Raw genomic sequence first — 126,497 nt, 5'->3', positions numbered from 1 at the left:
ACGTTCGTGTGAGCCCGGCCTAAGTCTTGGTTTGCCATACCAGGAGGATATAGTATTTATTTCCCTAATACTAGTTTGTTGTTTTTTTTAGCTATTTTTCTTAAGGAAAAAATGCTGCATACAACTACCGCATGACAGAAAGGATTGCAGTGTATTACTGTGAATGTCATGAATTACAATTCAGTAACATTAAACCATAAAAAGAACAGAATTAAGGGTTCACCTAAACTGTCTTGTGCAAACCAACCCACACATTGTGTTACTTAGGCCTCTTCTGCACAGGCGACAGCAATATCGCCGCAAGAAAATCGTGTGTCACTACAAAGTTGCACGACTTTGTAGTGCTCTTTTGCTGGGATTTTGGGGGGGATTGAGATGTAAGCCCTACCCTGAAAATAAGCCCTAGCTGCCTAGAAATAACAAAAAAAAAAAGAATACATCACCTAACATATGCTGTCCACTTCCCACGCGTCTCCCCTGAGCATATTTTACTCCCCACTTCTACATGAGCCAACCTAAACAACCAATCCCTGTGAATCAGCCAACTCGAATAACCAATCACCGTGAATCAGCCAACCCAAATAACCAATCACCGGGAATGAGTAAATCCAAACAACCAATCAGGTTGCGAATGGTGTGGATTTGGGGAGTAATATAGATATATGCCTCCCCTGATGCTTCGGCAGACTTGCTTGAAGTTTTCCCTCAGTGCTTCCTGGTTTGGAGATTCAAAATCCCCGCCTCCAGGAAGCCTTGGCTGTGATTGGTTCTGGAGCGCTGCAGCTCAGCCAATCACCGCCTTTCAATGAATGGTGTTTTCGTGGGATGCAACACATAGGAAGGCTCCATAGGGAAACATGGGCTACAAAACCTCGCAAATAGCGGCTATATTCAGCAACTTGTGAAATTTTTTTTCTTGTAATGTAGCAGGCTACAAAACCTCTCTAATGTGAAGGAACCCACAGGAAAGCATGGGCTTCACATACATGTGATTTGTAGCGATGTCGCATTGCAAGAAAATCGCACGATTTTGTCGCTCATGTGAAACCAGCCTTATTGTGAAAGCTTGAAAGTAAATCAATCTTTAATCCCTTTAAATCTACAGTACAAAAAAAATGTACTGATTAGTATATCTTTATAGCATCCTTACACTGTGGATATATACAATTTGGCCATACATAGCTGGGTACTGAAGCCAGACCTACGGTGATGTGCTGATTGTCGGGTCACCTTCAGTGTGAAATAAAGTTTCCACAGTAAGACAGCCACTGTAAATCACTGTTCCAACATACAGTCCTTATCAATGGTACGATCCTGGAGTTGAGAAATGTTTCTATAAAATGTTACCCTGCACTTTAGATAGAATTACATTTTTGGAGGACCTATATCAAATGTGCACATGACTGCGGCAGTGTTATCAGTCTATCATTTTTGTGTGTAATCGCAGAAATAATTTCGATCTGTTCACATTCACTTTTGTCTCAAACTACAGAGCAAAAGAATAAGGTTTATGTGAGTGGCTAAATGTCATCAGATGGTCTTTAAAGTCAATTTACTAACGTTTACACTGACCTTTGAAAAAAAGAATAATGGTATCTTGTATACGATGCAGTTGATCTGTTTTATCTGTATCAGAATTGCTATTGCCCAGCTTTGAAGTATTGATGACCTTTCGTGTTGGGGTCTGCTGCTTGGGACCCCTGTCAATCAGCTGTTTGCCAGGCTGCTGCCACTGTGTACAGCACTAGAAGAAGGCAGCTCCTTACAGTGGCCTAGATTGTTATTGCAGGCACTGTTCTCATTTCCCACTGAAGTCACCTTTTAAAGAGAATGTATCATCAAAAAATTGTCTATAAATAAAGTTCCTATCTTAAATATATTTTTTAGCAATTTTTGGTGATTTTATTTAAATCTTATGGTCTATATAAAAACAAGTCCTAAATCTTGCAGTATTTACACTGACAAATTAATAAAGCCTAATAATAGTCTGACACTTCCAGGACTTTTCAGGAGACACCTCATTATAGCAAGCAGGATGATCGTGCACCTATATATAGAGAACACAGGATCTACCATTCATAATGTCATCACAGCTTATCTGCACAATGACCTCTGAACATGTCTAGAGTAGTATCCAATACAAGTCAATGGGTCCCCTCCTGTCCATTGTGAGAATAAGAATGATATGCTATAAAGCTTGTCTTCAAATGCTGTTAACTGATGGCAGCCCCCACAGTCATGGCACAGGCAATAGAATTAAAAAATTGCAATGAAAAAATACAAACAGATTAGAAAAATGGAATATGATTCACTATTAGAGATAAGCGAGCCTACTCGGTAAGGCAGGTACTCGAGCGAGCATTGCTCTTCTCAAGTAACTGCTTAGTGATCCGAGCAGGCTCGGGTGGGCTGCCGGGGTGAGCGGAGGCAAGGGAGCTGCAGAGTTCCGTGCGGGATGCAGCTGCTGCTGCCGTATGATGAAGGGCAGGACGCGGAGAAAGGGGGTGAGTGAGCGAGCGTCATTGGGAAGCTTTTGGGTGTGACCCGGGCATTACCTGTAGCTTAGGCGGCCCAACCCATACTTCCGGTGAAGGCATACTACACTAATACCCATTACAGTTATTTTGTTGTTTGCATGCATGTTCAGTTTATATTGTTGTTGGTGTCCTGCGTGTATGCACATCCCATTCCTCTCTCCTTCCTTTCTCTCCAGCCCTTATTTTGGTTGCATCCATGTAGGTTGATGTTCACAGGAACGTAACAATGCTCTTGGAAACCACCATGACAGGAACACATATGGCTGCAGGATGTCCTGAACATATCGCTGAGCTGTCATTGTCCCTCATACCACTACTAAGGGTGATTGACTGTTTTAAGTGATGGGCCCCGCAGACCATCACACTAGCAGTGGGGGCAGTGTGCCGCTCTGCAGCAAAGGCAGAATTAGGTGCCGTTCATTGTGCACGTGACCAGCCAGTCACTCACAGGCCTTAGCAGCCATAGAAGAATCACTGCTGAAGTCTGTGAGTGGCTGAGCGATCACAAGTACAGCGCCGGGGGACGAGCAGCGGAGGCAATAGAGGAATGAAAGCAGCAGTGGGACAGATTGGTAGTTGAGAATTTAAAAAATACAGAATAAAGCAGGCTTTATAAATTGCTATATGGAAACAGCTGTGCCTGCACTAGAGAGAAGGGTGCAGGTACAGCTGGAGCTCCCTCTTCAGCTATGCAGTTAGCTAGCTGAAGATTGATTTCTGAGCCACGTCTTCACCGAGGTGCATAGCTGATGTGGGTTTTTGTATGAAAAATGTACAGAATTGGCTGATAAAATCTATTGCAATGCTTATAGTTGCCATTCTTTTTTTTTTTTTTTTTTAAAGTGCGGTTACTCTATAAAGTTTAATAATCTGGCAGTGAAGTGGTTGGGCATACAAGCTTACAGAATGGGCTCACTGAACACGGAGGCCGCTTTCACATGGTAGAGAAAATCGTGTAAGATGCACAAATCTTGGATGAATATGAACCCCATTCTTTTGAATAGGGTCATAGACATGAGCATTTTTTTCCCTTGCATTGCAGGAAAAAAAATTGCGGCATGTCCTATCTTTGGGAGTTCCCCTGCATTGCCCATTATTTTCGATGGGGCTGACAAAGCATTGCACGGCGTGAGATGCAAAGTTTCCCATGGAAAACATGCCAAACCTCTGATCGCTACTTTCCTGAAGTGAAGTGAGGTGGTTTTAACACAAAAAAAACTGGCGCATCCATGGGAAAAAAATTTCACGTTCGCAACTGCGATGTTGGACTGAGTTTCGCGGCCCAATATTGCACTTGCCCATGTGAAATTAGCCTGAAGCTCTTTGCCTGTAAAAGGCATCTGGTTACCACATCCTGAACTTCTAAAGGGACTTTGGTGTCCATGTCAGTGCAAGTCGTGCTTGCCTTGAGCTTTTCAAGTTAAGCTTTTGTGGTCGAACAGCCATATAAGAGCCTAAAATTGCCATAAGTAATGGCAACTGTCAGCTGGAGTGATAGAAATGACACCTCTTAGGCCTATTTACATTGTATCCCTTTTTAGATTAAAACAGCATAGGTGCGCATCTCAAGTCAAGGGTGAAACATTCCCTAATACTTCCATTGTCTTCCCTCCATCATGAGCTGCTTCTTGATTCTCTGCTTGTAGTGTGAAGACATTGTGATCTCCAGGTCTGTTACACTGGCTGCTTATCCTGTTTGAGTGTTGGGGGGTCTGGCTTGAGTCCAGGGCTGCCAACCGACCAGCAATTCCTGGACAGTCCGTAAAAATAAGGCACTTTTTTAGTGTCCATGAAAAAAGTAGATGTGTCTGTAACTTTTTTGGGGACTGGTGGTACTTGATCAGGTTATCCCGACTGCAGATGTTACATCTCATGGTAAATTCTGCACAAGTTCATACCAGTTTGTGACCTATAAACATGCATCACTTATTATAATCTTTTTCATTTAGTATGGTTCTCCAACATGTCCGTTAAAAACACTGTCTGTCTGTAATTTTGGGTTAAGCTGTCTGAAAAATTAAAAATTGGGTCTGGTGACCCTGCTTGAGTCCCCTCTTTCCTTCACTTAGGCACAAGTATTCCATGCAGTAAAAAAATGGCAACCCTGATGGAAACCACCTGAAGAGACGCCAAGTAGTCCTCCATTGAGTGAATGGGGGCTTATGGCTCTATTAGCTGTATGTCACCGGAGCGCTCCCGGTAAACATACACTGACACCGCAGTGCGACGCTAGAATAGAAGCTCGTCACGTAACAGTAGCCTAGATTTATGTACGTTGTTGCCTTTTCCTCCTCCTACAGTCAATAAGGATCGCGTACAATTGTGGCTATCGGGGTGTCGCTGTGGCATGATGGAGCCACATAGTGATTCACTCAAGTGGAACTTTATACCACAGATGTTCTGGCCCCATCAGGTTAAACTATGCAGTATGAGGCATTCCTCCAGGTGCAGCTAACTGCACCACATTGGGCATAGACGGTTTACTCTAGCCCGGGCTTTATTAACCTCTTTTCCTGTCTATTTTTGGGGCAGATAACAGACTACGTCTGTGCGGATCTACCGGGACGGTGTCCCCGCTGCTGCTGCTATAATACAGGCGGCAGCGGGGACTCTGCAAGGCAGTAGGGAGCGCTGTTCGCTCACACCTGCCAGGAGTAAAGATGGCCGCCTTCCTGCCTGTTTCCGCCCTCCGCTGTCAGCGCACTGAGGAGGTGCTGGCAGCAGGATGGGAAGTTGAGCCCAGGTAAGAGGAGAGCCGCCGGAGCCCCTGCAGGAGGGGGAGGAAGGTCACAGGGAGACCGCAACAGGTGACCCGGCAGTGCAGTATGACTGAGGTGCTGCTCCCTTGTGTGGGGGTCCGGCATGATCTGACGCCATCAGCCTGTATATATTTATACTCTGCAGTCACCAGGGAGCTAGTAGCTGCGGAGAGCAGCGCTGTCAGCAACTGGCCGCATGTCTGTAGAGACCACTTCCCTGCCAGAGCCATTGTCTGTATAGTAACAGCTGTGCTGCCCCCATAACAGTGTCCCCACAGCAGTGCCCTCCCCACTGCCCCCATAACAGGTGACCACAGTATCCTCCCCACTGCCCCCATAACAGGTGACCACAGTGTCCTCCCCACTGCCCCCATAACAGGTGACCACAGTGTCCTCCCCACTGCCCCCATAACAGTGTCCCCACAGCAGTGTCCTCCCCACTGCCCCCATAACAGGTGACCACAGTGTCCCCAAAGCAGTGTCCTCCCCACTGCCCCCATAACAGGTGACCACAGTATCCTCCCCACTGCCCCCATAACAGGTGACCACAGTGTCCCCAAAGCAGTGTCCTCCCCACTGCCCCCATAACAGGTGACCACAGTATCCTCCCCACTGCCCCCATAACAGGTGACCACAGTGTCCCCATAGCAGTGTCCTCCCCACTGCCCCCATAACAGGTGACCACAGTGTCCCCATAGCAGTGTCCTCCCCACTGCCCCCATAACAGGTGACCACAGTGTCCCCATAGCAGTGTCCTCCCCACTGCCCCCATAACAGGTGACCACAGTATCCTCCCCACTGTCCCCATGCCAGGTGACCACAGTGTCCCCAAAGCAGTATCCTCCCCACTGCCCCCATAACAGGTGACCACAGTGTCCTCCCCACTGCCCCCATAACAGGTGACCACAGTGTCCTCCCCACTGCCCCCATAACAGGTGACCACAGTGTCCCCAAAGCAGTATCCTCCCCACTGCCCCCATAACAGGTGACCACAGTGTCCTCCCCACTGCCCCCATAACAGGTGACCACAGTGTCCCCATAGCAGTGTCCCCTGCACTGTCCCCAAAGCAGTGTCCTCCCCACTGCCCCCATAACAGTAGCCCTTCCTATCCATAGTCCTGGCCCCCAGACAGGCAGGTATATATGACCAGTGCTGCACAACTTCCTGAGAAAATGGGGGTCTCTCCTCAGTGACTTGCGGCCTGGCAGTAGTAGAGCGCTCTGTTCGACGGGATTTGGGGAAGATCACACTCTGACGTTTCTGTGTTAAGTGCATAAAAGTTGAACTCCTGTTTGGTCCTTCGGCGTCTTGGTGACATCCGCGCCATGTGTGGGGACATGTATGCGGGTACAGCTCCTACCTGTACTCTGACCTGATTATGGCAGCTCTGCCAGGCTCCCTGCGGTATATGTAGGTTACACAACCTTATTCACTCCATTAACCCCTTAAAAGGGTTGTACCAGGATTACAAATTATTGCCTAGAAATGGGATAAGGGATAATTTGCTGGTTGGTGGGGTTCTTAGCAGTGAGACCCCATCAGTCCTGAGAATGGGCATTGTGTGTCTCCCATTTACTGCGCCACCACAGTGAGGAAGAGGGTGAAGCACGCTGCCCTCCAGTCACGTTCAATAGGACTGCATGGACAACCAAGCAGCAAGCGCTCGGGTATTCCCGTTAGCCCATTGATATGAATAGAGTGCCCCCCGCACATGCTTACCCAGTGTGCCATTCATTCTGATGCCACTGCAGTGGAAGGACACGATTCCTATTCTCGAGATCAGTGGTGGTCTCAGCAAGGATAGGGTATAATTTGTATAGACCACGAGGAAGAAAAAGCGACTGTCCGCGCTCCTAGGGATATCAGACTCTGATCCGGGATAATAAATTCCTTTTTTTTATTGGAAATACATACAGGGATCTGCGAGCAACGCGTTTCAGTAGATACAACTACCTTTCTCAAGCTCTATACAATTACGACTAACACACAACATAAATAGACACTGAACATGTTCATGAAATTAACACAGCTACTTACCACGTAGCTGCATGATTAAAAGGGGGCGTGATGGCAGCCTCCCAGGTAACTCTATACGTAATCCAGGTAGAACACTGGGAACGCCCTTCAGCGATCCGTGTACTTCAACAAAACTTTATTTGGATCACTGCGGGACAGCAATCTCTCTCCAACAAATGTGTACACCCGCTAACCGCTCGGTTATAAAAATTAAGATTTCATTAAACATCCTTAGGATAACATTATTCACATAATACGAGTGAATAAACTTTGCATAATTAAATTATCTACAAACAACTTCATTTATCTTCCGAATCAGCATGAATAGATTATACGTCTCATAAATAAAAGTTACATAAAAACGGCACTTCCCTACATATTTAATACCATTGACATCAATTAAAATTTAATTTATATGATATTATGTAAATGATATATATCTCAATACTCCTCTAAATATTCCTCTTTTAATTGATGAAGTACACGGATCGCTGAAGGGCGTTCCCAGTGTTCTACCTGGATTACGTATAGAGTTACCTGGGAGGCTGCCATCACGCCCCCTTTTAATCATGCAGCTACGTGGTAAGTAGCTGTGTTAATTTCATGAACATGTTCAGTGTCTATTTATGTTGTGTGTTAGTCGTAATTGTATAGAGCTTGAGAAAGGTAGTTGTATCTACTGAAACGCGTTGCTCGCAGATCCCTGTATGTATTTCCAATAAAAAAAAGGAATTTATTATCCCGGATCAGAGTCTGATATCCCTAGGAGCGCGGACAGTCGTTTTTTCTTCCTCGTGGTCTATTTGAATTAAGCCCCGGTTACCCGGTGCAGCTTATTTGGATTGCCCCGCTGCTCTCCGACGAAGGTTAGATGGAATAAAGACTATTTTATAAGTGGACTTGGATTGCGGTGTCAGCGAGGTGCCTTTTTGTGAGGTATCCTCGGCTGACACCAGGTGAGTTAAATACTCATTTATATTTTCCTCATGTTAATATAATATAACATGTTATATTAAAAGCATCAAGGCGCCTCCTTATAACTTTTTTTTAGGGTATAATTTGTAATCCTGGTAGATCCCCTTCACGTGCCAAGCCTATTTTGCCATTTAAAGGGAATCTGTCAGCTACTTTGAGCCCTATAAGCTAAGCTGACCCGCTGAGTCCGGGGATATTTTTATACTTCTCCTCCCCACTGTTCCCCCGGTGTCCGCTCTCAGACCGGCCGCTGAATGCAGATAACATCAGCGTTCACTAAGTAGTCCTCCCATTCTACGCATAGAGTGGGAGGACCAACCTGTTATCCAGTATTTGTCAATAGCACCATTGTGGGGTTGATGCATTTAAACTCCTTACACACGGACAAGCGTGTTATCAGGCCGCGACACTCGAGCCCATGTAGCGCTCGCCACATGCAATTTACCCGCAGATGCGATGTCTTCTTCTGTCAAAGCGCCTCCTATCAATTCAGGAAAGCCATGTTGGAGGATCACCAGGTGTTTCCCTTTGTTTTCAATGGGACACTTCCCATTGCACTTGCATGCCCAGCGTGCCATGTGTTCTCATGTCCCATTGAAAACAATGGGCGATACATTCCGAAGTAGACAAAGATAAAGGACATGCCGCTCATGTATATAAACTAGACACACAAATCTCGCACAATTTTCTCGCCGTGTGAAATCGGCCTTATTAATTTTTTTTTATATATAATATATATTTTTTTCTTTTTTTGTTGGATGGAAGAGTAACAGGGATTCCACCATTGTTCTTTGCATTTTGAATTTCCGCCATTCATCATGTGGAATATCTGACGTGTTCCCAATACTCTATGCGCAATTCCAGGAATAACAAATGTGTACTTTTTATGTTTTACTACTTTTGTACAATAATATATATACATATTTTTTTTTTAATGTCGTCGCATTTCAAGAACCATAACTTTTTTAAAACTTCCCTGGTAATGTAACCAAATTCACAGAGGGGGCAGCCAAAAAGTCTCCAAGGAGTATTAAAGGGGTTGTCTCACGAAATCAAGTGGGGTTATACACTTCTGTATGGCCATATTAATGCACTTTGTAATATACATCGTGCATTAATTATGAGCCATACAGAAGTTATTCACTTACCTGCTCCGTTGCTAGCGTCCTCGTCTCCATGGTTCCGTCTAATTTCGCTGGCGGCTTGCTTTTTTTAGACGCGCTTGCGCAGTCCGGTCTTCTGCTCTGAGCACGAGCCGCTTCAGTGTGCTCGCCGCTACAGCTCTTCTGGACATGCGCAGACGAGCTGTAACTTCTCGGGAGCACGCTGGAGCGGCCATTCTGCTACCATCCTCTCTTAGAGGAAGGTACAGAAACTTGAGCCGCCCAGCCGTGCCGCCCAGCCGTGCCGCCCAGCCGCCCAGGTAAGTGATGGGTGACGGGTGACGGACTGCCGCTGTGGCCCCGGGGCCTGGCGCTGTGGCCCCGGGGCCTGGCGCCGGTTACCTGCTGCCTGGCGGTGGGTGACTGTGGCCCAAGAGCGTGTGCCGTGGTCGGCGGCCGCGGTGGGTCCGGTCGGCGGCTGCGGGGCGTCTGGTTGTCAGGGAGACACAGCTGGCAGCGTCTCGGGAGCCATCTTGGGGAAACTTTTTATAAGTTGCTGAAACGCTGGAACTGTAAGTAGAAACCGGCTAGAAAAGTCATTTACATGGGTGATTAGTAATGTATGCTTAATAAGGGGGACTGGGTAAAAAAAAAAAATTCACTGCTTCCTCAAGACAACCCCTTTAAAGCCCTATGAGAGAGGGGACTTGGAATAAAATAATAAACTTTAATAAATATTTTATTAAAATGAATATGACACTAGGACACAACAAATAACACAAATGGTATGTGTCACAAATTAGATCGGCGGCACACCCAATTACTTTAGGACGAACACCAATCGGTCGTGTATAATTCCCGATTCCACCGCTCAGAGCTGTATGTTAGTTGACCACTATGTTTACCACGTATCACGTGATTTCATCGGTTAGGGATCTCGAGTTTCATGCTCTTTTTGTTTGCATAATAACCTTCTGATACCGGTCTCAGAGGGAAAAAGAAATTGATGCGTTAAATATAAAGATCCCTTCGGATGGCAGAAGTTACCTGTCTGCCTGTGATCCCTACAGACTCAGTGGAACCGCAAGATTCGATTACACGAACACTAGATGTTTTATATGGTTAAACTCCTCCAATTAGATCCATTTGGGTGTTTGTTTCAAGAGGGGACTAAATCTGCAATTTTCCAGTGTCTCTAACCATCGGATCTATATTGGTATAGCAATATCAATATCAGCTGGTGGGCTACTGGTAAATGATGTTGCTTATTTTATACAGAGCTCAACAGCTGATAAAATTATCTTTGTTATTACTGTGTTGCTTATTGCTCAATTTCTGATATAGCTATATCACTCGATTAATAAACTGCTAATTCGTGATGATTTAGTTTTATATTGCTAATTACTGCACTGTCAATGGTACTAAACTCGAACTCTCGAACTCAACGCGTTTCACCACTCCATTGAGTGGATCCTCAGGAGTATTTCAGTGCTTAGAATTGATTTGTAAGGAGTATGTATAGACAAAGTTTAATTCCTTGTATGCCAGGGTAGTGTGTGTCCTAAACAAAGGTAGGAGGATGGTACACTACACTTCCAGTTGAAGGGGACCGAAGACTTGAATTAGTCAGAGGTTCAGAAGCATACAGTGATATAATATTATATTAGTACTGTAATGCTTCTGTTTTCCCAGGTCTTTTAGGGATACCAGACCTGGGCGATTAGGTAGGTCCTGACTGATTTTGTAGTCACTCAGCTCTCCCAGATCTATCTAGATAGTGGTTAGATCATAGGAAGTCTAGCCAGTGCTGAGCCAATCGTTCAATTTAGCAGATCACTCCAAGTCTGAACAGATCGGAATAAAGGTTCTGTTCTCAGAGAGTGAGTAAAGGAGCCAATCCTAATATTAGTCGCATGCCTATATTGCCTGGGACTTAGTGTCTCAGAGAATGCTCGGTTGTAGCATGGCCCATAGAGTCTACCGAAAGGTTCCCCATTTAAGTGATAGATGGTTAAAGCAAAAATAAAAAATGGTGTCCGTAGCCCAGATGGTAGTGGTAATACAGTGGTGGTGAAGCTGTTCAGTCGCTTCGTAGGATAGATCCACAGCTTTCTGTTTTTCTATTCTTATGACACAACAGAAAGCAGGACAGTGATGTGATCTGTGAGCCTTAAAGGGGTTGTCCCGCGAAAGCAATTGGGGTTAAGCACTTCTGTATGGCCATATTAATGCACTTTGTAATATATATCGTGCATTAATTATGAGCCATACAGAAGTTATACACTTACCCCCTCCGGTGCTGGCGTCCCCGTCTCCATGGCTCCGACCGAAGCCTTCTTCTCTCTGGATTAGACGCGCTTGCGCTGTCTGCCCTCTTTTGTCCGGCTCAGGCGTGCTCGCGCCGCAGAGGCCTTCTGCGCATGCGCAGAAGACCTGTGCGGCACGAGCATGCCAGAGCGGCCCCTTCAGCGCAAGCGCGTCTAATCCAGGGAGAAGAAGGCTTCGGTCGGAGCCATGGAGACGGGGACGCCAACACCGAAGGGGGTAATTGTATAACTTCTGTATGGCCAATATTTAATGCACGATGTATATTACGAAGTGCATTAATATGGCCATACAGAAGTGCTTAACGGCACGTGCTTTCGCGGGACAACCCCTTTAACACTTTCCAATCCACAGTCTGACGTCTGAAGACATTGTGATTTAAGGCTGTACAGCTCCGATGTTGGAAGACATCCGTCGTGGTTCTCTTACTGTATATTGCCAGTCTCTCTGCTGTCAGAGCCTATCTAAAGTGTCACCTCATGTAGTACTGGCTTTAGCCAGCAGATAGCGCCATTTTATAACGGCAGAAAAAGAGTAAGCCCCCTAGGAAAACTAGGATACAAATTGGATTGGAAAGGCTTAATTAAAACTTGTCACTTGATTTTATGGTCCAAAAATCACTATAGCACTAAACTGCTGGGAAATAGCTTTATTAAGATGCCCCATATAAATTCTTTGTTTCAGTATTGTCTATGAAATGCAACTTAATTGTTGCCTGTGCTGTGTTCCCCTTAAAGGCTCATGAGGGCGATGCTGCTATCATGAAAAGTCCTACAGTCTTCAAACCCTCTTTTATGGGCTTGATTGACATCCCCCTGGCCACTCCACAGGATGTCACTGCCAGCCTCCTCTAAGTCTTGCTCATGTACCATTGCTCTGTATTCCCTGGGCATCTGCAGTGATATACTCTTTAGGCCCAATGTCCACGGGCCGATTTGATTTGCGGAATCTGCACGTGAGATCTGCAAATCCAGCCGCCCATAGGGAAGCATTGGGTGTCCATACTTCATTTAACACCTGCGGATTTGTTTTTATTTGATATGCGGATACCACACACAGATAATAAATCGTGGCATGCTCCATTTTATTGCGAATTGCGCGTGGATGTACCCCATTCATCTTTATGGGAGCTTATGATCCGCAGTGCATCCGCAAATACAATTGCGGATGCATTTCGGATTTGAAGGTTAAAATTAATTAGGTAGGGAAAAGGTGGGGCTGCAGATTTTTTTCCACACAGATGACCTGTAGTGCATCCGTGAGGGAAAAAAAACGCAATCCGCAATCTCCCGCAAGCAATAAAAAAATCAATTTAACGATGACTCGCAGTGTATCCACTGCAAAAATCCGCATTAAAAAATCTGTGCATGCTGTGGCCGGAAATTCGCAGCATGCTGCAAATTGCCGCGATTCACCGCGGTCAGCCTATCTGTCATATAGGCTGACAGTGGAGATCCGTCTGACGGCTCCTGCTCCCGGGCGGTGGCTCCCGCGGTGGATCTCTGCCGCGGGATACCGCAATGGCCGTGGACAGGGGACCTTAGGCCGCCTGCAGATGCCCGGGTTGGATCCCCTGCGAGAATTCTCGCAGCGGGACCCAACCCCGCGCCCCTGCATTGACCAGTGCGGCTCTCACCTGCTCCCGTTGGTTCAGTTTTGAGACGTGCCTGCTGCTGCCCAGCCGTTGCATGCGCAGAGCGGTGCCGGAGCCCGGGGAGTGACATTTCTGTGTGGGCCTCTGCGAAACTCGCACAGAAATAGGACATGCCGCAATTTGTTTTTCGTGTATATTTTCACGCAGACAAATCGCGGCCATCTGCCTAGGATTGTGTTTTGTAATGCAATCCTATGCAGGCGAGCACGGGTGGAAATTCTTCGGGAAATCTTACCACGCATTTTCCGCTCGTGTACAGGGGGCCTTTTGCATGCATAATTAACCCAAGCAGAGTATTCTTTGCTTCTGAAGTTTTCATTTTTTTTACTTTGATGTAGCAGATTTTGTAGCCAAGTCAATTTTTTTTTTTAATAGAACCATTTTGAAAGTACATATAAATTACTAGCGGTCTTTCCATATGTCCGAGCAATCTGTTAGTCTGCGACCTTGGCATGGCCTAATAAGCATATAGCCATGGCAGGCTTGTGAACCTTTCTTAGATCCCCAGCTGCCATGTACCTCCAGTCTGTGGGTGCATTGCTGCAAATGGAGGTCCAGTTATTGGGCATCTAGACTGTTAAATGGAGATATATGTGGTTTTGCTATGTTCGTAATGCCCCAGAGAAATAAAGCTAGTTATTATTTAACCCACACAGTGCACGTCATGAAATAAAAATACAGAAAACATGGAGAAAATGTTGCCTATCTTGCTTTACCCATAACAAAACAGGCAGTGATCGAAATGTTGCATGGCTCAACAAATCCCCCTGATAACAAAAAAATGAATAAAAGTTACACAATACATCATATATACCCCAAAATTATGCAATTAGAATATACAACCTTGTCCTGCAAAAAACAAGCCTTCATATGTCTATGTAGACGGAAAAAATAAAAAGTTATGGCTCCTGGGGCGCGACTATGAAAAAAGCTGAACAATGGTCATTAAAGCACAAACTGGCTTTGTCACTAAGGGGTTAAGTACATATAGGGGAATGAATACTCAGGATCTTGTTGCTGTTTGTGCCTGTATATTGTGCCCTTTTATACAGGACGACATCCGAGATAACGACTGCACGAGCAGTGGTGTAATCACTAAGGTTGTTAGCGCTCGTGCAGAGTGTTTACATTGACAGACTTCACCACCTATGTGGGAGTGTTTACACAGAACGATAAGCCCGTGATCCAGTGATGGATTTTATGCTGACTGATACACAGCGATAACAACCTGTAAACCATGTAAGTCATCTATACTGCACGATTATTGCCCCAAATCATTTGTTTGAACACATTTTTGTGATACTCGTCCCGTGTCAGTGGCCCATTAAGACTCCTGTAAAGCTAAACATGGTCACTTCCAGCCTCTGTGTTCTCTTCACCTCTGAACACTAAAGTAGTATAATCGCTCATTGCTGTGCATGTCTAATGTGTATTTACTGTATCAAACTGTATGTGTGTTTATATAATATATTGTTTCCAACAATGGCGGTGGTGCCGTATTCTGAGCTGGTTGTGCAGCAGCTTTCATGTCCTGAGCAAGCAGAAACATTAAGAAGATTAAATGTCTGTGGCCATAAAGCTGCTTACAACCATTTATAGGTGCGATCTGTATTCCCTTTTATTTGCAGCCGAAAACCCATTCTTTGAGCTTCAGATGCACTTTACCAGGACGGCAGTCGTCGGTAATTAGGAAGGTTCGGCTGCTGTTAGGCTGCAGGCACAGACATACTTGTAAGCAAGAGAAGGCATGTACAGTCGTGTGGCCCACAGCTGGATGTGGCTCCTTATTGAATTCCATTCTGAGAAAAAAATGTATACTTTTAATATGAATTTTTATTCCTGCACTGAGTATTCTTTGCATAGAATGTAAGCAGCCATTCGCGGCTGCTGGATACTTCTGGCCACTGACTTTCTTTTGTGATATGAGGAAGACAAGTAAAACAAGGAAAAGCGGTTTTGGGGTACGTTCACACAAGGTGAATTTCACATGGACTCCAGCGGGGCCTCTATATTGAAATCGGCCTGAAATCTGAGGGTTTTCTACCTCTCATTGACTACAATGGGAATCTGCTATGGTTCATATGGCACATTTTTCAGTTCAACTGGAAAAACGAGTGTCCTATCACTTACTGATGCTGAAACGGGGTGGAATCTGCTTTGTGTAGCTGCATGCGGATCTAAAGAAATCCATGCGTGGTTACCAAAACACTGATGGTAATGACAGATATTAAAGGGGTTGTCCCGCGGCAGCAAGTGGGTCTATACACTTCTGTATGGCCATATTAATGCACTTTGTAATGTACATTGTGCATTAATTATGAGCCATACAGAAGTTAAGAAGTTTTTCACTTACCTGCTCCGTTGCTAGCGTCCTCGTTTCCATGGAGCCGACTAATTTTCGGCGTCTAATGGCCAAATTAGCCGCGCTTGCGCAGTCCGGGTCTTCTTGTTTTCTTAATGGGGCCGCTCGTGCAGGATGCCGGCTCCGTGTAGCTCCGCCCCGTCACGTGCCGATTCCAGCCAATCAGGAGGCTGGAATCGGCAATGGACCGCACAGAAGCCCTGCGGTCCACCGAGGGAGAAGATCCCGGCGGCCATCTTCAACCGGTAAGAAGTCACCGGAGCGCGGGGATTCAGGTAAGCGCTGTGCGTTTTTTTTTTTTTAAGTCCCTGCATCGGGGTTGTCTCGCGCCGAACGGGGGGGGGGGGGGGGGTTGAAAAAAAAAACAAAACGTTTCGGCGCGGGACAACCCCTTTAATCGACACACTTCAAGGCCCACCCAGACAAACGTTTTTCCTGTCCTTGTACTATCCGTGTATTTCAAGAACCACAAATAGACCCATTATAGCCAGGTAGGTTTTTTTGGTCTACATGAAAAAAATCGCTGCATGTCCTATTCTACCCTCATCCCACCACCCAGACTAAATTAGAAGCTTCAGCATGACTTGTGTTGGTAACTTGTATTTCAGCCTTCACAGAGATTGGAGCGGAGAATATTTATGATGGGACTGGGAGCTATTTTTTCAAGCTCGTTAATATATGTATGTGGGAGATTTATTATGACCATCTTAAATTTAGACTGCTTAAGACTAGAATAGGTAAAGTAAGACCCTTCAGAGACCCGGACCAGAATAAAACCCGGACCAATAAATTCTGGTTGTTGCTGTCTCAGGAACTCTCCACTAATATGCAGATAGAAATAAAAGTAGGTCTCTTTGCAGCGCTGGACAAGAGCACCAGTAGGCAAGTATAAAAACTTCTTTATTTTTACATTAAAAAAAAAATACAGGCAGGGGTGACACGAAATGCGTCACCCCTGCCTGTCTTTTCTTTATTTTTACAATTAAAAAAAAAAGTTTTATATTTACCTCCTGGTCCTCTTGTCCGGCGCTCCAAAGAGACCTACTTTTACCTCTATCTGCATTCTAGTGGAGAGTTCCTGAGACATAGCAACAACCAGAATGCATTGCTCAGCCTCATCCATTACATAGGATATAACAAATGCTTTTATTCTTTTTTTCCGTTAAAGCTAGAAGAAGCAGAACATGTCAGTGGCTTACGCTATGTGATAAATTTGGCGCACCATGCCAGTCATAATAAACCCTCTTACTTTTCCCTTTGCGCAGAGCTGTGGAATTGGCAATCCAGACATCCGAACCGAAGAGTACCCTTATACGCACTGAAGTTGCTGTGAGGTTTTTGCTGCATAAAACCCACTGAAAATATGCTGCAAATCCGCAGTGGCCAAATCTGTAGATAAATGGGGCTGACTTGACCAGGGGCTTTTGTAACGGATCTGTTGTGGATTTCAATCCTTGTGCTTCAAGGGTTAAAATTCGCAGCATTCGTGAGCATGTCATTTTCCACAATCCGGCTCCCTCATGGATGGCTCATGTATAATAAAAAGCAATACGTTTGCTGTAGTAAAGTGGCAATCTCAGATTTAATGTTATATGTATGCAAACTTGCATGAAGGCGCCTGTGTGGCTTTTTTACAGTGTATCAAGTGTCTACTTTCAGAAAATATGGGTGTGGGGTTCAGTATAGATTTTTTTTTTTGCATTTTATTATCTAGGATTTATTTGTAAATGTCAAAAAATGAAATTTGTTCTGGCTCCTGGAGATGTAAAAACTCCTGGCAGAGAGCGGATCAATGTTTATTTTGAAGCTGGGGTTGGAGAAGGTCCGTTTTTACTCACGCCACAACTCTGACTCCACAGCTCAGCTTATCCCACCTCTTGGCTGGTTTACTTTAATATTTGACATTGTAACTTTGGCTCATTTTAAGACTCCTAAGGCCTCATGTCCACGGGGAAAATCAGATCCGCTGCAGATTCTCCATGTAGAATCTGCAGCGGGTCCCTCCTGCCCCGCGGACATGAGCGCTGAAAATAGAAATTTAAAAGCATTTACCTATCCGTAGCGGGCGGCGAAGGTCAGCTGTTCCTCACGGCCGGATCTTCATTTTCGGCCGGCGGATGAATTCCTGACGCCGGCGACACGTCGCCGGCACGTCGTCGACGTGCCGCGCGCATGCGCCGGGCACATCCGCCGAGCCGAAGCAAGGGAGATGCGGCCGTGAGGAAGAGCAGAGCTTCGCGCCCCGCTGCGGGTGAGTAAATGCTTTTAATTCCTATTTTGGGTCTCCCGCGGATCCGGACGGCTTCCATAGGCTTCAATAGAAGCCCGCGGGAGCCGTCCCCGCGGGAGACCCGCATGAAAATGGAGCATGGTCCAGATTTTTTCATGCTCCATTTTTTTTTAAATGCCTTTTATTGACGATCCGCGGGTATTTATCTACCCGCGGGTGGTCAATGCATCCCTATGGGGTGCGGATCCGCGCGCGGGAGATCCGCTGCGGATTTTAAATCACATTTTGCCCGTGGACATGAGCCCTAAGCCAAATCCCTTTCTTGTAGACCCTTTTCAAAACTGTCTGCTGAGGTGCACAAAGTGTCTGAAACACATAATAAGAGAGAATGCAGTTACTTTTTTTTCTGTACAAATGGAGCCAGGTAACTTGGGGTGAAACACAGTGAGGCTGGCTGCATGCGCCGAACCATGAGCAGTCAATGGTCTCATGAATTTGACAAAATTGGGCTGCCAATGGCTGCTTCAGTGATCGAGCTTTGGCCTTCACCGCAGTGTATGTTTCTATCCTAGCACTTCCCCATTAACATTCCCTGTATGTGTTGCAGGATGAAGGAATGGTGGATTCAGGTGGGGCTGATTACGGTTCCTCTACTTGCCGTGTACCTGCACATTCCTCCACCTAACCTCTCCCCGGCACTTTTCACATGGAGGTCAACCGGTGCATTCTTCACATTTCAAGAACAACAGATCTTCTATAAAGGTATTATCTCACTCAGCAAAATCAATAGCATTGAAAATAAGATCCTGGGTTACTATGGTAATATATGTATAAGGTGCTGTGCATGAGTCGCATGCTTGGAGCCAAGGATGGAGTTGGACTTTTGTGTAACATCAGAGAAACCTTTGCTGAAGCCTTCAGTGGCTCTCCTAACCTCCAGAAGGCCCGTGGCTCTATATATGTGTGTAGAAGTCTGATGGCTTGTTCCCATAAGGAACTTTAATAGATGAGATTTTTTTCACAGATGCTCTTTATAGTTTGTATAGGTAAGAATTTTTCTTTTCTTTTAAGAATCCTGGGGAGCTGTGGGAAGCTCCGATGTGGTGGTGATTTTACATGGATTCCCAACATCAAGCTACGACTGGTACAAGGTAATGTTCATTTAATTTCATGAGTATTTTATATGAAATGCAGAGCTGCAAATGTAGACAAACATATACTTGTGCTGCTCCAGTCATCATGTAGTTTATAGGCAAATCACAGCTGCCAAATGCCTCATTAGAATTGACTAGTGGTGTAGAAATGTGGACTAAAATCCCCTCCGAAGGCTTGCAGTCTTCTACTGTTTCAAATCTGACCAGTTCATTCAACAATGCAAAGCTTGGTGTTTGCAACATATAGTCCATGTGTGCTGCTCCCAGTTTTCAATTGTTCCAACCATTGAACCACCCTAAAGACCCACCCTTTATAATTTTTTTAAATCATTATGTGTGTCATTGTGTTTTGTATTCTATTCCTTTGCAGGTCTGGGAAGGGTTAACACAAAGATTCCAAAGAGTAATTGCTCTGGACTTTATAGGCTTTGGTTTTAGTGACAAGCCAGTAAGTACAGCAAGTCATCTGTTGGATGTATAGTATTCAAAGTCTACCTGACCGTTGAATAAGTGTGGATGACCTTCTTTCTTCCTATATTTTTTTGCAACATTTTGAGTTTTCTCTTTCCCATTTTGCAGTGTTCAGAATGAATATGTTTCTTTTCCTCATAAAGTAATACAAGTGAAGCTGGACCTTACTCACACAGCAGTATTCTGTTCAGTGTTTGTGAGACAAGACCATAAATGCCACTTGTAGAGAGAAAATATTATGGAAATAAGTGGTTATTTTGTACCCAATCTTGGCTTTGGCTTGCAAATACAGATGCAAAATACAACACCAATTCCAAAAAAGTTGGGACAGTGTGTAAAATGTAGCAAAAAAGAAAGGCAGGGATTTGGAAATCTCATATAACCATATGTTGTTCACAATCGAGCATAGAACACATATCGGAAGGTGAAAGGGAGACTTTTAATTTAAAAAACTCCTTTTAGAAGTAAACAAAATTGTAAAAAGCTCCTGCACTCATAAGCGGAGCTTTTTACAATTTCGTTTATTTCTTTTATGTGCCAAAACTCCTTTGAAGTTTTAGGGTGCCCACCCACTGGCGTTTTTTTTCACTGCGAAATTCGCAGGTTTTTTTTTTCTGCAGGGGGTCTATGGGACTTGTAATGTAAAAATCGCGATCGCGCAAAATCGCGATTTTGCGCGATCGCGATTTTAGCTTAGCATGTCCCATAGCCCAAAGACCCCTGCAGAAAAAAAAAAACGCTGCGAATTTCGCAGTAAAAAAACGCTAGTGGGTGGGCACCCTAAATTTGGATTCTCCTGCTGCTCTCCTTCTCCACTTGGATGCCATTGGGCATAAGAGGATTGGACCCAAAACACTAGGACTACAGGTGTGGCACCTGGCTTCCCAATTATTGGTCCCAGTTGTCCACACCAGGTAAGTTTACTAAAAAAACTCCTTTAGATATTGATGGCAGCAACACATCTCACAAAAGTTGTGGCAGGGCCATGTCTACCATTGTGTATCATTCTATCTTTTTTTACAGCAGTCTGTAAATGTCTGGAAAGTGAGGAGACAAAAAGCTGTAGTTTTGGGAGAGGAATGTTGTCCCATTCTTGTCTGACATTGGATTCTAGCTGCTCAACACTCCTCGGTCGTCTTTGCTTTTTGTTTCATATTTCGGCAAAAGCATTCTATTGGTGAAGGGTCTGGACTGCAGGCGGCCAGTTCATTACCCGGACTCTTCTGCAAGACCATGCTGTTGTGATGGATGCAGTATGTGGCTTAGCATTACCTTGCTGAAATATAGAAGGCCTTCCCTGAACGATACATTGTCTGTATGGGAGCTTATGGTGTTCTAAAACCTCTATATACTGCTCAGCATGGACAGTGGCTTTCCAGATGTGTAAGCTGCCCATGCCATAGGCACTAAAACAAACTCCTACCATCAGAGATGCAGGATTTTGAACTGTCTGCTGATAACCGGCTCCTCTTGAGTCCACAGAACACGGCGTCCATGGTTTCCAAAAAGAATCTAAACTTTTAATTAATCTGACCACAAAACAGTTTTTTCCATTTTGGCTCTGTAAATTTTAAATGAGCTTTAAAATTGTTTCTGAATTGTGTTGATACATGACCTTCTTTGGATGATACAGCTCTAACTTGTATTTGTGAAATTGCCTGGCAAACTGTTCAGACAGTGATATCTAGAAGTATTCCTTAGCCCACATGATCTGCATTACACAATCATGACTGTTTTAATGCAGTGACACCTGAGGGTCCGTAGATGTCAAGCGTCCAATATTGACTGTCAGCCTTGTCCCTTGTGCACATGAATTTTTCCAGATTCTCTCAATCTTTTAATATTTACTGTAGATGTTGGAAGTCTTTCCAATTTTACATTGAGGAGTATTTTCTGAAATTGCTATACACATTTTTAGACATAGTTTTTTTTACAGATTGGTGAACCTCTGACAATCTTTGCTTCTGAAAGACTCTGCTTCTCTAACATACTCTTTTTATACACAGTCATGTGACTTAATAGAAAATTGGCCCTCCAGCTGTTTTTTTTTTTATTAGTACTACTTCCTTTTACAGCCTTTTGTTACCCCTGTTCCAAGTTTTGTGAGATGTGTTTCTCACAATATGAGATTTCCACTATTGCATTAGTGTTTTTTCTTTACATTTATTTATATTTTACACAGCGGTCCAACTTTTTTGCCATTGGGGTTGTAGTGCTACGTGAATGAGATCTTACTCATTGACTGACTCACAGAAGGCTGTTCATAGAGAGGTCAGATTACAGCTGCTTCTTATAGAAGGCTATGGTGAGACTAGGGAAGAAAGAGGAAGGAGCTGCTGTAGGGGAGACATATGGAGAGAGACGCTCAAAAAATGTTGCTGCAGCATCTGGTAGGTTTTCAATCTCTCCCCATTGTTGGATTCATATATACCCTGCAGAGTACTGCTGGGCAATGTCCTCAATACTAATTCTACTTCTGAGGGTGTGCTACAGAAGGATAGGGGACTAGGATCTTCTCCTGTGTATGCTGTAAATGGAAGATGACCTATTAGTAGTTTTTACCCCCTTGTGTAGAGGAGTCCAGGAACTGAGAATTAGAAATAGAGCCTGCAGTTGGTACAAAATGCAGGATGTAAATCATATAATGATCAGAAATATAGTTATTACTGATGTACAAACATTACAGCCTACTCTGAAAAATCATCATAAAATTTTTAGGTATGCTTTTAATTTTTCATTTTTTTTTAGTTGGGTTTTTTCATTCAAATGCAGTATTAGTTACAACCATATACTAAATGTGAGCATAACATAAGACGCTCAGAATCGTTGTCAAATTCTTTTATCTACAGTTATATATGGTATACAGAAGGTTTTGCACAAATTTGAGGATGTATGATATTCTCTTTTACCGTGTTCTTCAGTTCAATAGTTTCACTGACCGTTTTAATTTTCTAGAGATTCCACCGCTATTCCATTTTTGAGCAGGCGAGTATTGTTGAAGCTCTGATCAGTCACCTTGGCTTGAGCGATCAGAAAGTGAACTTGCTTTCTCATGATTATGGTGATACTGTCGCCCAGGAAATACTTTACAGGTTAGTACCATATTCCCTGTGTTTGTGTTGTGCAGATGGGTCCTATTTTTTATTTATTTATTTATTTTTTTGTAAGGTGGGCAAAAATTCAGCTTTTGGCTTTAGTTTTGGAGCTCTTCGTGCCTCCAAAGTTTTATGGAGAGGACCTAGAAGGTGAGTGAGGAGACTTATAAGGCCATGCAAGCTTCTCTGGGAAATATATGCGTATAAGGAAGATGGAACAATATATCTTTGCAGCGCCACCTACTGGATGGCAGCATTCCTGCAAATCAATGTCATCCAATAGGTGTATGGCGCTGTAGAGGTATTATACCATTGTCCTTATTTACGTATATTTCCCAGAGGAGCATGCATGGCCTAATAAGTCTGCTCACTCCCCTCCTAGGTGTGTCTCCACACCACCTTCTAGGTACTCTCCTTAAGGAGAGACGATTCCCTTTCTTACCCACGTCACAGGCCTCTCGCTAGCCAAGCCAGAAATCTACTGCACACTGATGAGGGGTAAACCCCCTAAAACAGCTGTATGTGTATGGCTTTCTAGCTTTTGGTCAATTCCCAATCACTTATATAAAGACTTGTTTAAAGTGTCAGACATTGATGGGCAGGAATGCTGCCATCCAATAGGTGGCGCTGCAAAGGTATATCATTCCATCTTTCTTATTTCCAAAGTTTTATTTGCTTGGACTGTAATTCTTGTTGCCTCTTAGAAGGGTATCTGTCTGGAACAATGCTGGTCAGGTAAATGAACCGAGCAGTCCAGAGTTCCCCCAACTGCTTTCCTCTGTGCTGCGTCGTGTGTTGGCCATGACAGTTGTGTAGCATTTGGCTCCATGTTTGGGGGGGGGGGGGTTGTCTGGTTTGAAAGCAATAGTTGAAAACTGAATTTTCACATTAGGTAATTAGTGCTGACTGTTGCCGCTAAACTGTACAATGTGGAGTTGTAGAGTTCTGATTTTTTTTTTTTTAACTCTCATCAGGCAGCACTGTTTTTGGGCTCATTAGGCCTCATTAGGCCTCATTACTTTGTTTTAACTCTTTCCTGCTCAGAGGGAACAGGGCTGGTGCCTACAGATATTCGTCTCAACATTTTAAATTGCTTATGGTGTTTTCTGTAGGTATGAACAGCGAAGACAAGGACATATTAACATTGGGAGTTTATGTCTTTCTAATGGAGGTAAGGCAGTGTTTGCAGAAATTAGATGTGATGCACCTAGATTGGCCCTGCAAGGAAATTTAAGAACATTTGTCATGCCTTTTTTTTTTTTCCACATGAATTGGTGTTGTAATGCATACCCTTGATCTCTCTTATATATGTTTAGGGGGCCTACCCCCTAGTGCTATGTAAAAAAAATATATATATTAATTTTATTTATTAAATTATGAATGGCTGAGCGCTGCCTGTGATTGGCTAAGTGCCGTGACCAATCACAGGCAGCGCACAGCTGTCATTCAATGGCTGAGTGCTCAGCCAATCAGACCAGCGCTTTCTGGGGGCGGGGATTTTTCAATCCCCAGCCTCTAGAAACAGGAGACGACTGCCTGGGCTGGAGAGAAGAGTAAACTTTTTTTTTTTCAGTAAGGGACGATTTTCAGGGAAGGGCTTAAATTTCAAGCCATTCCCTGAAAATCATCGCTGCGGGGGTTACCTGCAACCCACTGCTTTCAATGGGGCTTCAGCAGCGCCGATCCCATTGAAAGCAATGGGATAGCATCGAGGACCTCTGTCACAGCTGTGGCAGAGGATTCCTTCATTCCCACAGGGATAAATGAATCTCCTACCATAGCTGTCGCAGCTGTGGGAGAGGTCCGCGATGTACTCCCTATGTTTTCAATGGGACTGGCGCTGCTGCCGCCGGCCCCACTGAAAACCTTGAGCGATATCGCAGATTTTTCTCTGTGCTGTGAGGCTTGAGTGTAAAAATCGCAAATGAGTATGAAACCATTGAAAATCATTGGTTTCATAATTATGCGTTTTTACTCCCTCTCGCATAGCAAGAAAACATATCGCTAGTGGGTAGGCGCCCCTAGAATACACTTTGAAAACCTGTCAGTTTCATTAAGTGCTCTGGATAGTGAAAAGCAAACCCAACCCCTCCTTCCAAAAAAAAAAAAAATTATATAGAAATATAAATAGCAGCTTTGTCAGCAAATAAAATGTATTCCTGTCAGAATGTGGAGAGGTATACGAATGAAAATAAAATAAAGTTTGCTGTATCCTCTAACTGTATTTCTTGGCTCCTGAATATACACTTGTGGCTATTTCAGACTAATCTGCTGTTATATTTATGTGTATGAATGACACTACCTGTATAGTTAAAAATTATTTCTGCCTAGCCAGGTATTTATTTTCTGTAGCCATGTTATACCCTAACTTTGCAAAATGAATGTGTCTCTTCCTATGTAATGTTCATGGGGAAGGATGGTTTACCAAAATCAGTTTAATATTTGTTGTTGTTTGCAGGAATATTTCCAGAGAGTCATCATCCCAGATTAATTCAGAAGGTTGGTTCCTTTATGGTTAAGATGTAACAATTGGTAAAAGAAAATGGATTTAAACATCAATCAATATGACAAGCAAAGATAAAAAAAACTTTGTAATAGAAACAGTTCACTTATTATATTCCTCCCCTTTCTCCTACACGGATTGCTCATTCTGAATTCACTGATAAAATCCATATGTAGGAGGCAGAGAGGAGATGAATTTTTAGCTTCACTGAGAGATCAGGTTACAGTTGCTGCCCATAGTAAGTGTTCTAGTGTCTCACCTCAGTACCTGAATTACATCTACACTGCCCAGTACTGCTGTATAATGTTTTTCATGCTGCTGCTTCTATGGGTTAGGGGAGCAGGGATCTCTTCTCTGTGTGTGCTGTGTAGGGGAGACATCCTAGTCTCCAACCACTGCGTAGCAGGGTTTCTAGAAAACTAAGAATCCGAGAGGGAGCCTACAAAAGATGGAAACTGCTGAAAAAAGTCAGTTAGCAAAAGAGATCCTGTTCCTCTACATGTGCAATGCATAGGATACATCATAGCAGCTGGTATACAATCCACCAGCTCTGAGAAAACTGGTATTATGTTTTAGTTTCCACACACGAAGCTTAACCCATTCCCGCTGCAGGACGTAAATTTACGTCCTGGCAGCGGGGTACTTCCTGCAACAGGGCGTAAACTTACGTCCTGGGGATAGCGCGGGATCACATATGATCCCGCGCTATCCCGCAGCGGGAGTCGGCTGTCAGTCACAGCCGGCGTCCCGCTGCAACAGCGGGGGGTCACAGGAGATGCGCCCCCCGCTGTTAACCCCTTCCCTGCCGCGATCTAAGTAGATCGCGGCAGGGAAAGAGTTCACAGAGGGAGCGCACTCCCTCTGTCTCCGGCCGGCTCTCGCGATAACATCGCGAGAGCCCGGCCTGCCGCCATGGTGACAGGACGCCAGACACTGGCGTCCTGTGTTACTAGTGCCTGGGATCGCTGTATAAGCGATAAGGCATGGCAGAGCAGTAGCTCTGCCATGCCTTATGACAGCGATCATCAGGGCAGTGGTCAAAGTCCCTCAGAGGGACACAAATGTTGTAAAAAAAACAAAGATTAAAAAAATGAATAAAAAATAATGTAAAAAGAGTAAAAATACCATTTTTAAATGCTTTATCTCAGATTAGCATAAAAAAAGGTAAAAAAAAATAAAACACCACATATTTGGTATTGTCGCGTCCGTAATGACGCGTACAATAAGATGCACATGCTTTTGACTGTGCACGAAAAAAAATGCAAAAAAAAACGCTAAAAAACTGAGGCAAAATGCTAATTTTTAGCCTTTTGCCTCACTAAAAACGCAATAAAAGTTATCAAAAAAGCCGTATGTACCCCGAAATTGTACCAGTAAAAACTACAGCTCATCTCGCAAAAAATAAGCCCTCACAAAGCTCCGTGCATCAAAAAATAAAAAAGTTACAGGACTTTGAATGCAGCGATTTAGAAAAAAAAAAATTTCCAAAAAAAGGGTTTTTATTGCAGAAAAGTGGAAAAACCTAAAAAAAAATTTTGGTATTGTTGTAACCGTACCGGTCTGCAGAAAAAAATGGATTGTCTCATTTATGCTGCATGATTAATGCTGTAAAAAAAAAATAAAAAAAAATCTATGGCAGAATTGATGCGTTTTCTCTCCCTGCTATCATAAAAAAATAAATAAAAGTTTTACAATATAGTTAATGTTCCCAAAAATGACGCCGATAAAAACTACAGTTTGCCACGCAAAAAACAAGCCCTTACACGGCCACGTCGACGGAAAAATAAAAAAGTTATGGCTTTTGATAAACGGAGAAGAAAATCCGCCAAAAATTGTTGCGTCCTTAAGCCCAAAATAGGCCATATCATGAAGGGGTTAAAGGAGTTGTCCAGCCGCCAAAAGTGAATTTTTTTACCCCCACTAATGCCCTGTAAAGAAAACGCATTATAACATACAGCATGACAAATAAAAAAACGTTATTCCACTTACGCTTCTGTGAGGCTGAATGTTTCAAAGGTGGCACCACTGTCCAGCTTCCTTGATGCACTTCGGTTTCTTCACTCCTCGGCGTGCACGCTCCCGGCGCTGGAGAGTGTGGAAGCTGAAACAAGGAAGTGATACTACTGCGCATGCGTGGTGGAACAAACTCCTGTTCACGAGCTGACAAGCGCTACTGTGCATGCACTACAAATAGAGACCCCACCCACCCATAGCAGTCCCAATGCCGCCCCAATAGCGGCCCCAGCAGTAATAGTTACCCCTGCCCCTTGTCCATCTGTGGTGGCAGCACTAGTAATGGTTACCCTCACCCCACTTACCCTTCAGCTCTGGACAGTCGCCAGTGGACGCTCCAGGGGCTGTTTCTGCTTCTCAAAGTTCGCAGCAGCAGGCAGACACTCTGGAAGTGAAAACCCGAAGTGAATGCACTGCGCATGCGAAGAAACAGACGCTTGATCATGGCCTCATGAGCGCTACTACGCCTGCCCAGCAAGAGAAGACTGAAGAAAGAATTTCTCATAACCAGGGACGATGGGATCATCAACACAGGAGGGAGCACTCCTGTAGGTAAGTATATATCTTCTGTATGGCTCATTGTAATATAGTAATGTGCATGTAATAGCCATACAGAAGTGCTTACATACACTTGTCACGGCTGGAAAACCCCTTTAAGAACAAAGTCATTTTTTTTCATTATTTTGTATGGAAAAAGTCCTATTGCTTTCAATAAGAAAAACTAAATGTCTTGCACTTCTGATGCCATATAATAGCTAACTGACATAAAGGCAATTATGTTAAATATCAAACTTTCAAGCCTACTTCGGTTTCGTCATCAGGCATGGTCTATGGGTAATGCTCTTCATCAGAGAATTTGAATGTAGGCCGACATTGTGCTTAAAACCCATATTGTGTTTCGCTGCAGTAAAAGAAAGATATAAGGAATTTGGGCTGCTTTCACATCTGCGCTGGAACCTCTGCTCTGAGGTTCCGTTGCAGATCCGGCACAACATACCAGCACTGCATGCACTATTTCGTTCGGTAAAATGTCGGACAGCTTAGCAGAAACCCAAGGGACCCCATTATAGTCAATGGGGTCCATCTGGCACAGTCATAAGATGGCTTCATTCGGCCAGGGTAATCCACTTTCCTGCTCTCATAACGGATTCCCGATGCAGATGTGAAAGCAGCCTTAGGTTAGTTTCACACGGGCGATAATCTCAAGCAAGTTTTATGTGTTGAAAAATGATGAAAACTTGCGCGAATATGAACTCTATTCTTTTGAATGAAGTCATACACCCGAACGATGTTTTCCCTCACAGCAGTGGTAAAGGAGAAAAAAATCATGGCATGTTCTATTTTTTTCGCTATCTTCGAAACCTATTGCCCATTAATTTCAATGGGACCTTAAATACATTGTATGGCTCTCGCATTCCATGTGGTGTGCATGTGAGTGTGATGTATCGTATTGAAATCAATGGGAAACCCTTTCGATTCTCCATTGCACGCGCGGATCAGAATTTCACAGAAGCGATGCGTTTTTGCCTGAAAATCGCCTTGCATACTTTATACTTCATACTTTATGAAGTAACATTTGCATTTTATACAGACTGTGCATTCTTCCATTATAACAAAGTGTTTCTTTCCTTACTAACAGCTGCTGAAAGATGGTGGGATATTTTCACCATTACTAACTAGGCTGATGAACTTTTACTTTTTTAGCAAAAGGTAAGTATTATTTGGAGAAAAAAATATAATGTATATTAATAAAACTCTGATCCTGATGAACTGTAATGACTGTTACAATTATACCACATCTTCCTTTCTGGCTTCTTCTGTGCTGGGGGTTATGACTGCATTCTCTTCTTTTGCTCACACTTTGCATGTTGCATTTTATTGGGTAATACTGGGCGAGAAATGCAAAATGTAACTAGGATCCTATAGAAGGAAATGTGATGAAGTCCATATCCTTAAAAGACTCTGTCACCATCTTCTTGCACCCCACTCTGAGAGCACCATAAGGTAGTGTCTGTCACACGGATTACAGTAATATGCTGTGTGTATCTCTGGAGTAGTTTTGGAGAAACTTGAAGTTTCTTAGTAGCAGCAGATGCGTAGAGCACTACCTAAAGTAGTCTTGGATATTCATGAGCTGCAGGCTAGCTCCACCCACCCTGCACTCCAGCCACTGATTGACTGCTGTCCACCTATTACTGTGCATAGTGAGAGAGCTGCCAATCATTGGCTGGAGGGTGGGGTGGGTGTGGCCAACCTGAAGCTCAGGAATATGCAGGACTACCTCTGTGTTTGGGTGCTACTAATAAAGTGCAAAACTACTGCACAGATCTCCACAGCAGACCTATCACTGTAATCAGTGTGACAGGCACTATCTTATGCTGCCCTCACCGAAGGCTGTTAAAAGATGGTGACAGATTCCCTTTAAACCTGAAACCACACCTATGAATATATAGCTTCAAAATCAAGAATTTTTGGCATATAGCTAAACAAATTGTTCGTGTACCTATACAAATTATATACACCACAGTAGTAGACGAGAAAATATATAATTCTTTATTGAAGCTGTCAGATAAGGTCTCAAGCATATGACGGGTCCGGATTCCGGCCCTGACCGCGGCGGGTGACCCCCCCCCCCCCCCAACTCTTGCTTTTCCTGTAGAAAACCACGGCCCATCCGCAATGCTAATTACGGACGGGCCATGGGACGGACTGCTTTAGAGATGAGTGAACGTGCTGGTTTAAGGACAATTACTCGATCGAGCATCACTTTTTTTCGAGTAACTGCCTACTTGGGCGAAAAGATTCAGGGGGTGGGGGTGGAACGGAGGGTAGCAGGGGGGAACGGGGGGGGGGGAGCTCTCTCTCGCTCTCTTTTCCACCGTACTCCCTACCACAACCCCTCGCTCACCCCCGGCGCCCCCCCCCCGAATCTTTTCGCCTGATTAGGCAGTTACTTGAAAAAAGCGATGTTCGATCGAGTAATTGCTCTAAACAAGCGCGTTCGCTCATCTCTAGACGGCTTCCATTGACTTCAATGGAATGTCTGTGCGGGAACTGCAGGAAAATGGAGCATGCGTCGTTTGTTTTTTTTTTCATCCGCGAGCAGAAATCGGAATAGGTTTCTGCTCGTGTGCCTGAAAAATCTTTTTTCCTTCGCATGCTATGTAGGGTCATTGCCAGCCCCGGATTCTGTAGCAAAAGTCCGTCCGTGTGCAGGCGGTCTAAAATCATAAAAAGGCAGCAAGTAAAAACATAAACAAGGGGAGATGGTTTAGTTACAGGATATACTAGCAATTTTAATGAAAGTAGGTCCACAGTTGTTCTTTGTCTCGAAATACATTACAAATGATGCATAACGGCTAGGATCTGTTATAGCTCATCATCACCTCATAGACCTGTACAATGAGTATAGAAGTTACCCGGTAATTGAGCATACACACACAATAAGTGAAACGTGGTGTATGCACGTAGGGATTCTTGTCTACAGTTGGAGTGCTGATATAGTATACCGACTATAGAAACTGTTATTAAAAGTAGGTATAAACCTATCTATGGAATGACAGGAATTTTGAAAACCTTAATTTTTAAAAGTTGCCATTTGCAGAAAAAGTGTACTGTCCTTTATGCTAATATTGGTCTGAAAATGTATTTATTGTTTTTGTATTGGCAGTATCGGGGAGGTATTTGGCCCTCATACACAGCCTTCAGAAGCTGAATATTGGGATATGTGGATTACTCTCAGGATCAATGATGGCAATCTAGTAGTGGACAGGTAAAGCGTAATAAACTTACTTTCGTCTCTATTTAGTACAATGGTGATAAACTGCATTCCAGGTGAAATATGTACTGTAGCTTATAGGGATTAATATACACTTTTGCCAGTGTTGCCTGCTCTAGAGAAGCCATTCTCCCATAAGAGTGCCTTCTCTTATAGCGTGTCACAGACTTCTCATTGTCGAGTCCATGGTTGCACTGCTGAGTGGCCTTGGTCATCATCTGGGGTGTTGGTGTATGGGGTCATAGGGTTTGTAGTTGGTGTAGTTGGGACATGGCCTATATATTAAGGGGTAGGGCATATACTGACCATTTTGCTCTCAATGTGCTGCTCAGAATTTCTCCCTCAAAAAATGTCTTACAAGTGAGCAAGTACGAGCATACCAGAGTTGGACTAAGTGATCATTTTATTTAACCTCTACTACATGGCTTCACTGGATGATTGATTGTTTTTTAAGGGATATCCGAACTTTTCTTATAATTTGGTTTTTAGTATAATGTTTTATAATCTCGCTTTAATTAGTATTTTACAGTACATAAACCAGCGCAGAAAGTACAGAGAACGTTGGGTGGGTGCTTTGACCAATTCATCAGTCCCATGTGAGTATTTTTACAAACAAGATATATTTGTAAAGAAGGAAATCCTAGAAACTATAATTATGGTAAACATATGACCGTGAAATATATTCAAAACTATCACTTTTTGACAGTACAAAGTTTGTGATGTTTTGTGGACTAATACAAAACCACAAATAGAAGATTAAGAATAGAGAATGAATTGGGCCTCCCTCATACAGGCCTTTAACGCGAGCAACAGGCAGTTTTGAACATCACTGTATAATGCTCCCATTGAAATTAATGGGGCCCGCAGATGTGTCCGATCATAGCGCTTTCCAGAGCTGCGATTTTTCAAGCGCCGTCTACTCTATCTTTGGTCTTTTAGTGCACCTCATCACCCATCACAATGATGGGGTGCGCTAAAATACACTGTCAGCCGCAGGGAGCTGTGGCCGAAAATTAAAGTTGCTTTGCCGCGTCATTGTGTGTGAGGGAGACCTAAGAAAAGGTCTTTAATTATAAAGCGGCGGTTCTAGCAGATCTCACACCAGAATATGCGGTCATGTAAAAGGACGGCATATTACAGATACACTCTGTAAGCCAAATGGCTCCATGTGTTGTGGTATTTGGGCTGATGGTATTTATGAGGTACACAGCCCGTTGATCACTGCTGTGAAGGGTGCGTTACTCATGAATACATCGTGCTCACAACCATGAGTCTGCTGTATTCTTGAATTACTCCCGTTAGCTATACAGCACACTATTTTTTTGTGCCATCAGGGTTAATGGGCAAACAGACATTTCCCCTTACTAAGCTGTCTAGCTTATTCAGGTAACAGATCAGCTTTAAGGTTTCCATTTTGGGATTTCCTCTTGAACATCGCTTACCAATTTTATTATTAAATCTTTCTTTATAAACTTTTATGAACATAGTTAAACACATGGGGTTCTTTAAAGGGGTTGCTTGCTTTGGAGGGGGGGGGGCGCGCGAGACCCCACAGTGATAAACTGTAACATGTGGGATATCCTGACTGTTTATCTCCTCTGTAGTGTCACCACAAAGGAAGCATTACATAGTTGCTATTGAAATCAGTAGGATGTGTTAGTAATGCAAATACATGCTGGGTCCTCTAGATCTGCTATGGATTTGACTAATTCTGTATTATTTCTTTTGCATCCCCCTCCTCACCTGAAGTCTTGGCCTGCCTGATAAATATCATGTTGATTCTTTGTGCAGTTATATCACAATATGGAGCAAAAATAGTGTGGTACCGTGCCAGAAAATCTCTGCAAACGCTTTACATTACAATTTCTGTTCTCTACCCTTAGTGCATTTAATTTATGGGCCACTGGATCCAGTTAATCCTCATCCGGAATTCCTGGATCAATACAAGTAAGTCTAGCATATATTCTAGTCATAGAAGGGAGCTGTATATATTATTTATTACGCTGGATTACAAAAAGGTCACAACTCTTATGATGGAGGCATGATAGACTTAAATGAATGTGCTTTTGTACAGGAAAAAATATGTTTGTAAGTAGAGATGAGTGAACATACTCGTTTAGGGTGATTTCGCAATCGAGCATCGCTTTTTTCGAGTAACTGACTACTCGAGCGAAAAGATTCGGGGGGGGCGGCATGGTGGAACGGGGGGTAGCAGGGGGGATCTCTCTCTCCCCACTCCCCTCTGCAACCCCCCGCTCCCCGAATCTTTTCGCTCGAGTAGTCAGTTACTCGAAAAAAGTGATGCTCGATTGCAAAATTGCCCTAAACTAGTACGTTCGCTCATCTCTAGTTGTAAGTTAGGGGTTGAGGGATTTCAACAGATAGCAGCACTCTCCACTTTGTTGTTACTTAGTACTATGGCATCTGCACAGACAATACATTTGTAATCTGTCAGTATAACATAGTCTAACTGAATAGTATGATCCATAAACAAAATGGTTTGTAAGTTTTGTGTGAAAGACTTAAACTGTCCTGCACAAAAAAATTCACTTCAGCCACATGAGAATGAATTGGAGCATTGATTAACGAAAGCAGGCCTTATCCCTAGTAATTAGGGCTCAACCCTCACTAAAGGCCCATTTCCACAGGACTAATGCTGGACAAACTATGCCCGACACTCGTCCCTGTGTATGCTCGCTCCTGTGCTCCTACACGGGAGCTAGTAGTGCTGGCTCGCTCACAGAGCAGCCAGCAGTGGGGCGGGGCAGTTGCAGGAGATTTCTATCCTTGCTCCGCCCAGCCTCTCTGCATTGACTTAACATAGTGGCCGTTAAATACTGAACAGCTGCTATTTACACTGAGCGATCAGTTAATGGTCCATAGTTTATGCCGCATAAACAATGAACGATGAGCTGATCGCTGAGTGTAAACAGCAGCTGTTCAATACTGAATGGCCGCTATGTTAAGTCAATGGAGAGGGGCGGGGGAGCGTGAGGAATGACATCTCCTCCAGCCACCCCAATGTGAGCCAGCGATACTCGCTCCTGTGCAGGTATGTGCGAGGACAAGTGTCAGGCACTGTTTGCCCGACACTCATCTAGTCTAAATGGGCCTTAATATGTTAGTGGATAAATAAAAAGCTAGTAGGGTACGTAGCGGAAATGCTTCAGATTTTCCTGCAGCATTTCCTCGTCAAAATGCACACCATTGATGCAGATTTTGACCCTAATTCAGCTGCGGATCCACTATTGATTTCAGCCTGCGGAGCACTCCTCTTAACTCCCAATACTGCACACTCCTGTACGCAGAGCACAGCGCACGCCGGCAACTGCTACTGAGCGCCGTCATTCGTGTGATGTGAAAGTGGCATCACCTGATCGGCGCAGGGCTCCGTGTCAGTCACAGTACACAGTGTGGAGAGGTGAGCGGAGTGCAACACAGACTGAAATCTGCTGCGGATGTGTAGATTGAGTCAAAGTCTGCACCAATGGTACAGATTTTTATGGGTTTTTGCTGCAGAAATGCTGAGGATCTTGCTGCAGAAAACCTACAGCATTTCTGCTACATGTAAACCTATACCCTTAGAGCAAACACATCTGGGCGTGATGTGGAGATTAGCTTTAAAAGTTGGAGGTTATAAGGATTATATAGAAAAAAAAACAAAAACATAAAAACTTTCCTCTTTCTTATAGGAAACTTATTACCAAGTCAACTTTTACTGTGCTGGATGATCACATCAGTCACTACCCTCAACTGGAAGATCCCACTGGTTTCCTGAATGCCTATTTAAGCTTTATAAATTCATTTTGAGCGACGAAGAACAAGTTAATGACTGCTTTTGCATCATATGTAAAGGGGGCGCTCTGTTAAAGCAATAATACGTGTAAAATGTTTAAAGTTTCTTGCAAAGGGCTCCTGAATCGCTCTGGACCAAAACACCAGCAGTGACCACAGGAATATCTCAGGGATGGCTTGTCTTTTTAACAATATCTGTATGTATCATATTTTTTAAGTGATCAAGTATTTGATGTGTTCTGTCTGGTGACAACACTGGGGAAATTGCATGTTCTTAATCCATAATCCAGTCTGTGTTTTAAAACCATTGTCACCTTTGAGATGGTTACCGATAGTATTACAGACTGGACGCCAGCAGAATAATGGCCCTTTTGGACACAACGCAAACCTCACCATTCTCTCTTGCCCAAGCGAACGACCTGGAGACGTCCTCACAAGCTTCTGCGCTCGTGTAGACTGCTTGGTTATGGTTTAGAATCGTGCAGTTCTCTTTCACTTGCCGTTCAGCGTTTTCCATTCCTACGTGACCGCGCCGTGTCTATATTGCACAAGACGTGAACGAGCCAGCACTGCTGAAACTGGGTGACGAACGAGGACCACACGATTTGCGTTTAAACTAAATTATTATCGTTCCGTTTGGCTCATTTAAGTCAAGCCATACAATGAATGCATTAAAAGGGCTCTTGGGTTTTGATTGTCTTCCATTTTCTACATTTATAAAACTATTTTAATAGCTAGTGAAAGGACATTGGACCCTATTTTTATGCATCAATTGCACAACTCTACGGTATATGTTGTGTATACTCAATCTAAAAAACGAACAGCGTTGTAAATTACTTATTTTGCATTGGATAAGGCTACAGTCACATGTGGGAAGTTTTTTTTTTGTTTTTTTTTTTGCATAAAATTTCTAGGACCGTCCCATTTATGTGCATGGGGATTACAGAAACATCCCAGTTCACATATCTGGAGTGGATTTTTGGAAATGTGTTTAGAAAAATCTGCTACATGTGAGCATTTACTTCAGAGCTGCATTCACAGTATTGGCTGGTTATTACTGGAAACGGCTGACAAATGTCTTGTCAGATATCTTTAATCCTTTCTTGACTGGGGCCTTCCAGTGCTCAGAACAACATTTCCCTTTCTTGAAGGGTATAGTGAATTTTAATTTTTACTTAAGCCAAAGATACCAATATTTTCTTCATTTTTGTATGGCACAAGGCTTTCTTATTACTGTATATTAAAGCTGTTCTCTTTAGAATTTGTAGTAGCAAGTGTAATTCATGTATAATTGAGGTAACAGATTCTGTATCCTATCATTGGATGAGCATGTTATACTCATGTCATGCCAAATGTGTTATACAGGCATGTGCAGGTTCATGTGGAATCCTCCCACCGTATTGCAATTTGCTATGCGTGTTTTGTTTTTTTTTTAATATGACCTGTTAGACTAACCTCTTTAGGGAATGAGAATCACTCAAGCAAGTAAGCGGAGATCTAGAAAATAAGCAAGTGAAAATGTTATAGAGCAGGAGGAGTCGAGCTGATTAATGGGGAAAGATTCTGAATAACTTGTAGTTAATACATTTAAACCTCTGCTCATTCTGAGCCTAGGACTTACCGTTGGACCTGTTGTAACTATAGATGAATCTGCTCAGCTATTCCTGCTCTATAACAGCTCTGCAGTTTGGACAGCATGTTTTTGAGCTGACATGTTACTTTTAAAGGGGTTGTCCAAGGTGTCTGCTATGAGGGATGATTCTATGCAGGGCTTCCTTAAGACTTGGCAACCATGGTCTGACTATCTAAATATCCCAAATATGTTGCTACTGTCCTCATAGGAGTAAATCTGAGACGCACGAGATAAGGATACCAATAACCTCCTATTTTTCTTACAGATACAATAATGAGTGGAAACCTAAATGATATGTCTGTAAATGTTAAACAATAGAGATGAGCGAGCACCAAAATGCTCGAGTGCTCGTTACTCGAGTCGAACTTCCTGCGATGCTCGAGGTTTCGTTTCGAGTAACGAACCCCATTAAAGTCAATGGGCGGCTCGAGCATTTTTGTATATCGCCGATGCTCGCTAAGGTTTTCATTTGTGAAAATCTGGGAAATTCACGAAAGTGATGGGAACGACACAGAAACGGATAGGGCAGGCGAGGGGCTATATGTTGGGCTGCATCTCAAGTTCCCAGGTCCCACTATTAAGCCACAATAGCGGCAAGAGTGGGCCCCCCCCCCTCCCCGCACTGTCAGCATAAAGATCGTTCTCCTCTGCCACAGCTGTAACAGCTGTGGCAGAGAAGAACTATGTTAGCCCATTGAATTCAATGGAGCCGGCAATACAGCTGCAGTGGAAAGGTGAGTATACATTTATTTTTTATTTTTACACATTTTAGGATGATTTTCAGGGAAGGGCTTATATTTTTAAGCCCTTCCCGAAAATTCATCCTGAGATCGCCGGCAGCCCATTGAATTCAATGGGCTAACATCGTTCTTCTCTGCCACAGCTGTTACAGCTATGGCAGAGGAGAACGATCTTTATGCTGACTTTTTTTTTTTTTTTTTTTTTTTTACACATTTTTAGGATTTTCAGGTAAGGGCTTATATGTTTAAGCCCTTCCCGAAAATTCATCCTGAGATCGCCGGCAGCCCATTGCTTTCAATGGAGCCGGCTGTATTGCCGGCTCCGTTGAATTCAATGGTCAGTGCTCGTTTAATCGAGACGAGTACCGCGTGGTGCTCGTCTCGAGTAACGAGCATCTCGAGCACCCTAATACTCGAACGAGCATCAAGCTCGGACGAGTATGCTCGCTCATCTCTATTAAACAACTTAAACATCAGTCTTAAGATTGTTTTTACTAAAGTCACTCCTGCATTTTTATTGTGTCAGGTTATATAAAAAAAAGCTCTTGAAACTCAAGGGGTTGTCCAGTTGTAAACTACTGCTGGCCTTTCCGTAAACTAGGTTATCAATAGTATATTGGCTTGGCACCTACCTACCTGATCAGCTGTTTCCTGGGCCTATGAATTCATGTACTGAGATGATTTCTACAAGAAGCAGATGGCTGCGTTCCTACGGCAGTGGTGAGGCTTGCTGTTGCATGCAAAGTTTTCAATGAATTCAATGTAGACTTTGCCTGGAATACCAAGCCTCACCCCTGCAGTGGGAAAGAAACTGTCCACTTCCTGTAGAAATCAGCTCAGCGCAGGTGTAAAGTGGCCAGTTAACAGCTGAGCTGCAGGGATTCTGGGTGGTAGAACCCCTCTGATCTACTATAGATGGCCTCTCCTGTAGATAACCTGCAACATTTTGTAAACTGAACAACTTTAAAGCATTCACCATATAACTAGTAGACTCAATGTAGGTACAGCAGTGCCAGAAATAAAATTGTGGCTGCATCTGCATTACTATGTCATTATATCCTGGTGCTAGGTAAAGGACCCAGTGAATGATTAATACCAAGCTCCTTGCAAGGTGCAAAGCTGTGACTTACATGTATGTGTAAAATAAAAGTGAGATTAATGCCAGTGATGCTTATATGCATTTGCTTTTAAAGAGAAATGCCGGCAGGGAAACAGTATCTTTCTAGTAGAAGTAGTAATGAGAGAAGCATGAATGTCTTCAGGATGGTAAGAGAATGCTCAAGTCTATCCCTGGTGGATAAGCCCTCATCAACATTGAGCATAAGAAGAATGGCATGGATGTTGGCTTTACATTCAGAGCAAGTTGACTGCTGCCAAATTAGTACATTAACTACAGGCAAAGTTTTGGTCCTATATTGGAGTCTCTTTCAAGCAATACATCAATTTTATAATTAGACTAAGTATGTTAATGTAGTGTCATAACATCTAACCTTCACCATTGGTCATTTCACATTATGTAAATAAAATTATGAAGTCACCTAAGAATTGATTACCAGTACTTTGTATAAATTTCTGGTACCTGTCCAAACATTAGGGATCTTCCACCCACTCTCGCTGTCTCCTAGATACCACTGTACATGTCTCCTTTTAAGCAGCATTACTGTGCATGCTTCAGTTTACTAAGCATTATGCCTGAAAATTAATACAAGAAATCAAAGTGCTAACAACCACATGGTGCTGTGTGTTTCACATACTCTTCCCCACTAATCACATATCCTAAAGTATATAAAACAGAGCCTGACAGCAGTCGTGTGCTCACAGGACCTGTAATGTTACTGTTATGTGATTAGTCACATGACTGTGATGTCATCACAGGTCCTAAACCAGCAGATCCTGATCACATGATGGTGATGTCATCACAGGTCCTTCATCCTTGTGCACTGAATGAGGGATTAAGGGCAGACTACATTCCCCACAAACCCCCACGGCCTTAGTTGCTATGGATATAGCAGTACTCAGTCTAGCAGTTTGTAACTGGTTGTGAGACAGCTGGACACTTGTGGGTTGTCATTTATTGGACTCTCTACCCAGATGTACACATACATTGCTGGCGGTACATATTGACCAACAACATTAAAGCATAGTCCTTCAAAACTATCTTCACATCTCCTGAACGTGATAGGTCATCTCAAGTGCTAATGCTGCCAACACCAGTCCACAGTGATGTAACAAACAGTCACTGTTGTGCAAACATGTCACCCCAGAGGGTTCTATGCGGCCGTGAAGTTAATGCAGCTTCCATGACACAGCCACAAGCCGCAATTCCACCTCAGCCACCGGCTGAAGGTTGTACATCTTGTGCAGCAGATTTGCGAAAGCTACGAGCGTGAACATGTCTCCTCAGCGAGCTGCTGAAGTTCGTAAGTCACATGCAGCTTATATGCAAAAACAACAAGCCAACATGTCTCCTCAGCTGCTGAAGTTCATAAATCAGTTTGCAAGGTTCTGGAAAATCATAAATAATGATGGGGAAGTGATCAGATTTGCTGATGACACAAAGCTAGGAGGGATAGCTAACAATAGGGGAGAGAGAGAGAGAGTATTCAAAAAATCTAGAAAAGCTTGAACAGTGGGCGGTGACTTACAGAATGGTATTTAACAAGGAGAAATGCAAAGTCCTACATCTGGGCAAGAAAAATGAAAAAAGCACATACAGAATGCGAGGAAATTGGCTAAGCAGCAGCACACGTGAAAAAGACTTGAATATACTAATATATCAAAGACTGAACATGAGTCAACAATGTGATGCAGCAGCCAAAAAGGCAAACACAAATCTGGGATGTATTAAGAGAAGTGTAGAGTCTAGATCACGTGAGGTCATTATTCCCCTCTACTCTTCCTTAGTCAGACCTCATCTAGAATAATGTGTACAGTTCTTGGCACCCCACTTAAAAAAAGACAAACTGGAGCAAGTTCAGAGAAGAGTTACCAAGATGATGAGCGGTCTGCAAATCATGTCCTATGAGGAACGGTTAAAGGATCTGGGAATGTTTAGCTTGCAAAAAAGAAGGCTGAGAGGAGACTTAATAGCGGTCTACAAATATCTGAAGGGCTGTCACAGTGCAGAGGGATCAGCCCTATTCTCATTTGTACAAGGAAAGACTAGAAGCAATGGGATGAAACTGAAAGGGAGGAAACACATAAGATATTAGAAAAAAACTTTCTTACCGTGAGGGTGATCAAGGAGTGGAACAGGTTACCACGGGAGGTGACGAGTTCTCCTTCAATGGAAGTGTTCAAACAAAGGCTGGACAGATATCTGTCTGGGATGATTTAGTGATCCTGCACTGAGCAGGCGGTTGGATCCGATGACTCTGGAGGTCCCTTTCAACTCTATCATTCTATGATTCAATAGCTTACTATTTGCATGGAAATAGTTTGACCAACTAAAATCTCTTTCACTATATATTGCATTAGTAAGTGGCACATTGTGCCACCAGACACACTGGTACTATAAATAATACTAATAACTAGTTAGATTCAATAAACACCACTGGGCATGTACTGCCCATACTGGGGGCACAAAGCAACAGATCCCAGTATTGTTGGTTAATTCTACCATCTATTATTATGCTGATGTCACAGAACGCATTATGTGTGTATTCCTACACCAGCTTCAAGGTTACATTTGCTTATTTGTATTAGGGCTCCTACCCACTTGCGTTTTTTTAACGCTGCATTAACGTGCATTTTTTTTTACTGCGAATGTCAATGGGACTTTCTAATGTTAAAAACGCATCGCACAAAAATTGCAAAGCACCAACTTGCAATGTGTTTTTAACATTAGAAAGTCCCATTGACATTAGTATTAAAAAAAAAAAAAACGCAAGTGGGTGAGAGCCCTTAGAGAAATGCTCAATGCAAACCGACATTCCCCTTAGAGGACATAATACGAGTAGTTATATATTCCAATATTTGTGGTAGGGCATATAGATCTCGATATTGGTGAGATTTTCAATGGGTGGAGCTCCCATTTCCAGAGATGACAATCTACAATGTGAATATTAATACAATCATCTTTGCCCAATATAAACAAAAAAAGAAAACTAAAATCTCATTATCAAAGATTAATACGTACACAGTCCAAACCAAAGAGGCAGAGAAAACCCACTAGGATAGTCAAAATCTACCCATATTGAAATGGGGGTTCAAACTCTTTGGATATAATGTCTCCAGCATATGTATTTACCTTATGTTCTCTCTTTGCGTTTACTACCCCAAAGTTAGTGAGGGAATGCAATCTATAACCCTATATCTGAACCAACAATGGTCCGCTTCCATGAAATGCCTAGAAACATGCAAGTCAGGATTCCCCCCCCCCCCCCCCCCCAATTATACTCTTATGTTTGATATGTCCATAGACTTCCATAGTAGTCTCTCCAATGAAGATATAACTGTAGGGACATTCCAGCATATAAATAATAGTCTTACATGTATAGAAGAAATTAATCTTATAGGTTCACCATATTGCTACAACTAGAGCAATTCAGGCAAAGGAAATAAAAATGGTAATTTTCCCAGAGCTGCCCAAACTGTCAGTCATACACCACATGGGGCCAATATTTTCTTTGATTTATTTGTACATTAACTGCTATAGGACACTTTAGGGGGTTATTGGAAATTCACCACTTGGCCAGCCTTTCACCAGAATAGAGCAGGATCCTGGCAAGATCCTTACTCTGTCCTGAATATGTTGAAATGAAATTGATCCCAAGGGTAGCCTGCCTATCAGGTAAGGGCAGAGTATTACCTTTTTAGTAGTGTCTATGGCTAATCTCTACAGCGGTGTTTCCCAAACTCCAGTCCTCAGGGACCCCCACAGGTCATGTTTTCAGGATATCCTATAGTAAGAACATCTGAGGCGCTGCTAATAATTATATCACTAGTGCAATACTGAAGAAATCCAGAAAACATGACCTTTGGGGGTTCATGAGGACTGGAGTTTAGGAAACACTGCTTTACAAAGAAATTTATTACATGTTTTGGTAATTCTTCTGTCTGCTCTAACATTATCTGATACAATATGGTTCACCCCAATGAGCTGGCTCTAGGGTAACTAGAATTAATTGTGCCCGAAAACTGAAGGGAATCCCATGATGCTGTTACGGTAAGTTGTACTTTTCTAATACACCCATTTAACATCTCATTGAATTGCTATTGCATGAGATAATTTTCTGTCCATATCAAAAAGATATGAAGCGCCACCAGCGCAGAACGTGGCCGGTAAACAGTGACGCATACACATATGCCTTCAAGGGAGGATATGAAGAAGTTTTTATATATTAGTCCCCATTGCATTCTCCCTTTGTAGCAAATAGAAGTTATTTATAAAGAGGAAAAGATTCCTCCACCAGATGACCTCTAGCAGCAAGAGGACAAACCGGGCCCACATCTGACCAAGCCCTGTGCCAGCCAGTGCGCCACAGACTGCAGCATGACCACCATCGTCCTGAATGGAGGTGTAAAGGAACACCACGTCAAAAGAAACTAAGCAAAAATAATCAGGTAATGAGTGCAAAGATAAATTATGAACTGATTTTGTCAGGGAAAGCCAAAACCAGTGAAACAGGAATACTTACCAGTGATCCGCTTTCTATGAGCCCATGACAGCATGGGAGACTAACTTCCAACTACATAGAAAATATATAAAAATATACACGTTTTTTTATATGCACTTAAAACATGGTATGGGAGGTAGTAAAACGGTGCTGTTAGGGGCTTATGGAAAACAGACTAGCATAAAGGCCCTTTTAGGCCTTCTTCACACAGATCAAAAGGCACCGCCATGAGAAAATTGCAGCGATATCGCATTGCTGGCCCGTGTGATATCGCTGCGTCTTCTCGCAGCAATACCACGATTTTGTAGCGCTATAAAGTTGCATGTGGCGCTAAAAAGTTGCATGACTTTGTAGCACCACATGTGAGGATTTTCGGATGGGTGGGCTTGAAATATAAGCCCTACCCTGGAATAAGCTCTAAGTGCAGAAAAAAAAAAATAAATTATACTTCACCTAGAAGCGCTGTCTGGGGCTCTGCTGTAGCGTCTCCCTGGTCCGCGGCACTGGTCATCTTCATCTCTTCTGGTTGGTGATTGAAAAATGGCTGTGATTGGTTCATCAAGCGCTGGCTGTGATTGGCTAAGCATCAGCCATTCAGAGACAGTGCTTCCAGGGAGGTGGGGATTTTTCAATCCCCGGCCAGAAGAGACGAAGGAGAATAGTGCCAGGAACGAGACGCGCCAGAGATGACAGTGCTTATAAGGTGATGTATACTGTTATTTTTCCATGCAGCCAGGGCTTAGATTAGGGCTTTGACAGTAGGATTTCCATTGTTCCATTGCAGTCAATGGAAGCCATCCGTCCTATGATACTTCCACTGTGAGCACAACGGAAATATCATGAGAAATTGCGTCACCGCCCAGCGCCGATCCGAGACGCTTGCGGCAGATCTGGAAAGGCGAGTATAGGGTCTTTGGGGGGCGCCGGGTCAGATTTGTGTCTCCTCTGTTATGGGGGAATAAAGGTTGTGATTTCCTTTGCACCAATCGATGCTGCCACTTTTCTTCATTTGGCTACTATACTGGTGGGTATGGTCCGGATCCATGTGGCTGCTGCATTGAACCTTTAATCCCTGCCCATGTGCCGGATTTCCGACACTGAAAGTTTGCATAGGAGTGCATTACAATACGCACTCCTATGCAGACGGCCGCGGTTTGGCCGCGCGAGATTTCGCGCAGCCAACAAACCACGGCATGTCCTATTTTTGTGCGGGGCACGCACTCACCCAGCTCCAGTCTGCGCATGCACGGCTGCGCGGCAGCTGGCACATGAAAGAGCCGGGGCCGCCAGGTGCGGGTGAGTACGCGCTCGTCCCTGCAGGCTCTCGGGTCGGGTCCCGCGGCGAGAATTCTCGCTGCCGGATCCGACCCGCTCGTGTGCAGGCGGCCTTAGGGTGCCTGCACACGAACGGAATTTCTAGCGCGTTATTTTAGGCACATTGTCCGCCCCAGACCGCAGCCAATATACTCCTATGAGGATCCACAGTTGTCCCCAGATGGACGGATGTGTATCGCGTTTTTTCACGCGCTTGAAAAAATCTGCGACCTGTTCTAATTTGGGTCGGATTCTGCGCGTGAAGCCTCCAATACAAGTGAATGGGTGCGTTTTTTCACGCAGTACATCCGCAGTGCAGCTGCAGATGGAGTCACTGGTTGCTATGACTACAGGAAGTAGGCATGGTAGGAGGTGTCCCAACACACAGCACAGAGCTTCACAGGCAAATTTCAGCAGCAGCACTGCCCTTCCAGTCACCTCATCCACCAGACAGCAGCCAGCAGCCACCAGCCTGCAGCCACAAGCCACCAGCCTGCCACAAGCCACCAGCCTGCAGCCACCAGGCGTAACGAATAATGATAGACATGGGCAAACTTGTTGCAATGATGCAGGACTTCCCTAGCATATGGGACAGTAACTCCCCAGAGTACCTAGACAAGAATCGAAAGGAACAATCCTGGCTTCAACTCTCTGCTCAGGTTTATGGGGATGCCTGGACGAACGCAATAGAAGCGGAAAAGAAGAACTTGCGTATTATTCGCTATTGCGTCAAATGTCCTTTTTTTTTCATTTTAACCCCTTAGTGGCCAAGCAGTTTTACTTTTGTTTTTATTGTGCTTTTTTCCATCCCAACTTTTAACCCCTTAGTGATGGAGTTTTTTGCTTTTTTCCTTTTTTTCCCCCTACTCCCTAAAAAAATCGTAGTTCCTTTATTTATCCAAGGACGTCGCTGTATAAGGGCTTGTTTTTTTGCAGGACGAGTTGTATTTTGCAATGGCACTATTTATTGTACCATATAATTTACTGAAAAACCTTTAAAAAATTGTAATCGGAGAGAAAAAAAAAGACTTTCCACCATCTTTCGGTGCGTCCTGTTTCTGCAGCGCGCAAAGTGCAACAAAAACGACCTGATATTTTTATTCTATGGGTCAGTACGATTACTACGATACCACACTTATATAGTATTTTTTTTGCTGTAGTACTTGTATTTTTTTTTTTAAGATATTTAATTTTTTGAAATTATTTTCTGTGTCCATTTTCTGCGTGCAATAACTTTTTTATTTCTTTGCGACATAGTTCTGTGAGGGCTCATTTTGTGCGGTATGTCCTGACGTTTCTGTTGGTACCATTTTCGCATACAGTTGACTTTTTGATCGCCTTTTATTACATTTTTTCTCGGAAATAGGGTGACCGAAAAAGTGCATTTCGGGCGTATATTCTTTATTTTTTTTTTACCACATTCACCGTGCGGGGTAAATCATACATTACTTTGATAGATCAGACTTTTACGGATGCAGCGATACCAAAACGGTCACACTGCAGGATGGACGACTCTCCGCAACGCTGGCAGAAAAGAGCACATGACCGGCTCCATTGCCGGTGTCCTTTCCTCCAGCTCTGTGGAAAGACGTCCATCCTGCATTGCGGCCGTCTTGTGCAGGAAGACGGGTGCATCAGCTGCCAGGATGCGCCCAAGTTACTAAGCCCTCCCTGTTTGTTTTTTGCGGGAACAGTTGTATTTTCCACTGGTGCCACTGAAGCGGCATTTATTGGGTTAATAGCCTTGTTCAGCAGACACCCGCAATGTGTAGAGGGAGATAGGTAGTATTTCTTGCCAATGCAGGATGTAAGAATGCAAAATCTGTAGTAATGAATTCCTCTTGTGAATTTTTTTGCAGTGACTGAAATAAAGTCACGCTGGAGAAGCGCCCGAAAAAAGTTACATGGATCAACCATGCCCACAAAGACATCAATAATTTAACGGTGCTCGCACAAGCAAGAGGGACAAAACGGAGTCTGGGTGTTGGTTTTTAAGCTGTTTTCCAAGGAATGGGCAGTTCTCTAGGGGTTGGGTTTACAATAAGGGGTGGCTGCTGGTTTTTCTGCGCGTTTTTTTCCGCAACACATCCGCACGTGATTTTTCACGCATCCGCACCTATCCGCAAGCACATTTAGGTACCATACGCTCGTGAAAATCCGCTAGCGGAATCTGGAACGCTCGTGTGCAGGCGGCCCTAGTTGGGAAAAAATATCTACCCTTGATGAATGATTCTAGGGTCTCTAGGAAAATAATTTCTGACGCTCCCTGTTTGGGGGTTCTTGGATCTCTTCGCTAATCCGAGCAAAGTAGACATATTTGATCAAATATATCCTGGTTCAGGATCCATTCTCTCCAGACAATAGTGTCTGCCTAGGAAACAGGCATGGATATTGTCAGTTTCCTTCAGGTAAACTGCAACCCCAGAGAGAATGAGCGTCTACTAAATTCAACATCTGATGTACAGTAGATGTCAGATATGAGGATCGGAAGCCCCTCATGGCTGTTGATAAAGGTTACTGCAGTCACATTTTGTCACTGAACAGCTGGGTTAAAAAGGTTATTAACCCCTGTACTGACATGGCCCTTTTCAGGGTGACCGAACTGGCTCTGATCAGATGCTCTATTTTCCTTATAACCCCATGTAATTGGGGAGGGAGGAAGCTGGCCTGTTAGAGATTTTACTGTATTCCAAGGAAAATACACTAGCAATTTAGGAAAAGGCAAGATTTTTCCCAATTTATTTCTCGCCCCAACAGGGACAGAATGTTTATTACTCTTTATTGGATTTCTGACGCCTTCCACAACAGCTAGTCTACTGCCCAGGTAGGGGACAATGATCACTTTTGCCCTCAGTGTGGTGAATAATCTCGGAGTCTGAGAGACCAAAAGGGTTTGGTACTGAAGACGCAAAAATGAGCTATTGGTCTGAATTGCCACTTAGGGGTTTCTGAAAAGAGGGTTGAATAGTTAAATGATGGTATGCATCTTTGATATTAATTGACGCCTATTATACATGATGGAACAGTCTCTATGTAAAATTTATGGTAAGACCACTCACAGTGCGAGTCTTTTAGCTTTATAATGGTGCAGTAACAGCAATTGTGTTTTTCTCAAATACTTCAAACGGAGTTGAATAGAAGCCCTGCCCCATCTGGAACCTGAACAAGTACTCTTTGCCCTGTTAGAGAAAACAACTACTCGATGTGCTGTTTCTTTTACAGAATCTGACCTTAGATCAGCGAGTTTGAGCTTTTCTGTAGGAGGGGAGCAAAATTCATGACGGTATCCTTTTCTCACAAAGTCCTTGACCCAGGCCTGAAAGATAAAAAGGCACTCCTTACCTGAGGCCTGGTGTCATTGCTGATACTTACTGGCAGGGATCAGACTTATTTAAAGAGAAATCTGTTGCTTTTCTTATGAAATTTTTCAATTTTTATTTTTCTCGAATCTGCCATTGTCTTCTCTCCTATGTCTTCATATTGGACCCACCTCCCCCCCAAAAATAAGCGGTAGCTGAAGAAAAAAAAATAAAAAATTATTTAACACACACACACGCACCCTCTCCCGCGCTGTCGCCGCAAGCTTCAGTTGCTTGCCTCAATTACAGCCATTTATTGAGCACTGGCTGTGATTGGCTAAGCGTCAGCCAATCACAGCCAGTGCTTCCAGGAGGGGGGGATTTTTCAATCCCAGGCCAGAAGATGAAGAGGAGAAACAGTGCTGGGACTCGGGTAGAAGGTGCGGTGGTGGCAGCGGAAAGTGCTCCTAAGGTGTTCTTTTTTACAAAAATTTTTTTGTGCAGCTAGGGCTTAGATTTGGCTTTGACAGTAGGATTTCCTACTGTCAAAGTTGCATTGCACCACCCGAAAATCGCATTTTTGTGCGATGCAACAGAGAGGAAGGCTCCATAGGGAAACATGGGCTACAAAACCTCATGCGTCACGGACATATTGCAGGACCTGGAAGGTTTTTGTGTCAGGTTGTTGCATGCTACAAAACATCACACATGTGAATTAACCCATAGGAAAGCATGGGCTTCATATACATGCGATTTGTAGCAATGTAGCAACGCAACAAAATCTTGCGATTGTTGCTTGTGTGAAGGAAGCCCAAGTCTGTGTCCCGAGTTAGATAGAGCTACAGCCCTAGTGCTCAATATGAGCGCATCAGCAATGAAATTTATGTATTTGGACAGTGGAAATTGAATCTAAAGGGCTCACTCCGATGAGCGCTTTTAGGCCTCATGTTAACGAACCCATAAGGTTTCCCTGTGCAGATTCCACCCGGCCAGCAGACATGAGGCCAAAAAAATAGATTATACCTTCCCAATAATCGGGTTTCCAGGAGTCTCCACGACAGCACCAATTGAGATTGCCTCCTCCTGATAGGACAGGAACATACTGAGAGGTTAAAAGCTCCCCCCCTTCCCCACTTTCCTCAGTGGATTGTAACGAATTGCCGGGGGAGCTTAAATTAAATTTTTTCCCTAACTGGGTTTTTTTTTTTGTTTTTTTGTGGGAAATTATATTCTATAAATTTCTTTACTACGTTCTTAGGGGGGGGGGGGGGGGAAGGTACGGGTGCTGTCGTGGAGACTCCTGGAAACCCGATTATCGGGTATGTAGAATCTATTTTTTCCCCAGTCGTCTCCACGACAGCACCAATTGAGATGTACCAACTAAAGTTTTTTCCCTAGGGTGGGATTGCTGCCGAGAGGACTTTGCGGCCGAAGGCCATGTCCTCGTCCTGCTGCACTTTTACCCTATAGTGTTTAATGAACGTGTGAGGTTTCTTCCAGACTGCGGCCTTGCATATCTGCTCGACCGAGGATGAGCTATATTCGGCCCATGAGGATGCTACTGCCCTTGTAGAATGGGCTTTAAGAGCTAAGGGGATTTCCTTCCCGAGGGCCCTATAGGACTATAATGGCCAGGCGGATCCACTTGGCTATGGAGCTTTTTGCAGCTTTGCTCCCTTTGTTTGGGCCACTGAACTGGACGAACAGGTTGTCGTCCCGTCTCCAGTGGCTTGTCGCATCTATGTAGCCTAGGACTGCTCTCCTAACGTCCAGGCAGCTTAGGGTTTTTTCTTCCTCATTTTTAGGTTTACTAAAGAATGAGGGAATTATTATGTCTTGGGACCTATGAAAATGTGATACTACTTTTGGCATGAAGGCAGGGTCCGTTTTAAATACTAATTTGGTGTCCGAGATTTTCAGGAACGGGTGGTGGATGGACAAGGCCTGCAGCTCGCTAACCCGCCTTGCGGAGGTGATGGCTACTAGAAAAATGGTCTTAATCGTAAGCATTTTTATTGGTAGTGCTTCGATCGGCTCGAATGGTTCTGCTGTCATGGCCCTTAGGGCCCAATTAAATTCCGGTCTGGAAAAAGGTTTATGGGCCTAGGTTGTAATCTAGCTGCTGCTGTCAGGAACCTGTTGACCCATCTGTTGTCCGCGAACCTTGTGTCACATATGGCGCTATGGGCTGCGTCCTGGACCTTCAGGGTGCTTGGAGAGAGGCCCATCTCTAGGCCCTCCTGCAAGAACTCTAAGATTAAAGGGATGTCCGGGATAGAATCCCCGGAATCCCTTCCCTGTCTCCATGAGGAGAACCTTCTCCAAACCTTCTGGTAAATAAGGTGGGCCGCCTTTTTCCTGCTGGACATTAAGGTTTCTACCACTGTCTCTGAGAATCCCTTCCCTCTTAGTGAGGATTCCTCAAGAGCCATGCTGTTAAGTGGAGCTTGTCTAGGCCCGGGTGGTTCAGTGGCCCCTGTGATAGCAGATCTGTCCGGGTAGGAAAGGTGACTGGGTCCTGGACGCTCAATGTTGTCAGGAGACCGAACCAACTTCTCTTGGGCCAGAAGGGGATCACCAGGATTATTAGCATGCATACCTGGGTTCTGAAATGTTGTAAGACTCTGGGGATCAGCGGTATCGGAGGAAAAGTGTACGCCAGCCCCTCTCCCCAGTCCTGGCCTAGGGAGTCTATTGCTGTAGGACGATCTCCTGGCCGGAGGGTGAAGAATTTGCCTACTTTGGCGTTCTCCCTGGTTGCGAACAGGTCCACTTGTGGGGTGCCCCACCGGTTGGTCAGGATTCTGAATGCTTCCAGGGAGAGAGACCATCCTCCTGGGTCTATTTGCCTCCCGCTGAGAAAGTCTGCTTTTTGGTTTACCGTCCCCTTTAAGTGTGTTGCCGTGATCGAAAGGATCCGGCCCTCTGCCCAGTGAAAAATTTTCTGCGCAATGTTTTGCAGGGCAGGAGACCTTGTGCCCCCTTGGTGCCGAATATGGGCGACCGTGGTGGTATTGTCCGACAGTATCTTTATATGCTGGTTCCGTAGCGAGTTTCCTAACTGCTGTAGGACCCGCCATACGGGCTGTAGCTCCCTGTAGTTGGAGGATTGTTCTTTCATCCTTTGAGACCATGGGCCCTGAAAGAACTGGTTCCCCACATGCGCTCCCTATCCCCAGGCGCTTGCGTCCGTTGTGATGTGCGTGGCTGGGTTTTGTAGCCAATGAACCCCTCGCTGCAGGTTCGCTGGGGATGTCCACCAACGCAGGGATGTTTTCACTGTGTTTGGGATATACATTTTTGTCCCTAGCGAGGACTGCTTTTTGTCCCACGTCGATAGGACTGAGGCCTGCAGAGCTCTGGTGTGAGCCTGGGCCCATGCTACTCCTGGAATGCATGACGTCAGGCTTCCCAGGAGAGACATGGTTTCCCGAATTGTGCATGATCGTCTCCGTAGGAAGGTTTTGACCAGCCGTCGGATTTTTTGTATTTTTTCCTCGGGCAGGCAGGAGCATTGCGATTCTGAGTTGAGCGTTATGCCCAGAAACGTCTTCTTCCTGTCGGGATCTAAGCTGGATTTTTCCCAGTTTATGATCCATCCTAGAGACTGGAGGAGTTCTAGCACTATCTCCAGGTGTTGCGTTAGGAGTTCTCTGGACTCTGCTATTATCAAAATATCGTCCAGGTAGGGTATTATTAGGACCGACTTTTTCCTCAGGTAGGCGGCTACCTCTGCCATAATTTTGGTGAAAATTCTGGGTGCTGAGGAGATCCCGAAAGGCAGGCATCTGAATTGATGGTGCTCTATTCCTTTGCCCATATCCACTGCAAACCTTAGGTATCTTTGGGACCACTCGTGGATCGGTATGTGGAAATAAGCATCCTTCAGATCGATGGATGCCATGTAGGCCCCTTTGGGAATCAACTTTATCGTTGAGGAGATGGACTCCATTTTGAATTTCCTGTATTTGACGCAGGTGTTCAGAGGTTTCAGATTCACTATCATCCGCTGTTTCCCGCAGAGTTTTCTTACTAGGAAGAGCCTGGAATAATGGCCCTGGGTTTCCTCGTTTCGCGGTACGGGGGATATTGCATTTAGTTGTTGCAGGTCCCGAACGCTTTGCCTTAGTAGGTGTAACTGTTGCCCTGAGCCTCCCGTGATAACGAATTTCCTTCTGGGGAGGGACACCAGTTCTATCTGGTATCCCTGCTGTAAGATCTTTGGGATCCATGGGCCTTCGCAAATCGCGGCCCATTGAGCCACAAAGCTCCCCAGCCTTGCCCCTACAGGGCTGGCATCAGGGTCTCTGCTTTAGCTCCCCCTGGTGGGGGTTAAAGAGGATATTCCTTCCTCTGCCCCCCTTGGGGTAACTCCAGTGGCCTGTCTTGCCCTTGCCTCGGGCTGTTGCACTGGGGTTCGGAAGAAGGTCTTCCCTCTCTGCGGCTTTTCTTCCGGGAATCCCTTCTTTTTGTCGGCCGCCTTCTCCAGGATCTTGTCTAAGTCCGGTCTGAACAAAACTGACCGTAGAACGGGAGGGTGCATAGCTTATTTTTAGAGGCTAGGTCGCCTGACCACGATTTCAGCCATAACACTCTTCTGGCCGAGTTAGACCGGGCTGTAGCTTTCGCCGAGAGTTTGACTGTGTCGGCCGCGGCATCCGCTATGAAATTTGTTGCCATACGCAGGATAGGAAGAGAATTCAGGATCTGTTCCCTTGACGTTTTATTGGTCAAATGTAGCTCCAGCTGTTCTAGCCATACCCCCAGAGTGCGCGCCACGCAAGTGGCTTCAATCCCTGGCCTAAGTATGTTTGCCGCTGCCTCCCATGATTTTTTTAGAAGGCCGTCAGCTTTGCGATCCATAGGATCTTTTAATTGTGCGGCGTCCTCAAAGGGCAGGCTCTTCCTCCTGGCTACTTTGGCCACTGGGACGTCTACCTTGGGTACCTCCTCCCAGCTTGTGCAAACTTCCTCCTCGAATGGGTACCTTCTTTTTACACCTCTAGCGGAGAAGGAACCTGCGTCTGGTTTCTTCCACTCTTTGGATAATTTTCATGATATTTTTGTGGACAGGAAAGGTATGCTTACGCCTCTTCCCTAGTCCCCCGAATATCTCATCTTGTAGGGTACGTGGTTCTCTGGGCTCTTCCATTTTTAGTGTAGCCCTGACTGACTTAATTCCGTTAAGTCGTCCTGATGGAATAGGTATCTTTTGTAGTCCTCATCGGCCGCTTGTTCCTTTTGCTCCGACCCGATAGAACTCGGAGTCGGAAGGCTCGTCGGGAACATATGCCTTTTTCTGGCGTTTAGCTGGCGGTGCCAGCTGTGATGTTAGGGCTGATCGAACCTCCTCTTTCACCAGCTTCCTAACATCCTCCATGAATCTCCTCCTGATTCCTCTTTGTCTAGCCTAGCTACGCACGCCTTGCATAGAGGCCTCTGGTACGTAGCTGGCAGTCTCGTCCCGCACTCCACGCATTTTTTGAGTTTTGTTCTGGGGGGGGGGGGGGGGTGTCTTTTTTTTTATCACCCTGACAAAAAAAGGGAAAGTATTTTTTGTGGGCAAATATGCAATTTTTCCATACACAATACACTGGATTTTTGAATTTGTATGGAACTGGCTACTTACGGCCGCTGAGGCTGAGGTTTCAGCTGTCTCTGGGGCTGGAGCACTCATTACCATACTGGTGCTGCAGACAACCTGCGACCTGTAGTGCTGGTCCACCTTCTGGCTTCTCTCAGGTTCCTTTATTTTGAATTTTCGCGCTCCTGCGCTAAGCCCCACCCCCTCCTGATGCGGGCGCGATGACATCGCGCTGGACACGTGACACGACACCCCACCATCGAAGGGCTTCCTGGAGCGCCGTGCTGTAACTCTGCAGGGAGGAGGAGGGGGACTGAGGCTCCCGCTTTGTACCCCCCATGGGCCGCCGCGGGAGGAACCTGGCCCGGGGGCTACCACCCCATGTAGCGTCCCGGGAGTCGTCTGGCTTGGGAGGACAGGCTGACCCACTGCCCTCCGATCCGCCTGTGAGTAGATTCTGGCTGCCTTCTCCACCAGCCCCTCTCAGAGATCCTGCCTCCTGGCAGGACAGGAAGACACTGAGGAAAGTGGGGAAGGGGGGAGCTTTTAACCTCTCAGTATGTTCCTGTCCTATCAGGAGGAGGCAATCTCAATTGGTGCTGTCGTGGAGACGACTGGGGAAAGATACATTTTACTCAGCTGTCCGGATGCTGCGAGACTCTTCCTTTGCGGCTGGATCTTCTTTTTCTGCACGGCGGATGCAATCGGGATGCTGGCTCTGTGCCTTCGTTTAATTTTTTTTTTTTACTCCTGCTTTCCAGTGGTCCACGGCACGGACGCAGTGTCAGCTGCGTCTGTGCCACGGATCTGGACGACTCCCATTGGCTTCAATGGAAGCTGTCCTGTGGAAAAAACGCATAAAAATGGAGCATGCTGCACTTGTTTTCCCACATGTGCGATCTGCACGCCAGGGGAAAATGACATTCGCAGGTATTTAATTACCTGTAGGTGCCCAATGATTCCCTATGGGTGCGAATCGCACGTGCGGGAGACTCACGTGGATTTTGTAAATCAATTTATGCCGTGGACATGAGGCCGTACTTTACATATTTCACACATTTATTTATTTTTTTGAATGCAGTACGCAACAAGTACGCACCAGACTACAATACTGGTGCGTATTAAATACCAAAATAGGAAATGCAGAATTTTTCTTTCACGCATGAAAAATGCAGGTCTAAATGGCCCAATGTAAATCAATGGGATTTTGGCACACTAAGGCCAAATGCCCTCGAACAGATTTGTGCCATGGTTCCTGCGGCAGCATTCCATTGAACCTAATAGCTTTTCTGCCATCCAATGCAGACATGCAGAATTTTACCGCAGATTTCCCCAGTGGGAAATAAATTGCGGCATAGTCTATTTTTCACGGATTTACGTTGCGGAGGGTCTCTATTAATATAGTATCAATGGAGACCGCAAACGCGCCTTTTCCCACGGTCACCAGCAGCTGCGTTTTGTTTGCCACCGCAGTACTCCCGTGGCACAAATCCGCAGGCATATCCTGCGCCGGTCGTGGGCATGAGCCCTAAATACACCTGTGTGACTGAGCCCTAAAATCTAGTCACTGGAAGTCTTGTTCTGAATGGGAGAGTCTAATTGACTGAGCTAGCCTTTAAGAGGCCTGACTACAGAAGTAGCAGCTATACTGGGTTTAAATGAGGAAGTAGAAGCTCTTTTAGTTATACTTCTGCCCCTATTTATGGAGTCTCTAAAAACTAGTTATGATTAAATCCATCCCGTAAAGAGTAAATAAGTGTAAATTTCAACAAAAAATGTTTCTATCCGCAAATATTTCAAGATTAAGTGTTAAAATACGTGGCCCATATGCAGTCTCTGCTGGCAGAGCGCATCGCCTGTAATGTGTAAAATGCTGTGGGAGACCCATGGGCATGAGCCCTAACTATGCCACTTGAGAATCCTAGTGATCAGCTGTTCTCAGCCATGCTGTCAGTGTAGATGGAGCTGGGCCCTAACAGCTGTGTGGGCATTGCAGTGGCCCAGGTTGGCAAATTGGAGGCAGCTGCTACTGAATTTAATTTGAGCTACACCCGCAATACTAACCCAGGCTGCTGTACTACGGATAGAGCTGTCTGCGTCTGGCGCTGTCCACAATGACAATGAGTCACGTGACAAGCTGATCAGTGGGAATCCTGAGCGACAGATCCTGCTATCAACTATGGATGACCTATCTTGAGGATAGGTCAGTCAGTAGTAAAGTCCTGAAAAAAACCTTTAAAAGAAAGGTCAGCATCTTCAGCTTGCAAAATGGGTTTTCTTGCCATCTCAGCATCCACAGAAGATATGGATGAATCTGAGACTTCATCCTCTTACACAGTCTTTCATAGATGCTGAAATAAGCAAGTAAGACTGACTTTTGGAAGTCAAAGGGATGGACTTAGAAAGAGGATATATCCACACTCCACCAGCTGCTCCAAGAGGAGGCTTGCACCAGATAGTTTAGCTCTAAACCCATAGAGGCCTGTGTAGTGGTACTAGAATTACTATAGTACAGCCAGTACTAACCTTCCAAGCTTTTCTCTATTTTGGCAGTCTTTACCGAGCCAACATTTCAGATGTATCCTCTCTAGTTTTCTAAAAAGTTAAAATCATCTTTAGTTCTAGCAGGGATGTTGGGAACGGCACAAAGTCAGTGTACTATATGGGTTTCGAGCTGCTATACATACAGCCAGTATCAGGCTATGGATTACATTATATTCCAAGCATTTACAGAATGTACAACACAGTTAAAGAGTTTATTTTGACAACATTGCAGACTTTATTTATACAGTGCAAACCAAGGTCTTGAATGTATGAAATGACTTGACTGTTAGTGAAATTATCAGCATTTGTTAGAATCATATTGCAAGTTTAACGTAAAACAATATTAAAACACTTAGGCTGGCTGTTCACAGGGCGGTGCGATATACTGCAGCGGATTTCCGCCACAGGGAAGCACTAATGTCACCACAATTTTCCACGATAAACCTATCTTAATGATCGGTTCATCGCAGCATGCCGCGATTTTTATACGCGAGCATAAAACTGCGGTGATTTTCCACTCGTGTACATCAGGCTGCGCTTTCCATAGTTATCCTATGAAAGCGTTCATTGCGTTACCCACATGCAGATTATTGCTGCAGGTAAAAGCAGTGAAATATCGCCCATGGACAGGAAGCCTTAGGCCACAAAGTAACTTTCATTTTTTCACTGTTTAGTTGAGAAATAAGCGATACCAGTATGTTCATAGAGCGAAATTAGTGAGTATTTTCTGCAGCAAATTCTGCAACACAAATCACAACAAAATCTGCACTATTGATGTGGATTTTGCTGCAGATCCATAACAGCCTTCACGCCTTCAATTGAAAGTGTGTTTTTGCAGGAACTCTGCAGCAGATTTCAGTGTCAAAATCTGCATCATGTGTTGTAGCTTTTGACATGGTTTTGATGCGGATAACCATTGCAGAAAATCTGCACCATGTCCACTACCTGTGAACATACCCCAACAAAAAGTGAAACTGTTAGTTGGATTTCAGTTTTTACCATTTCTGTATCAACTGCTATTGCATTAATATGGAAATATAGAATTAAAGGGAACCTGTCATGTAGTTTATGCTGCCCTCCCTGGAGGCAGCTTACAGCAGTAAGAGAAATGCTGATTTTAGTAGTCACTAATGAGATTAAGTGCAGTGGTTTTTTAAAGCTACTGGCACCCACCCACCGTGATTTACAGTTTTCTATGTATTACACTGCTTATAGCGAAAATGGTCAATCACAATGGGTGGATCACACCTAATGAATAAGTGTGACTTCTCTTGACAGAAGTTAATTGAACAAGTTGCAAGTTGTTAAAACCCACTACACATCACCCCATAAGTGACACACAGCTAAAATCTGAATGTTTGACACCATTTTATGCTGCCCTCAGTGAGGAAAGTGTGAAGTACATGACAGGTTCCCATTAAAAGCTTTGTGCACATGGAGCCACACTACAGCTTCAAAACATAAATCATATTTAACCCTTTAAGGATGTGGTCCTTTCCTCCAATTTTCGGATTTTGCTCCCCATTTAAACAAAAAAAAGAAAAAAAAAAAAAAAAAGCCAAAACATCCATCCCCGTAGTTGTCTTAAGGGTTTGTTGTTTGTGGGACGACTTCTATCAACATAGTTGTGAGACGACTCAAGTTTTGCAGAATGTCCTGTAGTTTCTATCGGTACTTGGTATTTGGAGTTCATATGAACGTGTGAGGTTTGATCGTTCCAGCAGTATGATGTAATGCCAATATACCGCTATCTGACAGGCAATCTGCAATGGCGGCCCTGGGGACTTCCAGAATGCCCCCGCCTGTTATGTCAACCACACAGACCACTGAACTCTGATTTGGGAATTTAAATGCAGCCATCATCAGCGTGATAGATTGGGGCTGTTGTAAGAAACAGCTAGCACCAGCATTGTATGGAGCTGGATCAACTCCCGATCCCACAAGACTAACGAAAATGGGAGTGGATCCTGCAATTGGTACCAAATATACAGTGCATGCTTGTAACTATAATCTGGTTATGTGCACAATTCCTAAATCTTTTAAGCATGGTGTTCTCTGGGTATGAAGTATCAGAAAACGTGTTAACTTTATAAAAATTAGCAATTAAAAGGAAAAAAGGAGGGATATTGTGTAAAACAACTGATTCTTAGAGGTTGTTTATTTTACTAGAATTATAGGTCACAGAGATATCAATGTATCCAGTGTGGTTTCAACATAAAAGGTAGACATTTGCTAATATGATAAAAGTGGAAACAAAATTAAAAATAGTCCTGTAATTTCATTGCAAACAACCTCTTACACTTTGTATACAAGCACAGAAGTGCCGAAGAGTTCACATTATAGGCATTAAGGAGGAGAAGAAAACAAATTCTTCAAGTATAAAAGAGATCTGGTAAAGGGAAGAAGAGTCTTCTAATGGTTCTCCTGGGAAGAGAACTGGAATGGGCAAGGTGACGGCAAGGCCCTGCACTTTTGCTATTCTGCTGCTAATTTAAGACTTTAATAATAAAATAAGGTGTTCATAGTGTAGAAGGTATTCTGGAAATGTCAATAGCCAGTGGATGAAATGTATCCTTCTGTCCAAGGTTTAACCAACAGCAGCCAGGATGACATCAGCTGGGGTCTCATCGGTGCTCCTAACTGTTACCTGCATGGTGACTCCATCAGCCAATGCGAGCCTCGATCTAACCAAAATATCATGGCCGCCTCTATATACCCCTAAAAGTGGATGTGGAAAACAAACAAACATATGGATTCTGTGTTAATTATATGGTAACCATTGTTTTAGCATGCATTTTCTGAAGACAGTGAACAGTATCGCAGAATAACTAGCATTACAGGACCATTACTACAATGCTTAAAAAAATAAAAATAGGGTGCAGGAAATAAAATGTAAACCACCCTAAAGAGGTAGTCCCAGTCAAGTTAAAGCACTCAGCTATGTGGGGAGGTCCCATTGAAGTTAATAGAGTGGTAGTGCACACGTGCGACAAATGCTCCATTCATTTGGGGGAATTTCAGATCCCTGTTCTGACAGGCAGCAATCCCAACAGTCAGGTTCCCCCACCTAACAATCAGTTTTCTTTTATAACCAATCATGTGGATAGGAGAAAAGTGTGGGACAACCTTTTAAAGAGGTTAGTTGAATATTGGCATTTGTTACATATCCATAGGTAAATGATAAAATTCTGATTGGTGGGGGACTCACCACTGAGACCCCCAATCAATCGTGAGACCCCCAATCAATCGTGAGACCCCCAATCAATCGTGAGACCCCCAATCAATCGTGAGACCCCCAATCAATCGTGAGAACCGGAGTAGGTCATTGACGGAATAGGCAGAATTTCATGGGACCTGGATAATATAATTGGACCCACAGAAAAAGCTATCAGAGGCATAGCAGCAAAATAAAGCACATTAGTGAAAGGTTTATTGGATATGGACTGGAGTCCATCTGAATAAGGTAACCACAGCTCTATACATATGGGGGAAAAAATCCTTCCAATAAATAAAACATGGACATAGGTTTCACACAGAAGCAGCCGCAGTCTTGAAGTGATGGTTTCTATTAGCTAATATAAATAGTGTGTAGTGTCCTATATGGTACACTACATATGTAACTAGTTGATATACCCGGCTTCCCCAGAGTTAATTTGATACAGGTGTTTGTACAGAAAATTTTATGAAGTCAAGGTTACTTTAGAGGAACCAAGGAATAAAATATGTATACACATAGAGGAGCGTTAGATTCTTGAAGGCTGCATGTACCGATGTCCCTCTGCAGAATGCTCGCATCAAATTTCACACTTGTAAGACAGCAGAAGTTACATTACACAGGGGTGCACTTACTGTTATAATTAGCATTAAATAATCAAATTATGACCCCTTTATTACTTTTCCCATTTAGGACCTAAAGAAAGCTTGTGCCAAATCTCATGCTTGTACGACACCGGGAACTTCGAGAATTAGATTAGGTACATTACATAGGGGTGCCAATACTTTTGCGCTTAAAATTGAAAAATCAAGTTATGACCCCTTTACTTTTCCTATTTAGGACCTAAAGAATAGTTGTGGCGAATTTCAGGCTTGTACGACACCAGGAAGTTACATTACATATGGGTGCACTTACTTTTGCAATTTGGATTGAATCACCAAGTTGTAACCCCTTTACTTTTCCCATTTATGACCTAAAGAATGCTCCTGCCAAATTTCACACTTGTACGAATGCTCATGCCAAATTTTATGTTTGTACTACAGCGGGAAATTAGAGAATTAGATTATGTACATTACACAGGGGTGCTAATACTTTTGCACTTAGCATTGAATAAGCGAGTTGCGACTCCTTCACTTTCCCATTGAAGACCTAAAAGGATGCTCATCCCAAATTTCATGCTTGTATGACACCGGAAAGTTAGAGAATTAATGGCCAGTCAGTCAGTCAGTGAGGGCTGTCACCTTTGTATATATAGATAATAGACACCTTAATAAGCAGACCAAGTATAAAGGTGTTCAGTCTCTGCTCACCTGAGAGATAAAGCACATGAGAATTCTTGTTCTCTGGCACCTTGTCAGATCGCTCACATGGCTGCATTCCCAGAAACTTAATGATGTTTGTAACAGCATCTGCGGCAGCAGTAATGGAAGAGAAAATTGTGTGATTACTTGGTATCCATACCTACGTCTCAGGCGCTGCTCAGTTCATGTCAGAGGCAAAGCCAATTTTTATGACTCAATGTTAAATAAATACAAATATTCAGAGAATTTTGATTCCACACAGCATATTCTCAATTAAGGCGTAATAATGACTTCCTACTATAAAGGGACACTAGGGTTTGCATGTCATTAACCTCTTGAGCACATGACCATTTTTCATTTTGGTCTTCCCATGATTATTTTTCCGTCCCCATATGAGGGCTTGTGTGTTTGTTTTTTTTTGTAGGAGCCACTTCATACTAACCCCATGCACATCCTACATACATATATGTTAAATGTCGCTAAGGGGTTAAAACTCCATTTAATATATTTAACATAATAAAGAAACTGTTGCAAAAAGCTTAAAAGTAGGGATTGGGACACATTTAATAAGTAATGAATCCTCTTACATAGCTGGATAATGTACACCTATATATGTATGACAAGGTTAGAGATGTATTTACCATCCAAAGTCTTAGTAGTACTTAATGCAAAGGTTTCCTCTTTCTCATAGGCATCTCCAACTTCATCCCATGCAGCACCAAAATTTGGCTTCAACACCTTTTGAATGTGGTCTTCAATAGTAACCTCCAAGTCTTCAAGCTAAATAAACATAACAGAAATATTAATGGTTTTTCACATTTGTTTTTTTTCGTTATGGTTTAGTTTTAGAAAGGATTTTAGAGCATCTGTTAGGCTTCTTGCACAAGAATATATTATAAACTATAGATCCATGCTGTATGTTCTGTTTACATACCACATATTCATCGCTGTAACCTTCATCATCAGGAACTCCTGTGTGAGGATCACAGTCTCTCACCACAAACTTCATTGTGCAGTTAAATGTGCAAGAAACTGGAGAAGTCAAAGAAATACATTAGTTAAAGCCCAGTTGTCAGTGCATCAAAAAGCAAATTGATACATGCAGCATATAGCAACAATTCTAGAGACTTTTTGTAGTGCAAGTTTCCAATTTTAACTTCACAAGACTGCACTCTGTTGCACTCACAATATTTCCCCCGGACTGCAACTTGATTTAGAATGGAAAGTTGTGCTACAAAAAGCCTCCATGTAGCCCCAACCTAACGGCTCCTACACACTTGCGTTTTTCTTGCGCTTTTTTTTTTTTTTCACCCAATAGTCAATGGGACTTTCTAATGTTAAAAAACGCATTGACAAAAATTGCAAAGCACAAACTTGTGATGTGTTTTTAACATCAGAAAGTCCCATTGACAATCGCGTGGAAAAAACACAGCGATATCGCCTGAAAAAAGAAAAAAAACACACAAGAAAAATGCAAGTGTGCAGGAGCCCTAAGGCCTCATGTCCACGGGGACAGATCCACAGCGGATCACCCGCACGTGTGATCTGCGCCTCATAGGGATGCATTGGACACCGGCAGGTAATTAAATACCTGCGGATGTCATTTTCCCTTCAGGCGCGGATTGCGTGTGCGGGAAAAAAACCGCAGCATGCTCCATTTTAGTGCGGGCCTTCCATGTGGACGGCTCCTGCAGGCTTTTATTGAGGCCTATGGAAGCTGTCCGGATCCGTGGCACACCTGCAGCTGAGTTTCTGCTCTCTGGCGCAGGAGAGCAGGAGTTCAAAAACAAAACCCCAAAAAAGTGCACAGCGCATATGCGCGGCACGCTGCCGGCAGGCTGAGCACATCCGCCGGGCCAAAGAAAGAAGATGCAGCCACAAAGGAGGGCAGATCCGCAGCCTCCGGACATGTAAGTTATTCTTCTTTTCAGGCCTCGTGTCTGGGGGAAAGGAGGGACCCGCTGCGGGATTCTGCATGGAAAATCCTCACAAGCCTGATTTTCCCCGTGGACAAGAGGCCTAAATCTATGAGTACAATATTGTAGGAAATTTTTTAGACAGGAATGATGAAGCATTTTTAAATCTACATACCTATGGCCTGATCTATGGTGTTAGTCTATAAAAAAATTATATCTAGACATGGAGGAACTTTTAAAAAGCACAATATTAAATTAGATTTAGATTAAAAAAAATAATAATTTTATCCCAAACTACAGCAAAAACAAACACAGCAGACCTATACCTGTAATAAGCGTGACAGCCACTAGCTTGTGCTGCCCACAAAGAGGGGTGCAAAGAGATGGTGACAGTCTCTTTAAGACTACAGATACTGGTTTTACATTATTTCAATGATATGGCTGTGATAAGAAGTTAAAGAATACTACCGGGAAATTATATATATTACCAGCTCTAGTTTTGCAGTTTCTCCAAACAAGCAGTGCTACGTGTGCACACAAAGCATACTATTTTTCCTGCCGTTTACGCACCTGCTGTGGACTCATCCTCAGGAAGTCTGACTAGAGTGTAGCATATGCCAGGTTGATTATATGGGAGACTTGCCGCTGGGACATAGTAGACCACTTCATAACCTTCTGAAGGCTCCACCTGAACAATAACCTTTTCTAAGAGCTGATCGTTCAGGGTATTGGTACAATCAAACTACAAGCCCAAAGAGAAATGAAGTACATTATTTTCCAGGGGAATTTCAATATATTTACAGCATCAAAATATAGCAGAGGTAAAAACATACAAACCTGAAATACAATGTGATCTGTGAACACATGCTTAATACAGCGTACAAAGTATTCTGTCTCCGCTTCTGTGAGCTGTATGGGTTCAGAGGACTTAAAAAGTTGCCCCAGGTTTTTGAATTCTGGAATGGCTGCCAGTTGCTCTGTAAACAGAAATGGATCAAATTTATTCACACAACCATATGCGTTTAATGACCTGAGTGAAGAATACTCACGATCCAGGCCCGATCTTAATTAGTGTATTTTCAGCTATTCACATGGACAGATGCTGTGTAATGGCACAAAAATATGCAGAAGCGCGGAAATCCATCACTTGGCAGAAATCCTCGGAATGATTGCTAATGCTTAAATAGAGCCAGCTGTCTTTTCCCAAAACGGACGCAGCTAAACTCCCACCCCCCTCCCCTGCTTTAATAGAAGTCTATGGCAGCTTCCACCGTATTTCATCAAAAGATAGGGCAAGATCTACCTGTTGATGCAGCGCATAAAATCGGCAACCAAAAATGCTAGCCAATGTGCATTTTTCCTGGCGTGATTTTCTTTACACACCCAAAAATCGTTCATCTGAATGAATACATTGGAATCCAATCGCTTCAGATGGTTGTGATTTCTGTCCAATTTTTTGACGCCGCTAAATAGCAGCATATATATGGTCATGTGAATGAGGCCTAAGAAGGCAACCAGCCTGAGCAACACCAAAATCTAACACTGAAACTTATTACATACAAGCCTTATTCCTCTATTGTTACCTATACATTTAACAGTAACAAAGTATCTCCAAAAGGAAAATGGAGCCGGTATTTCTTTAAAAAGGATAGGCTTTTCTTTAATAAAGGGGTTGTCCCGCGCCGAAATGGGTTTTTTTTTTTTCAATAGCCCCCCCGTTCGGCGCAAGACAAACCCGATGCAGGGATAAAAAAAAACAAAACAGATAGTACTTACCCGAATCCCCGCGCTCCGGTGACTTCTTACTTACCTTGCGAAGAAGGCCGCCGGGATCTTCACCCACGGTGGACCGCAGGTCTTCTGTGCGTTCCATTGCCGATTCCAGCCTCCTGATTGGCTGGAATCGGCACACGTGACGGGGCGGAGCTACGCGATGACGCGTAGAAGGGGGGCGGAGCCAGAACTCCGCTGCTGCCGAGACCCAAGAGAAGGGAGAAGACCGGACTGCGCAAGCGCGTCTAATCGGGCGATTAGACGCTGAAAATTAGACGGCACCATGGAGACGGGGACGCCAGCAACGGAACAGGTAAGTGAATAACTTCTGTATGGCTCATAATTAATGCACAATGTACATTACAAAGTGCATTAATATGGCCATACAGAAGTGTATACCCCCACTTTGTTTCGCGGGACAACCCCTTTAAGTAAACTCTGCCATTACATATCTCACTTAAAAAGAAAAAGCTGGACGCGTTTCAACTCGTAACGCAGAGCCTTGGTCACCTAAATAAAATACATCCATTCCTTCCTTAAATAGGAAGTGCAATCAGAATCACACACTTCAGCTAAAACTTAACTCTTCATGGACTGAACTTATAGATATCTCTATAGTGCAACATGGTTAGGATATATTGGAAATCAAATGCTATTAATCTTAGATCATTCGTCATTCTGTTACTACATATTATATGAATAAAATGCATCGATCTATTAATACAATATAATATGTACATATATATGCATACAAGTTATAAATAGGTGTTTGAAAGGATAAAATATTACCACAGTTGTTAGAGGATACAGTATATGGCTATATAAAAAAAATAAATAAAAAAAAAGGTGGTAACATCGTAGTGTGGAAAACATTTTGAATGATTCTAATACATATCGCAAGTTAAAATTTAATACTGTTAGAGAGTGTTTATGTAGTTTATACAAAAAATTGAAGGAGGGAGTAGAGGAGGGAACACTTAGAAAGAGGGGCAGAATATCTCTGCCCCAAAAATCCTGCTGTACCCATATTTCACGGACTACCCAAAATCCATAAGAGGGTTTTTCCCCCTCCCCTCCGACCCATAGTTGCAGGGATCGATTCACCCTGTAAGCTTCTCAGCTCGTGGGTGGATCGATCCCTGCAACCCTTGGTTAATACCATTCCAGGTTACCTCAAAGACAGTAAAAATGTGCTACAATTTGTTCAGAATATAACATGGAAATGAGGATATCGATGGATTACTTGTGATGTGGTCAACCTCTATTTGTGCATACCACACTACATGGCCATATAGGCAATTGATTTTCATTTAAATACATACAGCAATTATTCTCCTGTGTTAAAAGAATTTATCCTTCGATGTATTCAGTTTTTATTTGAACAGAATTTTTTTGTTTTTGATGAACAATATTATTTACAAATTGCAGGAGCCTCAATGGGGTCAAAATTCTCACCAGCCATTGCAATCTTGACAATGAGCTGGTGGGAATCTATTTTTATTTATTCTAGATGCAACCCATATTATGGCCATGTGGTGTGGTATGCACGTTATATTGAGGACATCGTCATTATCTGGGACGATGCAGATATTTCGGAGGATGATAACAAAAGGATGAGAGATTTTTCTGACTACATTAACAATAATGAAATTCACTGTAACCCATCATGAGAACGAGATATTGTTATTGGATCTCACTTTGAGGGGTAATTTGGACACAGGTATAGATACATGTCTTTATAATAAGGCTACAGCGGGGAACACGATTTTGTTTGAACTACGAAAAGGTAACAGTTTATTTTGCTTACTGCGGAAGTGACACATGTAAGCATAGCGGCAGATCAGTGGCTCACAGAATGAAGAGGGTCTAGAGCGGCAGACAAAAAGGTACGGGGTGCAGCTACTTAGTTGTAACTCCTAGATTTCCGCATTTTCAGAATTTCCATTTGGTGCATGAAAAGCCCCTTCAACCCTATTGGATCATGTGCTGTATGGTTGAACAAAGAATTCTCGGACTGGTATGCTGAGGATAGGTCATCAACAGCAAAAGTTCTGGACAACACCTCTAAGTAGTACAAATACAAACTAAAAACCAACTTACCTTGGAATATGTCTTGGCGAGCCGGTACAGTCTTACCAAGCTGCTTGCCAGCGACCGGGGCAAGATCTAACAGGAAAGACAGACAGAAATTAAAATGCAACTATACAGCGGAACACATAAACCATTTTGATAAGACTGTTAAATACTATAGTAAACAATTTAGGACAGTGGCAAGGCACTCATTTACTGTGGACTAGAATCCCGCTATGGCATTTACCTGCTTTCTGTTCAACAAGAGGAACTGTGGATAAAGGAACAGACTTCAAATCAAATGGTTTTTCTGACGGCTCTAGAGTGTACTGGTGCAAAGCTTTTTCCATTCCAAGAACGGACACAGTCAAACCTGTAGAGATCCCAATGGTTAAAAGCATAAATTTAGGAAAACCATAAAAAAAAAATACAAAAGAGAAAAAGAATGGATGAAATAGCCAAAGTAAAAAGAAAAGCAGAAGGGCCCAGATCAAGATTCAAGATATCCCTACATTATAAAACCTAAAAAAGTTCCTAAAATACAAAAGATTAAGAATCTCATGAAAAAAATAGCTGATTAACATGACGAAGTTGTACATGTAAATCCCACTGCCAGCTTCATCACCTGCCCAAGGCCAGGCTCAAACGGACATAAGCGTAAAACGTTGCAGGGCTCCCACAGCATTTTCCATCAGTGAACCCGGCTGTGAATTTGCGTACGGCCATGTATGACAGTGCATGACTTCGTACTCACGCAGGTGGTCTTTGCAGTACACCCGTTTTACGTTTTTCTTGTCTAAATTTTCTGCACCTTCATTTAGCGATGACGCATATACTAGCAGCCCGTATGAAATGTAATTGCATATGGGCTGCAGGTATAAACGTGAGATTAGAGAACAATGGGCTCTATTTCACTTAAATACACACAAAATAGAACATGCTGCATTCTATTTCGCCCTTGCGGATTACACAATTCTGACACGCTAATGTGAGTGGAACTGCGTAAGGCAATGGATTTGTCTACCTTTGCGCTACAGCGTATCACACAGGTCTACAGAGCCCACATAACATGCAATTCCTCTACCATCTTGTGAGCCCGGCCCAATACTGTATAGCAAATTTAAATTCCTGCACTATAACCTTACTGTAAAAACAAATATCAAAAGATAGATACAAACCATTCAAGATATAGGCTGCATTGAGGCTTATTTGTTTCTGCTTTAGAACATTGAAGTAAAATGTTGCTCTATCGCGGACTTCATCGTCACTGTCCATCATGCACCTGTAAAAGAGTAAAGGGGCAGGATGTTTTGGCTCGGCCTACATGTTGCACAGTTTTGCAATACAGTTAATGGCCGTGGATTTCTTACAGTTAACACACTTTATTTACAATGTTGACTTGTAAAAACCATTGTACTGCAAAACCACAGCGCTTCACAGTAAGTGAATTTAGCCCTTCAAAAATTATCAATTTAACATGGAGATAGCGCCGCCTGCACACGGCAGAGCTGGATTCTGCATGTGGACTCTGGCCCTGGCAGCAGCGGCATCCGCACGTACTTGCCTTTCTTGATCTTCATCTGTACTATGCATGTACTAGCAATGTCGCTAGTGCATGAGCAGAAACCGTAATTTGTTTCCGCTCATGTGCAGGAAGTATCACTTTTCAATAGCATGCTATGGGCGGTATTTTCTGCAGAACCCCGCCCTGGATTCCGCAATGCAAATCCGCCCGTGTGCAGGCAGCCTTAGGCCTCATGTCCACGGCACGCGCGGATCCTGTCCAGGTGACGTGCTATTCTTTTCCACCCCAGCTGGATCTTCTTTCTTCTGCACGACGGATGTGTGCGGGAGCGCCGGCCGGCACGCTGTGCAGTGCTTTTTTCTTTCTTAAATCTCCTGCCTTCTCACGGATTCACGGCACGTCCGCAGTGTCAGCTATGGACATGCCGCGGACCGGACGGCTTCCATTGACTTCAATGGAAGCTGTCCGTGTGGAAATCTGCAGAAAGTGGAGCATGCTGCGATTTTTTTACTGCACGTGCGATCTGCAAAAAAATCTGGAAAAATGACATCCGCAGGTATTTAATTACCTGCGGATGTCCAATGACTGTCTATGGGCTGACTGAACTGCGGATCACAAGTGCGGGTGACAAGCGCCGATTCCACAATTCAATTATACCTGTGGACATGAGACCTTAAAGATAGGGTCTCAAGCTGCTGCAAATTGGCAAGGCTTGCAAATCAATTAACAGATTATGGATATAGTATATGAACACTGTTTTAGGCGAACCATGTGGCCATGAACAAACACTTAAAGGGATTTTTCAGTCAAAATACTATTGATGACCAATAGTTGAGCAGCTGGGGTCTACTGATTGGGCCCTGGGCAATCAACTGATCGGGCAGAGGCTATCAGCACTGCAAATACACAAATACACAATGAGAAGGTGCTCTGACTCCTGAGTAGTGGCTCGCATTTGTATCTGCAGGCACAGCTCGTATTGAATTCAAGGAGAGCTGCACCCAAAGATACAAGTGCTGGCCACTACATATGGTCAGAGCAGCAGCTTCCACTCTGACCCTTGTGTATTTGGGCACCCAGTGTCAGCGCCACAATTAGCTGGGATCCCAAGCGGCAATCCCCGACTGATTAACTTTTTTTTAATCTGGAAAATCCCTTTAAATCATTGGCAAGCTGCACTGACTTAGGGTCCTTTACCACATTGCATCCACATCTCGGATGTTTGCTGACCTCTACATCAGACAAATTTTACCTGCATTAGGTTAAAAAAAAAAAAAAAAAAAGGGTCTTTACTGGACAATTTTGTTTTAAGTATTGGAGTGCTGTGTTCAATTCATCTGTTGTAATATCTGGGGTTTGGGAGGAGATCTTGTAAATTGTGCCTATATGGTGACATTTGCTTGTTCTACTACAGGTCTGTAAGACTTCTAAATGCTACATTTTTTCCCCATTCATATGGGCCAAACTTGTTTCCCAGGAAAATTTCCAGGAAAAAAAAAAAAGGTGTGTGAACAAAGGCTAAATAAAGTAGTGTCTGTTCACTGCACATCATGAATGATCTCTAGTAGAAAAGTGTTTAGTTATCATTAGTTATTAAACCCTCTGCTTACCTCTGTAGGAGAACCAAAACACTAGGAAGAAGACATTCGTTCTGAGCACCAAACTTCGCCAATGCACTAACAGCAGCTGCAAAGAACAAATTTGATAAATGTGTAGAGTCATCATTGAAGCGATGTCGTCCTTCTGTCAGGATGCTTTATACATGATGGTTTGACTGCAAACTGTCAGGCACGTAACATGAACACAGCTTGCTCATAAAGAGAAGACGTCTGGAGCAGCAGAATAGCAATTCTATGACAAATTAAGATGTTTTAACCCTTTCCAATGCAATGTCGTGCCTGCCCCGACATCATCATTTCCCTCCACAGCTCCGAGTTCGGGACAGGTCTGACACTGCAGTGCAGGAGTGCATCTGCACCCGATCATCAGACACATTGGGTGCAGATGTACTCCTGCACTGATCCTCATCAAGCACCCCCGAGAAGGCAGAAAGGGTTTTTAACCCTTTCTGCCTTCTCCTTTACACATTACATAGCGCTCAATTAGCGCTATGTAATGCACAGAGATCCGGCCGGCGATCATGTAACCGCCGGTGTTACCTGACCCCAGTGGTCACATGAACGCCGAGCCAGGAGGCAGAAGGGAGAATGCGGAAGACGGCGGACAGGTAAATAGGTCCCCCCACGGTGCAGTGAGCACCTGCACCCTCCTGAACTGACAGTTCAGGAGGGTGCAGGGAAAATGTATTTTTTCTCATACATTCTCCCCAGCTCCAATTTATTTGGAGCTGGGGAGAACGGATGAGAAAAAAATAAATGGATTGGAAAGGTTTAACCATTGTGAATTTCCATTTAAAAATAAAATTACCATTCCTTACATAATAAAACAGTGTAAGGCTGAGAAAAAAAAAAGAAATATCCCCATCAAGTTCAGCCTATCTTCTTTAGCCTCTGTTCTAACAAGGTGATATCTAGTGTAAATGGACCCCAAGGCATGTTTTACTCAACCTATTTATCATTTGAACGAGCGAATATCAGAGTTCACTCGTGCAACCTATATACACAGCCAGATACATCATTTGCTCATTCAAATGAGAAATCGTTCAGTCCTTCACATTCACTGTATAAGTTGACTGAAAACAACTGAACGATCGATATTTGAACCGAACGATTAGTGAACAAGCCAAGAATTTTTATGTAAAATGGCCTTTATACTAAGAACAGCAGAGATCCTGCCTACATTAGAGGAAGAAAGAACGTGCCCCCCCCCCCACCACCACAAACGTGTATATCGTTCTTGAGAGCACAGAGACTACAGACATGGTGCATTAGCTGTCTACTGCACTCTGTGCTTACCTGCTCTTACGGCCTCATTTTCCAGGACTACCCTGTTAAAAACAAAGCGGATATATTTGGAAGGGTTAGGTGTTCGAGGACCTTCTCTGCCCAATAAGTGTAATATCTTTGTGGCAAGCACAGTATGTTCACAGTCCTCAATGAACTCGCACAGATGAGCCAGCCCAGATTCTTTACTATCTGGGTTCTCCTCTATAATGCTGGTTATGCAGTCCACAATCGCTCGCTTGTATTCAAAACCACCCTGCAAAGAGATCACAGATTCCCTTAGTGTGTAATTCAATACGTTGGTTAAGCTATGAATTAGGTTAGCACCCATATGATATAGTAACATATTATAGCTGCAAGTATCACCTCAAATCAATTTCTGGCAAGAGCACTACTAAAAGTCCTTCCTTGCACTGCTGATTAACATAGGCCATATTTCCAGATTTGCGACAGAATATTGGCATATTTTTATATTTAAAACTATAGTGAATTTGTATCTTTCAGCTTAAAAGTTAACCGTTTATTACAGAGGACGGAAAAGCAGGATTCTGTAAAAAACGAAGTAAGAAATGCTCATCAGGGTACTCACGTCATCTCTTAGCATGTTCGATAGAAATGTCATCATTACAGTGTGTTTACGTGGATATTTCTGGCATAAGGCACTAATTGCTTGGACAACAACAACCTGTAAGAGAAAAAACAAAAAACACTTGTTCGGCACCTACATAAACTTCTTATCAATGCAGTAAACTATGAAAAGCATCTGGCATTTACCATAATGTAAAATGGGTATTTTAGTGGTAGAAAGTGACCACAGTCACCCAATTGCCATTTTCTCAGCACAGTACTCGCACCCATACGCTATGCAAAGAACTGCAATTCAGTCCCATTCGCGGTGTTGCAGTACCAGCATTGCTCCTGGACAGTTAGGTAGTAGTGCATTTTAGCAAAATCGGTCAGATTCTGATCTATTATCAGGTGAAACCTTTACTAGCAATATGCTGTCACTTGCTACCACTGGAATACCCCTTTAAAAAGTTAAATGAAAAGCATAACTTGGGGTTCTTCTAGACGAGCAGATTATCGTTTGAACGAATGAAGGCTAGCTCGTTCGCTCTCATGCAGCCTGTATAGACAGGTAGATGTATCATTGGCTTGTTCAAATGAGAATCGTTCAGTCAGTCATTCTCATATACTTATACAGCGAATGTGAAAGACTGAACGATTGCTGTTTAAACCGAAAGATAAGTGAACGAGACTATGAGGATTTTTATGCTTGCATAAAATGGACGATTAACAAGTGAAAGATTAGCGTGCGTCATTCAGACCGAATGATTATCGTTCATTTGAATATTTGTTTTTGTTAACAATTAGTCCATGTAAAAGGGCCTTAAGCATAACAAACATTGTTTGCTTACCTTAAATTCATCAGAAATCTCAGACACAAAGGTTGAGATCTGTTTCATTAGTCTGTCAACACTACTCTCACTACCAGTTTTCAGTAGTGTGGTGATAGCAAGGGTAGCAATACTACGATTGGAATCAGTGATGAGGTTTTCCAGGTCCAGGTTACAGGCAGTGACTGCAGAAGGGTGTTTCATTGCCACCTAAAGAAGAAATAAAGCAGAATGCATAGATACAATTGTTTGTGCCTTTCATGAACTTTGTGGAAAACCAAATATTTTGAATGAGGCCTTGGTCAGACGGGCGTTTTTTCGCGCGATCTGCGCATATATATAGAACCATTGCTTCGCAATGGGATCGGTCGCATGGCCGCTTTTTATGCGGATGTCCGATAAATTATAGGACACGAGAAATCGCAGATCGCGCCTATCTGCATTCTGCGATTCCTTGTGTTCTATATATGCGCTCAATGGGGCCAGCGGCAGCAGCGCCGACCCCATTGAAAACATATACTACAAAAGATCATTCTCTGCCACAGCTGTAACAGCTGTGGCAGAGAAGAACGATGTTTGCCCATTGAATTCAATGGAGCCGGCAATACAGCCGGCTCCATTGAAAGCAATGGGCTGCCGGCGAGAGCGGTATGAATTTTCGGGAAGAGCTTAAAAATATAAGCCCTTCCCTGAAAAACATCCAAAAATGTGTAAAAAAAAAATAAAAAAATATCTATCTATATATATGCTGTCTCTGATTGGCTCAGCGCAAGGTCCAATCAGGGGCAGCTCTCAGCTATTGAATGACAGCTGAGAGCTGCCCCTGATTGGTCCCTGCGCTGAGCCAATCAGAGGCAGCACTCACTCACCCATTCATGAATTCATGAATGGGTGAGTGAGAGCTGCCTCTGATTGGTGAGGGCTGTGACCAGAGGCAGCCCATTCAGCAGGCGGGGATTTTAAATCCCCGCCTGCTGAATACTACACAGAGCAGTTCAGGAGAACTGCCGGACGGCCGCGGCTGAACTCCGGTTGCAGGGACAAGGTGAGTATGTATATATGTGTAATTATATATATACACACATACATACATATATATATTTTTATTACACATATACATACTCACCTTGTCCCTGCAGCCGGAGTTCAGCCGCGGCCGTCCGGCAGTTCTCCTTAACTGCTCTGTGTAGTATTCAGCAGGCGGGGATTTAAAATCCCCGCCTGCTGAATGGGCTGCCTCTGGTCACAGCCCTCACCAATCAGAGGCAGCTCTCACTCACTCACCCATTCATGAATGGGTGAGTGAGTGCTGCTTCTGATTGGCTCAGCGCAAGGACCAATCAGGGGCAGCTCTCAGCTGTCATTCAATAGCTGAGAGCTGCTCCTGATTGGTCCTTGCGCTGAGCCAATCAGAGGGAGCACTCACTTACGGATATATAGTCATGTCATTAATATCCCAAGACAAAGAAAAAATAAAGAAAGGTGCAGCGCGTATGGCGCTCACCATCAGAGCCATAGGCGCTGCACCTTTCTTTATTACTTTTTTGTTTATTGATCTATCTCTATCGACTTTAATGCTTGATTCAGTAGACAGGCGTTAGAACCACTAATGCGCTCACTTTAGATAGAAACGCTGTGAGCTTATCAGTGACCGAACTACTTAGAGGACTAATAGACTATCGGTCTACATTGGTCCCTTTTCCCACTATTGCCGGCATAGCATATGCTCCAAATACTCCCCTACAGGATTATTGGATGCTTTGCATTTTTAGCAGACAGTTGATTCCTGAGAGAGTCAGTTAATCTCTCGATCAGTCTGTAAAATTACTAACAGCCAGCGTCTCTATGTCTAGACCAATCTAATTCTTTTGATCTGCTAGGAGCACCATATATAAGCAATATATCAAAGCCAGTAACCATCTCTATATATCAGATTGTTGGCTGACATTTGCTACTTAGGAACCTGCCTACGGTTTTCAGAATCAGATAATCATATAACCTGCTCAGAGCACTATCACTAACTAACAGACTGCTCTTAGAACTGGTTAATTCCCTGATTCATCTGTAGGTGATCAATCTTCTTTGCATACTGTCAAGATATCAGACAGATAGCTGATTGATTCAATATAGCTACAACTACTATAACGGTTGCTCCTACTACAATGAAGTTGGTCTAAATAATAGTAAATTAAGCGCATAACAGTGGAAACATTACGCCTTATAGGATATATCTACCTATCTTTAGTAGTCGATAAATATTCCTTTACCATCATCAAGTGGTCTTTATTCACTACGCAGTCTATATAAGATGGTGTATATTGACACAAACAGTCAGTCTTGCATACCCTCTTGCTCCTGATGAACCACTCACCAGTGGGGAAACGCGTTGAACCTTTGAATCCATCTGTATCTCTGACTTTTGGAACTATAGTCTTGGGATATTAATGACATGACTATATATCCTTAATACCATTGGGACTGAACCATTCTTCAATTTTTGAAGTGTCCCTCTGTATACCAGTCAACTATATACCAACTGACTTATCGGTGACCATATGCACTACTTATAAACTATCACACGGCCATCCAGTCATATTCTATTGCCTGGACGCCGAGTAGTCTCACGATCAAAAATTAGAGACTTACTGTATGGAAAGGATATTGTAGTATCCTTTGGTCTTTATGTTTGTGTGTATAAATTAGCCCGTATATGTTTTTAAAGGATCTTAATAAAGAATTATTATTTTAGTCTATATCTGTGAAGGGCATAACTAGTGAAACTATAGACTTTCCCGTTTCTGTGAATAAGCACTCACTTACCCACCCATTCATGAATGGGTGAGAGCTGCCTCTGATTGGTGAGGGCTGTGACCAATCAGAGGCAGCCCATTCAGCAGACGGGGATTTTAAATCCCCGGCTGCTGAATACTACACAGAGCAGTTCAGGAGAACTGCCGGCCGGCTGCGGCTGAACGCCGGCTGCAGGGACAAGGTGAGTATATATATTTTTTTTATTTTTACACATTTTTTGGATGTTTTTCAGGGAAGGGCTTATATTTTTAAGCCCTTCCCGAAAATTCATGCTGCTCTCGCCGGCAGCCCATTGCTTTCAATGGAGCCGGCTCCATTGAATTTCAATGGGTTGGACAGCGCTCCTTTGATCGGGCCCGTTTCGCCGAAAACGCTGCTAGCTGCAGATTTTTCGGCGAATAGTCGGCCCGGTCACGCGATTTGCGGATGCGCATCCGTCATGCGATCCGCAAGTCGCGGCAAAAAACAGTCGTTTGACCGAGGCCTTAAAAGGATCCCACCCCCATTTCCTGTAATCAACCTTCGTATCTGTTGCTAGAGACAAGCTTCCCATGAGAACAGGGATTGGACAGCAAGTTAGATGGAAGAGAGACTAAATAGCTAGCACTTTAATGTGATTTTTCAGCAAAACCATAAGTCTATGTAAATAGAGTGATGCACACTGTTGTAAGTTATCTCATTAGAACAAGTTTGTTGAAAAGCTAGTGACCATTTAATGATTGTTGGTCGGCTGATTATAGAAAACAGACTTCAAATGTGCATAACTGGAATTGGTTCCCAATGTATTATATCTGACCCACATTTAGCATGTTAGATAGCTGTTGGCCATATATTCTCTCTCTCTAACCCCTTCCCCATAAAGATACAAGCTCATCTCAGCTAAAGTTTATTCTAATGGGGAGAAGAATAAAGGTCCATTTAGACGGGACGACTGCCGGGCAAATGATGCCCAACACTCGTCCCTGTGTCTCCGTGTCCTGTTGCACAGAAGCTACTGGTGCTGGCTCGCTCACGGAGCGGCCAGCAGGGAGGGGGGTGGGCGTCAGTGCCGGAGATTTTTCTCCTCTCGCTACTCCGCCCCTCTCCATTGAGATAAACACAGTGTCCGTTCAAACTGAACAATGAGAGATGAGCTCATCGCCCATTGTTCATGCTGCATAAACGATGGACGATAAGCTGAGCGCTCATCGTTCAGTTTAAACAGTGGACGTTCAGCAGTTTAAACAGCGACTGTTCAGTAGTGAACGGCCGCTGTTATCTCAACGGAGAGGGGTGGGGGAGCGAGGGGAGAGAAATCTCCTGCACTGCCCACGCACCCCTGCTGGTCCCTCCGTGAGCGAGGCAGCACCAGTAGCTCCCATGTGACAGCACAGGAGCGCAGACACACAGGGACAAGTGTCGGGCAACGTTTGCCCGACAGTCGTCCCATGTAAATGGACCTTAGGCCACTACCAACACACCTCTGGCAGCAGATTACATGCTGGGAAAACCAGGCATCAGACATATTGAAATCTTTCAGGCACAATGATTCTTTCTCCCTACATCTGACCTTAGGGCTGTCTGCGACAATACACATTAGAGGGTCAGCCAATCTAAACTATGTCTGCATGTTTAGCTGAGTCAGTTTTAGTGTAACTATATGTAATCGAATCTAACTAAAGCCAATTCCAGATGAAATAAGTAAATGCTACTGTTTGTTCAGTTGTTGCTCATTAAATAAAACATCATATAGGTCTACTTAAACTCAAAAGCCTTTTCTCAGGCAACTTTCTGGTGACATCTACATAGATGCTTTCAATGGACCACCTTTCATTCTGTAAATATGCTGATATGGAAAGCCTACCTTGTTAAGAGTCCTTACTGCAGCATACCTCAAAGCTGGTTTTGGAGAGCTACAGAATAGCTGCAGAACTGAAAATAAGAGATTAGATCTCAGATTAGCACAAAAAGGAAATACAATAGGATATTAGCCTTGTATCATATACATATGGTCTTGGTTACATTCAAGAATTGGGGCTAGGCTGGGATTTACAATTGTGATGCAACAAAAAGAATGCACTGGCATTACATCTGCCCGAAACTGGCCTAACTAAGTCTCAATCTAAGTCTATTCCATTTCCTCGCTAAGATAAATTTAAAATGCGTAATTATTGTGTGCCCATTACTGATACTGCAATTGTGGAAGAAGTGGTATCTGTATTGAAATGTAAGCCTTTTAACCACAACACGAGAGTTCAAGCACTCAGCGATCTGTAACTCTCTCAGTGAAGCAGCGGCACACCTGCACAACCTCTGCTCCATGAATTTGGAAACCTAGTGGTCTCCCGCTCTTGGGATCGGTGGGGGTCCCTGCAGTCGGACCCCCACTGATTACCTAGCTATCCCCCCTCCCTTGGATTGAGAATAACTTGTTACAACCAGAATACTCCTTTAAAGATGGAAAGATGCCCAGAGATGGTGGATAAAATAGCAGATGTTAAACATTGTATTCAAAATTTTAGCACATACCTGAGACTGCTGGAGCCAACTCTCTGGCTGTGCAGTTGGGCAGGTGAATAATTGCTGAGGCTGCTTCATAGATTACCATTTCGTGCTTGTTTCTAAGGCAGCTCTCAATGAAGTCAAACAAAGGACTGTTATGCCTGTAGAACAAAACAAACAAACAGGCATCTACCTTTAGAAAGAAGCTACTCTCTTTCATAACTAACAGTTTGACTTTTTATCTTTACATTTCCCAAGTTGACACTTGTATCGGAAACACTCATCAATTAAATTCCCATTACAGGGATGGGGGTGGCTTTACACAGACAACTATCTAGAGATAGACAGTTCACTAGTTATGTTTCAGCTCATGTAAACTAGTTGCTGGTTGATTATCTGATGTAAAACAGGCAATCCTTTGTCTTTCAACAAGTAGCCAATAAGCTTTATAGAGGGGTGCAAACATAATTGCTCTGTGTAAAAGCGCACGAACAACAGTCGTTCTCAGGCAATCAGCTCTCTGTAGCAACTATTTCCAGCGACTATTCAAACGATAGTTGTAAACCCACCCAAAGACAGATCCTTTCATATAATAATGCCACAATATACCCATGTACTTGTGTATGCTTCCCACAGTCCAAAACCTAATTATGTGTTAGGAGTGGTTTGTATGAAACTGGTACTAGTATGCTAAAGTAAAAGAATTTACACTGTGTAGCCGTCAGAAGACCTGGACATGCATGAGTAAATATAGTCCCTGTATACTACACAGGATGAAAAACACTGTTACTCTCACCCTTTATCCGACTCTTCCAGCAAACGGCTTGCTATTCGTATTAACATGCAGTATGCAAAAGGAGACTTCAGGCCAGATTTAGTAAACTTGTTAATCATTTTAGCAACAGCAAGTCGGTCGTTCTTTCTCAGATAGTACAGCAGGCCCAGTGCATGATACTGTTTAAAACAAAGACTCATTATTAAGCAATATTCAAATGAATATAGTGAAATTACACTGGACCATTACATATAAATAAAACACGGTGTTCCCTCCTTAGGCAGTCTGGGAGGCAGGAAAAATACTACATTGTAACTAGAATATACTATACTAATACACAATTACAAGTCAAGAAGGAAGAATAAAGTTTCTCTAGTGCCATTTATAGGTGGCTAGGCTGTAAGTCAAAGCAGAACCCTTTAACCCCTTAATGACACGGCCTATTTTGGCATTGAGGACCAAGCGATTTTTTGGTATTTTTCCATCTCCATTTTTCAAAAGCCATAACTTTTTTATTTTTCCGTGGACGCAGCCGTATAAGGGCTTGTTTTTTGCGTGGCGAGCTGTAGTTTTTATCGGTGCCACTTTTGGGTACATAGACAATATCGTAAAATTTTTTTTTTATGATAACAGGGAGAGAAAACGCATCAATTCTGCCATAGATTTCTTTTTCTTTTTTTTACAGCGTTAATCATGCAGCATAAATGACACTAAATTTTTTCTGCGGGTCGGTACGGTAACAACGATACCAAAATTGTTATATTTTTTTTAGGTTTTTACACTTTTTTGCAATAAAACCCCCTTTTTTTTGGAAATCTTTTTTTTCCTCTATAGCTGCATTCAAAGTCCTGTAACTTTTTTATTTTTCTATGTACGGAGCTCTATGAGGGCTTATTTTTTACGAGACGAGCTGTAGTTTTTATTGGTACCATTTTGGGGAATGTACGGCTTTTTTGATCACTTTTATTGCATTTTATGGGAGGCAAAATGCTAAAAATTAGCATTTTGCCTCTGTTTTTTAGCGTTGTTTTTTACGCTTTTTATCGTACAAAATAAAAGTGTACACTTCGTTACGGACGCGTCAATACCAAATATGTGGGTGTTTAATTTTTTTCCCCTTTTTTTATGCTAATATTAGAAAAAGCATAAAAAAAAGGTTTTTTTTTACATTTTTCTTTTTTTGCACTTTTCTTTTCTTTTTTTTAATACTATTTGAGTCCCTCTGAGGGACTTACAACACTGTGCCTATGATCGCTGTCATAAGGCATGGCAGAGCTACTGCTCTGCCATGCCTTATCGCTTATACAGCGATTATAGGCACAGGCAATACAGGACGCCAGTGTCTGGCGTCCTGTTGCCATGGCGACAGGCCGGGCTCTCGCGATGACATCGCGAGTTCCGGCCGGAGACACAGAAGGAGCGCGATCCTTCTGTGAACTCTTTCCCTGCCGCGATCTACTTAGATCGCGGCAGGGAAGGGGTTAACAGCGGGCGGCGCATCTCCGATGCCCCCCCGCTGTTACAGCGGGACGCCGGCTGTGACAGCCAGCTCCCGCTGCGGGATAGCGCTGGATCTTATGTGATCCTGCGCTATCTCCAGGACGTACCGGTACGCCCTGTTGCGGGAAGTACCAGGCTGCCAGGACGTACCGGTACGCCCTGGAGCGGGAAGGGGTTAAAAGGGACAGTAAACATTTTTTAAAATATTATATGATCTAAAAAGGTTCCCCGTAGAAAAGTCTGCAAGAATTATTGCAAGCAGCAAAAAACTAGCGGTTTTGCTAAAACCTCACAGACAAAGATAGTTCAGGGAGTCCTTTCTTTCCAGCCTTCTCCATTCTTAGTTGGTGACTGGCAGGTATCAGTGTACCAAAATGCTGCTGAAACCGGTCGTTCTGCAGAAAGGGTCAGTGCTTAGTCCCATCTGATTATAATAGAGCCTGCAAGCTGGAAAATTATGAAAGACCCAAAGAAACGAATGCAACTCCATGTCAGGAATGAAACCTGGAGTATGAGTTTTAGGTTTGTTGTTTGTAAGTACATTTTGTTGGGTTGGTGTGTATACGGCAACCATTGTAATATACCTCTTAGTTTTTGTACAATTTTTGCACGAAATCCTCTTTTTTTTCCTTTTTAATGCAAAAATAAAAGACGTGATAGGAAATGCCACTTGTGAACAGGTTGCACAGCTACCCTATGCTCCTGAAAGGCAAATCTTCATAGCTGGGGTACAGTTTGGTAGCAAGGAGAGGGAGATTCTAACTAGCTGGATCTTTGCAAAGAGAATTCATATCTGTTGTGATGTATATCAAGTTGAAAATCTGAGATATAAACACATAATAGTTCACTATGCAGATGTTTTGGATGAAAATACCTGGACCATGATGTTATCACTAGAGGCAGCCTCCTGAGCCTCATTTATCCAACGTTTCACCACATCATAACTTATTTTCATCATATGCTGATAAAAAGAAAATCCACATGTCAGAACATCTTTCCTATACCCATACACAAACACAAAATACAAAAAACAATATACACTGCTATTGCTGAGCGCCTAGTATATTTGTTTTAAAGGGAACTTGTCAACACCTATGAGAAAAATAATTATTGTGCTCATAGGGCAGGTCTTGAGAAGTCCAGGGTTATGCTTTGTTTACTTAGCATAGGAACAGGGAGCATAGGAACAGGGAGCCAGCTATCACTCATGAAAGTCGGCGCACAAACAGTGCAATGGACTCACCTCTGCATGCTGTGCACATACACTCCCATAGAGAACGGTTTGTGTGTGCAGAACCTGCAGAAAGGAGCATGGTGCACTGTATACGTACCAACTTCCAAAAGTTATAGCGCGGGTAAAGAGAGCAAAGTATGGGAAGTGCATCCCTGGATTCCTCAGGATCTGAACTATAAGCACCGTAACTTAGTTTATGGTGCTCATTCGTGATAACAGGTTATCTTTATTGCTTGATATAGTTTTAAAAATAATTTTACAATTGATAGAAGCACCACAGTGCTTCTCCAAGATTCACGGTCAAAAACCTGAACTGACACATTAAGTTTCTTTCATATTACAGTTTCTCCTCCAGCACTAGCTCAGTCTCTGTTTTTTGCACAGGGATGGAAACCTAGATGGAACCAGTGTATTTAATGTGCGAAACAGAACTCTTTGGTTTACCATTTCATTTAAGTTCCATCCCAGTCAGAATTTTTAGTTGGATAGAAATGAGCTGAGCATTTTTCTATCTGGCTAAAAAGACTGACAGACGGAAACAATGAAGCGGAGCCAAACATTTCATATGGAACGAGCATCTTCCTCATTCTTTCTGCCGCATACTGTAGGGTTTCTGGTAGTTGAGATTAACAACCACTGCCTGTGATCAATAGAGGATATCCTTAGGAGCAGTAGTTGTCATGTTATACTCCACATTCTGAAATATATATATGCTGGAAGCCAGGTGGACACCACTGTAGTCAATGGGGTTCCTTCAGTTCCAGCATATGCTTGATCTGACACTTCCACTTTTGCTGCTGCTGCTTGGCTCCTGGGTGCGAATCCAGCCATAAACATGAGCCTCATCTTTCCATATAAAAACATTTTAATTCTATGTTTTAAATATTTTGTGGGAGACATTACTTACCAAGGAAGACACCAATGCAGAACTAGAAACGCTGGGAACTTTATCCACAATTGCTTGTTTCATGTATCTTTCAATTGCTTGCAACATAGTAGCCTGTGAAAAGAAACAACCAAAATATATCCTGTTAAAAATCATATTGCAGCAAAAAAAAAAAAAAAAAAAAAAAAAAGCATTATTCAGACAAATGATCATGTAACCTCCTAACACCAAAATCATGGACCTGTCCAACATAAGAAACCTTAGGAGCAAACCTACAGCCACACTACTGTTTAGTAAGGGGGTTATCTGATTAAACAAAGTTACACCCCATCCATAGGACAAGGGATAGCCAACTAGTTGACTGGTGGTGGTCAGACTGCTGCAAACCCTCATCAATCCTGAGCAAAGGAGTCCTGAAAGTCCACAAATGAATGAAGCAGTGGTTGAGCATTCATTTCAGTGGGACTGACTGAGAAAGATCATTCATTCAGGAACCTTCAGGACCTCTGTTCTCAGGACTATGGGAGACCCAAAAGCCTCACCACCACTAATTAAAGTATATCATCCTCCTTCCCCCCTCCTCCCACCCCCCGAGCCACGTGACCCGCAAGGGGCGGTAACCAGCAGACGGTGCCTCCATTCATTCAGTCATGTTCACTATATATGTAACCATGTTTTACCACCCTGTATGCTTGATAAAGGCTAATGTTTCAGCCGAAACGCGTTGCACCCTGTGAATAAAGAACCTTTTCTCGTCATAACTTGGACAAGATTTATTTCTACGAGCTGACCTGGATTTTCAGGGGTGTCAATTGCACTGACACCCCTGCTAAGCAAGTTCCTTCTGCCTTCTCATTCCACCTATCCGGTTACTGGAGCACGGGGTTTTTTCTAATTTATTGTCTACCACGACTAATTAGCTAGTTATATCCTCGCCTGTAAATAAAGGAATTGTCAGACGAAATAATTATTCCCCAAGACAACCAGATTAACATGCACACTGTAGCACAGATTTGCTAATCTAACAGAATTTTGGTGCATAAGATGTGTGCCACATTTATTAAAAATGTTAGACATGTTGTGCCCGACTAGACATTTTTGTAAAATCTCTAGAAAAGGGAACATGGCTAGATGGATTTATAAAATACACTAAGTTTATTAATGTGACCCTCCTGTGCAAAAACAAAGCTGGCCATACTAGCTTCTCAGACTGCTGATGCACACTGTGCATTAGTATCTTTCAATATTCTAAGACACTACACTACTACACTTGCTTTGATTGGCCAGTGCTGCCAGTGTGGCCAGTCACATCAGCATGTAGTCTTTTCAGCTATGTGCTCATGAAGCAGAAAAGCTGTGGAATGTCTGCAACGGAAATTCCATATCCAAAAGAGTCAAAACCCATGTAATTGATGCAAATTTTAACTTGAAATCAGCTGCGTACCCAAAGTCTTTGGCTCTCAGCGTACTTCTTCACCCGGTACGCGACAGACTTTACTCAGTGCAGCGCCGCTGATCAGGTGATGGAACTTTGCATCACCTGACTAGCGGCATTGCACTCACTAGAGGCCATCGTGTACCAGACGAAGGAGTACTCTGACAGCCAAAGACTTCGGAGAGGAGCACTTTATCTTCGAAGTTAGCTGCAGGTATGCAGCTGATTGGGAGTCAAAATGCGCACAAATGACGCGTATTTTAACTCTTCGTGGATGCGGAAATGCTGCAGAATTTAAGCTGCACACATTCCGCAGCATTTCCGCACGTGTGAACATACCCTTAGACTATCGATGCATACTAATACACAGTGTGTATCAGGTAGTTAGAGAAGAGCTTCAGCCATCTTTGTTTCTCCAGGATCGCAGGGTTGCATTAATGCTGTGCAACACCTTTTTGGTATAAAATAACGGTGCAAAGTCACAGTTTGACCTGGCATAAGGAAAAAAAGTGTCTAAAGTGCCAAATTATCACTCAGTGTGCGCAACGGTGATAGATTTGGAACATCTTCCAACTGCCTCATTTAGGTTTATGCTGTATAATATTGGACAGGGTTTGTAAATCTGCCCATGTGTGCACTCAATACCCTTGCAGAATAGGACCGCAGACAATGACTGTCAATCATACTATAGCACCCACTGACACATGTCCTTGCAATGCAAACACTAAAACTGTGACCTGGTCAGAAAAAGATGAACTGACTTTATATTATACTAAGACATAATACAATTGTATGTGTTATGTAAAAATGAGATATTAGCAATATAAATAGCATGCAACTTTTAGTTTTACCACTTAAAAAAAAATAAAAAAGTTAAAAAAAGATGCAAATAGCAACACCACACTATTCAGGTAATATTTTCACCAAGCAGTGTGATTAGAATACATAATGTGTACTATAAGCCCAATGAATCATTTCCCCATTATGTTCTGTGGAGCAGCAAATGGATAAAACAGGCGAATTGCAGCATTCCCCGTGAATCCAGGCCAGATCTGCATATACCGCTACATTTACAGTTTAGGTGTAGTACAATGAAATCACTGACTGAATAGGTGGCTGTCAGAAAAGCCTAAAAGATTCATGGAAACCAAGAACAAACTAAAATTCACAAAGCGATAACCATTAATAACAATATATAAAAGCATTATAAGTAATAAGAAAATCTGCTCAAAGATACCAATAATGGCAGCAGCAGATGTGAAACCTTAACTCCAATCCCTCATAATGCAATCCTCTCTTGGCCATGTAACGGATGTAGTAACATTGTTGTGAACCATCACAATTCATGTAGATGCCTCCACAGCATTTCCCTGAGGCCATCCAGCACCGGTGTTCATCAGGGAGGTATAAACAAACGAACAACAGAAGTGAAATACATTGAAAATATGATGGATCAATAGAAACAAAAATCATGAGGTTTGCCATGTTACTTGCGTGTTCCAAGTCCAAACCGGACTATCCCCATGATGTGCTGGGAGTAACAGCAAGAGGTCTCCAGATAGCTATAAATGAAGACTTCCATTGTTGGGCTTAAAAGAGCGCTGCATGTGAAGTCAATACAAATCTTAACCCATATTATGATAAAACTGTGCGCTGGTAATACTGAGGAAATTCTCAGTTTAGCTAATGAGATGTATTTGAATTAATTCTTGAAATAATGAATACAACTCTCTGCAGTCTGTAAGAGACCTGCCTTAGACAGAAACTTGGATGGGTTAATGGCACCTAAGAGAAATGGGGAGGGAGCTGAGCTGCGAGCGGTGGTGGAGCCTAACACCACTATTCCTTCCTGCCAGAAGCTGTCCACTGGATAGACAGAATATCCTGCTTAATATAAGCTCAATATCAATTTCTCATTGTAAAATGAAGCTTTTGTAGACTACTTAGAAAGCTTCATGTCAGTCATGCAAACTATGAAATCCATATCTACCACTCATTCATTTCCCTATGGATTTGCAGTAATATCTGCAGAGAAATTCGGAACAAACTATAATGCTCCTCATACTGCAAGAAGAAAACCATTCAGAAGGCCATGTCGCTGCTGGCTACTTACGTCAGTAATCCGGCAGAGGGCTCGAATAGCAGGTCCTCGATAAACATCTTCTTTCCCAGTCATATCCTTGGTCAGACTATTGAAATGGAATTATGTAAAGGTTAATCCAATAACTGCTACTATACCTTTTATTGTGGGGCATCTTGTGCCCAGGTGAATATAAATCAAATACATGACTGATCTCAGATTAGAAAAAGTGAACAGAAAATATGGGCAACTGAAATGTCAATTAGGAAAAAATAAGATTCTGCAAGAAAAATATTGGTAGGACCCTTATCGATCAGACTGCGCATGGCTACAAAATCTGTGTGGTAATGTGTAGAAACCTGTAGTACTACAATACTCCCACTATGGTAGGGGTATGGAGACTGAATAACAGCTAAAACTGTAGCCTGTATGGTGTAGAAAGCTCGCAGTACTACAATACTCCCCTAAGGAGGGGGTTAATGAGGATGCACATGGCTACTATAATTGCATAGCTGAGTACGGTATAGAATGCTTAGGTGGCCCCCCACAACTGGCAGGATATTCTTTTTTACTTTGCTTTCTTCGAAGAAGAAGTAACAGTGTGACTGATGCAGCATTGTTCGCCCTTCCCATTTGGGGATAATCACGGAAGTTGGCTCATCCCCAATTACTAGCTAGAGGGAAAAAAAGCCGAGGAGACCTGCGTCCTACAGTAAACTAAGCTAAAACGGATTTAGCTCAGTGGCTGCAGATGGGGTATAGCTGGTGGGGGGACTAACTTTCTTTGTACTTATGTGTGCCTCCTAGTGACAGGAGCTATACCCAAGGCCTTGCTGTGTCCCCATTAAAACCATTTTTCTGATGTGACAACTGGAAATGAGGCTTTTAAAAAAAAAAAAAAAAAATTAATTTAATATTTTTTTTAATTCAGCAATAGTTCAGAGGACTTTAACTAGAACCAACGTTCGTCTGATCGCTTATACAACATACTGCAATGTATTAGTACTACACTGTATGATATTTCTGTAAGCATTCTATTAAACCATGCCGCAGCTTGAACCTTTTATGACTAAGAGTCATTGATGCACCTGCACCCAGGTCACATTCTGCAATCCTGGTATCCACACTTTCAAAAAAATCATAACTCATTCTGCAGGTGACATATCCACATGAGGGGACGAGTCGTATTTTTCAGTAATACATTCTATTGTGCATTACATGGTATTAAAAGATTTTAAAAGTTTCTAAGTGGAGCGAAGTGGGAAAAAAAAACAACTAAACCATTATAGGGTGGTTTTTAATTTTACAGCTTTCATGGTGCAGTAAGAGTGACATGTTATCTTTATTCTGTGGGTCAGTACAAGTACAGCGATACCAAAATTTATATAGTTTTTTTTAATATTGTAACACTATAAAATTAAAACAGCAGTTTAAAAAAAATAAAAAAAATACATAGCCATCAACATCTTTTGACCCCTATAACTTTTTCCATCAATAGGATTGTATGAGGGCTTTTTTTCCTGGACGATCTGTAGTTTGTACTATGATTATTGGGAAATAAAGCACTTTTTAATTCAATTTTTTCTCTTGCAGATGGAATGACCAAGAGGTGCAATTCTGCTATTGTGTATTTTTTCTCTGAGACAGGTAATCATGCAGGATTAATATTGTGATATTTAAGAAAAAAAAATGTTATGTTTTTTTTTTAATCACTTTTATTTTTTTTAAATTAGTCCTCATAGGAGACTTGAACCTGTGAGCATATGATTGTGGTGGGGCTGTTCTGGCCACCGATCAGCACATTTAAATGCTGCTGTCAGAACAGATAGTGACATTTAAAGGGTTAACAACCCCGATCAGAGTTCTCTCTAATTGCGGCTGTTGCTGGCAGGGTTGGCTGTCACAGACAATTGATACCTTCTGCGTATGGAGCAGGTGCGTCTCCCGAGCTTGCTCCATGCACAGCATTTGCAGTGGACAGCTATGTACGTGCTAACTGCACGAGGTATGCGTGTGCCATGAAGGGGGTAAAGTGACCATCCAGGCCTGGAGAAACAAATATGGCCAAACTACTTCTCAGACTACCAATGCATACTATGCACATGGTGGTAGTCAAAGACACTACATGCTGATATGCCTGGTCAGTGCTGTTCATGTGGGCAGCACTGGTTAATAAAAGCAGGTGTAGTGTCCTAGACTAATGATGCATAATACACAATGTGCATCAGGTAGTCAAAGAAGCTGTTGCAATCATTTATGTTTCTTCAGGCCTAGAAGGTTGCTTTAATACACCAAAATTCATGGCAGCCCTGGGGGCCTTCATAATGTCCCGGACAGTCTGCGATCTTGCTGTGGGTGAGCTGTTCATGTGACAGAGGGAACCCCCACCCTCTGTCGGTCCTTTTAAATATCTCTGGCAGAACCGATAGCAGCATCTAAAAGGTTAACTGCCACAGTCTTAGTTATCTCTGATCCCAGCATCTGTGTATAAAGCAGGCTCGGCTCCAGAGCCCGTTCTATACAGCAACACCCGACATTCACCGTACATGTTCTCTGTTGGGAAGGGGTTTTCCAGGGAGAATACTCAGGATAGGTCATCAATAGCTGTTCGGCTGGGGTCCGTTGCTCAGGACATCAACCGATCAGCTGATTGTGCACCTGCTGACAGCTCCACAATTACAAAGGGGTCATTAAAATAAGTGCAAGCCGTGCCTGCAGTTACAAGCGCCGGGAACTTCACGGAGGTCAGGGCAGAGACGTCCGCTCCGACTTCTGTAACTGCAGCGCTGTCAGCGTGCGCACATTCATCTGATTGGTCGGGGTCCTGAGCAACGGACCTCAGCTGATCAACTATTGATGACCTATCTTGAGGACAGGTCAGCAATAGTATTCTCCGTGAAAACCCCCTTTAAAGTACTTATGATGAGGCAAGATTTGACTTCTTTAAATGTGTAAGTAAATATTAGATTACTGTATAATTAGAGGTTCGACAACTTTCTAGTGTACTTGTATGCATTTACCATTTTTTAATCTGTGTGCAGTCAGTAAATAGAAACATTCTTCTTTAAAACCTGCCCTCCTCATGTCCTACTAACAAATGTTCAGCTGCCAGATCTGCGACTATCAGCTGATTACCAGGGATGCTTCCTATGGGACTATCCCTATAATAAACTGTTTACATACACCAAGATAGCCACCTGCATAACATTTTATGATAAATTAGTATTTACATATGCTGATACATTTTACATTCTATAGTATTTCAAATGCCATATATTTGTAGAAAAAAATACAAACAAACAATACACTTCTTTTACAATGTTGGTAAGACTTCTCAAGTTTACCTGCTTGTGACAATAATGACATCTTCTGATATATTGGCCATTTCCTTAATAGTGAGATAACACATTCGCCTCAGTGTTTGCTAAGGAGGTATAAAGCACTTTGATTATTAACCAAGACCACAATTATATGAACAAGTAAAATGCTCAACGTCTAAGTAAGATGTTGAAGTTATTCTCAACTGTCCACCAAAACTACACCAATTAGGAAACCCAGTTCTACCTCTAATACTGTGGGGAGCCGGCGTGTTGTAACCAGAATGTACACAGCTGAACATGGGTACAATATGCCCATTTAAATGAGCCTAAGGGCACTTTCACATGGCAGTACTGTGACCAGCATTATAGTGCAAGCTATGAATGGAATCTAAACAGACTAAAACTAGAATGGAACTAGATTTACACCTCTTCTGGGTTTCCTCAGAACGCCCATTAGCCCAACAATTAGACCGTATAGAGGGACTAAAAAAAATAAATACATTAAAAAAAATCAAAAAAAAAAATCAGGCAACGAATGAGCAAACACTTGTTTGTTAGCCAATCGACTTGTTTATGCAGTTATAAAAATGCTTACTACTTGGCTGTACATCTTCTCGTGTAAATGGGAACACGTGCAGCCAGTCAACGAAAGCTGTATGGGGACAATCGACGTCCCCCATAGAGCAGATAATCTGCCCATGTACACCGAGGTAAACAGCGCTGACCAACATGCTCATTGTCAGTCAGTGGTCGTTAGTAAGGGCAGATTATCTGCTGGTGTAAAGGACTGTTAAGCATAAAACCATTCATCCATGATTTAAGGCCCTTTTACACGGGCCGACAGTCTTTCAAACGACTGCACGAGCGCTGACGACACCGCTAAGGTAGTCAGCGCTCGTGCAGAACATTTAAACCGAAAGACTTGCTGCTGGATCGCAGGCCTCTTGTCCGCTTCACCTCCTATGGGAAGCGCTGAGCGGGGAGAGTTTACACAAGGCGAGAAGCCAGCGAGGTTTTTTTAAGCCGACTGAAAAAAGTCAATGTAAACAATAGGGAATGACAAGTGAGCAATTTTTTTCGCAGCCACACTGAACAATTATGGCTTAAATTTGTTCATTTGAATGCATTATGAGCGATAATTGTTATGTGTAAATGGGCCTTTACAGATTGCACTGAAAGCTACTGATAAACTTACATCATTAGACTGGAATAATCTAGTCATAGCAAAGAACGCTTCTGTGGCTTCCATTGTTCCAAAATGTTCACCCTAAGACAAACACAAAATTAAAAAAATCTCAACGCCCTAGCATCCTCAGAGAAGATTGTTAAACGGGTTGTACCAGAGTTGACTTTTATCACCTACCTATAAGATAGATGAAGAGTCTGCCTGTTGGGGGTTCTCACTGCAGATAGGAAAGGGGACACAGGATCCCTGTTCTTGGTGAGGGTATCAGCAGTGAGACTCCCCAGTGATCAGACGTTTCCACGTATCCGATGGATTGGTGATAAAAGGTTTATCCAATAATAGACTCTTAAATAGGTACTGTACTTTCAAAAATGTTTTGCATGAATCAATAGTACAAGTGAATACACTGTAAGATACGGTGTGATTTATATCTCATTAGAGAAGAAAATGCCTCTTTCACCTGCCTCCTGCACAGATAATTCACTCTGAAATACTAAGGATCAGGTTATCTGCTGCCCATAAGGCTGGGTTCACACTGGGCGTATTCCCGCCGGAAATCCCGCGGTTTGGCCGCAGCAAAAACCGCGAGATTTCCGCCGGGAGAACCGCCGCAAAAAACTCGCGGCAGCTTTGAAGCGGCCCGGCCGTTCGCTCTTCCGCTGCAGCCGGCGCTCCCATAGAGGAGAGCGCAGCCACGGCGGAAATTTAAAAAAAAAAAAAAATATATATATATATATATATATATATATATATAGACATGCTGCATATTCTGAAACCGTGGTTCCAGCCTGACTTAGCGCAGTGGATTGGCCGTCCTGTGTGGACGAGATTTCTGAGAAATCTCGTCCACATGGCTGGCTAATACCGAGATTAGCGGCCGCAGGCGAATTTACCGTGGCGAAATTCCGCGGCAAATCCGCCCTGTGTGAATCCAGCCTAAGAGTTCACGAGGAGGAAAAGGTAGAAACAGCTGCAGAGAGACACTGCTGAAGGCTCTAGCACTGGGGGTGTCAAACTCATTTTCACCAAGGGCCACAACAGCCTTAGGCTGGGTTCACACGGGGCGTATTCCCGTCATAAATCTCGCGGTTTGGCAGCACCAAAAACCGCGAGATTTCCGCCGGGAGAACCGCCGCGGTTTAAGCCGCCGCGGCTTTGAAGCGGCCCGGCCGCTTGCTTTTCCGTTGCGGCCGGCGCTCCCATAGAGGAGAGCGCGGCCGCGACGAAAATAAACAAAAAAGAAAAGATAAACAGACATGCTGCTTCTTTTGAAACTGCGGCTGCGGCAGCTTCAACCAGATTTACCGCAGCGGATTAGCCGCTGAGAAATCTCATTCACATGGCTGGCTAATCCCGAGATTAGCGGCCGCGGGTGGATATGCTGCGGCAAAACCGCCCTGTGTGAACCCAGCCTTATAGTTCCCTACAAAGGCCCCATTGTATAGCAAGGGCTCGTTCACAATAGTATATTTTTTCACGCAATATGTGATCATTGCATGACCTATTTTGGTGTGCATTATGCACCGCAACAGGTCATTGAAGTGAATAGACAGGAAACCTACATATTCACTGCATATTTGCACACCATTTCAATGAACCCGTGTTCTTTTTTTGCATGCGCAAGTACGCAGTGAATTTGCGCACATAAAAACATGTGCTTGCATTACGATTGCGTGAAATCAGCAAATATTCTGCAGCTAAGGTGAGAAGGATTGCTGTTATGTTTTATACACGGTCACTGGGCCACATTAAATGAGGTGGTGGGCCAGATTCAGCCCGAGGGCCTGGGCAAAGTGGTTAATAAGTCTTCCCCACTGTGTTTCATCGCTTCATGTTTACATGAAGATGTCCACAAATGATGGGAAAACAGTCAAGATTAGCCTCTGGACCTTAGACCAGGAAAAATGTGTAGCAGTTAATGCCTGGGATGCCTCAGTGGGGGTTTACTTAGGATACATTTTCTTGCTATATCTAGGACAAGATCTCTGCCTGAATAGAGGGTGCATAATTGTTGCATTATCATAATAAGATGGTTTAGCTTACCTGGTTCAATAGGTACAAAATCTTGGTAAGAATGTGGAGGCATCGTCTTGGATTTATTGGCGTTTCATTAAATAAACGAGCCTGCAAACACAAATAGGATCATGGAGCAATCGATTTTTCATGAACTGAGAAGTAAAAATACTAAGGTCTAAACTGTAAGGCCGCCTGCAGACTGGCGGAAATTCCGCGGAATTTCCGCTGATGGAAGCCTGCATAGGATTGCGTTAACGAACGCAATCCTATGCAGACGGCCACGGTTTGGACGCGCGAAATCTTGCGTGGCAAACAAACCGCGGCATGTTCTATTTCTGTGGAGCCCCGCACAGAAATGTCACTCACCCGCCGCCGGCTCCGTTCTGCGCATGCACATGAAAGATCCAGAGCTGCGGGGGCACGGGTGAGTACGTGCTGCTCTCTGCAGGCGCTCGGGTTGGGTCCCGCGGCGAGAATTCTCGCTGCCGGATCCGACTCAGCCATCTGCAGGCGGCCTATGTTTATTATAAATATACAGTTCTGATCTAACATTTCTAAGACTGTAAACGATAGGATTAACCGATGCGTACAACGTTCACGTACCTGCACTACCTACATAGAGGTCACTGTGAAGAGCGTATCTATATACCCTAGCACAATCCTGCAGCTGTCACTCAGAAGATTCCAGCGGAAATGCACTAGGATCAGCTGTTCACACTAGGAAAGCTGCATGTATACTCTGTACACACATCCTTGCTGCAGGGAAACAGTAGCAGTACAAGCTGCTGTCTGAATTCAGCGGACTAGTAAATCAGTCGTGCCAAATCTCTACAGAGCAAGAGCTTGACCTTACAGCGGCTTGCTGCTCACGCTAATGGAGCCGGGTTCTTAGTGAGGACCTACCAGACATCATAGACAGGACGGGGATTGTCGTCGGTGGACAACCCTACTATATAAGGGCGCCTTAACACTTGAAAGGACAAAAAAAAAAAAGAAAATGCATGATTTTTGAGTGATGCAAAACTGAATGAAAACGCAGAATTATGACATCGACGATTTTCAATGGTTTTATTCCCATTTGCAATGTTTTCACTCATGCGATGTTTTTAACATTAGAAACTCCTATTGTCTGCTATTGAAAATCGCAAGCGGCAGTGATGGCATATTATTCTCAGGAAAAAGCATCGTTGAAGCTCAAAAAAAAGATAAAATAATCGCATGAACCAAGATGCGATTTTCTCACGGCAATACCACGATCGCCAGTGTTAAGGAGCCCTAACCGTAGTAGCATTTCTGCTATACAAGCTCGATAGGGATGCATGAACAATGACACTACAATTACAACACTTCATCAATAGTCAGAATTTCAAGTGTCTTACCTCTTGAAGGACAGCGCTCTTCTCTAAATGCTGGAAGGGATTGGAGCCACTTCCTAAAAACAAAGACAGTAAGAAATTACAGTCGGCATGGAATAACTCATCTACATCCATACTGTAGTTTGCAAACGATGCATGGACAATTCCTGCATTTGCATAGTGTTTCTCCTCTTGCATTTCCGTTGTGATACACTTTTCCATGGATGTAGTTCTAGCAGTGGTGCCATTTATGAAAGGAGCGGCAGAATAACCTGCACCAATAGGGTACGCTCACACACAGCGGGAACACTGCAGAATTGCCTGCAGGAAGCAATGTGCAAGACACTGCAAGAAATCTCCACAAGCTGCATAATAATGCACATCATAAACTGACTGGCATGGCAGATTTATGCCCCATGTTCACAGCCTGCATAGGGAATCCCGCAAAGAATGCGCCTATACCTGGCCTGGATGACATCCATACCGGCTTATGATACTCTGGCAGTCTATCCACACTACTTACGGAATGGGATTCAGCTGCTCGATCCGGGAAGGCTCCTATCGGGTCACAGGTAATAAACTGCTAGGTTTCACTGTGAAGTTTTAGACACTATTATTGGTTGTTGATGGGATATTTAATGGCTACACGGGTACCCATTTTTTATGCATTGGCTTGACAAAGACTGTATATAGCACAGTCGAAACGTTGCTGTAATTTTATGCGAAATGGAATAAAGGTGAAGTTTTAATCTCAACGAAATCTATCCATCTTTGTGAAACCCCCGATGCTGCTGATGTAATCTATGCCTACTTTCTTCTCTACTACGGATGTGTGCGGACATACCGGCTGTCGCACATGTGCAGTACAGATTTTTTATTTATTTTTTTAAAATCTCCTGCTCTTCCCGCGGCCTGTCCACAATGTCAATTGCGGACAGGCTGCGGGTGGGACGGCTTCCATTGATTTCAATGAAGGCCACCCATGCAAGATGCTGCAATTCTTCATCTGGGAGAAGAAACCGCAATTGGTTTCTGCTCGTGTGCATGAAGTATCATTTCCCATAGCATGCTATGGAGGGTTATTGCTGTGTAATCCGGAGGCGGACGCCTGCTCCGGATTCTGTAGCAAAAATCCGCCCGTGGACATGAGGCCTAACTCTGTGGATTTTAGGCACGGATTTCACTCTTTTCAGTTCCAAAAATGAACTCTGTGGCAATCTGCAGCATTTCGCACCATAAGTTCGATTTTTGCCACTGCGGATCTTCTGCTGTGTAAAATATGCAGTGAACCTATCTGTGTGCTGGTACCGTAATGCTGCCTTCACACTGGTGTGAAAATCCTGCAAGATTTGTGTAGCGAGATGCACAAATATGAACCCTATTCTTTTGAATGGGGTCATACACATTAGTGGGGTTTTCCTGCATGGCACCGCAAGGCTATGTGGGAAACAAGGCACAGCATATTCTATCTGGCTGTGAGATCTTATAGCACAGCCCCATTGATTTTAATGGGAGAAGCCCGCAATCCTCTGTGGTGGCTGCGACCGCTGTACTGGAGGATCCCTGCATCCCCGAAGCGATGCAAGGCTGTTTTCACATGATAGCACCTCACATCCACAGGGCTCTCACATTATGGGGAGTGCGATATTCACAGCCCCATATCACGCTCGCCAGTGTGAAGTCCGCTTACACCTAGAAGAGGTTTCTGAGGAAATACTACATAGCTAAACTGTAGCCACAATGCAAAAAGTCCCAGATCACTGAAGTGCAAAGGGTTAACCGAAATGTTTCTCTCTGTTTCTTCGTGAAAGAAGAGAATACGGCCGGTTTCACAAAAGCGCATGTTGTAGGACCTGTGTGCACACATCATGCTTGTGTGAAGCCGGCCTAATAAATAGGAAACCACTGAAGAGGATTTCTCTGTTACATATTTTTTTAAACCAGCTGGCCTTGCAGAAAAATAATAGAGAGGCCCGCACTCCGCTGTCCCATCACGTATGTCACAGTGCGTCTTACTGCCGGCCCCACCGGCGAGCACGAATTGTGTATTCTGCGAGCGGAAGAAAAGTCGCAGCATGTTCTATATTACTGCGGAATCCGCGATCATGGCGCCCATTGTTCTCTGTGGTGGCAGCTACACCCGCAGCCCTCACATAATGTAGTGCTATGAGCTGTGCGTACGGGCGTCAACGCCAAGCAAGAACGCAGGAAATACAGAGGAAAAACACGTACTGCGCACGACCGCCGGCGAGAGCACAAGGTCACACAATACAGCTACACCACGGATGTAGAGTCACCAGCTGGGCTCATAGCCGGAACCCAACCCGCTCGTGTGTGCGCCCATGGCGTGCCGCGCTCTTACTGCCATTCAAAAGCAGGCAGCTATGTCATTATGGTCACTGGGGTCCGTCCGGCGCTGTTTAGGTCTGTCCAGAGACAGATCCGACCGGCCACAGGGATTCCCCTTTACTGCTCCCCAAACGGAGGAGGGAAGTGGAGCCCCCAGCACAGGTGTGAGACCACCCCTAGGGCAAATTCTAGCAGGAGGCAATAATATAGAAGCACCCCCTGCTCTACACCAAGACTGTGCAGCAGGCCCGGCACGGGGGTCCCCGGACTAGGCACAGCCGGTGGGGGGCCCCTGGGGTAAGAAGCTTGGGGTGTACACGCTGTAGCCCGCTACTGTGACACAGCGTGTGGGAATACACCTCCTACACGGTTACACGTCCGGCTTCCGCTACACACTGACTCCCCGTGTAACACATGACAGAAAATGGGACACTTCCTTCAGGTTCCGGCTTCAGGAAAGTCCGCGGCTCTGAGGCCTGCACGGAGCCTACGCACCATACGCCATGGCTCGTTACGTAATACCAGCAGCGCCGTCTTACCCGCCTCCTCGTCCTTCTTGTCAAATTTCTTAATCATTTCTCTCCTAATTGCCGGTACCGCTGATTAGTCTTTCCACACGACACCGTACTGCGCCTGCGCCAGCAGCTCGAACGGAAGCCCCGCCCATGAAGCGTTAGCTAAATAGGAACCCTCGGATTGGCAGTAACGTGGAAGTCACGTGGTCACAGAGCGGTCCCGTGACTCTCCTCTGTCGGCTCCTGTCACTGCATGTTTTGTCCACGTGACCCGCTGGAGTCAGGGGGCCGCCCTGCTGTGGTGGGAGGCAGGGAACATAATGCAGCTGGGATTAATCCTTTAAAGGAATATTCTGGATAGTTGACAAAATTGCACGTTTTCACCCAACTATCCAGAATAACCATTTATGGTCCGACCTGTTTTGGTTGCTCAGGACCAAGCCTTATTTTTTTTAAATAGGTGTTCATGGATGTATTCTAAGGGCGATACCTGGTTGATTTTCCAGTTAATGTAGTTGTACAAGGCTTTGTGTTGTTGTGGGAAGAGTTGTCTTTTTCTTTAACACCATTTTGGGGAACATAATAATTGTTGAACTTTCAGCAATGTGGAATAAAAGAAACAATAATTCTTTAACCCCTTCATGACAAGGCCCCTTTTTTTCTTCAATTTTCATTTTTTTCCTCCCCCCCCTTTAAAAAAATTAAAACTCCTTTATTTATCCATCGACATACCCATATGAGGGCTTGTTTTTTGCGGGACAATTTGTATTTTTCAATGGTGCTATTTAATGTACCATATAATGTACGGAAAAACATTAAAAAAATTCTAAGTGGAGAAAAATGGTAAAAAATGCCATTCCGCCATCTTTCAGTGCGTCTTGTTTCTATAGTGAACAAACTGCAACAGAAAAAGGCATTATAACTCTATTCTACGCATCAGTAAGATTACTACGATACCAAACATAGTTTTTTTTTGCTGTAGTACTTGTATTTTTTTTTTGAAAGACATTTAATTTTTTAGAATTATTTTCTGCTGTATCTTCTGCGTGCAATGACTTTTTTATTTTTTCATCGACATAGTTGTGCGAGGGCTCATTTTTTGCGGGACGTCTGGTAGTTTGTATTAGTACTATTTTGGAATATATACGACTTTTTGATCGTTTTTTATTGCATTCTTTCTTGGAGACAGGGTGACTATAAAAGCACATTTCTGGTGTCCTTTATTTTTTTCAGACAATGTTCACCGTGCATGGTAAATAATAGGTTACTTTCATAGATTGGACTTTAACAGACTTAGCGATACCAAATATGTTTTTGTTTTTTTAACTTTTATTCCTTTTTTTTTAAATAATTAGTAAAACATTATTGTTCATATTTTACTTATTTTTTTTAGTCAAAAACTTTTTCTTTAGATACCAACTTGCGATACTTTGATTGCTCCTGCAATATGATGTAATGCCATAGCATTACATCATACTGCGATCGGGCAGGCAGTTTATTAAGCCACCTCACAGGGCTGGCTTGATAGTCATTCTGCCAAGACAGTACTGGGGCCTTTCAGAAGGGCCCCAGCTGCCATGACACCTGCACAGCTCCCCCAATCTCACCGCGGGGGGGGCGGGGGGGGGGGCTGAACGGGACCTCCAAACATCGTTCGGGGGATTTAAATGCCGCGGCATTTAAAGCTGCATTTGAAGGGTTAACGGAACTGTTACTGCCGGGTGTCGGCTGTAATAAATAGCTTGTTCTCTATGATGAAAGGTCGCCCAGCGATCTCTCTTAACACCTACCCCAACACTGCAGGACGTAAATGTACACCCTGAAGCATTAAAGACGCAGCCTTTTTTTAAACATTTTCAGTTATTCCTACTCCTTTTTAAAAAAATCATAACGCTTTTAAATTATCCAGTGATGTAGCATCTGAGGGCTTGTTTTTTGCAGGACAAGCTGTATTTGTAAATGGTACTATTTAACCCCTTAGTGACGAAGCCTGTTTGTGTCTTAGTGACAGAGCCAAATTTTGGAAATCTGACATGCGTCATTTTAACATAGAATAAAACACATATTCACTGAAAAAGCCAAAAATACCTGAAAGTCTGCAAAGCAGACACGGTCGCCATATTAGCCTGCCAGGAACAAGCTGCTCCTCCACACATTATTGTCTGGCTGACAACATATTTTCAGGGCTTAAGGCCATTGCGCCTGCCCTACGGCGATTGTGCCGGTGGCGACCGTGTCTGCTTTGCAGACTTTCAGGTATTTTTGGCTTTTTCAGTGAATATGTGTTTTTTTTCTTTTTCCTCACCTCTGTGATTTTATGTAACATAGAATAAAGGTGCATTTAGACACAACGATTATCTCTCAAAATTCGCTCAAAAGCCTTCTTTTAAACGATAATCGTTGTGTCTAAATGCGCTGCCATCCACACACTGAAATCACCAATGACTGTTATCAGTGCTGCAAGCTGATTTTCTCAGCAGTCGGCGCTGATAGCATGCTCTTAGCTGGTATCCTGCTGGGACTTCTCAGCAGGATACCAGCTGAAAGCTCTGAGAACAAAGCAGCTGTTTACATATACAAAACAGCTGCTGTTCTTGGAGTTATCAGTGGTGTCCTGCTCCACCTGCATTTAACTCTTCAAGTATGGTAGCTAATTAGCTCCTTAATAGTTATGCACAGATGATCACTCAAAACTGTCACTCAAACTGTCGTTTGAGCAATCATCTTTCAGTGTAAATGTACCTTAACTCTGTTAAGGTTTTGCATATCCAAGTGATTCTGACATTCTTTTTTCACCACATATTGTACTTCATTTAGGGTGACTACCCACTACAGTTTTTTTTCACTCCGAAATACGCAGAGTTTTTTTTCTGTAGGGGTCTATGGGACTTGTAATGTTAAAATCGCGATCGCGCAAAATCTTGATTTCGTGGTAAATTGCGATCTTGCACGATCGCGATTTTAACATTACAAGTAAGTGACGACGCAGCCCGTACATAATGTAGTTATGTATGGGCTCCGGTAGGGTTGGGACATCAACACAAAAATATCGATAGTCGATAGTATCGACTATCGCTGAACAAACTTATCGATTACCGAAAAATATCGGTGGAGAACTATTGATATTTCGATATATCGACTATTTTTAAAAATTCTGTATAAAGATATAACAGGTCTAGGGTTAATAAAGCAACACAATTAACAAAAAAATTATAGTTTTCTTTTAAAACTTTAAACTGTTGAATTTATTAATAACTTCTAACTATTAATAACATGAAAATATATTCAAGTTACAAATGAAAATAAAAAACTACAGATGAAACAGAATTAAAATGAGGTATATGAAAATAAATTTTTTATCATTGGCCCCAATAATCGTTATCTAATGAGCCAACAAACACACTGAAACAAGGTCCTGCCAGCTACAAGGAAGCCAAAAGATGGACGCTGGACCTGACGGGATGTGAGCATGATCTCTGTGTGTTTGTGGGGCTGCGGGCCCTGCATTTTTTCAAGTTGCCGCTGAGGGACAAACGGTCTCCATGGCAACTTGTAAACAATGCAGGGCCTGGTAACGCGAACGCAGTGCCCTGGACACAATTGTAATTGCATTAGATGGGTCTCCTATCTCCTCTATGGGCACTGAGTACACGTTAGACGCTGAACGCACGACATGTTGCGTCTCCTTTTCTGGACGCCATCTTCATGTGTTTCAGTGCAGCCCTCCATCTGCATGTGGAAATCCTTTCATTTAGAAAGCATTGCCCACAGCCATCGCGTTAGACGCAAGAGTTCAGAGCCTGCGATGAACAAACGCATGTGGAGAAGGGGCCTAAGACCCCACTTTTTCTGAGAGTCGTTTTGCCTGGAGCCAACCTTATTGGTGACAAAGAGTCACCTGACACTTTCCAAAAGTTTCTAGAACTCGTTTATAAGTTCATTAGTGCCTCGAGCAAAACTCCATCCTGTACCAACACAAAGGAAAGGGCAGAATGTAAAGAAAGAACATCTGGTCACCGGACCACGAGACACGTTTCTTCTTTACAAAAATCGATATTATATCGCCTTAAACTATCGATGTTACCGATATATCAGACATAACATTATTGATGAAAAGTATCGCCAAAGCATTAGCGATATATAGATATTTCCATATATCGGTTTTTGGTATCCCAACCTTAGGCTGCGGGTATATCTGTGACCATGGAGCACAATGGGCTCTATGTCGCGGATAGCTGTGGTAAAATTGAACATGCTTAACCCTTTCCAATCCATTTATTTTTTCTCACCCATTCTTCCCAGCTCCAAATAAATTGGAGCTGGGAGAATGGGTGAGAAAAAATACATTTTCCCTGCACCCTCCTGATCTGACAGAGTTCAGGAGGGTGCAGGGAGGGACCTGCTTACCTGACCGGCGTCTTGTGCATTCTCCTTCTGCCTCCCGGCTCGGCGATCATGTGACCGCTGGGGTCAGGTGACACCTGGCGGTCACATGATCGCCGGGTCGGGAGACAGAAGGAGAATGCACAAGACGCTGGTCAGGTAAGCAGGTCCTTGCACGGTGCAGGCTCCCGGCTCGGCGTTCATGTGACCGCCGGGGGTCAGTTAACACCGGCGGTCACATGATCGCCGGCCGGAATCTATGCATTGCATAGCGCTAATTGAGCGCTATGTAATGTATAAAGAAGTGGGCAGAAAGGGTTAAAAACCCTTTCTGCCTTCTCCTCGGGGGTCCTCGATGACGACCAGTAAAGGAGTGCATCTGCACCCGATGTGCCTGACGATCGGGTGCAGATCCACTCCTGCACTGCAGTGTCGGGCCTGCCCCGACATCGGAGCTGTGGAGGAAAATGATGATGTTGGGGCAGGCCCGACATTGGACTGGAAAGGGTTAATTCTGTTTTCTGCGAGTGGATTACATAATTCCAACACGCTAATGTGTGCGAATTGTGTAATCCAATGCAGTTGATTGATCCGCGTATTACTGTGGATCAAACGCATGCAGAATTTCTATCCAGTTGTGTGAGATCGGCCTAATGGTGGGTCACTACGTTTTTATCACGTGACCGTGGACTGCTCAATGAGGCCACCAGTCACTGCTCCAGGTTATTGGTGACTTTTGGTAGCCAGGAGTAAGGAGATTTTAAATTTCCTGGGCTCCCCGGCTCCTGCGCATGTGTCAGGCAATTTGCCGACGGGTGCATGCGCAGGAGCCGGGGAAGTTCTGTGGAAGAGGATTGAGTCTGAGTTCAAATACGGAGGCCTCCAGTAAGAAGTTTTATCTCTCACTGATCGCATCGGTGAGGGGAGATGAAACCAGCTTTTTATTTACTTTTACATGATCGCCATTATCCATTGGATAACGGTGATCACGTGACCAGGGACTGCTCAACCCCCCCAAAAATCTGAACTCCTTCCATTCTGAGAACTGCTATGTGCGCAAACAGCAGTTTATGTTTAATTATGGGGTAGACATTGCTTAGGATATTGTTGTTTTCTTTTTCTTCTACTACCTCTTGTGAAATTGAAAAAAATAGGACTAAACCTAAGTATAATTTGAAAAATTGTTTTAATTAAACATTGTTTGGGTCAAAATGGTCACGAAATCCCTAGATGAATTCCTTGAGGGGTGTAGTTTCCAAAATGGGGTCTTTTGGAGGTGCTTTCTTATGTTTTAGCACCTCACAGCATATACAAGCCTGAACCAGGCCCTGGAGAAAGTCCTAATAAAAAGGAAACTCCAAAATTGATAAGGACTTTTCCATTCCTGAGGCTTGTGTTTGAGTCATGTTGTACATTAGTGCCTCAAGTGGAATGTTTTTAAAAACTGCAGAATCGGAGCAGTAAATATTAAGTTTTGCTTCTGTGTTAACTCCTGCTGCGTTATAGAAAAATGGTTTACAAATTTAAAGCCACAAGAAAAATAAAATTTTTAATCTGCACCTATATGATACTATATTTACTGTAAAACGCCTAAAGGGTTAACAAATTTCCTAAATACAGTTTAGAATATTTTGAGTGGTTGAGATTTTAAAATGTGGCAATTTATGGGGTTTTTAATATATAGGCTCCTCAAAGCCACTTCAAAATTAAATTTATCCCTAAAAAAATAGATTTTGGAAATATTCTTGAAAGTTTTAAAAATTGCTTTCAAACTTATGCAAACTAAAGGACACTTAGAAAATCATGCCAACCTAAAGTGGACATATTGCAAAGATTATTTTTTAACTATTTTTTGTTCATATCTTAATTTTTATGTCTTAACCCCTTGAGTGGCGGGTTTCCTACCACCCTGTCGTGCCCTCCAGGGCAGGTTTTTTTAAAATGGTCTAATCATTGAATTTCAACTAATTTTGCAGTTGCGTCTCAAGAGCCATAACTTTTTCATTTTTCCATTGACACGGCCATATAAGGGCTTGTTTTTTGCGGGACAAGTTGTGATTTTTTAAACAGGGGGGAGGAAAAAAAGAAATGGGGAAAAAAGAAAAAAAGGGGCCATGTCATTAAGGGGTTAAATAATGCATTAACTTCCTTCTCTGGGTCATTACGACGCATGGATACCACATGTGTGATTGTATTTTTGATTTTTTTTACAAAGTAAAGGGAGACAAGTGTTTTTATTATTCTTTTTATAATTTTTAACTTTTTATTTTTTTTTGTCCCTTTAGGGGACTTCCACAGGGACCCATCAGGACCCCTGATCACATTCCGGGGGTCCGATGGTGACAGCCCTTTACATGCTGCAGTGACAGCCCTTTACATGCTGCAGTCACATAGACTGCAGCATGTAAGGGGTTAACACAGCAGAGATCAGAGGTTTTCTCAGATCTCTGCTGTAAGAGCTAGTACCTAGCTGTCCTCTGACAGCTAACAACCAGCTCTCCCTGCCACAGAGACCATCGGCTTGCTTCTGACAAGCCGATGGTCTCTATGGCAACCTGTAAACAAAGCAGGAGATTGCCGACATATCGGCAATATCTTCTGCTGGTTTTTCAAAGCCCTTGCTTTGTTCTCTGTGGGTCTGTGCAGGCAGAGCACACTGTCACAGCTTGTGGCATTGTGCTCTGCAGCTCCCATAGTGATACATAGCCCGGAAATCTTCCGGGCTATGTTGCTATGAGCAGTGGAGCTCGTCCCGGAAATTTTCCGGGCGTGCCACTCAAGGGGTTAAAGCATAAAATTTCAAATTTTGAAAAATGCTAATTTTCCTCATTTCCTCTAAATAAATAAATGCAAAACATATTGACTAAAATTAACCACTAGCATAAAGTACAATGTGTCATGAAAAAAAACACTCAGAATCAAGTGGATTGCCACATATTATTGCCACATACATTGACACAAGTCAGATTTGAAAAATGGGGCTGTGTAGCGAAGGCCAAAACTAGCTGCATTGTTAGGGGTTAATGTTTGGGTGGGAAGGCACAATAAAAGCATACTAATGAAAACAAGGCATATTCCAAGAGCTATTGGAATACCTAGTGGTATATCAGTCCCACTGATACCAGTCAGTGAACCCTAATGCGATCATCCTCCATGGACCATTCCGGCTTCTGCGCATGCGCTCGCCTGCAAAATGCCGGACATATGTGCAGGAGTCGGGAAGCCCAGGAAATTTTAAATCTCCTTGCTCCCTGTGACAAACAGGATTTCACATGGCCGAAAGAAATTGTGGATTCCGCATGCGTTTAATCAGCGGTAATACGCAGATCAATCAAATGCACTGGATTACACAATTCCGCTCACATTAGCGGGTTTGAATGACGAAATCACTCGCAGAAATCAGAACGCAACATGTTCTATTTTACCGCGGATATCTGCGACATAGAGCCCATTGTGCTCCATAGTCATGGATATATTCGCAGCCCATACGCAACTACATTGTGTACGGGTTTTGGGTACCCGCATCATCACTAAGCCATGGCGCAAGGAATATAAACAAATAAAGGTGAACAGTGCATGACAACTTGTGTGAGTAGGCAGTTATGGACAGTACATTACGCGGCCATACGCAGGGCCAAGGCCAGACTCACAGCTGGGATCCGCTGCAGGCCTCCACAAGCGGATTCCACATATGGCTATGTGAGCCTGGCGTTATTTAGATCGCTACCTGTAATTTACAAGAAGCCCCGGGAACGCTCGCCTTCCTGCAATTTCAGGAGAAGCTTGTTGAGCGCCTTCTGTGTGAGACCGTCGCACCTCAGCAAGCTTACAGAGCCTCACAGAGCGCCACTTTTTACACTCCATCGCTGCTGCTGAGGTAAAGAAATAAGCATGGGAGGAGGAAGGATACCCGGTTTTATTGCCTCATGTACCCATACCAACCAGCCTCTGAAATTACCCCTGTCTTCGGATTTACCACGCATTTTACATTATTACTTTTATCTAAGATTTAGGAAACGCCAAAAAGGACGCAGTGGGGAGGGATTATTTTTAGGGAGTCAATTTTTCTTCTGCACAAGTGTGCAATGGGGCCTGGAATTTATTCAGACGTGCTCCGAAATCGAATGGGTGTTCTCTCCCTTATAGGCCATGTGTCCTGTAAGCAGATTAGGGCCAAAATGCGTATGTTTCATAACACGGGTGAAAAAGGAGGATCCATTTTGGGTTGAAAGCAAGAAAATTGTAATTATTTCCTTCTGCTTTGTTTAGATTAATTTAAAACAGTGTGGGGTTAAAATATGCAGTACACCCCTAGATGAATTCGTTAAGGGGTCTAGTTTTCAAAATGGGGTTATTTGTGGGGGTTCTCCATCATTTTGGCCGCTCAAGGGCTCTACAAGTGGGCAATGAGTCCTGGAATTTATGCAGTTGTGCCCTGAAATCCAACCGGTGTTCCTTCCATTATAGGCCTAGCCATGTGTCCTGTAAGTAGATTAGGGCCACAATGGGTATGTTTCTGAACACGGGACAAACAGGAGTATCCATTTTGGGGTGCAAGCCTTCATTTTAATGTGTGCTGTACTAAAAAACTTTTTAAATTGACACAATTGCCAAAAAAATGAAAATCATAATTATTTCTTTATGCTTTGCTTAGATTCATTCAAAAACTGTGGACTAAAAATATGCAGTACACCCCTAGATGAATGGGGTCATTTGTGGGGGTTCTATATCATTTTGGCTGATCACCAGGGCATTACCAGTGTCCTATGGGGCCTGATACACCTTCAAGCAAAATCCCTCTTCTGAAAGGCACTGGCTGCTCCTTTTGGTTTGGGCCCCGTTGTGCATACGGACGTAATATTAGGGCCACAAACGGGGGTATCAATTTTGGCATGTAAATTCTCATTTTCATGTGCATTTTTTCTAGAAAAAAAAACTGCCTTTAAAATGACATATTTGCAAAAATATGAAATTTTATTTTTTCTCCTCTAAATCGCAATTATTCCTGAAAAAAACGGTAGGGTCAAAATACTCATGACCCCCCTCAGTGAATACATTAAGGGGTGTAGTTTTTAAAATGGGCTCATTTGGAGTATCTTCATTCTGACACATATGAACCTTTGCAATCTTGGCTTGGTGCAGGAAAACAAAGTGTTCCTCAAAATGTTGATAATGTTAAATTTGTACGTCTCTTAAATGGCTAAAAAAAGCGAAAAGCTTTTTAAATGTGCGCCAGAATAATGTTAACAGATGGAAATATATATCTTATCAAAAGTTTGTACAGGATGTTTGTACATATTTGAGATATTACAATTGAAAATGTGAAAAAATGAAAATTTTTTAACATTTTTTCCTCAAATTTGGGTCTTTTTTAATAAATAAACACACATTCTATCAGACTATTTTTACCATCTAAATGAAGTACAACAAAAAACAATGTCAGAATCACTTGGATATGCAAAAGCTTTAGGCTGGGTTCACACAGGGCAGATTTGCTGCGGATTGCCGTTGCATATCCGCACTGCGGCAAAACCGCTGCATTTGCAGTGCAACGCAGCGCAAATAAGATTTGCCAAAAAGCTGTTCTCACAGGACGGATTTTTTCTGCACAGCCACAGTGCGGAAATGCAACTGCGTCGCGGTTTTAAAAGAGGCAGCATGTTCATTCTTTGGTCTTTTCCGCAGCGCTTTTTTGTCCATAGACCTCTATGGACGCAACCAAAACCGCACCAAATATACGACAAAAAGTAAAAAAGCGCTGCGGAAAAAAACGCTTGCGGATTTTTCCGCACGAAAATCCGCAAGCCCAAATTAACCTTTGAAGCGGTTTTGCCGCAGAAGCAGTTCTTCTGCGGCAAAACCGCGGCAAATCTGCCCTGTGTGAACCCAGCCTTATGGAGCTATTCTATGCTAACGTGACACATCAGATTTCCTAAATCTGGCCTGGTCATTAAGCCTAGGTTCACACACGGCGGATTTGCTGCGTAAGTCCTGCGTATTTTCCGTTGCGTATTTGCCGCAACCCAGACGCATCAGCGGCAAAACCGCATATACTGACTTAAATTTTGTTGCGGTTTTATACGCGTATTTCATTGCGGTTTAACCGCATCAAAATCCGCCTCGAAGAAGCGGCAGAAAATACCGCTGCGGTATTTGCTATGTAGTCGCGTATTTTCTTGCAGATTTTGCTGCAGATTTCGACTGCTTCCTGTGATGTCATGATCCCTCCCCACAACTGGGAAGGAAGTGGAAACACCCTGTTCACTGACCCCTTGTTCAGGGAAAGCACAGCTAGGAAAGATGGAAAGTGGACAGAGAATGCGTCTTCGAAAATATTACAGGCGAAAGTATCTGATCTGTGTCCTGCTGATGCACACCGCAAAAACCAACAAGGTCAGCTATATACGTGAAATGCAAATGTGTGTTTAACTTGCTAAACTTGCGAATAGTGGGCTAATGTATTGCTGAAAATATGTTTCAGACCGGATGGGGATCCAGGCGGTATTGGGTTCATCCCCTGTTGCTGGAGCGGGGGACGAAGGGGCACTTTGTAAGCTTGTACCAAGATCTGAAAAAGTACGTATATTATTGCCCGAAATTTGCTTCGCTGCTACTGAAGCAGTAATGTTATTTCATCACTGTTTCGCTCTCTCTCTCTCTCTCTCTCTCTCTACCTCTGTTTGTGTCTCTGTATCTCTCTCCCTTCTTTTTCCCACTCTCTCTCTCTTTCCCTCCCTCTATCTCTCTCCTCTCTCTCTTTCCCTTGGTGTGTCCCTATTTCTCTCCCTCTTTCTCACTGTTTTGTATATTTCTCTCCCTTCTTTTTCTCTCTTTCCCTCTCTACACCTTTCTGTATATCTCTCTCTCCCTATGTTTCCCTCTCTGTGTGTTTCTCTCTCTCACTCTCTCTTTCTGTGCCCACCGCACACACAGTCTCACACTGTCTCTTATGTATGTCTCTCTGTAGCCATCCGGAGAAGTTTGTCATGTTCTGCCGCCTGCCGCAGGAGGCTTTCGAGCGTCTTCTGGAGCTGGTGCGCCGGGATCTCACATTTCAGGACACCCAAATGCGAAAGGCGATCACTGCAGAGGAAAGGCTGCTCATCACCCTTTGGTAAGTAACCAAAATATGTCTTTTGTAAGAATTACTTACTGATTGAGTCTGACTGGAGACTGGTTAAAATGGGATTGTACGCTGACATAGTATTGGCACGCACGTATCCGTCTGTGAGCGTGTTGAAACTTAGATCCCTTGCACAGTCCTCCATAACTCATTGCCATGTCTTGTTGATGTGCGTATGTGTGAGTCCTCGGCGTACTTTACCGGTGCATCAGTCAGCTTATGGAGTTGGTGGTTGTCATAGCAAACTGTAACATTTCATATAAATCCCTTGCTTGCTAGCTAGTGCACCTGTACCCAATAATCTGACAACACAAGTACAAACCCCTGTGGCAACACAATCTCTGAGCTGAGTTACTGTAGGTGACAACAAACCCCCCCCCCCCAAAAAAAAGCCGCTTTGCATCTGTCCCACTAAGCAACATTGAGTATTTGTATGGCGACGAAATATTAATTTTCATCAATTTTACTGGGCCCATGTAGTACAACGGTACGATGCAGATAAATGAAGAAAAAAGGGACAAATACTCTATGTTTCATTCAACATTGTTGTAATGGAATGCAGATAGCAAGGAAGTTCCAGGCACTTTGGCCAAATATTTGCATTATGAAAATGCTGAAAATGTAATCTGTTGATCTGTATGTGACATGCTACTTTAGTTCTTTTGATTTCACTAATCCTTTTCCCCTTTTTCTCTGCTTCCTTTTCAGCTTCTTGGCCACAGGAGAGAGCTATGCATCCCTGCATCTCCAATTTCATGTTGGTAAATCGACCATCACTGAAATTGTGAGGTGCACATGCAGCGTCATCTGGCAGAAGTTGCAGCCCATCGTGATGCCTTCACCATCCGAGGAGACTTGGCAACGTGTTGCAGCAGGCTTTCAAACTGTTGCCAAATTTCCTAACTGCATAGGCGCGGTTGATGGCAAACATGTCCGTGTGCTTCAGCCACCGCACTCCGGCTCTAAGTTTTATAACTACAAGAAATTTTTCTCTGTAGTCCTGATGGCGGTGGCTGATGCACATTCTAAATTTGTTTGCATCGATGTCGGCGCCTATGGTAGTACTGGGGATTCTCGGGTGCTGCGAACATCACAGATTGGGATGCAAATTCTCCGAGATGGCGTGTCGCTCCCAGACCCACAACCTTTGCCGGGAACCACACATCCAGTCCCCTTCGTGATGGTATCGGATGAGGCGTTCCCGTTGATGCCGAACCTGTTGCGCCCATACCCGCGAAGAGGACTGAATGCCCGGAAAAGGATTTTTAATTATAGGCTGAGCCGGGCACGTCGAGTGGTTGAATGTGCCTTCGGGATTATGGTTAGTCAGTGGAGGGTTCTAGGGACTACCCTAATGGTAGACCCTACCACAGTTGATGACCTTGTCAAGGCATGTTGTGTTCTTCACAACTACCTCCGGGAATATCGTCCCGAGGTAGATGTGGAAGAACTGCACCCTGCCTTTGACACGGTCATCAACTGGGGTGCTGGACGTCCTGCTGCAACCGCTGTGCAGGTACGAGAACACTTCACTGACTACTTCCATAGTCCCGAAGGCGCCGTGCCATGGCAGTACTCTTGTGTGGGTGGTGTGCAGCCCTAATCGCAGTTTGATCCCCCGGCCACCAGCTTCAGAAGAACCATGAAGACAAAATGCAAGAAAAATTGTTTATTTGCGGCATGACATGCCAAACATTGACATAAAAAAACCCTGTTTCTAGTGCTAATGCACTGCATTTTCAAGTTATTACAAATTAAAAACAAAGTTACTTGGCAGAACTGTTTCGTCTTTCTTTTGGGCTTTATTTTAGCAGAGTTGGGCCACCACAATGAGAAGTGAGCAAGAGAGTCTGAAGTAAGGGAACAAATATAAACTAAATTCAACCAGACGCACGACTCACATCTCCTGTTTTGGGTATCTGCGGGCTGAAATCCCAACGTTTACATTTATTAAGAACAAATTAAAAAAACAATTTACGAATGACAGAGACTTTTGCATTACCCCAACCTTGGAGGACAGCCAACCAGCTAGCAGCCAGTCAATATGTGTTAAGTAAAGGCACTTTTTCGGGAGAATGTACTTAGACGATACCTTCTTTTTTTTTTCTTTCCAACATAATGCAGTCAGTAACGCAAGAAAGAAAAAAAGGAATGTGTTACATTTTGACGCGTTGCAGCCGGCCAGGGAGGTACGGTTAGAGGACGCAGTTTTTTAACAATCTTAAGTAAGTACGGGGACACCAGGCAATCCCATGCAGTGTAACACACGATAACGGCTCTTGAGAACATGCAAACGGCACCTATCAATTACACGACATTGCAGTGATCCGACAATGATTGAGGGGTCACTGAAGTGCCGTATAATTCCTGTATGTTACTTCACTTCTTTGCACACCGGCCGGTGGTGAATTGAATACTGAGGTAGGGTTTTGGGATGTTTGTGGCAAAGGGCTGTTCATGAGTGACATGAACGACTGTTGTGATGGTGAACCGCTCGTCATGTTCTCCGTGAAACCACTATCGTGTGAAGCATACTGTATCGGATAGCTGGTGTCCTTGCAACCTTGTCTGATTGTTCAGGGCAGGATTGTGAAGGAAACAAGGTTCGTGAGGACGGGGGGTTGGCAGCAAATGCAGCATTTTTCATTGCCTGGATAATATCGCTAGAGTCAGCGATAGGGCGTGGAGACGCAAAGACCTCTAGAGCAGCATAAATAACTGGCGATATAGCCCATTGACGCTCAGCCGACAACTCACGGATGCGTGCCGCCACTGCCGCACCCATCGTATCCCATTGGTCTTCCTTGTCAGCTTGGCGCAACAGTGCCATTGCTTCTTCGGCTGCATCAAGCTCTTTTTTTTTTTTACGTCCGCGGGTAACAACGTTACGTACGGCCGGCTCACAACTGGGCTCCCTGTGTGTCCCTCGCCTGCTAGCCGCCGCTGATTGTCCCGACGCTTCATTGCTAACGCAAATTGTGTCTGAATCAGGTGCACTTAGTCGGCTGTCGTCCAAGGTTGGGGTACCTGCATTTATGTCAATATCTGCAGACAATTCTGTGTCCGGCTGGCCCGTTTCTTCGGATGTTTCTTGCATCGTGGGTTGCGATGGCTGCACGTTACCGCTGGTTCTGTGAAACATAAAACAACAATTATGTAGAGGAGGACAACAATATTACAGCGGTTGTCCCGTAAAAGCAAGAGGGGTTATACACTTCTGTATGTCCATATTAATGCACTTTGTAATATACATCGTGCATTAATATGGCCATACACAAGTATATTAGCCCACTTGCTTGGACAGGACAACCAGTTTTGAGTGAGGGTGTGGCGCTACAACTTACGGTCGCAGTTTTTTGCTGGTTCGTATAAACGCCAGCTCGTCAGCATATGGACATTTCTTTTTTGAGGGAGAAGAGCCACTCTTTTCGCACTCCTTTTCATGCTTTTTGTAGCGATCGCGGACAGACCGCCATCGATTTTTCACATCTTTCACTGCAAGGTAAAGAAAAATGTTACATACACGGTCATTCTATTTTACCTTTCTTCTTTCTCTCCTTTTTTCTGCAAGGAACAATGCAGGTAAATCAGACACATCATCGCTGCAATAGCAAGCGAATCAGCAATTTAGGTACATATGAATGTAAACTTACATATCTCATTTTGACGGGCAGCAGTGGCGGAGTCCCAATCCGGATACATCCCCGAGCACACTGATAACCATGCGTCCGCCTTCACATCCCTGTCACTGTAGCCCTCGTCGGCTGTGTCCCAGATTTGGGGCTTACTTTCAACCTACAACAAAAGGGATATAAGCACATGAAGTCGAGCAGAACGTCACTTCACATGAGTGTCCATTCCGCGTAGTCTTGAAACGCCAAATTGACACTGTGTTAAGCGACCAAAGGCCAATCCAAAAGGCGGCTTGGTGAATGCCTCATGTGGTCTGGATGCTGGCGCCATTCCGTATTTGTGGACGTGCTTCTCAGAGATGTGGACACAAATTACACTCACCCGTCGCCACCTTCAGATCTGTGACAAAGGATGAAAGACGTGGTTAACTCACCAGCATAATCATTCTTAAGACATTAATCCCCATGCGCTGGTACCACGCCATCTCTTCTGGTGGATTAGTATGAACTTGCTGCCTGAAAAAAAAAAAAAAAAAGGTTTGCAGAACCATAACCTGCAGCACTGGCTGTGAGATGAATCTGGGAATGAGTGTACGACACGCATAAGTTTACCTTCGGCCGTTGGTATCATCATAGTGTTGGGGCTCCGTTGCTGTTAGTAGTGGTGTCGGCATCGGTGGTTGCATGAGTGCCGCCTGTAGCGGTGGTTGCTGGTGGGACACCTGTAGCGGTAGGTGGTGGCAGGGGGGCCGCCTGCAACGCTGTGTGTAGGGGGCACATCTGTGGCGCTGATGGCAGGGGTGCCGCCAGAAGCAGTGGTGGCTGGGGTGCCGCTTGTAGCGGTGGTGGCAGGGGTGCCGCCTGCAACGGTAGGTTGTTCCAGGGGGGCCGCCTGTAGCGGTGGTGCCAGGGGGGCCGCCTGTAGCGGTGGTGCCAGGGGTGCCGCCTGTAGCGGTGGTGCCAGGGGTGCCGCCTGTAGCGGTGGTGCCAGGGGTGCCGCCTGTAGCGGTGGTGCCAGGGGGGCCGCCTGTAGCGGTGGTGCAAGGGGGGCCGCCTGTAGCGGTGGTGCCAGGGGGGCCTCCTGTAGCGGTGGTGCCAGGGGGGCCGCCTGTAGCGGTGGTGTCAGGGGGGCCGCCTGTAGCGGTGGTGTCAGGGGGGCCGCCTGTAGCGGTGGTGCCAGGGGGGCCGCCTGTAGCGGTGGTGTCAGGGGGGTCGCCTGGAGCGGTGGTGCCAGAGGGGCCGCCTGGAGCGTTAGGTGGTGGCAGGGGTGCCGCCTGTAGCGGGAGGTTGTGGCAGGGGTGCCGCCTATAGCCATGGGTGGAGGGGTGCCGACTGCAGCGGCGCCGACTGCAGGAGCGGTTGCAGGGGCCCGCCAGTAGCGGTGGTGGCGGGGGTGGCAGGGGTGCCGCCTGTAGCGGTGGTGGGAGCGGGGCCCGCCAGAAGCGGTGGTGGTAGGGGGCCCGCCAGAAGCGGTGGTGGCAGCGGGGCCCGCCAGAAGCGGTGGTGGTAGGGGGCCCGCCAGAAGCGGTGGTGGTAGGGGGCCCGCCAGAAGCGGTGGTAGCAGCGGGGCCCGCCAGTAGCGGTGGTGGTAGGGGGCCCCCCAGTAGCGGTGGTGGTAGGGGGCCCGCCAGTAGCGGTGGTGGTAGGGGGCCCGCCAGTAGCGGTGGTGGTAGGGGGCCCACCAGTAGCGATGGTGGTAGGGGCCCCGCCAGTAGCGGTGGTGGCAGCGGGGCCGCCGGTTGTGGTGCTGCCCCCCCTGGTACCTTAACGTTGCCGGTTGTGGTGCTGGTGCACCGAGTGGTGATGCTGCCGCTGCTGCTCTGTGCCTGTGGTGCTGGTGCCCCCAGGGATTATTATTATACGTTGCGGGTGGTGGAAGATGGAGCTCCCGGTTGCTGCTGCTGCTTTCCACGAGGTCCCACCAGAAATGGCGCCAGTGTGACAAAATGGCCGCTGTAGCACTTCCTGCGAAAGCACTTCCTGCGAAATTTAAGCAGCGGAACCGCGCCAAAAACCGCAATACAATAAGCAACTGCGGATTTTATTGCGGTTTATGCTGCTATCATGGGATCCTATGGAGGAAAGAACGCGGCGGATACGCTGAAAGAATGGACATGCTGCGTCTTTAGAAACCGCGCCACCGTTGCTTATCCGCATTGCGGCTCAGCGGAAAAAAAAAAGCCCTGTGAGAACAGCATTTTGGCCAAACTCATTTGTGCTGCATTGCACTGCAATCGCAACGGTTTGGCCGCAATGCGGATATGCAACGGCAGACCGCAGCAAATACGGGGTAAATCCGCCCTGTGTGAACCTAGCCTAAGGCGCAAACGGGCTTGGTCACTAAGGGGTTATGATTACCCCTCTCTCTTTCAAAGATGGGCACAAGAACTAGAAGACCCTGAGATTGGTAGGAAAATACATGAAGGCTAGGCTTCAGAGAAGAAAACTCCTAAATGAAAGATGGAGAGAGTCACACCTTAAGCTAATACATACGGCATTTATGGTTTTGACATCCCCTCCCACCCTAATGCCCCGAACTGCTTGCTTGCATGCCCTAAATGTTCTCAACCACGCACTGGCCTATTACATGGTATGTGGTCCCGCACTAAAATCCAAAAATACTGGATAGATATTAAAACCCTCATACATAGAACATGGAAACATGTCTTACTGCTTTCCCCACAAACAAACTTATGCCATTTTTGCCACCCACGATAAAAATTACAAGACTGTCACACATGATATTGTTTGTGAGTAAACGCTGTTTATTACAATATTGGCTACAACCACAAGTCCCAACAATATCTGATATTATACAACAGATCAAACACCTCCTCCATATCAATAGACTAGAAATAGAATGACAGGCAGAATCGCAGGCCAAAAGATACTTACTAGAGATGAGCGAGCGTACTCGGAAAAGCACTACTCGCTCGAGTAATTTGCTTTATCCGAGTATCGCTGTGCTCGTCCCTGAAGATTCGGGTGCCGCTGCGGCTGACAGGTGAGTCGCAGCGGGGAGCAGGGGTGAGCGGGCGGGAGAGAGGGAGAGAAAGATCTCCCCTCTGTTCCTCCCCGCTCTCCCCTGCAGCTCCCCGCTCCTTGCCGGCACCCGAATCTTCAGGGACGAGCAAAGCGATACTCGGATAAAGCAAATTACTCGAGCGAGTAGTGCTTTTCCGAGTACGCTCGCTCATCCCTAATACTTACGACAATGGCGTTACTTCATGAAAACATTCCTCACTACCTCAGAAATAAGATTATGTGTGTACCCCTTTAAGGATACTACCTGGTACCTCACCTTGGAAAATGCCAGACAGCTAGGGAGGTTGAAACTAGATGGCTAAACTGTAAGGGACTCCAAATAACTCAGAAGGTGTCTATATTTTGAATATGGCTCACATCTAGACGAGGGTGGAGAGTCCTAGGTCCAAAGTGAAGTTTTATGATGTTTGAGATGCATTTAAGACATAGGGTATATGAATACATTCCCCCCTTTTTTTCGTTTTTCCTTCCTCTCTTTCATGTCTTATCATTTTATTTTCTGTATGTTTTGACAATGGAATATAAGTAACTGGAAGCTCTGACCACTAGAATCTTAAAGATTTATGTACAAGTTTTCACGGTTTCCATATTGTAATGCAATGTACTTATTTCTATTATTCTCTTTGTTATGTTATAACTAAATTCCAATATAAAGATGTTTTAAAAAAAGACGGTCAGCGCCAAGTAACTTGCAAATAGCAAAACACTGCAATCCTACATTTCTGCCTGGATCTGGATCACCACTATTTTTTATGTTAGCTTTTATGTATGGCGTGATAGAATGGCAGTGGTGCCATATATCTGCTTCTTTTGGTTTACTAGTTTACTGGTGCTTACACATTGGGTAACCTGTGAGCATGTTACAAAACCTTTTCCTAACATTAGTCCACCAGGGGGCACTCAGATTCCTTTACTTATTATCTTTGTGCTTTCCTTTCTCCTAGAATCTTAGAAATATTTTAAACAGAGAAGCATTATATGTATTTAAGGAGCAGCAGAAAATGTTTCTAACTTGCTAACTGCAGAATGTAATAAACTACACCAATTATAGCTAATGATTATCTCCATGATTGCATTCTAATTAGGTAAAGTCATCTCTCTCTCTGTATATATCCAACGAAATAATGTAACATTGCAGCCATCATTTTAAATAGAAGGTTGTGATGAATGGTCTTTAGGGATCATTTGCTGTCATCTTTACTTGACCTAGTTGTATATTCTGTCTTCTTGCCCTTAAAGTGTAATTTAATTTTTGGTCTTGGCATTCACTTTATACTTCTTTGTTCTTTGGGTTGCTTATCTTTATTTGTGTCATTCCAGATGTCTCCTATTATTGCACATTTGTCATACTCAGTTATTTACTATAAAAAATGTTATTAGACAAATAGAAACAAATTCATATCTACGGTAGTAGTAGGGAAAATAAGCAGGCACCACTTACAGTAGATACAAACTTATGCACTATTTGCCACACATCACACAAGCAAACATGTAAAAACCAACAAAATGGTGTTATGGGAAAAATGCAAATGTGCACTAGTATGTAATTCTTTAACCCCTTTAAAGTGGTTGTATCAGGATGACAAATTATCCCCTATCCATAGAATAGAGACTAACTTGCTGATCACTGGGGGTTACTTCACCCCCCACAGTGACATCAAAATGAATGGAGCACTGACTGAGCATGTTCTGTGCCACTCCATTCATTTCAATGGGGTTGACGGAAATATCTGAGCACTTGCTGCTCCGTTATCTCCAGCAGTCCCATTGACTGCACTTGTGTAACCAGTGCTCTATTCAGTCTTCTCCTCACTGCAGGGAGTGCATTAGGCACACAGTGAGGAGGACAGGGAACATGTGACCCCCCCATTCCCAGGATTTGTAGTCATTAAGGAATTAACAATAGCGTCACAATAAAAGAATACATAAAAACATAAATCAATGATATGAATAACTTAGGAGAAATACAATTCTGTTGGCAAGTCACTTGTTTTATTGACAATGACACTTTGTCTCTGCTGTTCTAACATTTTAAAAGCTTCCAAAAATATGTTGAACCATAAATGAAATCTGTCAGATTGTGAGGGCATGTCATGAGTACCACGTTCTTCAGACAACCCACTGATTTTCAATGGAATTCAGTGCTGGGCTATTTCAAAAGTTTGGAGCCATTCTTATGTTGATTTCGTGGTATGCTTTGTGTTCTTGTTGTGCAGAAAGGTCAAATTCATCTTCAGCTAATTAGCAGAGGCCTGAAGGTTTTGCGCCACAATGGACTGATATTTGGAATTGTTCATAATTCCCTCCACCTTGACTGAAGCCCTAGTTCCAGCAGCAAAAAAAACAGCCCCAAAGCATAATGTTACCTCCACCATGCTTCACTGCGGGTATGGTGTTGTTTTGGTGATGTGCAATGTTAGCTTCCTTCTTGCCACCCTACCCCACAGCCCACACATATGAAGAATACGGGAGATGGTTGTCACATGCACTCCACAACCTGTACTTGACAGAAATTCCTGCAGCTCCTTTACTGTTGCTGTCGGCCTCTTGGCAGCCTCCTGGACCAATTTTCTTCTGGTCTTTTCATCAATTTTTGAGGGACCTCCAGTTCTTGGTAATGTCAGTGTTGTGCCAAATTAAATTCACTTCTTGATGACCATCTTCACTGTGTTCCATGGTATATGTAACGCCTTGGAAATTTCTTGGTACCCTTCTCCTGACTGATACCTTACAATAATCAGATCCTTTTGATATTTTGTAAGCTCTTTATGGACGATGGCTTTTGCTGAAAAGTGCAACTAATAAAATGTTACAAAAAATCCTCCTAGAAGAGCTGAACTTTATATGGGGTAAATCAGAATCACTTTAAATAATGGCAGCAAAGTGCTGACTACTATTTATTGTGATAGACATGATAATTAGTTAGTGTAAAATGTCTATTGATTTGTAATAAACTAGATGTATTACGCAGCTGTAGTGACTTTAACTCTGAGGGCGCCCACCCACTGGCGATTTTTTTTTCTTTGCGTTTTGCGTTTTTTCTCAAGAGCAATTAGAATTGAATGTACTCCTGTCCACTGGCGTTTTTTTTTGCGTTGCGTTGCGTTTTTTAACATAGGAACTGTCAGTTGCATATGTGTCCTTATTTTTCTCCTAATGCACCCATGAAAGTCAATGGAAATTAATGGAAAAGCCGCGAAAACACGGCAAAAAACGCCGCGAAAAACGCGGGAAAAACGCCGCGAAAACGCAGCGTTTTTCACGCACGAAAATCGCAAACGCCAGTGGGTGGGCGCCCTTAGAGGCTAATGGCTGCATAATTTCTTTATAGTAATTGCTGGACAATGGCATGGTGAAAGATGTGTGTGGTATAATGTTGGCTTGGTACAAAGTTCCACAGGCAGCCTCCTAAAGAGTTAAGTCACATTCCAATACTGAAGAAGAGTATCCAGCCCCTCACCCACTCTCCAACTTCTGGAACAAAGGTTGCTATATACACTGGACTTGAGAGAGGTGTGGGAAGGGGGGGCGGGGGGATTCTATATGATCCAGCGAATAAGAATATGTATATGTTACTGATGTAATCTGTTAAACGCCCATAAAGGGCAGGTATCATGTGTTACAATAAAGACCCGAATGTTACGGTACTCTGACCCCCGAGCGCCAGGTGGGGTGCCCTGAACTTCCCGCACCCCACTGTCCCTGCCTACTTGACTCGGCCCTGGTTAATCCCAGGCGGACAACTGGACGGCGGTCCCTGCGCTGGCTAGGGACCTGGCGACTGACAAGAGAAACTAACTGATGGGGGGACAGAGTGCCGACAGAGAGGCAGATGGAAAAGGCCAACAGAACAAACAAAGCTACAGGCAGGCTGAAGGAAACTGACTGGCAAACTAGGGCTAGTTGAGAGTAGCTGCAGACAGACTAGCTAGTAGCAGACAGAACCAGAACAGACTGAGTAAAAGGCACACTAGAAAGAGACTGACTAGCAACTAGTACTGACTGACAGAGGCAGAACTGACTAGTGGCTAACAGAACCAATAACTGGCAGTGAGCTCAGGTCACTGCCAGCCTTATAAACGAAAGACTCCACCCCAGGGCAGAGAGTGGGAGGAGCCAGCTCCCCCACTACTGCACAAGAGAGGTGGGGGAGTGCGGGCGGTGCCCTACGGGCGGACACGCCCATACCGCCGCACACCAGCCATTCCACGTCGCCGGTAGAGCCCCGACGTCAGTGCTCCAGGACGCCGGAGCCAACGCCGGGGTGGCGCGCACTGACCGCGGGACCCTGCGCTGCCCTGCATGGTAACACCGAGGCTCTGTAACTCGAGAGAGCTGCTGGTTGAGATTCAAGGCTGATGACTTGTGTCTGACTGGGTTCCTTTCATTATGTGTACACACTATACAATTAGGAAGCTACAGAATACCCTGAAGCCTGCTGGAGAAAAATATTATCCAGTTCTTTTATCATGAGTTTAAATGTGATTGGCTAATTCTGAACACAACCACATCCCAAATATAAGAGGGTGTTCACACTTATGCAACATTATTTTAGTTCTGTTTTTTTTTTATTGTTCCACCCTTAAAGATTCCAGTCTGTTTTTCAGTGGCATTGTACAGATAACGGGTCACATTGAAGGTGGAAATAAATCTGAAATGATTCATCTTTCAGATGTGTTAACGTGACAAATTCATGGAATATTAACAGGGGTGTGTAGACTGTTTATATTTAGTATATATAAATCCTGGTAGTCAAAGCATAATGCTAAAAAAATACATTTACCCATAAATCAAAAACTAAGTATAAAAATAAAGTGCAGTTATACCACAACCCACAAGCTCAGGTACGAATCAATGGCTCTTTGTCGGATCACATAAACATTGGCAATGGCACCAGGCAGAGTTGCCCCCTGTCTCCACTTTTATACGCAATTATGGAACATTTCTTAGTATTTATCCAAAATATTCTCACCATCCAGAGTCTCCAGATAAAAGATTTGCATCTTAAATGTTATGCTTTGGCTAACAATCTGCTACTTTATATATGCAACCTGCACATCTCCCTGCCATCTTTACTCTCTGCGATACGTGAATACAGTAGTTTTAGTAATTATATGATTCATTTTTCTAAGAGTGTTTCCCTAAATTGTCCTTGGACCTATAGACGGCCTAATAAGTATGTAGTAATTTCCCATTCATTTCGCAAGCCAAAGCCTTTTAATACCGGGCGTGCAAATTTCCAACGACGTAACGGATGCCTATAATTTAAAGTATACATACATCACTACTGCGAATTATTAAATTAGACCTAACTAAATGAGAATGTAGAGATTTTTCATGACTAGGACGCATTAATTTTCTAAAAATGAACATTTTTACCCGCATGTTGTACCTCTTTAAAATGCTCTTTTTTGTCCTGCCTAAACCCTTTTTCATGAAACTTTCTGCTCTCTTTTCTTCATATGTCTGAGCTAATAAACCCTCCACCCAAGTGGGGTAGGTCCACTCTGATCAAACGGAAACAAGCAGGTGGCTTGGCTCTACCTCTGGATGGCGGACAACATAACACTTGGAGCTGCGTGTGCTGGTCAGACGATCCCTTTTTACTGGTGGTCTGTTGAAGGCATCCTGAGCCCGGTAGCCCATAAGCAACCACTGGTCCCAACAGTCTGTTCAGAATGGCCCAGGTGGCAGGCAATTTGTTGATAGGACCATTCAACTTCTCACATTACATTAATGCGCCCTTTTTAAACTTTGTTAATTGGGTAAAATGTCTTCAATTGCATCATAGATGCATGTCTAGTAGTCAACAAGCTCAAGACAATTGAAAAAAGAGGTTCACTACACACAAGTAGCCTCTGAGAGCCTTTTTATAGGTAATGGGTAGAACCACTCTTAGGGCCTCAGATGGCAAGACTATTCATCTAATCACGCCACAACTCTAATCATTTACATATCTGCCTGAGATGTAACTGCATGTCTGGTTTTACAGCAAAATGAAAACTCCTTCTAGGTGCTTTTTTTTTTTTTTTTTTTACAAAGAGTGTATTTAAAGCTGGTGGGAGTTTCAGAAAATGTGAAAGAATTGTATCAGAGACAATTTTATGAGGGGTGGCTGAAATCAAATTTAGGGGAAGATATGTTGTAAGCTTTCTTTGCTGTGAAAAGGACTCATGGAGTTTCTGCTAAGCTACCTCCACGTGTTGTCACGTTGAGAACTATTTTGATAAAACTTATCAATTATAAAGATCGAGACATTATTTTAAAGAGATCAAGATAAATGAAAGAAATAACTATGGACGGTCATCATATAGCTGTTTTTTCACATTATTCAGTGGACATACAAAAAAATGGATGCAGCTTCAAGATGTTAAAGGAAGGTTACAGGGTTTACAGTTGTCTTAGGCTATTTTATATGCAGCATGGCTGAGAGTTGTGATTAATGGGAGAGTTTTTCTTTGATAGTTCTAAGGATTCTTAACCTTCCAGGTTATTTGTAGGCTGTTCTTCATAGGATGAGTTTCAGTGAAAAACTTTTGGCATGGGTTAAACTGCTGTATTCAAGGCCAGGTGCAAGAATGAGGTTACATTGTCATATTTTGCTATGGATGGTATCAGAGAGGGGAACAAGACTCTTGTGTCCTTTGTCCCTTCTTCTCTTTGCCTTGGCAATCGGGCTCCTGGCTGGTTTTATAAGGCAAACACCCAATATAGTTGGTTTGCATTATGGAGAAATTGGGGAATGTATCTCATTATATGCAGATGATCCACTGTTGTATATGGGCAATGTGAGTAGATAAACGACTCCTATTATGCTAATTTTTAATATATTTGGTAAAATGTTGGGTCTCCCTATTAATTGGGGGAAATCTGTAATTCTTCCTTTAGATTCCTTGCTGGTGGACTATCCATTGGAACATATACAATTACAAATAGAGAAAGAATTCAAATATTTAGGAGTTGTGGTATTTTCTAAGCCTCAATACTATCTTTCTGCCAATTTGCTTCCATTGGTACAAAAGTTTGAGGATAAGGTCAAGGTTTGGAATCGCCTCCCATTTATAATAATCAGCAGGGGAAATCATATTAAAATGATTTTGATGCCACAACTTCTTTATATACTTCAAAACTCTCCGGTTTGGATTCCATCACCATATTTTTTAGACTCTTTACAATATTTATTATGGAACAAGAAATCTGCAAGAATTAAATTGGAGAGCCCTCAGAGAGATAAACGTTCTGAAGGGTTAGTGATTAGAGATGAGCGAGCACGCTCGGGTACAGCAGTTACTCGAGTGAGCATCGCTCTTCTTGAGTAACTGCTTACTGGTCTGAGCATGCTCAGGGGGGCGGGGGAAAGAGTGAAACATACACAGGATGTAAGAGTATGACATCAGGCAGAAGTTCTGACATACCGACGATGCCACTGTAAGCCTGGATAATGAAGATTTCCAGAGGGTATCTAGAACAGTCCAGACATGACGGGAATGTACCAGAAAATGGCTACTGTGGGCTGAGCTGATGATGTCACCGAGGTCATGGGTAAAAGATACAACATCCCACAGAGGACAAAATAGACTGTAGCTCAGTACACAAATGCCACTAGATGGAGCCCTAACAGAAAGTCCAACTAGTAATGCAAGAAATAAACCAATAGCATATACGTTATACAGTACAGACAATCTTACTGAACAGAGACTGCCGAAGGTAGGACAGATAGCAAGAGGAAAAAATAGATTCTATCCCACAATTATTTTAATAATTAAATTATGGAATAAATGTAAGCAGATATTGCAACTAGATGGATAAATAAACACCTCCTCTGGAGAAACCCTAATTGAGTTTTTCTTAAATTGGAGGGATTTTCACCATGGTAGAAGAGAGGGGTAATTATTTTGGCTCTTTATTTAATAGTTTTGAACAATTTATTGATCTTTATTTATTGATGATGTACCCCATAGTTACTTTTTCTCGTTCCTTCAGTTACAACACACGTTTGCTGCTCAGGCCCAGTCAGTATCTGTGCTTATGGTGCAACACCCTTTGGTGAATTATTTTGGATGGTCTGGAGCTATGAAGGATGTAATATCTTATTTATATAGACAGATGTTTTCTTACTATTTACAATTCCCAATAAAGGTAAAGATAAATGGGCTGCAGTGTCGTGTATGATTCCAATGATATCTCCTTTTGAAAGTCAATGAGTATTACAATTGTATTTAGTACATAGAGTGTATCGTACTCCATTAAAGTTGTTTATAATGGGTATTAGATTAAATTCAGGCTGCCTGAAATGTTATATGAGTGGTTTAGATTTAATGACTATGGTCTGGGATTGTGTAAAATAGAGTGCATTTTGGAATGGGGTACTAAAGAAAATGTAAAAAAATATATCTTGTCGATATTGGCCTTAATCCCAAAATTTGTATGTTGGGTATTGTTGATGGGCTTGATGTGCACACTCTTTGGGGAATTCAGAGTGCATTGTATCAGACATGGAAGCTGATTACTAGACGTTGGATGCAGCCTGCCTGCCCCCACCCCTCTTCCCCCGACAGTAGGTGATTTTGTTGCAAAGATAAGAGAGGTTATATATATGGAGAGGGGGGTATATACAAAAGAGACTTTAAGTATGAGGAAATTTGGGGAAGATGGTATGATATATATAATGGATAGTTCATATTGAAAGCTGGTTGCATTGACATAATCCATCAGAAACTTTGATGGATTTAGTGAGGAGAAAGGTGAGAATGTGGAGAAGATTTAGTTTTTTTCTTTCCTTCTTATGTTTAATCTGTTTTTATTAAGTTTTTTGTAAAATACAGTACAAAATGTACATCAAAGGTCAGGCAGGACCTCACTCAGTTACATGTGTAAATCAGAAATATAACATTTCTAACAAGCAATAAACCTAAATATACTTTTGGCTCTTATTGTTCCTTAGGTTGTGCTCTAGGTCATTAATGCTGGGAACTGTAAAAACCTGTTAAAAGGGGAAATATTGCAGTATACCTGTTGATCCTCTGAGAAACGGTCCCAGAGAGCCTTGAATGTAGAAAAAAAATAGATATAAATAATGAAAAAGACAAGGGAGGGAGTGAGGGGTGGGTGGGAAAGCCACACAAATATTATCATTATTATTATTACTATTATTAATACAAATAATAATAAATCGGAGGGAGGTGGTAGACAAAGGGAAAGTGGGAATTTTGCGCATTAGAATTATAGTAATTTAAGTAGGATTGGTAGTATTTATCTGGCTCCTCACTACCCCGCTCAGAATGTTTTGAAACTCCGAAGTGCCCTCAAATTCCAACCAAGATTGCCACACTGATAGAAATATCTCATTGTCCCCTGAGTGTTCTGCGCATAATTCTTCCATGTGACATAGGTGCAACATTTTCTAATGCCATTCAGAGGGGACATGTGTAGAACACCAATGGTGTGAAACAACCATTCTAGCAGCTGCCAGGCAAAAACAGAGTAGGCTCTTCTTTTGAGAGCCAATTGATCCAGGCAGTATTGATAGTAGGGCAATTTGGGGGCTATTGGCAATTTTTTGCTCTTTAACTCTGTTGAATGTATAGATTACCTTCTCCTAGAAGGAACTCAGCAAGCTACAGCTCCACCACACATGTACCATGGTACCCTTATCTGTTCCACAGCACCAACAAATCTCAGTCACCGCAGGGAACACGGCATGAAGGCGGACTGGGTATTTGTACCATCTCATCATGATCTTGTAGTTTTTTTTCCTGGGCGGTATAGGCGATAGATAATTTATGGGTAAAGATGAACGCCTTCTGTTCCCAGGCCCACTTAAAGCTAGGTTCTGTGGTATAGGTCTCTCTGATCAACAAATAGTAAACCAGGGATACTATATGTCTCAGAGGAGTCTGGCATGAAAATAGACCCTCAAAGGGAGTGAGCATTGCCCCAAACCGACTTCCCTCCCCGAGTTGTGAAAAAGGAGCGTAATTGGTAAAACTCCAGCCAAGGGAGGCCACACACCTCTAATCTATTCCTTAATTCTTGGAATGATGGGAACAGGGAGCCATTCAGCACCTGGTGCACCTATTCTTTCCTTTTTATATGTGTCAACAATTTTTTAGTTGGAGATGGGGGAGATTATGACTTACTTAAATACAGCTATGATTGATTGCATAGTGTAATCTGTGATTAATCATCAATTATGTAACATTGTGAGAATTGTAGGAAGTATATTTTATACCTTTATATATTGTAGCCTAGTATGAATTAGTAATCGGACCGATATCCTGACACCATTTTTGTTGACTCTTAAGTTCACCACCTATGTTCTGTAAGCGCAGCAAAATTTTATAAATTGTAGAGATCACTTCCCTTCTAGATACTTTTTTTCCTCTAATAATAAACTAGTGACTTTCCTATCTTAAGCAGTGATTGTCCTTCACAGACCACAACACACGTGAAATTTGGAGGTATTGAAATGTTTCATGGGTGGGAATCCCAGATTCTGTTATTAAACTTTTTAAATTGCTCTTCGAAAATAAGTGTACAACATTAAAAATCCCATATCTAATCCAAAATTTGGATCAATATTTTTGGAGTAATTAAAAGACAATACTAATATTTAAAAAAAAAAAAATAGAAATCCCTACACAGAGATATTACGTCTAGAAAACCTCTTAAACCTTCTATATTTATTACATTTTGTCGCTCAAAGTATTTTTATTGGGTTTTCAGGTATATTAACATTAGCAACATATCTAGACTTCTCACATGTTCTGGTATCACAAAGCATCTACAACAAACGTTTCGTGAAAGATACCATAAAATCTATCAAAATTAGAAAGATAAGAAAGGGATAGAGAAAGGCAAGTAAAAGGATTGAGTGGGGGAGAGACTAAAGGTTGGGAGGGGGAGGAGATTGTAGGGGAAGGGAAGTGGGCATCGCCAGATCAACTCACATTCGACGTATCTTGGACATTAGATAGGGATAACGCCTGATTGGAGCCAAGTCTTCAGATCCTTTGAGTTGCGAAAGAGTATCCAGGCCGACCACGCTGAATAAAACTTTTCTCTCTTGTTATCATGATGGGCGATTATTTCTTCTATTTGGGCTATATGGTCCATAGTCTCCAGCCAAATGATTCTCGTGGGGGGCGAGGAGGACTTCCATAGCCTTGGAATTATTTGTCTCATGGCTATTAGGAAGAATTTGAGTGGGCTTTTTTTGTTTTTGGCTATGGAGCCAGGGAGTATAGATAACAAGGCTGCTTCCGGCGTGAGGACTAGAGATGAGCGAACGTACTCGTTACGAGTACTTACGCACCCGAGCACCGCCATTTTCGAGTACAGCAGTACTCGCGCGTAAAGATTCGGGGGGCGCCGTGGCGGCACGGGGGTAGCAGTGGGGAGTGGGGGGGAGAGGGAGAGAGAGAGGGCTCCCCCCTGTTCCCCGCTGCTCCCCCCCGCACCGCCGCGCCTCTCCCCGCCCCCCGGCGCCCCCCGAATCTTTACGCCCGAGTACTGAAGTACTCGAAAATGGCGGTACTCGGGTGCGTAAGTACTCATTACGAGTACGTTCGCTCATCTCTAGTGAGGACCTTATAGTTATTACATTTTAAGTTTTGTGTAGAATTTTATAAACCACAACCTTTATATGTGTCATATACAGAACCCATTTACAAAAAGGTAAACACATCTTCCCACAATCCCTGACATAAATTTTTAGAACCACCAAATTTGCTAGCATATCCAGTCAACAAAATCTATTTGTATTTCCTAAAACTATAATTCAAAACCTAGAAAGTTAAAGCCACTTTTTTGAATGGGGAAACAGATCTTATTCTGGTTCTTTTGCCTTGCCAAATAATTTCACTTGTTGTAGAATGAATTGTTTTAAACACTGATTTTGGAAGCCAAATTTGTGAATTAGTAAAAGAATGTAATGTCTTAGCAGAGCATTTTTTTTAAATTAAACTCTTACATGGGACTTTGGAGATAGAAAAGCATTTCCCAATGTTATGAGCCAGTAAAACGTATTCCATGCAAAATAAGATTTAGCAATGAAATTGGACACTGTGATCCCCAAATATTGAACGCTATCAACAGTTTTCAGCTCAAAACCAGTACCTTCCAATCTAATTTCAATCAGAGGCTGCAGTGTCAGTCTTGAACACCTGGCATCAGGATGTCCAGGAAGTGAGCACTGATGCCAGGAGTTCAGAAGGTGATACTGTGGCCTCAGATTGGCCGCAGCGTTCACCTAACTTCCACCAGGGTAGGACAGGAATAGGGCAAAGGGAGTAGGTTTTGTCAGATCTGGCGGCTCTCGAGGTCTCCATGCCCGCACTACCGGTCCTAGTACCTGGACTGCAGGGGTGCGGTGCAGGGGAGTCCCGGTCTTTGTGACCTCTCCTGATCTGGTACGCCGGCTCCGGGCGCACGCTCCTGTACGCAGGGGGTGTCTTAACAGTATGCTTATCAAGCCATCCCTGTGGGGAGGCTTGATGGACTGTCTGTCAAATTGCAGTATGATGTAATGCTATGGCATTACATCATGCTGCAGGAACAGTCAAAGCATCGCAAGTTGTGGTCCCCTAGGGGGATTGAAAAAGAAAGTAAAAATAAGAACAATAAAGTTTTGCTAATTGTTGAAAAAAAAAAGTAATGAAAGCTCAAAAAACACTCCTTTTGCCCTATTAACAATAAAAGAATCTAAATAATAAAACAAAAATAAATATTTGGTATCCCTGCGTCCGTAAAAGTCCGATCTATCAAAGTA

At 43.5% G+C, this 126,497-nt stretch overlaps 3 protein-coding genes across 5 annotated transcripts; 2 read left to right on the top strand and 1 right to left on the bottom strand.

The window, feature by feature from the left end:
* The first annotated feature begins 5,198 nt into the window (after positions 1-5,198).
* On the top strand, positions 5,199-36,034 carry MEST (mesoderm specific transcript). Of its 3 annotated transcripts, none has more exons than XM_066592148.1 (12): positions 5,199-5,280; positions 18,570-18,724; positions 19,034-19,113; positions 19,487-19,564; positions 22,543-22,679; positions 23,795-23,853; positions 25,141-25,181; positions 28,838-28,908; positions 30,869-30,970; positions 31,496-31,572; positions 32,860-32,923; positions 34,669-36,034. In XM_066592148.1, exons 2-12 carry the CDS (start codon positions 18,571-18,573, stop codon positions 34,784-34,786), a joined length of 981 nt encoding a protein of 326 aa, XP_066448245.1. In that variant the 5' UTR covers positions 5,199-5,280; position 18,570; the 3' UTR covers positions 34,787-36,034. The 3 variants fall into 3 exon arrangements, with proteins under 3 accessions (XP_066448245.1, XP_066448246.1, XP_066448247.1); XM_066592149.1 differs by having other exon boundaries at positions 5,242-5,344; XM_066592150.1 differs by lacking the exon at positions 5,199-5,280 and adding an exon at positions 5,285-5,371.
* A 19,680-nt stretch (positions 36,035-55,714) lies between these two features.
* Positions 55,715-95,709, bottom strand: COPG2 (COPI coat complex subunit gamma 2). The gene is made up of 24 exons (XM_066592147.1): positions 95,570-95,709; positions 92,706-92,758; positions 91,354-91,434; positions 89,320-89,391; positions 88,149-88,228; positions 84,838-84,913; positions 81,311-81,403; positions 80,044-80,130; positions 77,691-77,848; positions 76,922-77,055; positions 76,257-76,324; positions 71,624-71,812; positions 70,795-70,890; positions 70,218-70,461; positions 68,913-68,988; positions 66,956-67,059; positions 66,025-66,150; positions 65,808-65,873; positions 62,772-62,911; positions 62,505-62,676; positions 60,953-61,050; positions 60,660-60,798; positions 60,028-60,126; positions 55,715-58,221 (listed from the first exon to the last, which is right to left on the bottom strand). The coding sequence occupies exons 1-24, from the start codon at positions 95,604-95,606 to the stop codon at positions 58,091-58,093; spliced, it is 2,619 nt and encodes an 872-aa protein (XP_066448244.1). The 5' UTR covers positions 95,607-95,709; the 3' UTR covers positions 55,715-58,090.
* Positions 95,710-106,228: 10,519 nt separating this feature from the next.
* LOC136610054 (uncharacterized) lies at positions 106,229-108,668 on the top strand. The gene is made up of 4 exons (XM_066589320.1): positions 106,229-106,321; positions 106,410-106,504; positions 106,896-107,042; positions 107,760-108,668. Exons 1-4 carry the CDS (start codon positions 106,229-106,231, stop codon positions 108,652-108,654), a joined length of 1,230 nt encoding a protein of 409 aa, XP_066445417.1. The 3' UTR covers positions 108,655-108,668.
* Positions 108,669-126,497: the final 17,829 nt, after the last annotated feature.

The sequence above is a fragment of the Eleutherodactylus coqui genome, chromosome 2 (assembly GCF_035609145.1).
Source record: "Eleutherodactylus coqui strain aEleCoq1 chromosome 2, aEleCoq1.hap1, whole genome shotgun sequence".
In the NCBI taxonomy this organism is placed as follows: Eukaryota; Metazoa; Chordata; class Amphibia; order Anura; family Eleutherodactylidae; genus Eleutherodactylus; species Eleutherodactylus coqui.
Note: the sequence above shows the minus strand (reverse complement) of the source record. Positions and strands in the feature narration are given on the sequence as shown.

Bases quoted from the DNA above. Each gene is read 5' to 3' on its own strand.
- COPG2 (XM_066592147.1), bottom strand. From the start codon at position 95,606: ATGATTAAGAAATTTGACAAGAAGGACGAGGAGGCGG. The intron at 67,060-68,912 runs GTAAGCAGAGGG...ACTCTTTTACAG, and splicing joins GTTTTGGTTCTCCTACAGAG to GTGCATGATGGACAGTGACG. The intron at 62,912-65,807 runs GTAAGTTGGTTT...TTCTGTTTACAG, and splicing joins TCGCCAAGACATATTCCAAG to AGCAACTGGCAGCCATTCCA.
- LOC136610054 (XM_066589320.1), top strand. From the start codon at position 106,229: ATGGAAAGTGGACAGAGAATGCGTCTTCGAAAATATTACAGGCGAAAG. The intron at 106,322-106,409 runs GTCAGCTATATA...AATATGTTTCAG, and splicing joins ACACCGCAAAAACCAACAAG to ACCGGATGGGGATCCAGGCG. The intron at 106,505-106,895 runs GTACGTATATTA...GTCTCTCTGTAG, and splicing joins TTGTACCAAGATCTGAAAAA to CCATCCGGAGAAGTTTGTCA.
- MEST (XM_066592148.1), top strand. From the start codon at position 18,571: ATGAAGGAATGGTGGATTCAGGTGGGGCTGATTACGGTTCCTCTACTT. The intron at 19,114-19,486 runs GTAATGTTCATT...ATTCCTTTGCAG, and splicing joins CAAGCTACGACTGGTACAAG to GTCTGGGAAGGGTTAACACA. The intron at 31,573-32,859 runs GTGAGTATTTTT...CTCTACCCTTAG, and splicing joins GACCAATTCATCAGTCCCAT to TGCATTTAATTTATGGGCCA.